Genomic DNA, 144,179 nt, shown 5'->3' with positions numbered 1-144,179 from the left:
TAATTTTCTTTTTTTTTCCATTGTACTCTCCTATCACTCACTATTTTATTCCTTCCTGTTTGATGATGGGTTTATCCCAGAAGCTAGACCTCAAAGGTGCCTTGGCTTCCTACCACTTAGTGGAATTGATATTTCATTGGCCTCAATCTCTGCCAAAGTAATCTCTGGAGGGACAGGATTAAATTCAGCTCAATGTCAGTCCCAATTCTTTTAAGCCCTTAAGCCCAGTTCTGCCTTTGAATCTGATACCTTGACCAATTTCCCTCCACTCTTCAGGTCTCTGGCTGGGTGAGGCTGCCCAGTCAAAGGGATCATCGTCTCCTATTCTTCCACCTCTTATAAAACAATAAAAACAATGGCTAGGATTTCTAAAGCACTTTAAGAGTTGAAATGCTTTATAAATAGTACCTTCCTTGATACTCACAATAACCTTGGGAGATAGGTACTATTGTTAGCCCCATTTAACAGAAACTAGGGCATATAAATATCTAGAATGACACAGCTAATAAGTGCCTAAGTCTGATTTAAATTCAGTTCTTCCTAACTCCAAGTCTAACTCTATAAGTGGCCAGACAAAACTAATGTCCACCACACCTTGTAACCGAATGCTGAGTTGAGAGCAAAAAGAGAATACACCAACAAAGACTGAAGCAGCAGCAAGAAAATTGCTAAGTTGTGTCCCTCAGACATGAAGATTGTTAGGACATGGGGTATTACTGAGTGGTCAAGTTAGAGATTAGCATTATCCATTGTTACTTCCCAAGGATATTATATGATTAGGTATTCTTAGTATCTCGGACTGTGGAGAAAACTGTAATTGATCTCTCTTGGACTTAGAATTCATTCCTTCTTTTCTTTTTTCTTTTATTTTTTGAGAGTTAATGAGAACTGGAAAATATTTATTCTTCTCTTCCCTTTGTCGTGTGACCTGGAAAGTCTATTTCCACAGAAAAAGAAGAATAATTTTCTACTAGATAGAACAACTCAATGATGTATGGTTTGGTGAGATAAGTTTCCATCCCTGAAAATGTCTAAGCAGAAGATGGAAGTCCACCTGAAGAAGAAATTATCTTGATTGGGTGCTTAGAATAAAGGAGATCTGAAATTCCCTCTTTGAGTTTCTAAGTTTTTAAGTGGCTTACTGTATTAGAAAGGCAATAATCACAAGGTAGAAGACAATTATAATTATGTCTATGTAGTTCTGTATCACAATACATAAGAGACTCTCCATATAGAAGGTAGAAGTAAAACATTTACTGAGACACTAGAGAACCAGATCTCATAACTAATAAGTCCAATCCCTCATACCACCAAAGAAATTAATACACATTATCACAGCAGAGAATGACTGCATCTCAAAACCATTCCTGTCCCTGCTGAGGCCTTGCCACCAACAAACACTCACAGGACAGCTAGCACACATCTGCTCTCTCCCTCAGCTCTAATTTCTCTGAGCATTTCTTGCTCCACCCATTCCTGTTCCTCTCAAGCAGCAAGATCCTCCTCCCATATGTGAGTTAGGCTTCCTATGATGCAAACAGGTCACATGGGTATATTAGTGGGTGGGAAAGATTTTCAAATTTAAATTACCATTTGGGTTGAATATGGTATGGCCCAGATATCTTTCTTATCCATTACAAAGGTCAACAGGAGTTTTGAGATAACTGGTGTCAACAAAACTTTACAACAATGTAACAGGGATAATGCAAAAAAGCATGTAAAATAATATCATCATTCCCCCCTCAAATGAATAGAGTTCAAAATCTTGCAGTAGGAGATAAAGTCTTGTCCTCCATAGCTTATTCCTGCTGAAATTGGATGGAGAACTGTCCCTGCCACAAGAAGTCAAGAGTCCCATTCAAGACATTATTTCTTTAGTTGGCATCTGGAGCTTGATTGATGCCAGGTCCAGGGATGACACATCACAGTCATGGACATGTCCAGAAGGTGACACCAGGGTATGACATCCAGCTTAAGCAATCACACATCTACAGGTGGATGGAACTAAGCCTTAATGAAACAAATCTAGCAAACAAATTTAGCAGACAAAAAGCCAAAAAGAAACAAAGAGACTTTCATAGCCTCATTCACAATAAAATACATAAGTCACAAGTACAATTTAGTAATTATCTTCTCCTGAATAAACAATAGTTACAGTATTATCTTTCCCATGTACTACAATTTCCACAGCCTCTGAAACATTGTCCAGATTCTGTTTTACCCATTTTAACCCCCAATTTTATTCTATCAGCAGAACCAAACCCTTCCTTTCCTCTGCTAGTTATTTCAGAGGGTGAGTCAGTTTTCACAAGCAGTATTGTTTCACAAGGATTAATAATCACTTCAAGTATTCTATCATTTTTTACAAAATTGTATGCATTCTTTACCCAAATTCTGCAATGTCACAATAATTTCTCCTTGATAATTAGAATCTATCACTCCAGCCAATACATATATTCCTCAAGCTGCTTATCCTGATTTAGGTAATATCTGTCCAAAATTATTCTTAAAGATTTTCATACATATCCCATTAGAGATTTTTCTTATCTCATTTCTATCCAAGCCAAAGTCCTCTAAACAATGTAAGTCATATCCTGTCAACTATGCCATTTTGTAACAACAATGTTGCTTGCAACTATTGTGGGAGTGTAAGAGCAATAACACTAGCACCCAATAGGGCTGCTAGCACAAGTCCTTTTTCTGCTTTTCTAAAGGAAAGAAACTTTAGAGGGGTCAACAATCTTACTTTAATCAAACACACACACACGTATGTATGTATATATGTATACCATTCACTTAGTTCAGGGGAAAAGTCTTCACCCTGAACTTCAGAGCAAACACAAACAGAAATTACAAGAAGAAATTATATAAATAGAGCAAATAACACAAATCAGCAGACACAGCTTCTAACTGTCTGTTCATAGCAATACATGCATAGTTACCAGAGAGAGAAGCACAAACATCTGAGTTTTCAAAGCCGAGGGCTTGTTAACAACTACCCAGAGTCTCCTCTGGCTACATCACATGAACACTCTTCCCATGAGAGAGACCCAAAGCAGAATGCTAACCTCTGAGGATATAACACCTCTTCAGGTTCGGAGGGCATCACAACCCTTGTGACCCAGGCTCATGTGATTTAAACTTGCATGTGACTTTAGCAGGTCACATGGACCTATTAATGGATGGGAAAGATCTCCCAAGCAAGCAAAAAATACATTAACAATACTTACCAAACTGTAATTTAAGAGGTGAAAAGAAAAAGAAGGCTCTTCTCTGCTTATATAAACATACATACACATACACACACACACACACATACACACACATACACAAAACTGCCTGTAGAAAGTTGATTTACCTAAGACTTTTAAAAGGTTTTCTTCACAGAACCAAGCACAGCAATTTTCCTCTACGCAGATAGCTCTCAGAACCTTCAAACTCAAACCAAATGAATCCACATTTTAAAGGCATAAACATGAATGTCTCATCACTTGCAGTTGATCACAATGGTTTGTGCAACATAGGAAGAATGCTTGCACTATGGGTTATCCTGATCTTGGTTATATAACACTCAATGATACCTCTAGTTTCCTCATTTGTAAAAAGGATATAAAAATATTTATACTGCCTACCTCACAGGGTTGTTGTGAAGAAAACAGGAAAAAAAAAACAACAACCACTAGCATTCATATAGCATTTCGAAGATTCAAAGTATTTATATACATATAATTGCACACACACATACACACATATATGTATCTGCCTATCTATCTATCTGTCTATCTATACACACACACTCACACACACACATATATGGGGGTGTATTATATATGTATGTGTGTGTGTTTATGTATATATGTATATTTACATATATGATTCCATTTGATCCTCACACCATCCATTTGAGGTTGACGCTATTACTGTCTCCATTTTACAGATAAGGAAACTGAGACTGGGAAAGATTAAGTGATATTAAGTGATTTAAACAGAGGTCATATAAGTAGGAAGTATCTGAAGCAGGATTTGAATTCAGGTTTTTCCAAGTCCAAATGCAGCCATCTGTCCCACTGAGTCACTCATAGTGTAATTGTAACATGCTACTGTTATGTGAAATAGTTTTATTTCAAAATTAGTGCATGCTCCTACCCTCCATCTTATTGTCATTGTCCTTTTAGGAGATATACATATACTGATGATTAGAAAAATCACTAGGCCTGGGGAGAGTAGGAAGATCTCCAGATAAAAATGATCCCACCCTCATATTGATTGTCCATCATTATATACATATCTCTTTTGTTTTTATCACATTCTACCTAGGAAAAAAGGGCAATGTTCAAAATAGAATCCAAATGAATAGATGCCCATCCAGGGGTTCTTAACCTTGATTGTATCATGGATGCCTTTGGAAGCCTAGCCTATTGACTTCTTATCAGAATAATGTTTTTAAATGGGCAAAATAAAACACATAAGATTACAAAAGGAACCAATTATGTTGAAAAAATATTCATCAAAATATGTAAAAGTGAAACAAATAAAAATATTTGCAGACCCGAAATTTTGGACTGTGACCTAACACTGGGCAGATTAAGAAATGTGGGTTCCTTTGGAACACTAAAACAAAGGAATAAAAGTGGGAAGCCAGGTAAAGACATGAAGATCCAGGTTAGTTTCAGAGCAGCAGGAAGCACACAAAGAATGTCAGTTAGCTTATTGTTTATCTGACTCACTCTAATACCCAAAAGCAGTTATATTATGTTTTATGGCAATAAAAGCTAATATGTTCCTGGGACTCTGTGGTGTCATTGGCATAACCTGTGTTTTAATGTGCTATGTTTCCTCTTAATGCAATTTTACTGCTAAGGTTTTGAGTTTGAATTTTTAGTGGTAGGTGCTGGGGAGTCAGGCAGAGAACTGACTGGATGAACTTAATGATCCTGGGAGTACCAATCATGTTCAACTTGCAGGCCACTTGAAATGGCATAGAGAATAGTAGTCCTACTAAGCCACAAGGCCAGCAAATAGGATTGGGAAAAAAGGTAGCTGGGACAAATATCTCTACTTTGAAAGGAACGATAACAATTACCTGCCCTTGATACAGCTCACTCTTTAGCATGTAAGGAATGAAAGAGTCATATGAATTTCTACCTCCCACAAGCCACTCTTGGGCAGCGGCCACTCCAGAGCACAGCCAGTGATGCAATTACCCAAAAAATACTTGGAGCCAAAAATGGAACACAAAGGCTAAAACCCCCACTTTCATTCCCTATCCTGCATCTCCAGCTGCTCAAAATCCTTGTAGATAGAAGATATTGACATTTTGTTGACTAAGCTGAAATAGCAAATGACATATCATGGGGTATGAGATACTGTCAAATTGCCAGGAGCTCCATTCTCTGTGACATGGAGCCCAGTCTGTTGGATTCTCAATATCTTGTTGGTAATTGTATTGAAAAGAGGTTAACCACTCTCCCTTCTCCTTGATCTTTACACCACCACACCCACCCGTACTTTTTCATAGCATTGGTTCTATGTTCCATTTTTCCCCTCATGGTTTCTCTCAATCATGTTTTAATTAAGTCTTTACCCACTTTGGGTCCAAGCAATACAGCTACCTAAAATTATGTACCTGATTCTTATTTATGACATGCGCAGAAGGAATGGGACCCCAGTCTCATGGCACCCAAAAACTATTTGGTCAGAACCCTAGATCTATCATCCATCACCAATTCGTTGTGTTGTGTCACCACTCTTTCCCCCAACGTCCTAACTTGCAACAATGTTCCTCTGCTTCCTAAGTTTTCACTCTCTGCCCTCTTTGATCCATTCTTCACCTAGTCACAGAAATGATCTTCCTAATGCACATGCCTGAATGCCTCAGAAAACTTCAAGGTTCCCTAAGGCCTGCAGAATAAAACACAAACATTTGGGCCTAAAATTTAATCCTCCCGGCAGTCTATCTTTCTAGTCTTATTTGTACCAGTCCCCTTCCTACTCTGCATTCTAAATAAATTAACCTTTTCAGTATCCCTTGACCTCACTTTGCAATGCCTTTTCTCTTTTAGTTTGCAGTCCATATCTAATGCTGAGAATATACACCTCAATAATTCAGGCTTTGAAAATCTATATTTTTTGTCAAGACCCAATTCAAATACAACCTCCTCCTAAAGCCTTCTTTGAGACCAAAACAATCCTTTTCCTCCATAAAAGTGATATCACTCTCTTCAGATTTCTTATAGCTCATTATCTAAGTGTGTCATTTATACTTATTACATTTCAACTTATATTATACTTATCTGTGAGCTTGTCAAATGCATGTCTAGACTGTGAGGCTCTTGAAGGCAGAAACTGTTTTGTTTTTCATTGTTATATCCCTACCATTCAGTATGGTTGCTTGTACATATTAGATTCTTTATAAATATTAATCAAATTTAAAAAATAAAGAATTACAGAACTATGCAGAAACATAAATCTTAGTGTTTAAAAGAACCACAAATAATCATGTATTCTATTCCTCAGTCATCCAGCAGATAAGCTATTATTATCTACATTCAGTTGATGAAACAGCTTAGAACGTGAGAGGTAAAGTCAACTCTTTATGGTTATTCCGCTGGTAAGAATAACAAAACAAGGACTAGAAAAGAAGTCCCCTGACTCACATTCTATAACTTTTCCTGTCTCACTAAGCAATGATTCCAAAGTGCTCTGAGAAAAAATCAAATGTTATCAGTAGTATCATAGTCTAGATTTCTCAGTGTCTTTATTTTATTTTATTTTTAATTATTAATTTGTCTATTTTTTGTTTTTGACATTCATTTCCACAACATTGTAAGTTCTAAATTTTCACCCATCTCTCCCCTCCCCCCACTCTGAGATGGCATGTATTCTGATTATGCTTCTCATAGTGTCCCCTCCCTTTTATCAATCACCCTTTATCTGCTTCTCCCTTACTTTCTTATAGGGCAAGATAGATTTCTTTTTTTTGTCTTTTTTTTATTTTTAGTTTACAACACTCAGTTCTACATAATTTTGAGTTCCAGATTTTCTTTCCCCCCTCCGCACCTCCCTCCCCAAGACAGCATTGAATCCAATATATCTTCTATGTATAACTTCCCATTGAACTTATTTACACAACAGTCAAGTTGTGAAGAAGAATTATGACCCATGGAATGAAACATGAGAAAGAAGAAACAGGACCAAAAGAACCCCAAAAACAAAAACAAAAGAGAAAAAAAAGGGAAAAAAAGGCAAAAAGGTGAGCATAAAGTGTGCCTCAATCTGTATTCATACTTCATAGTTCTTTCTCTGGATGTAGATAGCATTCTCCATCGTGAGTCCTTTGGAGTTGTCTTTGCACCTTCTGTTGCTGAGAAGAACAAAGTCTATCAGGGTTAGTCCTCCCAGAGTCCATATATCTGGGGTTGTGTACAATGTTCTCCTGGTTCTGCTCCACTCACTCAGCATTACATCATGTAGGTTTTTCCAGGTTGTTATGAAGTCGGTATCATCCCCATTTCTTATAGCACAATAGTATTCCATTAACTTCATATACCACAACTTGTTCAGCCATTCCCCAATTGATGGGCATCCCCTTGACTTCCAATTGTTTGCTACTACAAAAAGAGCCACTATAAATATTTTTGTACGAATGGGTCCTTTTCCCACTTGTATGGTCTCTTTGGGATACAACCCTAGAAGTGGTATTGCTGGTTCAAAGGGTATGAACATTTTTATAGCCCTTTAGGCATAGTTCCAAATTGCTCTACCGAATGGGTGGATCATTTCACAACTCCACCAGCAAAGTAACAATGTTCCAATTTTCCCACATCCTCTCTAGTATTTATCATTTTCCTGTTTGAGCCAATCTGACAGGAGAGATGTGGTACCTAAGAGTTGTTTTGATTTGCAATACTCTAATCAGTAGTGATTTTGAGCATTTTTTCCTATGCCTATAGATATCTTTAATTTCTTCCTCTGAAAACTGCCTATTCATATCCTTTGACTATTTCTCAGTTGGGGAATGACTTGTATTCCTATATATTTGGCTCAGTTACCTTTATATTTTAGAGATGAGGCCTTTATCAGAGACACTGGTTGTAAAGATTTTCTCTCAATTTTCTGCTTCCCTCCTAATCTTTGTTGCATTGGCTATTTTTATACAAATCATTTAAATTTAACATAATCAAAATTATCCATTTTGTATTTTGTAATGCTCACTATCTCTTGTTGTGTCATGAATTCTTTTCTTCTCCATAAATCTGATAGGTAAACTATTCCTTGCTCTCCCAAATTGATTATAGTATCAGCCTTTATTCCTAAATCATGAACCCATTTGGACTTTATTTTGGTATATGGTGTAAGATATTGGTCTATGCCCAGTTTCTTCCCTACCATTTTCTAATTTTCCCAGCAGTTTTTATGAAATAGTGAATTCTTAGCCCAGAAGCTGGCTTCTTTGGGTTTATCAAAGAGTAGATTGCTGCAGTCATTGACTTCTCTATCTTGTATACCTATCCTATTCCACTGATCCATAACTCTGTTTCTTATCCAGTACCAGGTAGTTTTGATGACTGTTGCTTTATAGTACAGTTTAATATCTGGTATGGCTAGGCTACCTTCTCTAGCATTTCTTTTCATTAATACCCTAGATATTCTACACCTCTTGTTCTTCCAGATGAATTTTGTTATTTTATCCAGCTCTGTAAAATAATTTTTTGTTAGTTCAATTGGTATGGCACTGAACAGATAGATTAATTTAGGTAAAATTGTCATTTTTATTATATTAGCTTGGCCTAACCATGAGCAAGTGATATTTTTCCATTTATTTAGATCTGACTTTATTCACGTGAAAACTGTTTCATAAATGTGTTCATATAGTCCCTGGGTTTGTCTTGGCAGACAGACTGCCAAGTATTTTGCAGTGTCTACAGTAACTTTTAATGGAATTTCTCTTTCTATCTCTTGCTTTTGGACTTTGTTAGTAACATATAGGAATGACAAGGATTTATGTGGGTTTATTTTATGTCCCACAACTTTGCTAAAGTTGTTTATTATTTCAAGTAGTTTCTTACGTGATTCTTTAGAATTCTCTAAGTAAATCATCATATCATCTGCAAAAAGTGATAATTTAGTTTCTTCTTTGCCTATTCTAATTCATTCAATTTCCTTTTCTTCTCTTATTGCTGCAGCTAACCTTTCTAGTACCAAATTGAATAGTAGAAGTGATAATGGACATCCTTGTTTCACCTCTGTTCCTATTGGGAATGCATCTAGCTTATCCCTATTACAAATGCAAGACAGATTTCTATACTCCATTGTCTGTATACCTTATTTCCCAGTTTTATGTAAAAAACAATTTTTAACATTTGTTTTTAAAACTTTGATTGCCAAATTTTGTCCCTTCTTCCCTCCCCACCCACCCTCATTGAGAAGGAAAGCAATTCAATGTAAGTTATACATATGTAGTTATACAAAACACTTCAATAATAGTCATGTTGTGAAAGACTAACTATATTTCCCTCCATCTTATCCTGCCCCCCATTTATTCTATTTTCTCCTTTAACCTTGTCCCTTTTCAGAAGTGTTTGCTTCTGATTACCACCTCCCCAAATCTGCCCTCCCTTCTATCATCCCATCCTCTTTTTTCCCCTTCCCCCCTACTTTCACATAGGGTAAGATACCCAATTGTGATTGTATATTATTCCATCCTTAAGCCAAATATGATGAGAGTAAGATTCACTCATTCCCCTTCACCTCCCCCCTTCCCTTCTTCTGTAACAGCTTTTTCTTGCCTTTTTTATTTTTTTTTATGTTTAGCTTACAACATTCTGTTCCACAAGTTTTGGGGTTCCAAATTTTCTCTCCCTCCCTCTCCTCCTCTCACCCCACCCAAGACAGCATGTAATACAATGTAGGTTCTACATATACCTTCACATTGAACTTATTTACATAATAGTTCAGTTGTAAAGAAGAATTATAACCAATGGAATGAATCATGAGAAATTTCTATACAAGCTCTAGGACTTAAAAACAATGCTTTCTGTGTCTTTAAGAATTGTCAACACTAGATAGTTGCAAAAGCTATATAATGATAATAGCTCGTATTCATCTAATGGCTTTACAATTTATAAAGTGCTTTCCTTAAAATGGCTTTATAAGGTAAATATATAGTGTACTGTTTATCCCAATTTTACTTCAAGCACCTGTGATTCCCTCTGTTTCAGCATTCCCTTCTTATTGAAGTAGATTGCAATAGATCTATGGCTTAATAGATGGTATTGTTTGAATGTCACTGTGCCAAGAATTCTATCACCCTATGGTTCACCTGGTGATGAGCCTCTCTGAATCAATCAGTCAAAAAGGGTTCAGTACACACATACTATGTACCAGATACTATGCTAGGCCAGGGTCATTTCAGATGACAGATGTAGTATTTCTTGTTGAATAAGACTTGTTACGCCATTCATGCCTTAAGAAACTCAATCATTTCTACAACAAAATAAGTTATGAAGGTTATTACAACAACAACAAAGACAATAATAAGAACAACAATAATATTGAATTTATATAACATTTTAAAATTTTACAAGTATTATTTCATTTTGTCCTTATAAAAACCCTGGGGAATAGATGCTGTTATCATCCTCATTTAAAAGGTGAAGAAACTAAGATAGGCAGAGATTTAGTAATTCACCCAAGGTCGCAAAGCTAGTAAATGTTTAGCTCTCTCCACCTATAACACAATTTGGCTAACAGCTACCATGGCTGTGTAAAATCAACAACAACCACCACACAGAAGGCTACTAACACAGGTTCTTTTGATTTGATTTACTAAGGGAAGTAACTTTAAGGGGTTAACAATCTTACTTTAATCCAACATACAAATTTAGCTCACATAGATCAGGAGGAAAAGCAACCTCAACTTCAGAGAAAACACAACCAAATTAGAAACATATACAATATAAACAGACCAAATCATGATTGATAGTTACCAGGAAAGCATCAACATCTGGGTGCACTAGTAGGGGGCTCTTAAAATGTCTGCCAAGAGTCCCACAACACTCTTCCAGTGACTGAGAGCCTGAAAAGTCGAAGGCCAACCTTGGATCTTATATACTCTTGTCAGGGCCTGAAGGATTCACACATAATCAGCAAAAGGTTGTGGACCTGGGATTTAGCACCTAGTTAGCAAGAGTGTGGGCCTGGGACTTTGTATTTAGTAAGGTTTAACCAAAGGCATTTGATTACTTTAGATTTCTAAAAGAGGGAACAGTTAAAAAAAAAGACCCACCTTAACTACCAATATACCACTTTCCCACCTAGCTGCCTAGGAGGTAAGGTAAGCCTTCACCAGAGTATTCCCACTTTCCATGAGATTCAGGGAAGACAATTGGCTTATCCATGTTCACTCAGCTCCTAAGTGGTAGAACCACAGATGAAAGAATCTTAGATTTAAAGATGGATGTGACTTTAGAGGTCATTGAGTTCAATCCTCTTATTTGGCAAAAGGAAGAACTGAGGCATAGAATAGATAAGTGCTTTGCCAGAGTGATGTGACCATCAAGTGTCTAAGGCAGGATTTGAACACATCTTCTTAATTCTACACCACACTGCCTCAGTCAAACATATGACAACTGTTTTCAAGTTAAGTTTCGTTCTCTAACACTAAAGTCCCATTATTATATCACATTGTTATAGAAAACTGAAACTAATTTCTAGAAGGAAGCTCTCATTGATCAGACCAAGCTACAGGGGTCTCAAGACTGGGTCCAGTAGCAGAATAAATATCTGCCATCTGAAGAGTACCATATCTTAATTCAGAGGCTCAATTCTAGAGTTTTGAGCAACAGGGGATGGGACATGGTAAATCAGGAAACAGTCTACTACAACACAGAGCTGTCACAGTTAAGAATGGTATAGCTATACTGACCAAGTCATGTATAGGTCAAGTTTGAAGTAAACACATTATTTTGAATTACAGAATTCTGAGATGCCTACCTACAGATGTAAATAGTAGAATTATATGTGGGGTACACTGGGAAAATAAGGAAAGAAGAAGGATCCTAGATAAACCAATATTGTTATATGCTTAACCAAAACCACTGGGTATGGGGGGGTTACAAAATATTCATTTAACAAATGAGCCCCTTTTAAATGGAGAGCTCCCATTTAAAGTGGATCATTTGTTGAATGATAATTTTAAATGGTCTGCTATATGTATCAAATGCCAAAAAAGAGGAACTAACCAAATAACCCCCTCTAATTCCTTCCCCTCCAATTTCTCAGGACTATCAGAAGTCAATCAAAATCAAGGGGAGAGTATTATAAAATCAAGTGAATAATTCACCATTTGTGGAGGGTATATAAATTAGCATCTTGTTATGATGTCACTATTTTAATGAAACTTCTTCCCCAGAAAAGTTTAATGTGAGCAAATGTCTTCCTTTACTTCTAACACACCCTATTCTTTTTCTGCTCCCTAAACACTCTCTCAATCTGCACCCCCTCCTAAACCTACCCTTAATTGAACAAAGTAGACTTAATTTGAATTAAACTGTCAAAAATCTTCAACTTAAATTGATTTATCTCCCTTTCTGGCTGAAATGGATTCATTTCTGCACAACACGTAAGAAGTGTGTGTTGATGGATTACATTTCATGAAATGGAAATGTTTTGTGTATTTCTCATCATATGCAACTCAGGTATGTAAAGGAAAGGCTCCTAAGTGGTGAGATTTTTATATGGGGCTGGTGGGACATGGGGAAAATTTGGGAGAGAAAGGAGATTAAAGAGTGTGATGGGGGGGTGAGACACAAAGGAGGCAATTTTGTTTATATAATTCCTTTTGCATTCAGCTCCACTTGTTTAATTTTTTCTCATTCTTTGAGACCCACCTCTAATACTTCCCATAGAAACTTGCCGTCTTCCTCCCCACCTGACACATAGCTAAGAGTTTTCTGTCCCAAACTACCTTGGCATTTGATCCTTTAATTATACTTTTATGTTATTCTTTGCATTTTCACCATTTGACCTATAAGGTTGTTGAAGGCAAGCATCTTTTCCTTACTCTTCTTCCCATTTTCCACAGGCTTCAGCAAAGGACTTTGAACACAAAAAACACTGAATAAATGTGTTCATTGAATGAATAAATAAATGAGAAACAGTTTCCTTACTTTGATTATTCAAAGCAGATTTTTATTCTTCAAATTTTGTAAAATGAAATAAAGAAAAATAAAAATGCAATGGAAAATTGTACTTTTATAATGATCAAGTTTAGTCCCAAAAAGAGTTGATAAAATTCACTTCCCTCCCTTCATTGCCATAGTGATGTGATAAGGGTATAGAATATTTCATGTACTATTAGGCATAATGGATATAGAAGTTAATTTCACTAAAACATATTCTTTTTCAATTTTTTATCTCACTGAGTAGGGGAATAGAGAGGAAAGTATTTGGGAAAGGAGTGTAATGTGATTGTGATGGGTATATATCCCAAGAAGGTCATTTACTCCAAAGTATTCATTGAAGTATGTTTTTGTGGTGGCAAAGGACTGGAATCCAAGTAGGATGGCAGTATGATATATTGGAAAGAGTTTTAGTGGACCTGGATTCACATTCTACTCTGATATGTATTAGATTCATGACCTTGGACAAAACACATCCATGAACTCAGTTTACTCAACTGTAAAAAAGAGTTGAGATTAAATGGCCTTCAAGGTCCCATCTTATTCTATATCTATGATCCTATATCACTAGAAACTCACTGAATAGGTTATGGCTAAAAATTATGGTGTGAGAATATAATGAGATATTACTGGGGCATAGAAAAAATGATGTGTGAAGAATTCAGAGAAGTATGGGAAAAGTTAGATGAATTCATGCTAAATAAAGTAAACTAAATTTGTAAAACAATATACACAGAAACAATGTAAATCAAAAGAACAATGACAGTCACAACAACAAAAGAAACAGCACTGGGAAATTATAACGACCAAGCTTGTCCCTGACAAAGGGATAAGAAAGATGAACCTTTCTCCCTTCTTTGAAGAGGTGAGTCACTGTGGATATGGAACATTGCATATCCTGCCAGACTTGATTGATGAGTTGGTTAGGTTTGCTGAACTGTTTTTCTTTCCTTTGTCTTTTTTTATTCTCTTGGTAGGGATAGCTTTCTGAGTTTGTAGTGGGGCATGAGGCGATGGATATATTCAGAAATGGAAGATGATGTGAAAAGAAAATGTATTTGTAAAATGATTTAAAACAGTCAGATTAAATGTACAAACCATTTTCAGGTTAACCTTTCGCACTATCAAAATTCAATGGTCCATTTTCTGGGCCTTTTTCAAGGTCCTTAAGGGCTGAATTTAGGACTTTATAAAATTGTCAGGCATCTAGATGAAAAGAAGAAACACTTTGACAATAATTAAAAACTTTGTCATATTGATGGCCAACATCTGACTTTGTCAGTTCAAAAGTATCCAGTACCCACTGAAAGCATGGTGGCAAGCACTATGGATCACACCGAAGAAGTTTAGGGCATGGTTCCTGCCCCTCGGGATCTTAGTTGAATAATCAAGACAAACACTTATGAAACAATTAGTGAAAAATACAAGATAAGACATAATTAAATGCTAATTCTATGATACAGACAATAAATGCCATAGCTAAGAGGATTGGAAGGTCAATGAGGGCTGGAGGAGTAAGAAACTACTTGTCAAAGTAGTTCTTTTGAGAAGTAGAAAACTGGAAATATTGCTATTTCTGTAAAGATAGCCAGAAATTCATGTGGAGAGAGAGTCATAGGAGTACAAAGATTGGGAAATAGGAATCAGATCTGGGGGAAGGAGAGTATTATTATAAAGGAGAGTAGAGTTCAAATATGTAAAAACAATCTGATTAATTTGCTGTACTCATTGCTTTCCATTTGAGTGTGGAAGTCTTTTTTTCCCACTCGGCACATACCGTAAAATTTGGCCAGATCATAAAATGTCACCTCTTGAAAACAGGAAATTTTAGAAATAACAAACTTTGAAATTTCCTGAAAACCATTCTTTTTTTTTCTTTTTTTAATGCAATTTATTTATTTAACATATTTGGTTTTCAGCATTGATTTTCACAACATTTTGAATTACAAATTTTCTCCCCATTTCTACCCTCCCCCCCACTCCAAGATGGCTTATATTCTGGTTGCCCTGTTCCCCAGTCAGCCCTCCCCTCTATCACCCCCTCCCCTCTCATCCCCTTTTCCCTTCCTTTCTTGTAGGGCAAGATAAATTTCTACGCCCCATTGCCTGTGTATCTTATTTTTTAGTTGCATACAAAAACTTTTTTTTTGTTTTTGAACATCTGATTTTAAAACTTTGAGTTCCAAATTCCCTTCCCTCTTCCCTTCCCACCCACCCTCCCTAAGAAGTTGAGCAATTCAACCTAGGCCACACATGTATTATTATGTATAACCCTTCCACAATACTCATGTTGTGAAAGGCTAACTACATTTTGCTCCTTCCCAACCCATCCCACTTTATTGAATTTTCTCCCTTGACCCTGTCCCCTTTCCAAAGTGTTTGTTTTGATTACCTCCACCCCCATCTGCCCTCCCCTCCATCATACCCCCCTTTTATTTATTCTTTATCTTCCTCCCTCTTCTTTCCTGTGGGGTAAGATACCCAACTGAGTATGTATGGTATTCCCTCCTCAGGCCAAATCTGATGAGAGCAAGGTTCACTCATTCCCCCCTCACCTGCCCTCTCCCCTCCTCCCATAGAACTGCTTCCTCTTGCCACCTTTATGTGAGATAATCCACCCCATTCTATCTCTCCCTATCTCCCTCTCTCAGTATGTTACTCTCTCATCCCTTAATTTCATTTTATTTCTTTTAGCTATCTTCCCTTCATCCTCAACTCACCCTGTGTCTGCTCTCTCTCTTTTACATATATATATATAAACACATACATATATATATATATACACACATACATACACATACATACATATACACATAGATATATACATACATACACATTCACTTATATATATACATAAACATATATATATATACACATATATATATGCATATTCCCTTCAACTACCCTAATACTGAGGTCTCATGAATCATACTCATCATCTTTCCATGTAGGAATGTAAACGAAACAGTTCAACTTTAGTAAGTCCCTTGCAATTTCCGTTTCTTGATTACCTTTTCATGCTTCTCTTGATTCTTGTGTTTGAAAGTCAAATTTTCTATTCAGTTCTGGTCTTTTCACTGAGAAAGCTTGAAAGTCCTCTATTTTATTGAAACTCCATATTTTGCCTTGGAACATGATACTCAGTTTTGCTGGGTAGGTGATTCTAGGTTTTAATCCTAGCTCCATTGACTTCCGGAATATCGCATTCCAAGCCCTTCAATCACTTAATGTAGAAGCTGCCAGATCTTGGGTTATTCTGGTTGGGTTTCCACAATACTCAAATTGTTTCTTTCTGGCTGCTTGCAGTATTTTCTCCTTGATCTGGGAGCTCTGGAATTTGGCAACAATATTCCTGGGAGATTTCTTTTTGGGATCTATTTGCGGAGGCGATCGATGGATTCTTTCAATTTCTATTTTGCCCTGTGGCTCTAGAATATGAGGGCAGTTCTCCTTGATAATTTCTTGAAAGATGGTATCTAGGCTCTTTTTTTGATCATGGCTTTCAGGTAGTCCAATAATTTTTAAATTCTCTCTCCTGGATCTATTTTCCAGGTCAGTGGTTTTTCCAAGGAGATATTTCACATTGTCTTCCATTTTTTCATTCCTTTGGTTCTGTTTTATAATATCCTGATTTCTCAGAAAGTCACTAGCTTCCACTTGCTCCAATCTAATTTTTAAAGTAGTATTTTCTTCAGTGGTCTTTTTGACCTCCTTTTCCATTTGGCTAATTCTGCCTTTCAAGGCATTCTTCTCCTCATTGGCTTTTTGGAGCTCTTTTGCCATTTGAATTAGTCTGTTTTTTAAGATGTTGTTTTCTTCGGTGTATTTTTCAGTATTTTTTTGGGTCTCCTTTAGCAAGTCATTGACTTGTTTTTCATGGTTTTCTCGCATCCTTCTCATTTCTCTTCCCAATTTTTCCTCTACTTCTCTAACTTGCTTTTCCAAATCCTTTTTGAGTTCTTCTATGGCCTGGGGCCAGTTCATGTTTTTCTTGGAGGCTTTGGTTGTAGGCTCTATGACTTTGTTGTGTTCTTTAGGCTGTATGTTTTGGTCTTCTTTGTCACCAAAGAAAGAATCCAAAGTCTGAGACGGAATCTGGGTGCGTTTTCGCTGCCTGGCCATATTCCCAACCAACTAACTTGACCCTTGAGTTTTTCAGTGGGGTATGACTGCTTGTAGACTAACGAGTTCTATGTTCTATGTTTGGGGGGGAGGTGCCAGCTCTGTCAGAGCCGCACTCCTCCTTCCCCAAGAACCCCCAGTCCAGGCTGGGCTTAGATCTTCAGCAGGCTGTTGCACTCCTGCTCTGATCCGCCACTTAATTCCTCCCACCAGGTGGGCCTGGAGCCGGAAGTAACAACAGCTGTAGCTGTCCCACCTCCGCTGCCCCCGGGGCTGGAAGCCAAACCGCGAACTCCTTCCACTCCCGCAGCTTTTCCCACTAACCTTCTCCACAGTCTTTGGTGTTTGTGGGTCGAGGGGTCTGGTAACTGCCGCAGCTCACATATTCAGGGCGCTAGGGCCCCCTCTGCCCGGCTTCTGGTCTGGATCGTCCACGGCGCTCAGGCTGGGCTCTGCTCCACTCTGTTCCCAGCTCCCAGCTCCCAGCTCCGTGTGGAATAGACCTCACCCAGAGACCATCCAGGCTGTCCTGGGCTGGAGCCCTGCTTCCCTCTGCTGTTCTGTGGGTTCTGCCGTTCTAGAATTGGTTCAGAGCCATTTTTATAGGTTTTTGGAGGGACTCAGGTACGGAGCTCACACTAGTCCGTGCTTACCAGCCGCCATCTTGGCTCCCCCTAACCATTCTTTTTAGATACATTTCCTTGGCCTCTCAAATCCTTCCTAAAAACAGTGTGATTTTGGGTGGTTAATTTCACTTCATGGGCAGCAGGGTGGCTCAGTGGATAAAGTGCCAGGCCTGAAGTCAGGAGGACTCATCTTCATAAATTCAAATCTGGCCTCAGACACTTAGAAGCTATATGACCCTGGGCAAGTCACTTTAGTCTGTTTCCCTCAGAGAAACAAATGCATATTTGCCAAGAAATTCCCAAATGGGGTCACAAAGAGTCAAACATGACTTAATGACTGAACAACAACAATTTCGCTTCTCTAGAACTCATATATTCATAGCTTTTTTTAGAACTGAAAATCCTTTCCCCTCATTTGAGATATGGTGAACTGAGATCTAGAAAGCTAAAGTGACTAGCCCATGTCAGATACATAGGAAAGAGCAGAGTTAGGATCTGAACCCATGTTTTCTGTCTTTGACTCGAATACTCTTTACACCAGGGTGACTACTTAGTTTCTTCAGCTATAAACCAATATGGTTTCAATGAGATGTCTATCAACAAACATTTATTAAGGGCTTGCTCTTTGTTACATACAATATTCTTGGTTCTGGGGATAAAAAGTATTATCTCACTTCATCCTTCCAACAATGCTGCCAAGTAGGTTTTATTATTATATTCATTTCACAGATGGGGAAACTGAGGCAAAGAGAAGTTAAGTGAATTGCCCCAAATTCCACAGTTGGTAAGCATTTGAGGCCAGATTTGAACTCAGGACTTCCTGACTACAAGTCCAGGACTCTATCCACTGCACTGTTTAGCTGTACTTATGAAATTCAACTGATATTTTGGTGTTCAGATGACATTTACCTGATCATATCAAGTATCAGAACTTTGGAGGTACTACTGAATGAGATTTGTGATCTCAGTCAAGCTCTCTGTATAGAGGAAGAATGTGGAAAAAAATAATTCCTTTTGTCCCTGCTAATATATAGTTGGATGAACAAACTATAAAGCTGCTCCCTCGGTACATACCTCTTACACAGACACTGCTTGTTGTTGGTTTGTTTGTTTATTTTAATGGAGTAAGCTGGTTATTAAGGAGCTTCTGTTACAGTCAGTGAAGATCTGTGATAGGACTTTGGTATTTGGGTCAAAAGCTGGGTCCTTCTGATATCAGTTCTCAACAATTCTTAGCCAATGCAGGAAGGACTCATAAGTTAGAGTAATATAAGATTTTTAGTAAATATATTGAGATCAAATAAGTAGGATGAGAGTGAAGAGAAAGAGAGATTTCAAAAACATTTTCCAGTGTAGTACCTAGCACCATGTGTGCATTACACATAATAGTTAATTAATAAATATTTACTGAGTTAACTGAAGTTTAATGTAGTAATATCTGGTTTTGGGTATTGCCAGGAAATGAGTTTTTCCTCATACACTGTTTACAGAAAATTAAAACCTAGACTTTAGACAATTTCAAAAGATGCAAATATGAATCATTTAATAAGGAGTGTTTGAAAAACAAACTGTATACTTTCATGCCTTTGTAAATAAAGGGTACTAGAATTAAAGTATTGGATAAGGTTCTACATGTGGAGGCATGATGGAAGATTCAGTTCTTAGCATAATGCCTAACACATAGTTGGCATTTAGTAAATGTTTATTGACTGTTGACTATTGATCCAGGTTCAAAACCTGCCTCCAGAACTATTAGTTATGTAATTATGAGCAAATCATGCAAATTCTCAGAGCATCAGTTTTCTCATTTCTAAAATATGGATAACTCTTTGGTGTAAGCCTTAAATAAAGGGCCTTGAAAACCTGAAAACTCCAGGGAAAAAGAAAGTCAGTCTACATCATCATCCTCATTATTACTTAAGGCCATGCTTCCATATAGGTCAATTCCAATGCCTAACAATGACCCAGGATTTTTAAATTATGCCAATGGAGAATAAGCTTCTGCAAGATCAAGTATAATCCTAGAAAAACTCCAAGCATAGTTTCTGTGATAGAGTATGTCTACTTTCCTATCACCAGCCTAGGTAATTACAGAGACTCATTACTAGAAAGTTGGCCACTAGTGGTGATAAAATATCTATTCATAGGAACTCATGGGAAAAAGGAAAATACTAAATGTCCTCTACTGCCTTGAAGACTTTGCAATGATGGTAATAGAATGTTCAGAAGGCAACAGAAAGAAATTAGAATGAAACAGGTCTTAGGCTATCTATGAACACTAACTTAGCCATCGGTATGTAACAACAATGTCACCAGCAGCTGTTTCAGAGATGTAAGACCAACAACACCAGTACACACGAGGGCTGCTAGCACAGGTTATTTGATCTGCTTTTCTAAGGAAAGCAACTTTAAGGGGTTTACAACTTCCCTTTAATCAAACATACATAAATCATTTGCTCAGTTCAGGGGGAAAACCCAGCACCCTGAATTTCAGAGGAAATACAAAGAGAAATTATGAACAGAGAAAATAAAAACAGAGCAAGTAACACAAATCAACAGAGAGGCTTTTTCTGATCAAGACATTGCATACATAGCTACCCAAAAGAGAGGCACCAACATCTGGGTTTTCAAAGCTGGGGGGCTCTTTACAATGCCTACCCAGAGCCTCATCTGGTCAAGTCACATGACATGTTTCCAGTGAGTAAGAGTCCCAAAACAATCGCTTACCTCAGACCTTATCTACCCTTCTCAGGGTCAGAGGACATCATAACCATGTGACTCAAACACACGTGATTTAGGCCTTCTCTTGACCTAAGCAGGTCATCAAATACTCCTGATTCAATCAAAGATTTCTTAGTTCTAAGAAGCATTTCAAAACAAAGACAACAAAAAGTCCACTTTTCTTGCCATTACATTTGAAAAGCAAAACTTACCAGAGGTACTTGATTACCTCAGCATTCCAAAAGAGAAAACAGTAAAAAAGTGCCACTCTAATTACCATAACATGGTACTCCAAATGTGGAAAGTAAGCATGATACAGTTGATAGAACACTAGAACTAGAGTGAAAAAAGAAGCACACATGATAATGAGGATGATGTGGTGACCAATAGAAGACATAGTACTAAAGAAACTGAACCATAGCAATATTGATTTTCTCACTATACCTTTTTATAAAGGAAAAAAGAAGTCAAAGCTAAAAGACAGAATGGTTCACAAGTTATTACTAAATAGGTAAATAGAGAAGAAGATTTTCTTGTGCCTTCAAAAGCAGTAAGAAATATTATTTCATAAGACACAAAATCGTCTTAATTTGCAATGTATTTGATAAGGATAGAGATATGGTTTGGACCTATGATTTCATTGATATAGAGAAATCCATTAACCAATGCAAATTGATACCACCTCTGAAACTTAAAGTTTTAGAAAGTCACCTCTGAGAACAGAAAAAAATAAGTACCTTGCCCAGAGTCTCAAACTCAGTGTATAACTGAGTTGGGACTCAAGCCCATGTCTTCCTGCCTGAAGCCAGCTTTATCCACTAGTCCCCACTTAGTCTTTGCTTACTATAAATATTTGTAAAACTGACTGCTACAGTGATAATTGCAGCTTATGCACCAAAACAGGTCACTACATAATGGGTTCTTAACCTGGGATCTTTGATTTTTTTTAAGAATTTGATAAGGAATTAAAAATAATTGGTTTTCTTTGCCATCCTATTTTTTTTAAATGTATGTATTATAAAAATTGGTTTTGAAGAGGGGTCCATAGGCTTCACTAGGCTTCCAAAGGGGCTTATGACACACAAAAAAGATCAAGTACCCTTGGGCTAGATTAGACATATGTATAAGTATCCCCCCCACACACACACATTTTCACATGACACAATATTTTATGACAAATACAAAAGTGGGCAAAGGGGAGTTTAGTGGTTACAAATAGAGGTTGTAAAATATTCTTCAGGTTCAAGAAATGAGAAAAGTCATAGGTATGTATACTGTGCACGGTAAGCAAAGACTTCACTGAACGGTGAAGAGAATTCAGGGTCTCAATCTGCTTATATTTCTTGACATTAACAAAGCATTTGCTTTAGCAGAGGAAAATAACACCTTAAATGATCTTCTTCAAAGTGTCCCTTATACAAAGGTCAACATCATACAAGATTCCTTTAAAAATAAAACATCAGTTAACTTTGTTCAACGGTCCTTTGATTTTTTAATATCAAGTCAGGCATAAAACAGGTAGAATAGACATGCTCAACAAATGGACAAATCACTGTCATGAAGGAAGACCGTACAGAATCCAAATAGAAGAATCTTTCTAGATATGATTCAGATTTAGCAAATATTTATAAGTGCCTACTATGTACCAGATACTCTGCTAAATATTTCAAAAATATTATCTCACTTTATACTTCCAACAATGCTGCCAGGTAGGTTTTATTATGATATTCATTTCACAGATGGGGAAACTGAGGCAAAGAGAAATTAAGTGAATTGCCCCAAATTCCACAGTTGGTAAGCGTTTGAGGCCAGATTTGAACTCAGGGCTTCCTGACTACAAGTCCAGGACTCTATCCATTTGCACTGTTAAGCTGTACTTATGAAATTCAACTGATATTTTGGTTTTCTGATGACATTTACCTGATCATATCAAGTATCAGAACTTTGGAGAGACTACTGAATGAGATCTGTGATGACTCTAAAGCATTCAGTCAAGCTATCTGTATAGAGGAAGAATGTGGAAAAAATAATTCCTTTTGTCCCTACTAATATATAGTTGGATGAACAAACTATAAAGCTGCTCCCTCGGTACATACCTCTTACACAGACACTGCTAATGGTAAGGGAAAAGCACAATGGAAAACTCCGGCTCACACACTGTTTCTGATAATGACTACCTACCTGAATATAGAAAAATGCTCTAGCTTCCCTGGGACTCAGTTTCTTCATCTATAAAATAGAGGCAGGGACTCTGTACATGGCCTCTAAGGTACTTTTCAATGCTAGATCTTTAATCTTATGAAATAGGCCACAAACTAAATGAGTTTGTCATTTGGAAGCATTACAGTGCTTTGAATGGAGCAAGCAGCTATTAGAAATGACTTTAAGACCATTTTTTCTAGTTTTTTTTTTTTACTTAAATGTCCATAAGTGATGGAGTAACACATTCTTCAAAGAATATAAGTTGAGCACCACCCAAAGGCAATGGAGAAGTAAATGTTAATTCCCACTGGACTGCAGCAAATCATCACTGAAAATTTTCATAGGAGAGAAGAAAAAAATTTATTGTCAGAGAGATGTAGGGTCAGTCACAGCAACATAAGATCATAGATTAAGAACTGGAAGATACTTTAGAAATAATTTGTCCAATTCCTCTCATTTTACAGATGGAGAAATTGAAGTCAAGCGAGGTAAAAGGGTTCCTATAAGGTCACTTGGTTCATACGTGGTAGAATAGATATTTGAACCACTCAGGTCATCTGAATTAAAATCTGGCACTCTTTTCAGTGTGCTCCTCTGTCCCTGTTATGCATACACAACAAATTCATCTCAGAAGGAAAGGTGTATGTCTAGAATTCATGTGCACACCCATAGACATGTTTTGTCTATATGTTGCATGAAATATAGAGATATGTTATTACTATGATATATTGCTTGCATATTTGCATACAGGGTAGCAAATGCGAACAGAAGATCAGAGTATGTACAGTTTGGAAGTGTCTTGTAGATTATCTAGTTCAACCAATTCATTTTTAGAGAGAGGAAGTGACTTGCTAAAGGTGACACAACTATGGTAAATGTATAGGAAGAACTAGGAATAACCAATGGACAGTCTGCACCTTCTATTGGTATTCATATAATTTTAAGAGACCTACTGAAAGTCCCCCAAAACATGGAGTGAACCCATTGTGGAAGATTTACAGAAGAAAATGGATGGAGTGAAAAGAATTGGATAGATTAGTAGTAGCACTATTTGAAGGAAAACCAACATTAGTGGTATTTTAGACACCCTGACCTATTGGAAAAAAGCTTTGAGATCACCTAGTCCAATCTACTATGTTTACCTGTAACTAAACTTTGTGAAGAAAAGGTCCAAGCGATCCACTACAGATTCAGCTACAAAATGTTTGAGACTCCGCAATAGGATAACCGCAAACTGCTAGACATCCTCACTAATCCATGCCCAGAGACCATTTATACTCCCTCATGAATTCCTCAGTTATATCATTGCCTCCACATTCTCCTTGACTTGATTCATGCCACTACATTATCTCCAAACAACAGTAATTCTCTATTTATATTCCGTTGTTCATACCCGTAATCATCATCCTGCGGGGTAATTAACAACTCTAAGATGTTGTGAGTCCTCTTTGTCATAGACTGATATAGGTGATATCTTTTCAGGGTCTACTACAGTTAGGATGTTCAAACTTCAGCCTCCCACCCCACCCCCCACATCTGCTGCCAAAAACAAAAATACAACTAATTGGAAAGATATATACATACATATATACATATACATATACATATATATACACATATATATATACACATATATATGTGTGTATATATATATATATATATATATATATATAGTAAGAAGAAATTGGTTCTCTGTAAGATCTTAAAAAATTATGTTTTCATCAAAGGGAATGAACTTCATAATGCTTGTTTCATCTACATAAAGGTCATATTTTTATTTTTAGCCTATTTCTGGGCCTTGTGGTTCATCTAGTCAGAGTTGTTGTTAAAGAACTTTAACAGCGGGCCACCATAAACCTCATTCTGAGAAAGGAAAGAGAGAAATTAGAAGTTTCCATACATAGTGTTGGTTTTCCCAGATTAGATCTAAAGATGCTCATTGGAAGTTTCATAAAGGGGAGGCAGAGCCAAGATGGCAGCTGGAAAGCAGGGACTAGCATGAGCTCCCTTCCAAGTCCCTCCAAAGCCTATAAAAAATGGCTCTGAACCAATTCTAGAATTGCAGAACCCACAAAATAGCAGAGGGAAGCAGGGCTCCAGCCCAGGACAGCCTGGATGGTCTCTGGGTGAGATCTATCCCTCACAGAGCTGGGAGTGGAGCAGAGAGGAGCGGAGAAGAGCCCAGTGTGGGCAGCACAGACCAACCAGACCAGGAGCTGGGCGGTGGGTGCCCTAGAGCCCTGAATCAGTGAGCTGTGGCAGTTACCAGGCTTCACAACCCACAAACACTAAAGACAACATAGAAGGTTAGTGGGAAAAAGCTGCTGGGGACAGGGGGATAGAGATCGCGGTTCAGCCACTGCCCTAAGGGCAGCGGCGGTGGGGCAGCTACAGAACTACAGCTGCAGTTGCTTCTGGCCCCAGGCCCACCTGGTGGGAGGAATTAAGTGGCTGATTAGAGCAAGAGTGCAGAGCCTGCTGAAGATCTAAGTCCAGTCCAGGTTGGGGGTACTTGGGAAAGGAGGAGTGCTGGTGTGGCAGAGCTGGCTGTAATAGCTCTGAAACCAACAGCACAGTCCCCCAAGCTTGGAACATAGTACTCTTTACTCTACAAGCAGTCATACCCCGCTGAAAAACTCAAGGGTCAAGTAAGTTGGCTGGGAACATGGCCAGGCAGCAAAAACGCACCCAGATTCAGTCTCACACATTGGAATCTTTCTTTGGTGACAAAGAAGACCAAAACATACAGCCAGAAGAAGTCAACAAAGTCAAAGAGCCTACAACAAAAGCCTCCAAGAAAAATATGAACTGGTCTCAGGCCATGGAAGAGCTCAAAAAGGATATGGAAAAGAAAGTTAGAGAAGTAGAGGAAAAATTCTGAAGAGAAATGAGAAGAATGCGAGAAAACTGTGAAAAACAAGTAAATGACATGCTAAAGGAGACCCAAAAAATACTGAAAAATATCCTGAAGAAAACAACACGTTAAAAAATAGACTAACTCAAATGGCAAAAGAGCTCCAAAAAGCCAATGAGTAGAAGAATGCTTTGAAAGGCAGAATTAGCCAAATGGAAAAGGAGGTCCAAAAGACCACTGAAGAAAATATTACGTAAAAGATAGATTGGAGCAAGTGGAAACTAGTGACTTGATGAGAAAGCAAGATATTATAAAACAGAACCAAAGGAATGAAAAAATGGAAGACAATGTGAAATATCTCATTGGAAAAACCACTGACCTGGAAAATAGATCCAGGAGAGATCATTTAAAAATTATTGGACTACCTCAAAGCCATGATCAAACAAAAAGAGCCTAGATATCATCTTTCAAGAAATTATCAAGGAGAACTGCCCTGATATTGTAGAGCCACAGGGCAAAATAGAAATTCAAAGAATCCACCAATCACCTCCTCAAATAGATCCCCAAAAGAAATCTGCTAGGAATATTGCTGCCAAATTCCAGAGCTCCCAGATCAAGGAGAAAATACTGCAAGCAACCAGAAAGAAACAATTTAAGTATTGTGGAAACACAATCAGAATATCCCAAGATCTAGCAGCTTCCACATTAAGAGATGGAAGGGCTTGGAATATGATATTCCAGAGGTCAATGGAGCTAGGATTAAAACCTAGAATCACCTACCCAGCAAAACTGAGTATCATGCTCCAAGGCAAAATATGGTATTTCAATAAAATAGAGGACTTTCAAGCTTTCTCAGTAAAAAGACCAGAGCTGAATAGAAAATTTGACTTTCAAATACAAGAATCAAGAGAAGCATGAAAAGGTAATCAAGAAAAAGAACAAGAAAAGGAAATTGCAAGGGACTTACTAAAGTTGAACTGTTTTATTTACTTTCCTACATGGAAAGATGATGTGTTTGATTTATGAGACCTCAGTATTAGGGTAGCTGAAGGGAATATGCATATATATATATACACATATATATATATATATACACATATATATATTTATATATTATGTGTGTGTGTGTGTACTTGCATATGTGTATGTATGTATGTATATATGTATGTATATATATATACAGAGAGAGACAGAGATGGGGGTGCACAGGGTTAGTTGAAGATGAAGGGATGATATCTAAAAGAAATAAAATCAAATTAAGGGATGAGAGAGGAATATATTGAGAGAGGGAGAAAGGAGAGATAGAATGGGGTAAATTATCTCACATAAAAGTGGCAAGAAAAAACAGTTCTGTAGGAAGAGAAGAAAAGGCAGGTGAGGGGGAATCAGTGAATCTTGCTTTCATCAGATTTGACCTGAGTTGGGAATACCATACACACTCAATTGGGTATCTTACCCCACAGGAAAGAAGGAGGAAGAAGATAAAAAGGGGGGATGATAGAAGGGAGGGCAGATGGGGGAGGAGGTAATCAAAAACAAACAATTCCGAAAAGGGACAGGGTCAAGGGAGAACGTTGGATAAAGGGGGATAGGTTCAGAAGGAGCAAAATATAGTTAGTCTTTCACAACATGAGTATTGTGGAAGGGTTATACATAATGATACGCATGTGGCCTATGTTGAATTGCTTGACTTCTTAGGGAGGGTGGGTGGGAAGGGAAGAGGGGAGAGAATTTGGAACTCAAAGTTTTAAAAACAGATGTTCAAAAACAAACAAGAAAAAGTTTTTGCATACAACTAAAAAATAAGATACACAGGCAATGGGGCATAGAAATTTGTCTTACCCTACAAGAAAGGAAGGGAGAAGGGGATGGGAAGGGAGTGGGGTGACAGAAGGGAGGGCTGACTGGGGAACAGGTCAACCAGAATATACGCCATCTTGGAGTGGAGGGGAGGGTAGAAATGGGGAGAAAATTTGTAATTCAAACTCTTGTGAAAATCAATGCTGAAAACTAAATATAATAAATAAATTAAATTAAACATAAAAAACAAACAAACAAACAAACAAAACCATAAAGAAAGAAAGTTTCATAAAGAAATTGTGGGAACCAAGATCCTGGGCCACAGAAATGAGATGCTTGTGCTGGCTCTGCTAAAATGCTTTTCAATTATGAAAAAAATTGTTATTGTCTTTATTTCTGCACTTTTGCTGACCTGGTGTGTGTTTAATGCAGTAGGAACCATCCGACAAACTCAATTAATTTCCACTTAGAATAAAGTCTTTATCTCTAGGGTTTCACATGAGCTACAGCAGGTGTAGTTTTTCTCACTGATTGATAGTATGAGAATTGTCTCTACACTTAACCCCACTCAATCCAAAAACCCAGGCACAACTGTGAGCTGTCTGGAAACTCAATTCTTTCCTCTATGCATCAGAGAGAATCATTTGGAATTGAAGCTGTGAAAAAGAATAGAATTTGTGAGTGGAGGAAACTGCTTCCCAAAGATGCTGCTTTGATACATTGGGATGACCTGGGTTGGCACATATTCCATTAATACTATTGACTGCTGTTGTGGAGAGGGATGCCTGACAATGTTGTTTTAAATAACCTTAGTGAAGAGAAGAGGCATGAGGGCTGAGATTTGTCTGCATGCTTGCACATGGTTTGCGAAAAGGTCCAAGACATTACCCTGCCATATCAATATTAAAAGGAACCAATTCCATGAAAAATGTCCACTAATAGTTTAAACCCACCTGAGAACATTAAAGTGAGTTCAGAGATAGGCAACCAGTATTTAAACCCATAACTTTAATAATATTGTGGGGCAAGGAGGAATTCTCATATGGACACAGAAGAGCAAGGTTAAATGGTCAGCATTAAAATGGCAGAGCTTCAGAGAGTCCAACTATTAGAGATTAACACTCATTTACTCTATACTGTTAGTGGCCTGATGATTTTCATATTGACCTTCTTGAAAATCATGTATAGCTCTTAACTTCTTGCTCCCATCTCAGTCCCTTTTGTTTAAAAATCTTCTTTAGTTTCTTACCCCTTGTTTATGCTGTGTAGCTATCATAAAAAATGGGACTCTTATCCCAACTTCTGCTTACACTGAGTCAGGTCCCTTAGAATAATCCTGTCTATAGACTAAGGCTAGAGACAACTTCCACATCTCACTGGCAAGTTGGGTTCCCAAAGAAAGGCTACACCTAGGGTTCTAAGGGTTTCCTATAGAGTTCTGGGGCAATTTCCTTGTATTATTAGCTCAAGTCCCAATTCTAACATTTTCACCAATATCAATCCCAAGTTATAATTACTATTCTTCCTAAATGTCATTGATAACCTCCACATTAGTGTCCCCATTCATTTAGCCAATTACAAGCAATAAGCAAAGCTATTTACAGGGATAATTTAGGAAGAACAGAAGTACAAATTTTTCTTTGAACTGAGGCACTCTCTTCCATATAACAACTCAGTTCCTGGGAAGAGTAGATTCCAGTTTAAAGTAGTTTCTATAAAGCATTTATCTCCCTCAAGTTCATTTCTGAATTTGAAATAGTGAAGAAAGAAGTTGCTCCAAATAGTGGCATCTTAGCTATTGTCCTAATTCATTTCTGAGCTGGATCTTTCAGGTTATTCCTTAGGGCTGTGCTACTGGAAAGTTCTAGCATAAATTCATATCCCCAGACATTTGGAAATCACACAAGATCACAGCCTAGCCTATCCTATATACAACACTCCTCCTAAGGCAGGAAAAAAAAAAGCTATAAGAAAATGAGAAACAATAGCTAGACTATGAGCTCAGGACTTTATCTTGACCCTGGCAAGTAAAGTAAGCCATCATGCCATAGTGTCTCTGTCCCTGTCTGCCTCTCTGTTTCTGTCTGTCTTTCTTTCGGTTTGTCTCTTTATGTCTCTGTTTCTGTATCTCTGTTTCTCTCTGTCTCTGTCTCTGTCTCTCTCTCTCTCTCTCCATTTTTCTCAATCTCCCTCTCTCTCACCTGGAGACTTAAAGCAGCCCTTGCTCCTTGAATGCAAAGAAGCAGGAAAAAATAGGCTGAGTCAACTTTGTGGGACTTTTGTATGCATGCTCATGCTCATTTCTGGCTCAGTAGCCAGTTGTTTTGTTGTTGTTTTGTGTTTTTGTGGGTTTTTTTAGGCATGTAGTGAGCAACCTGGAAACAGTAATTAACATTGAGCACATGCTGTAAGGTTGAAAGCCAAGTCCCTTCATTACATTAGACATTTACTTATAGTAGCAGACTCACCCAAAGGGCATGTGACTAGACCACCATATGATTAGAATTGTATTTGAGGCCCTTTTTCAGACTCCTGTCACCCATAAGTGGATTTCTCCTCAGGTTTAGTGACAACTACCAGACCTGGAATGCACCAACAAATGTGGAATGTTGAATTACTAAATATAAAACATTATGACTGTTAAGGAACCTTAGAACATGGAATCTTAAAGCTAGAAAGGGTCACCAGCACAGGTCAATTCCCCTTCAGGGGACTAGGCTGCTGGCAATTCTTAAAATTCTGGAATACCAAGGCACAATGGAAAGAGTTAGTTTAACCATGTTAAGAGTTTTTAAGACCTACATTAAAATTCTACTTCTAAGAATTTACTAGCCAAGTAGCCATGGGTCAGGCATTTCATTCTTTGGGTATCATTTTACTCACATTTTAAAAATGAGGCTTCATGATATATAAGGTCCCTTACAAAAAAAATCAAACAACAGCAAAATGATGGCCTTTGGGAGAACAAGGATGAAGGAAATGTGGATATTTAGGAGAGAGAAGAGTAGGTAGGGAAGGATCCTAATCCTTGTAGAGGGAGAAGACTTGATTTGCTCAAATCCGAAAGAAAGAAGAGCAATGGCACAAAGGCAGGGGGTGGGGAACCTGCAACCTTGAGGCTACATTTGGCCCTCTAGGCCCCCAAGAGTGGCCCTTTGACTAATTCCAAACTTCAGAGTTTGGATTCACAAGCTTCACAAATTTTAGAACAAATTTGTTCTGTGAAGTTTGGATTCAGTCAAAGGGCCATACTTGACGATCTAGAGGGCCGCATGTAGGCTCCAATTTGCAGGTTCCCCCCCCCCCGGACAAAGGTATTGGAAGTAGATTACAGCTTAAAATAAAGAATAGCTATCTCATAACTACAGGTGTACATGAGCTCTTTGTCACAGTGATGAAAATGTCACACAGTAGTTATTTGTCCATTTGTTTGCAATTTGTAATATTGGGTGAGTTGACTTCTGAGGTCCCTGCCAACATTATGTTGTGCTTAATAAATGTTGAAATTGCTTGGATCTCAACTGTTAGATTCCCCATCATAAGTATGCAAAACCTTCCCATAGATGTTATGGTAAACAGGGTCCCACAGCATCCGGATTGTGAGTTTCTCCAGCTACATATACCCTGGTCACATAATTCCCATGTCTACTCCCTTTGCACATAATTTCTGGTGACAGATACTCTCTGTATATGTACACTCCACCACTCATGGTTGAGTAACGTATGGGAGAGTGTATCTCATGTATATTCTCAGTTAGGTAGTGGTACTAAGAATGCATAAGGAGGGATAATGACTTCAAGTCTATGTGACTAGGTAGTGGTGAAACTAAGACAGGGGACTTTCATTCCAGTGTTCTTTACCACAGATCATTTTAACTCATTTATATGGAATTAGAACCTAGGACTTTAGGGGAATCATCTTTTTATCATAGATAACATTTTATACTTTGGATCTAAAATGTTGATTTCTATACTAGGGAGCCCTTAAACTATCAAAGGACACACAGGTGTGACAGTATCTACAGAAGAATAATAGCAGACCAAGTAACACATCCTAATATCAGTCAACGTCAGCCCTTCTTGGATAGAGAGCTGGATCTAGAGTTAGGAAGACCTGAGTTTGAATCTGGTTTCAGACACTTAGCTATGTGATTCTGGGCAAATCACTTAACCTTTGTCTGCCTCAGTTTCCTTATATATAAAATGGGATATTATCCCCATATAGGCCCTACCTCACAAGATTATTAAGAGATTCAAATGAGATATTTGTAAAGCACTTAGCACAGAGCCTGACACATAGTAGGTACTTAAGAGATATGTGTCTCTTTGCTTTTCCCTATGGGTGCATCTTGTTACTATTTCCTATGCTGTTTGTTCAATGTATTTTATGTTGGGGAGAAAACAAGAAATGTAAAAAGTCCTTTTATGATTTTTTGCTTCCTCAATATCTCACTAGTTTTGTCAGCCCTGAGCACGTGTTTCATACTTTATACATGGGGCCAGGGATGGAAATTCTCTTTGCTCATCTTGGACTATAGTAATCAGTTACAGAGGATGGCTTATTAGTAATTGCATTATGTATTTTTTGGTTAATTGAAGTGTATAAACATGCATGCATTTTAACCAATATAAATAAGTTGCATTATGAGTTGTGTCTTTTCACATGTTCTTTAGTACCTAAATAAGAAATACTGATCCAGCCCTATGTCTGAGAGAGCCATGGTATAGTTTAAGTGGCACTAGTCTGACAACCAGAGCATCTGGCTCAAGGCCCTGATAAAATATTTTCCATGTTTATGATCTTGGTACTTTCTAGGTATCAGTTTCATTATTGGCCAATATACTTCTGTGGGTAGGAGTGGGTGAATTGCAGGGAAGGGATGTGATCAAATGTTCTCCAAGGTCCAAACTTTCTCTAACATTCTATGTTTTAGTATCTCTTTTAATCAGTGTGGCATAGTGGAGAGAGATACAACTTCAGATCCAGGAAGATCCAGGTTCAAGTCCCATCTCAGATATATAGTGATTGTGTTGCCCTGGCCAAGTCTCTTAGTGCTTTAAAATATGGGCGTGTATATATGTATGTATTTTTGTACATATTGGCCTGCATTAGTAAAGGAGTTTTCACCATCAGGGAGTTCTCTATACCAATGAAATCAGAGCTCCAGTTACTATCTTCTATCTCAGTTCTTCCAGATTATGGATCCTATGATTTAGCTTTCCCATCTCAATCATTTTCCCCCTCTCTGCATGGCCTCTTTTATATGGAAATAATACCAGGACTGAAGAGAGCTGTCTTTTACTAAGTGATGATTTCTCTGTGAATATTGCTTAGGTGAGAGATGATACATTGTGGGTTTTTTTTTCTCTGAACTACCTTATTTGCAGACCAGGATGCATGAGGTATGTGTCCAATTGATACATTCCCCTTCAAATGGCAGAGTCAACTCTAAGGTGTGATACAAATTTAATTATTCCACATGTTCAGAGCAGAAGTGGAATCTCATTGTCAAATTTGTTCTCCTACATTGCAAAGATTAAAAACAAAAGATGTCAAAGTGGCTTGTGTGATCAGAATACATTTTAGCCCATAATGTTAAGATGAAATGAGCTGGGGGTAAGAGAGGAGGAATTTGAACTGAACAGATTTTTTTTTTCAGAGAAAATCCGAAGGCCCTTGGTCTTACATGCCAATAGGATAGCTACAATAATAAATAGATTTCTATAGTGCTTTAAGATTTCCAAAACACTTTATTTAAAACTAACCTATGAGGTTGGTATGATAACAGCTATTGTTCTCACTTTCCAAATGAGGAAACTAAGTCCCTGAGAAGCTAATTACTTGCCCATGGCTACATAAGCTAGTAAATAGCTAAGTGAATGGCATCTTTTAATGACTACAAATCCAGTAAACTTTTCATTCAGAATTCTTACTTAGTCATTTTCATTCCAATATTGTCACTGGTATCAACCCAGTCTTTAAGTTGGAATGGTACTTCATGGATTCATGGCTAATTATGCTAACATCAGAGCTGACATTGAACAGGTGATTTATTCCATTTAATTTGGTCCTGTAAACAACTGATTTTCCAAGTTCTGGCTATGCTTGTGTCTTTTTCTTCTGAGAAGTCGACAAGTATTTAAAGGAAAATTTCCTTATCTCCCTCTTCCAAAAGATATTTACCACAGTCTTTTCAGAGAAAATAATTTCTACTGTGAGGGAAGGTAGTCTAGTTGTACCAGATCTCAAATTGCATAACAAAGCAGGAATCATAAAAAATCTGGTACTAATAGATAGAATGGTGGCTCAGTGACATAATTTAGGTATGCAATGTACAGTAGTAAATGACCATAGTAACCTAGTGTTTGATAAATCCCAAAATCTGAGACTGTGGGATGAAAACTCATTATTTGACAAAAACTGCTGAAAACTGGAAAGCAATTTGGCAGAAACTAGGTATAGACCAATATCTCACACCATATATGAAAAAAATAGTCAAAATGAATAAGTTATTTAGAAATAAAGGGTGATATCATAAGCAAATTAGGGGACCAGCCTTTCCTATAAGATCTATGGGCAAGGGAAGAATTTATGTCCTAAGAAAAAATAGAGAGAAACATGGGAAATACAATAAATATTTTTATCACATTAAATTAATAAGTTTCATACAAACAAGACCAATATAGCTAAGATTAGAAGGAAAGCATGAAACTAGTGAAAAACATTTTATGGCAAGTTTCTCATTTCTCAAATATATAAGGAAATGAATCAAATTTATCGGAAAATTATTCCCCAATCAACAAATGATCAAAGTATATGAATGAGCAGTTTTCAGATGAAGAAATCCAACTTTTTAATAGTCATATGAAAAAATGTTCTGAATTATTATTGATTTGAGAAATACAAATTAAAATAACTAGGGGGGGTGTGGAGCCAAGATGGCACTGTGAAAGGAAGGAACTACTGGAGCTCGCTCACAAATTCTGTCAGATAAATCTAAAATAGTGAATCTAAGCAGATTTGAGAGTTAGAAACCACTAGTCGACTGAGAGGGGTAGGAGTGTGGGGCACACAGATCAGCACTAGACCAAACCAACCAGGAACAGCAGAAGAATCCAGCCAGGATGCCGGTCTGGGAGAGTGCTGGGTGAGCCAAATGCTGGAGATGGAACAGGCCCAGAATGGAAGTATAGGCTACTGCCGTGATTGAGCCCCAGGCCTCCCAGTCCAGGACAGGAGTCTGTCAGAGCACAGAGCCTGTAGCCGGCCACAGAAGCAGCTAGCCAGGAGGCCTCCAACCCCAGGCAAATGCAAGGGGACCAGACCAAACCAACCAAGAACAGCAGAGGAATCCAGCCAGCTGGTGGGTCTGGGAGGAGCACTAGGTGAGCGAAAGGTCGATGCAGGAACAGGCCCAGAGTGGAAGTAAAAAGCTATGGCCTGGATCGAGCCCCAGGCCTCTCAGCCCAGGACCTGTCAACCTCTCAGCCCAGGACCTGTCAGAGCACAGAACCTGCAGTCATGGGAGCATCTAGCCTGGAGGCCTCCAACCATCTAAAGGTTTGAAACTCCCTTCTTGGACTCCTGGTAGCCAGGATATGCAGGTAAAATGGCTCATATCCCTCCCTTGAATAAACCCAGAGAACAAAACCTCAGGAGAAACAGAGGAGCCAGATGGGGGGCTTCAGAAGTGAGAGAAGTGGGGGAGAGGGCCCTTCCTGTGGTGGCAGAAGGACACTAGTGCAGGAAGAGAGATATCCCAGCAGCCCTCACCTTAGCAGAACAACAAAAGCAACTGAGCCCCAGGGGGTGGAGCTAACTAATGTCAATGCCAGGATCCCAGACTTGGCTTTGCACAGTCAGGGGCAAGGGCAGACACCAACACAGAAATGAGATGAGACCACTCCTGCTGTAGAGCAGTCCTTGGGAAGAGGAGACTCCTAGCAGGCAAACCACCACTCCCCCACACCTTATGAAACCAGAGGCCATAGCACATAAAACTAGATTCCAACACAAGAAACTTGGGACAGAGACCCCTGAGCCTCAGAAACAGAGATCCACTTCAGAAACCAGGAGGGTAAAAAAAAAAACACCATGAAAAAGAATTGTAAGAAGCTTTCAGAGAAGATTGACTCATATTATGGAGACAGGGAAGACCAAAATATCAATTCAGAAGAGGACAACATGGACACTACACCCACATCTGAAACCTCAACAGGGAAAGTGAACTGGTCTCCAGACCAAAAAGCATTCCTGGAAGAACTCAAGGAGGACTTTAAAAAACAAATTAGGGAGGTAAAAAAAATGGAAAAAAATGGGAAAAAATTCATTGAGGAAAACAAATCTTTAAAAGATAAAATCAGGGAATTGATTAAGGAAAATCAGAATATAAACAGAGAAAATGTCTCATTGAAAAGTAAAATCAACCAAATGGAAAAGGAGATAGAGAAGACAAAGGAGGAAAACAAAACATTAAAAATCAGAATTTGCAAGTAGAAGCTAATGACTCTATGAGACATCAAAAATCAGTCAAACAAAACCTAAAATATGAAAAAATAGGGGGGCGGAGCCAAGATGGCCGCATGAAGGCAGCATCTTACCGGAGCTCTCTCACAAGGTCTGTCAGATTCCTATAAAAAAGTGAATTTGAGCAGATTTCAGAGAGTCAGAAACCGCGAGCAGTGTGCGTGGGGCAAATTTCCGAGCCGGGAGAGTTTGAAAGGCTGGAGGAACGAACCTGCAGGCTCGGAGAGTGCTCGGTGCGGAGCTGCTCCAGACCAAGGCGGAAGCGGCTGGCCAGGAAATCCACGTGGGAGACGGGCTGGGAGAAAGCTGGGCGCCCGAAACCGGCAGAGATCCCCAGGCCTCCCAACACAGGACGGCAGTCTCTGGGAGCAACGAGAGGCAGCGCAACGCCACCAGCCGCGGAAACACCCAGCCCTGACGCTTGCAAAACCCAGGAACTCGGCCTCTTGAACTTCTGGAAGACTCAATGGCCAGGTAAACGGCTCTAATCCCTCCCCCCTCACCCAGAGAATTCCTCGGGAAAAAAAAAAGAGAACTGAAACAGAGGAGAGAGTCGCGGGGCTTCACAGGACAAATACTAGAAGCTCATTAGTCCCAGACGGGAAGAGTCGGCAGGGGGCCAAGCCAGGAGCCCAGACATAATCTTGCTCCCCCAGGGGAAGCGCCAGTCATCAGCTCAAACAACAAACAGCTGAGACCATTGCTGAAAAGCAAGTGCTGGAGAGCACCCACAGGGAGTGAGACGCCAGGGAGCCAGACCCCTCCCCCACACCTCAGGAAACTGAAGGTTATAATTCTAGACTCACAACCCCCAGAATAAGAAAGCTGGGACAGAAAGCCCTGAGATCCACAGATAGAAATTCGTTGTAAAGCCAGCAAAAGGCAAACCAACATGAAGAAGAACACAAAAAAACCTAGGACAATAGATTCTTTTTATGGAGACAGGCAGGATCAAAATATCGACATAGAAGAAGATAGCAATGACACGGTAGATACATCAGATACCTCAAAGGTTAATATGATCTGGTCTCCAGCCCAAAAAGCACTGCTGGAAGAGATAAAAGAGGATTTTAAAAACCAAATTAGGGAGCTAAAAGAAAATATGGAAAAAATGGGAAGAAGGGAGAAAAAATCCACTGACGAAATCAAGTCCCTAAAGAATAAGACTGGCAAAATGGCTATGGAGATTCAGAATCTAGAGAGAGAAAAGGACACCCTGAGAGGTGAAATCAACCAATTGAAAATGGAGGCTCAAAAGCAAAATGTAAACACTAACTCATTTAAAATTAGACTTGAGCAAGTAGAAGCTAATGAATCTATGAGGCATCAAGAAGTAATAAAACAAAATGTAAAGAATGAAAAAATAGAAAAAAATGTGAAATATCTGATTGCCAAACAACTGACCTGGAAAATAGATCCAGGAGAGAATTTGAGAGTTATTGGTCTACCGGAAATCCACGATGAAAAAAGGAGCCTTGACAGTATCTTCGAAGAAATTATCAAAGACAACTGCCCAGAGGTCCTAGAACCAGAGGGCAAAATAGTCATTGAAAGAATTCACCGATCACCCCCTGAAAGAGATCCCAAACTGAAAACACCAAGAAATATTATAGCCAAATTTCAGAGCTATAAACTCAAGGAGAAAATACTGCAAGCAGCCAAAAAGAAGCAATTGAAATATCGTGGAACTACAGTCAGGATCACGCAGGATCTCTCAGCTTCCACATTAAAAGACAGGAGAAATTGGAATATGATATTCCGAAGGGCAAAGGAGCTGGGACTACAACCAAGGATCAACTACCGAGCAAAACTAAGCATAATTTTCCAGGCAAGGCGATGGACATTCAATGAAATAAGGGAATTCCAGACCTTCCTGATGAAAAGGCCAGAACTCAATGGAAAATTTGATCTCCAAATACAAAACTCAAGAGAGACATAAAAAGGTAACCAGGGGGAAAAACCCCACAAACTTCATTAACCAATACGCTTAGGTTGTTTACATCTTTATGTGGGGTTATATCATCTTATGTATGTTTTTTATGTATATATATATATACATATATATACACATATATACATATATACACATATATACATATATATATATATATATATATATATATATATATATATATGTCATTCTTGTGAATGGTACAATTATTATGACAAATGAAAGGGATATACATAGGTTGTGAATGCCTGTATAAATTAACTGATGTAAAGATATAAAATATAAATAAGAGATATAAAGGGAGGGCTATGAGGGAAGTGGTAAGGAGGTTGTAGAAAAGGGTAAATTACACCAAAGGAAGTGGCAAAAAAACATATTATAGTAGAGGGAAAGAAGGGAGGGAGAAGAGCAGTATTTGAGCTTTACTGTCATCTGATCTAAGTCAAGAAGGGAATAACATACTCTGATGAGTTTAGAAATCTAACTTGTCCTACGGGAAGTGGGAGGGAAAGGGGGGAAAAAGGGAGGGGGGAGGGCAGAAGGAAGAGGAGAAGTAGCAAGTGGGTAACGTTAAGATAAGGGAGGGGAATAAAGAGGGAGGGTTAACTGAGGAAAGCGGCGGTCAAAAGCAAAACTTTGTTGGGGAGGAGAAGGGGAAAGGGAGAAATAAAAGCATAAACAGGGGGAATTAGGATGGAGAAAAAGACACAGATAGAAATCATAACCCTGAACGTGCAGGGGATGAACATTCTCATAAAACAGAAGCAGATAGCAGAATGGATTAAAAACCATAATCCAACAATATGCTGTTTACAAGAAACGCATCTGAAACAGGGGGATACACATAGGGTTAAGGTAAACGGCTGGAGTAAAATATATTGTGCCTCAGCTAAAGTAAAAAAAGCAGGTGTAGGAATCCTAATCTCAGACAAAGCACAAGTAAAGATAGATCTAATTAAAAGAGATAAGGAAGGACATTATATCCTGCTAAAAGGCACCATAAACAATGAAGCAATATCATTGCTTAACATATATGCACCAAGTGGTAAGGCATACAAATTCTTACAGGAGAGGTTAAGGGAGTTACAGGAAGAAATAGACAGCAAAACTATAATATTGGGAGACCTCAACCTCCCCCTTTCTGAACTTGATAAATCTAACCTCAAAATAAATAAGAAAAAAGTTAAGGAGGTAAACAGAATTTTAGAAAAGGCACATATGATAGACCTCTGGAGAAAACTGAACGGGGATAAAAAGGAATATACTTTCTTCTCAAAAGTACATGGCACATACTCAAAAATTGACCATGTACTAGGGCATAAAAACCTCACAATCCAGTGCAGAAAAGCAGAAGTAGTCAATGCATCCTTTTCAGATCATGATGCAATAAGATTCATTTTTAATAAAGTACCATGGAAAAATAAGCTAAAAACTAATTGGAAACTAAATAATTTAATTCTAAAGAGTGAGTGGGCCAAAGATCAAATCAGAGAAACAATTAATAATTTCATTCAAGCGAATGACAATAATGAAACAACATACCAAAACTTATGGGATGCAGCAAAAGCAGTTCTTAGGGGAAGTTTTATATCTCTAAATGCCTACATGAATAAAATAGGGAAAGAGGAGATCAATGATCTGGGCAGACAGCTGAAAAAGCTAGAAAAAGAGCAAATTGAAAACCCCCAATTAAATACCAAATTAGAAATACTGAAAATCAAAGGAGAGATTAATAAAATTGAAACCAAGAAAACTATTGAATTAATAAATAAAACAAAGAGCTGGTTTTATGAAAAAACCAATAAAATTGACAAACCTTTGGCCAATTTGATAAAAAAAAAGAAAGAAGAAAATCAAATTACCAGTATCAAAAATGAAAAGGTGAGGTCACCTCTAATGAAGAGGAAATCAAAACAATAATTAGGAATTATTTTGCCCAACTGTATGCCCATAAATTTGACAACCTTAGAGATATGTATGAATATCTACAAAAACATAAACTGCCCAGACTAACAGAGAAGGAAGTGAAATTTCTTAATGGCCCCATATCAGAAAAAGAAATTGAGCAGGCCATCAACGAACTCCCTAGGAAAAAAATCTCCAGGGCCAGATGGTTTTACATGTGAATTCTATCAAACATTTAAAGAACAACTAATTCCAATACTTTGAAGACTATTTGGGAAAATAGGTGAAGAAGGAGTCCTACCAAATTCTTTTTATGACACAAATATGGTACTAATACCCAAACCAGGTAGAGTTAAAACAGAGAAAGAAAATTATAGACCAATTTCTCTAATGAATATTGATGCAAAAATTTTAAATAAAATATTAGCAAAAAGATTGCAGTAACTCATTACGAGAATAATACACCATGACCAGGTAGGATTTATTCCAGGAATGCAAGGCTGGTTCAATATTAGGAAAACTATTAGCATAATTGACCATATCAACAACAAAACTAGCAGAAACCATGTGATCATCTCAATAGATGCAGAAAAAGCCTTTGACAAAGTACAACACCCATTCCTATTAAAAACACTAGAAAGCATAGGAATAAGTGGAACCTTCCTCAAAATTATAAATAGCATCTACCTAAAACCATCAACAAGCATTATTTGTAATGGGGATAAACTAGATGCATTCCCAATAAGATCAGGGGTGAAACAAGGATGTCCATTATCACCCCTATTATTCAATTTGGTTCTAGAAACATTAGCTGTAGCAATAAGAGAAGAAAAAGAAATTGAAGGAATTAGAATAGGAAAAGAAGAAACTAAATTATCACTTTTTGCAGATGATATGATGATTTATCTAGAGAATCCTAGAGAATCAAGTAAAAAACTACTTGAAATAATAAACAACTTTAGCAAAGTTGCAGGATATAAAATAAACCCACATAAATCCTCAGCATTCCTATACATTACTGACAAAGCCCAACAGCAAGAGATAGAAAGAGAAATTCCATTCAAAGTTACTGAAGGCACTATAAAATATTTGGGAGTCTATTTGCCAAGACAAACCCAGGGCCTATATGAACATAACTATGAAACACTTTTCACGCGAATAAAATCAGATCTAAATAAATGGAGAAATATCACTTGCTCATGGTTAGGCCGAGCTAATATAATAAAAATGACAATTCTACCTAAATTAATCTATCTATTCAGTGCCATACCAATCAAACTACCAAAAAATTTTTTTACTGAGCTGGACAAAATAATAACAAAATTCATTTGGAAAAACAAGAGGTCTAGAGTATCTAGGATATTAATGACAAGACATGCTAGAGATGGTGGTTTAGCCACACCAGATATTAAACTGTACTACACAGCAGCAGTCATCAAAACTGCCTGGTACTGGTTAAGAAACAGGGGTGTGGATCAGTGGAATAGGATAGGTACACAAGTAGGTGAAATCAACAAGTTTAGCAATCTACTCTTTGATAAACCCAAAGAAGCCAGTTTCTGGGCTAATAATTCACTATTTCACAAAAACTGTTGGGAAAATTGGAAAATGGTAGGGCAAAAACTGGGCATAGACCAATATCTTACACCATATACCAAAATAAAGTCAAAATGGGTTCATGATTTAGGAGTAAAAGTTGATACTCTAAGTAATTTGGGAAAGCAAGGAATAGTTTACTTATCAGATTTGTGGAAAAGTAAAGAATTCATGACCCAACAAGAGATAGAGAGCATTACAAAATGCAAAATGGATAATTTTGATTATGTCAAATTGAAATGTTTCTGTACAAAAAAAGCCAATGCAACAAAAATTAGGAGGGAAACAGAAAATTGGGAGAAAATCTTTGCAACTAGTATCTCTGATAAAGGCCTCATTTCTAAAATATACAGGGAGCTAAGCCAAATATACAGGAATACAAGCCATTCCCCAATTGAGAAACGGTCAAAGGATATGAACAGGCAGTTTTTAGAGGAAGAAATTAAAGCTATCTACAGGCATATGAAAAAATGCTCTGGATCGCTGCTGATTAGAGAAATGCAAATCAAAACAACTCTTAGATACCACATCTCTCCTGTCAGATTGGCTAAAATAACAAATCAGGAGAATGATAAATGCTGGAAAGAATGTGGGGAAATTGGATCATTGTTGCATTGCTGGTGGAATTGTGAGCTGATCCAGCCATTTTGGAGGGCGGTTTGGAACTATGCCCAAAGGGCTATAGAAATGTTCATACACTTTGACCCAGCAATACCACTTCTAGGGTTGTATCCCAAAGAAATCATGCAAGCGGGAAAAGGACCCATATGTACAAGAATATTTATAGCGGCTCTCTTTGTGGTAGCCAAGAATTGGAAAGCAAAGGGATGCCCATCAATTGGGGAATGGCTGAACAAGCTGTGGTATATGAAGGTGATGGAATACTATTGTGCCATAAGAAATGGGGATGATGCAGACTTCATAACAACCTGGAAAAACCTACATGACATAATGCTGAGTGAGCGGAGGAGAGCCAGGAGAACGTTGTGCACAGCCACAGATATTTGGATTCCATGAGGACCAACCCTGACATACTGCGCTTCTCTCAGCAACCTAAAGGGGCAAGGACAACTCCAGGGGACTCACGATGGAGAATGCTATCTTCATTCAGAGAAAGAACTGCGATGTTTGAATACAGACTGAGGCACACTACATGCTCGCCTTTTCTGCTTCTCTTTTGTTTTTGTTTTTGGGTTTTTTTTTGTTTTTTTTTTTTTTTGGTTCTGTTTCTTCTTTCTCATGATTCATTCCATTGGTCAAAATTCTTCTCCACGACTTGACTAGAGCATAAATTAATTCAATGCGAAGTTATACATGACAGTTATATGAGACTTCATGCCGTCTTGGTGAGGGAGGGGGGAGGGAGGGGAGAAAAACTGGAACTCAAAACTATGTAGAACCGTGTGTGGTAAACTAAAAATAAATAAAACACCTTTAAAAAAAAAGAAAGAAAAAATAGAAGAAAACATGAAACATCTGATTGGAAAAACAACTGACCTGGTAAACATATCCAGGAGAGACATTCTAAGAATTATTGGTGTTCCTGAAAGCTATGATGAAAAAAGAGCTTGGACAGTATCTTCCATGAAATCCTTTAAGAAAATTGCTTGGAGGTCTTAGAACCAGAGGGTAAAACTGTCATTGAAAGAATCCATCAATCACACCCAGAAAAAGATCCCAAATTGAAAACTCCAGTAAATATTACAGCCAAATTCCAGAACTACCAGGTGAAGGAGAAAATATTGCAAGTAGCTAGAAAGAAACAATTCAAATATCATGGAAATACAGTCAGGATCAAGCAGGATCTTTCAGCTTCTACATCAAATGACAGGAGAAATTGGAATATGATATTCTGAAAGGCAAAGGAGCTTGGACTACAACCAAGGATCAACTACCTAGCAAAATTGAGCATAATTTTCCAGGCAAGGAGATGGATATTCAATGAAATAAGGTAATTCCAGATCTTCCTGAAGAAAAGGCCAGAGCTCAATGGAAAATTTCTTCTCCAAATACAAAACTCAAGAGAGACATAAAAAGGTAAATGGGAAAAAAAAACTGTAGCTAATAAACAAGGCTAATTAATTGCATCCTTACGTAGGATTATTTTGTTTTATGTATGTTTATATATATATATACATATATGATGTATATGTCAATCTTGAGAATAGTATACTTATTATGACAATTGAAAGGGATATTCATAGACTGTGGATGTCAGCATAAAATAAGTGATATAATGATAAAAATATAATTATAGAGATATAAAGGGATGGTTGTGGGAAAAGAAGTAAAGAGGTAGTAGTAAAAGGTAAATTACATCACATGAAGAGGCACAAAACCAAATTGTAATAGAGGGAAAGAAGTGAGGGAGAAGAACAGTGTCTGAGCTTTACTCTTCATTGGATTTGGCTCAAGAATGGAATAACATACCGTGGTGAGTATAGAGATCAAACTTGTACTACAGGCAGTAGGAGGGGAAACGGGGAAAAAGGGAGGGCAGTGGTTAGAATGGAGGGAAGAAGTAACAAGTGGAAAATGGGAAAATAAGGGAGGAGAATCAAGAGGGAGGTTAAACTGAGGAAGGTGGAGGTCAAAAGCAAAACTTTGTTGAGGAGTGGAAGAGGAAAGGGAGAAATAAAACCACAAGCTGGGCGGGGGGAGGGGAATAGGATGTTGAAAAAGGCACAGATAGTAATCATAACTGTGAATGTGAATGGGATAAACTCTCCCATAAAACAGAAACAGAGAGCAGAATGATTAAAAACCATAATCCTATGATAAGCTGTCTTCAACAAATACATCTGAAACAGGGGGAAACACACAGGGTAAAGGTAAAAGGCTGGAGGAGAACATATTGTGCTTCAGCTAAAGTAAAAAAAAAAAAAAAAAAAGCAGGGGTAGCAATCCTAATCACAGACAAAGCAAAAAGAAAGATTGATCTAATTATTTTATTTTATTTTACTTTAAAAATTTATTTAATATATTTAGTTTTCAGCAATGATTTTCACAAAAGTTTGAATTACAAATTATTTCCCCATTTCTACTCTCCCCCCAATCCAAAATGGCACATATTCTGGTTGCGCCATTCCCCAGTCAGCCCTCCTATCTGTCACTCCACTCCCCTCCCATATCTTTTTCCCTTCCCTTCTTGCAGGGCAAGATAAATTTCTATGCCCCATTGCCTGTGTATCTTATTTCCCAGTTGCATGAAAAAAACTTTTTTTGTTGTTGTTGTTTTGGAATGTCTGTTTTTAAAACTCTGAGTTCCAAATTCTCTCCCCTCTTCCCTCCCCACCCACCTGCCCTAAGAAGTCAAGCAATTCAACATAGGCCACATGCATATCATTATATAAAACCCTTCCACAATACTCATGTTGTGAAAGACTATGTTTTGCTCCTTCCTAACCTATCACCCTTTATTGAATTTTCTCACTTGACTCTGTCCCTTTTCAAAAATGTTTCTTTTTGATTACCTCCTCCCCCTGTCTGCCCTCCCTTCTATCATACCCCCTTTATTATCTTCTTCCTCCTTCTTTCCTGTGGGGTAAGATACCCAATTGAGTGTGTATGGTATTCCCAACTCAGGTCAAATCTGATGAGAGCAAGATTTACTCATTCCCCCTCACCTGCCCCCTCTTCCCTTCCTACAGAACCACTTTTTATTGCCACTTTTATGAGAGATAATTTACCCCATTCTATATCTCCCTTTCTCCCTCTCTCAATATATTCTTCTCTTATACCATAAATTGATTTTGTTTTTAGATATCATCCCTTCAAATTCAACTCACCTTGTGCCCTTTGTGTGTGTATGTGTTTGTGCGTGTGTGTGTGTGTGTATACCTACATATACATAGACACACACATATGTATATATATGTACACACACACACACACACACACACACACACACACACATATATATATATATATATATATATATATATATATATATATATACATATATGCATATTCCCTTCAGCTACTATGATATTCAGGTCTCATGAATCATACACATCATCTTTCTATGTAGGAATGTAAACAAAACAGTTCAACTTTAGTAAGTCCCTTATGATTTCTCTTTTTTGTTTACCTTTTCATGCTTCTCTTGATTCTTGTGTTTGAAAATCAAATTTTCTATTCAGCTCTGGTCTTTTCACTGACAAAGCTTGAAAGTCCTCTATTTTATTGAAAATCCATAGTTTGCCTTGGAGCATGATACTCAGTTTTGCTGGGTAGGTGATTCTTGGTTTTAATCCTACCTCCATTGACCTCTGGAATATCATATTCCAAGCCCTTCGGTCCCTTAATGTGGAAGCTGCCAGATCCTGTGTTATCCTGATTGTTTTTCCACAATATTCAAATTATTTCTTTCTGGCTGCTCGTAGTATTTTCTCCTTGACCTGGGAGCTCTGGAATTTGGTGACAATGTTCCTAGGAGTTTTCTTTTTGGGATCTGTTTGAGGAGGCGATCTGTGGATTCTTTCAATTTCTATTTTACCCTCTGTCTCTAGAATATCAGTGCAATTTTCCTTGATAATTTCTGGAAAGATGATATCTGGGCTCTTTTTTTTTTAACTTGACTTTCAGGTAGTCCAATATTTTTAAATTATCTCTCCTGGATCTATTTTCTAGGTCAGTGGTTTTTCCAATGAGATATTTGACATTTTCTTCCATTTTTTCATTCCTTTGGTTCTGTTTTTTAATATCTTGATTTCTCATAAAGTCACTAGACTTCACTTGCTCCAATCTCAATTTTAAGGTAGTATTTTCTTCAGTGGTCTTTTGGACCTCCTTTTCTATTTGGCTAATTCTGCCTTTCAAGGCATTCTTCTCCTCACTGGCTTTTTGGAGCTCTTTTGCCATTTGAGTTAGTCTATTTTTAAAGTGTTGTTTTCTTCAATATTTTTTTTCAGTATTTTTTTGGGTCTCCTTTAGTAAGTCATTGACTTGTTTTTCATGGTTTTCTTGCATCATTCTCATTTCTCTTCCCAGTTTTTCCTCTACTTCTCTAACTTGCTTTTCCAACTCGTTTTTTGTGTTCTTCCATGGCCTGAGATCCGTTCATGTTTCTCTTGGAGGGTTTTGGTGTAGGCTCTTGGACTTTGTTGACTTCCTCAGGTCACATGTTTCGGTCTTCTTTCTCACAAAAGAAGGATTCCAAAGTCTGAGGCTGAATCTGGGTGTGTTTTCGCTGCCTGGCCTTGTTCCCAGCCAACTTACTTGACCCTTGAGTTATTCGTCGGGGTATGACTGCTTGTAGTGCAAAGAGTACTTTGTTCCCAACCTGAGGGGATGCACCGTTGATTTCAGAGCTATTTCTATACAGCCAGCTCTGCCACACCAGCACTCCTCCTTCCTCAAGAACCGCCAACCCGGACCTGAGGCAAATCTTCAGCAGGCTTTTCACTTCTGCTCTGATCCACCACTTAATTCCTTCCACCACGTGGCCCTGGGGCTGGAAGTAACTGCAGCTGTAGTTCTGTGGCTGCACCTCCCCCACAGCCCCTGGGGCCATGGCCCAACCGCAAAATCTGTCCCCCGCAGCTTTTCCCACTAACCTTCTCTGTTGTCTTTGGTGTTTGTGAGTTGAGAAGTCCGGTAACAGCCACAGCTCACTGATTCAGGGTGCTAGGGCCTGTCCTGCCCAGCTCCTGGTCTGGTTGGTCCTGCTGCCTCCCATGCTGAGCTCTGCTTCCCTCCACTCCATGTGTGATAGACCTTATGCAGTGACCATCCAGCCTGTCCTGGGCTAGATCCCTGCTTCCCTCTGCTATTTTGTTGGTTCTGCAGTTCTAGAATTTGTTCAGAGCCATTTTTTATTGGTTTTTGGAGGGGTGTGGTGGGGAGCTCAGGCAAGTCCCTGCTTTCCAGCTGCCATCTTGGCTCCCAAGATAGATCTAATTAAAAGAGATAAGGAAGGACACTACATCCTGCTAAAAGGCACCATAAACAATGAAGCAATATCATTGTTTAACATATATGCCCCAAGTGGTATGGCATGCAAATTTTTAGAGGACAGATTAAGGGAGTTACAGGAAGAAATAGACAGCAAAACCATAATAATGGGAGACCTCAACCTCCCCCTCTCTGAACATGATAAATCTAACCTCAAAATAAACAAGAGAGAAGTTAAAGAGGGCAATAGAATTTTAGAAAAGGGAGATATGATAGTCCTCTGGAGAAAACTCAATGGGGATAAAAGGGAATATACATTTTTCTCAGTGGTACATGGCACATACTCAAAAATTGACCATGTAATAGGGCACCAAAACCTCACAATGCAGTGCAGAAAGGCAGAAGTAGTCAAAGCATCCTTTCAATATCACGATGAAATAAAATCATTTGTAATAAAGAACCATGGAAAAATAAGCTAAAATTAACTGGAAACTAAATAATCTAATTTGAAGGAATGAGTGAGCCAAAGAACAAATCATAGAAACAATTAATAACTTCATTCAAGAAAATGACAGTTCTTAGGGGAAGTTTTATATCTCTATATGCTTACAGGAACAATATAGAGAAAAAGAAGATCAATGAATTGGGCATGCCATTTAAAAAGCTAGAAAAGGAACAAATTGAAAATTTTCCATTAAATACCAAATTAGAAACACTGAGAATCAAAGGAGAGATTAATAAAATTGAAATCAAGAAAACTATTGAATTAATAAAGAAAACGAAAAGCTGGTTTAATGGAAAAAAACAATAAAACTGATAAACCTTTGGACAATTTGATTTAATAAATAAGAAAGAAAGAAATCAAATTCCCAGTATCAAAAATGAAAAGGGTAAATTCTCTTCCAATGAAGAGCAAATTAAAACAATAATTAGGTACCATTTTGCCCAATTGTATGCCCATAAATTTGACAATCTTAGGGATATGGATGAATATCTACAAAAATATTAATTGCCCAAGTTAACAGAAGAGGACGTAAAAATCCTAAATAACCCCATGTCAGAAAAAAGAAATTGAGCAAGCCATCAAATAATTCCTTAGGAAAAAATCTCCACGTCCAGATTGTTTTACATGTGAATTTTATCAAACATTTAAAGAACAATTAATTTCTAAACTTTATAGACTATTTGGGAAAATAGGTGAAGGAGTCCTACCAAATTCTTTTTATGACACAAATATGGTACTAATACCCAAACCGGGAAGAGTCAAAACAGAGAAAGAAAATTATAGACCAATTTCCATAATGAATATTGATGCAAAAATTTTAAATAAAATATTAGCAAAAAGATTGCAGCAACTTATCATGAGAAAAATACACTACAACTAGGCAGGATTTACTCCAGGAATGCAAGGCTGGTTCAATATTAGGAAAACTATCAGTGTAATTGATCATATTAACAAAAAAGTAGTAGAAACCATATGATCCTCTCAATAAACGCAGAAAAAGCCTTTGACAAAATACAACACCCATTCCTATTAAAACACTAGAAAGCATAGGAATAAATGGAGTCTTCCTTAAAATTATAAATAGCATCTATGTAAAACGATCAACAAGCATTATTTGTAATGGGGATAAGCTAGATGAATTCCCAATAACAAGACGGGTGAAACAAGGACATCCATTATCACCTCAACTACTCAATTTGGTACTAGAAGAGTTAGCTGTAGCAATAAGAGAAGAAAAAGAAATTAAAAGAATTAGAATAGGCAAAGAAGAAATTAAATTATTACTTTTTGCAGATGATATCATGATTTACTTAGAGAATCCTGGAGAATCAAGTGAAAAACTACTTGAAATAATAAACAACTTCAGCAAAGCTACAGGATATAAAAGAAACCCACATAAATCCTCAGCATTCCTATACATTACTAACGAAGCCCAACAGCAAAAGATAGAAAGAGAAATTTCATTCAAAGTTACTGTAGACACAATAAAATATTTGGGAGTCTATCTGCCAAGACAAACCCAGGGCTTATATGAACACAATTATGAAACAATTTTCACGTGAATAAAGTCAGATCTAAATAAATGGAAAAATATCTCTTGCTCATGGTTAGGCCAAGCTAATATAATAAAAATGACAAGTTTACCCAAATTAATTTATTTATTCAGTGCCATGCCAATCAAACTACCAAAAATATTTTACAGAACTGAATAAATAATAACAAAATTCGTCTTAGAAGAATAAGAGGTTTAGAATATCTAGGGTATTAATGAAAAGAAATGCTAGGGAAGGTAGCCTAGCCACACCAAATATTAAACTGAAATATAAAGCAGCAGTCATCAAAAGTACCTGGTACTGGCTAAGAAACAGAGTTGTGGATCAGTGGAATAGGATAGCTACACAAGACGCAGTAGTCAATGACTACAGCAACCAACTCTTTGATAAACCCAAAGAATCCAGCTTCTGGGCTAAGAATTCACTATTTCACAAAAACTGCTGGGAAAATTGGAAAATGGTAGGGAAGAAACTGGGCATAGACTAATATCTTACACCATATAGCAAAATAAAGTCAAAATACATTCATGATTTAGGAATAAAGGCTGATACTATAAGCAATTTGAGAAAGGAAGGAATAGTTTACCTATCAGATTTATGGAAAAGCATAGAATTCATGACACAACAAGAGAGAGAGCATTACAAAATGCAACATGCATAATTTTGATTATGTTATGTTGACATGTTTTGTATAAAAAAGGCCAATGCAACAAAGATTAGGAGGGAAGCAGAAAATTGGGAGAAAATCTTTACAACCAGTGTCAATTGCATTGACCATGTATTAGGACATAAAAACCTCACAATCAAATTCAGAAAGGGAGAAATACTAAATACATCCTTTTCAGATCATTATGTAATAAAAATGATGTGTAATAAAGAGCCAAGGGAGGATAGGCTAAAAACTAATTGAAACTAAATGACAAAATCATAAAGAATGAGTGAGTCAAATAATTTCATCAGAGGGAATGACAGTAATGACACAACACACCAACTTATGGGATGCAGCAAAAGCAGTTCTTAGGGAAATTTTTATATCTCTAAATGCTTACATGAATAAAATAGAGAAACAGCAGATCAGTGAATTGGGTATGCAACTAAAAAATAGTATAAAAAATCAAAAATCCCCAATTAAATACCAAATAAGAAATTTTCCAAATCAAAGTATTGATCACTAAAATTTAAAGAAAGAAAACTTTTAAACTAAAAATAAAACTAAGAGCTGGTTTTATGGAAAAAAGAACCTATATAACAGACAAACATTTGGTTAATATCATTTAAAAATACAAATGAGAAAAGTGAATTACCAGAATCAATAATGAAAAGGGTGAATTCACTATCAATGAAGAGGAAATTAAAGGAATAATTAGGAACTATTTTCCCCAACTGTTTACCAATAAATCTGATGATCTAAGCAAAATGAATGAACATTTTAAAAATTAAAATTGCCCAAATTAATAGAAGAGGAAATAGCATACTTAAATAACCCCAGTTGGGTGCGGAGTCAAGATGGCAGAGTAAAAGCAGGGTCTTGCTTGAACCTTCCCCCCAAACACCTCCAAATATCTATAAAAATGACTCTAAACAAATTCTAGAGCAGCAGAACCCACAAAATGAGAGAACAAAACAAATTTTCAGCCCAAGACAACCTGGAAAGTTGACAGGAAAGATCTGTTGCACTGGTCTGAGAGAGGAGCACAGTCCAGAGCAAAACACACCAGCACAGACTCAGCCCCAGAAAACCTGGAATGGTCCTCGAGGGACTGAATCACTGGCAGGTATTGGTTTACAGACTTCTGGAACAACAAAAAGGCCAAAGACAATTTAGAATGTCATTAGGGAAGGTCTGTCCAACACAGGTGAGAAAGGAGTGCTGTCCAGCTCCAAGTCCCATTTGGTAATGGCTGCACCTGCTGCTTCTGGAGCTCTTGGCCCACAGATAATGGGGGGATACAGAACAGGACTGCAGAAATCTTGTTGCTCATGCTGAGGCAGGATTCTCTTGCTTTGCCCATGCTTGAATCTGGGTCCCAGTCCTTCTTGGGTGGTGGTCCTGTGGCAAGGAGGAATGCTGGTGTGTTGGAGCTTATTTTGGCAATTGAGAGGGAATCCTCCTCACAGTTCCAAGGCAGAAAAGAGTGCTTGTTGTCACTCACAGAGCAGAGCACAGGTCAAGAGACGAGTAAACACCTGTCCTTGGATCATACCACCACAGAAGAACTGAAAATTTACAGATCCCTAGACGTATCTCTGAAAAAAATCTGTACAAAATTTCTGAAGCTAGGGACAGTATAACCTCCACATTGAAAGCAGAATCCTACCTTAAGAAAGAGTTAAAAAGTGAAGTAATTGGCTGGGAAAATGAGCAAACAGTGGGGAAAACTCAGACTATAGAATATTAATTTGGTGACAAAGAAGATCAAAACCTACAACCAGAAGAAGAAACAAAGCTAAAGCTCCTACATTCAAGGCCTCCAAGAAAAATATGAATTGGTCTCAGGTCATGGAAGAGCTCAAAAAGAATTTGGAAGATGAAGTAGGAGAAGTAGAGGAAATATTGGGAAAAGATATGAGAGTGATGCAAAAAAATTATGAAAAACAAATCAACAGCTTACTACAGGAGACCCGAAAATACTGAAGAAAATAACACCTTAAAAATAGATTAACCCAGGGGCGGAGCCAAGATGGCGGCTGGTAAGCACGGACTAGAGTGAGCTCCGTACCCGAGTCCCTCCAAAAACCTATAAAAATGGCTCTGAACCAATTCTAGAACGGCAGAACCCACAGAACAGCAGAGGGAAGCAGGGCTCCAGCCCATGACAGCCCGGATGGTCTCTGGGTGAGGTCTATTCCACACGGAGCTGGGAGCTGGGAACAGAGTGGAGCAGAGCCCAGCCTGAGCGGCATGGACGATCCAGAAGAGAAGCCAGGTGGGCGGGGCCCTAGCGCCCTGAATATGTGAGCTGCGGCAGTTACCAGACCCCTCGACCCACAAACACCAAAGACTGCGGAGAAGGTTAGTGGGAAAAGCTGCGGGAGTGGAAGGAGTTCGCGGTTCGGCTTCCAGCCCCGGGGGCAGCGGAGGTGGGGCAGCTACAGCTGTTGTTACTTCCGGCTCCAGGCCCACCTGCTGGGGGGAATTAAGTGGCGGATCACAGCAGGGGTGCACAGCCTGCCGAAGATCTGAGCCCAGTCTGGACTGGGGGTCCTTGGGGAAGGAGGAGTGCGGCTCTGACAGAGCTGGCACCTCCCCCCCAAACGTAGAACATAGAACTCTGTAATCTACAAGCAGTCATACCCCACTGAAAAACTCAAGGGTCAAGTTAGTTGGTTGGGAATATGGCCAGGACGCAAAAACGTGCCCAGATTCAGTCTCAGACTTTGGATTCTTTCTTTGGTGACAAAGAAGACCAAAACATACAGCCTAAAGAAGACAGCAAAGTCATAGAGCCTACAACCAAAGCCTCCAAGAAAAACATGAACTGGCCCCAGACCATAGAAGAACTCAAAAAGGATTTGGAAAAGCAAGTTAGAGAAGTAGAGGAAAAATTGGGAAGAGAAATAAGAAGGATGCGAGAAAACCATGAAAAACAAGTCAATGACTTGCTAAAGGAGACCCAAAAAAATACTGAAAAATACACTGAAGAAAACAACACCTTACAAAATAGACTAACTCAAATGGCAAAAGAGCTCCAAAAAGCCAATGAGGAGAAGAATTCCTTGAAAGGCAGAATTAGCCAAATGGAAAAGGAGGTCCAAAACACCACTGAAGAAAATACTACTTTAAAAATTAGATTGGAGCAAGTGGAAGCTAGTGACTTGATGAGAAATCAGGATATTATAAAACAGAACCAGAGGAATGAAAAAATGGAAGACAATGTGAAATATCTCCTTGGAAAAACCACTGACCTGGAAAATAGATCCAGGAGAGATAATTTAAAAATTATTGGACTACCTGAAAGCCATGATCAAAAAAAGAGCCTAGATACCATCTTTCAGGAAATTATCAAGAAGAACTGCCCTGATATTCTAGAGCCACAGGGCAAAATAGAAATTGAAAGAATCCATCGATCGCCTCCGCAAATAGATCCCAAAAAGAAATCTCCTAGGAATATTGTTGCCAAATTCCAGAGCTCCCAAATCAAGGAGAAAATACTGCAAGCAGCCAGAAAGAAACAATTTGAGTATTGTGGAAACCCAATCAGAATAATCCAAGATCTGGCAGCTTCTACATTGAGAGATCGAAGGGCTTGGAATGCGATATTCCGGAGGTCAATGGAGCTAGGATTAAAACCTAGAATCACCTACCCAGCAAAACTAAGTATCATGTTCCAAGGCAAAATATGGACTTTCAATAAAATGGAGGACTTTCAAGCTTTCTCAGTGAAAAGACCAGAACTGAATAGAAAATTTGACTTTCAAACACAAGAATCAAGAGAAGCATGAAAAGGTAATCAAGAAACGGAAATTGTAAGGGACTTACTAAAGTTGAACTGTTTTGTTTACATTCCTACATGGAAAGATGATGGGTATGATTCATGAGACCTCAGTGTTAGGGTAGTTGAAGGGAATATGCATATATATGTGTATATATGTGTATATATATATATATATATATATATATATATATATATATATATATATTTTTATGTATATATATATAAGTGAATATGTATGTATGTATATATCTATGTGTATATGTATGTATGTGTAAGTATGTGTGTGTGTATATATATATGTGTTTATATATATATATGTAAAAGAGAGAGAGCAGACACAGGGTGAGTTGAAGATGAAGGGAAGATATCTAAAAGAAATAAAATGAAATTAAGGGATGAGAGAGTAACATACTGAGAGAGGGAGATAGGGAGAGATAGAATGGGGTGGATTATCTCGCATAAAGGTGGTAAGAGGAAGCAGTTCTATGGGAGGAGGGGAGAGGGCAGGTGAGGGGGGAATGAGTGAACCTTGCTCTCATCAGATTTGGCCTGAGGGGGAATACCATACATACTCAGTTGGGTATCTTACCCCACAGGAAAGAAGAGGGAGGAAGATAAAAAAAAAAAGGTGGGGGGATGATGGAGGGGAGGGCAGATGGGGGTGGAGGTAATCAAAACAAACACTTTGGAAAGGGGACAGGGTCAAGGGAGAAAATTCAATAAAGTGGGATGGGTTGGGAAGGAGCAAAATGTAGTTAGCCTTTCACAACATGAGTATTGTGGAAGGGTTATATATAATAATACATGTGTGGCCTAGGTTGAATTGCTCAACTTCTTAGGGAGGGTGGGTGGGAAGGGAAGAGGGAAGAGAATTTGGAACTCAAAGTTTTAAAATCAGATGTTCAAAAACAAAAAAAGTTTTTGTATGCAACTAAAAAATAAGATACACAGGCAATGGGGAGTAGAAATTTATCTTGCCCTACAAGAAAGGAAGGGAAAAGGGGATGAGAGGGGAGGGGGGTGATAGAGGGGAGGGCTGACTGGGGAACAGGGCAACCAGAATATAAGCCATCTTGGAGTGGGGGGGAGGGTAGAAATGGGGAGAAAATTTGTAATTCAAAATGTTGTGAAAATCAATGCTGAAAACCAAATATGTTAAATAAATAAATTGCATTAAAAAAAATAAAAAAAATAAAAAGATTTGATCTTCAGCGGAAAAAAAAAAAATAGATTAACCCAAATGGCAAAAGAAGCACAAATAGCCAATGAGAAGAATGCCTTAAAAAAGCAGAACTCACCAAATGGAAAAGGAGGTACCAAAGCTCACTCAAGAAAATAATCCCTTAAAAATTAGAATGGAGCAAATGAAGCTAATGACTTTATGAGAATTCAAAAAATTATAAAACAATATCAAAAGAGTGAAAAAATAGAAGAAAATGTGAAATATCTCATTGGAAAAACAACTGACCTGGAAAATAGATACAGGAGAGATAATTTTAAAATTATTGGATGCTCTGAAAGCCAAAAAAAGAGCTTAGCCATCATCTTTCAAGAAATTATCAAGGAAAACTGCCCCAAAATTCTAGAACCAGAGGGTAAAATAGAAATTGAAAGACTCCACGAATTGCTTCTTGAAAAAGATCCCCAAAAGAAAACTACTAGAAATATTGTAGCCAAATTCCAGAGTTCCCAGGTCAGGGAGAAAATATTTTAAGCAGCCACAAAGAAAGAATTCAAGTATTGTTTAAACATGATAATGATAACATGAGATTGTTCAGGGATTGGAGGGCTTGGAATATGTTATTCCAGAGGTCAAAGGAGCTAAGATTAAAACCAAGAATCACCTACCCACCAAAACTGAGTATAATACTTCAGAGAAAAAATAGACATTGAATGAAATAGAGGACTTTCAAGCATTCTTGATGAAAAGGCCAGAGCTGAAGAGAAATTTGACTTTCAAATACAAAAATCAAGAGAAGCATGAAAGGTAAACAGGAAAGAGAAAACATAAGGGACTTATTAAGGTGTGAGTGTGTATGTGTGTGTAGACAGAGGGCACAGAGTGTGTTGAATATGAAGGGATATCTAGTGTACTAGAAATGTTAGCTTTAACAATTGAAGAAGAAAATGAAATTGAAGTAATTAGGATAGGCAATGATGAAATAAAACTATCACTCTTTGCAGATGACATGATGGTATACTTAGAGAACCCTAGAGAAACAACTACAAACCATTTGAAACAATTAACAACTTTAGTAATGTTGCAGGATATAAAATAAATGTATATGTGTATATATATATATGCATATACATATATATACATATATATGCATATACATATATATATATATGTATATATCTTACCAGCATTTCTATGTTACCAACAAAAGCCCAGTAGCAAAGATAGAAAGAGAAATTTCATTTAAAATATCTGTTGACAATATAAAAATTTGCGTAGTGTACCTGCTGAGATGAACCCAGGAATTCTACGAACACCATTGTGAAACACTTTTTCTCACAAATAAAGTCAGACCTAAATAAATGGAAAAAAATAACAATTGCTCATGGGGAGGTGGAGCTAATAGAACAAAAATGATAATTTTACTTAATTTATTTATTCAATGTTGTGCCAATCAAACTATGAAAAATATTTTATAAAGCTAAAAAAATCAATAACATCATTCATCTGGAAGAAGAAAACATCAAGAATATCAAGGGGATTAATGAAAAAATTCAAAGGAAGGTGGCCTAACTGTACCTGATCTAAAACTATATTATAAAATGTCAATCAACAAATTATCTGTTACTAGCTAAGAAATAGAGTGGTGGAGCAGTGGAATAGGTTAGGTACACAAGACGCAGTACTAAATGACTATAGTAATCTACTATTTGATAATCCCCAAACCTGCACTTTCTTACATAAGAATTCACTATTTGACAAAAATTGCTGGGAAAACTGGAAAACAGCATGACAGAAACCAGGCAAAGATAAACATTTCACACTGTATACCAAGATAAGGTCAAAATGGGTACATGATTTAGCCAGATAGTATGATACCATCAACCAATTAGGAGAGCAAGGAAGAGTTTCCCTGTCAATCAATGGAGAAGGGAAGAATTTATGACCAAGAGATAGAGAACATTATGAATTGCAAAATGGAAAATTTTGATTATATTTAAAAGGTTTTACACAAATAATACCAAAGTAAAGCAGAAAACTGGGAAATAATTTTTACTTAGTGTTTCTGATAAAGGCCTCATTTCTCATATATAGAGAGAACTGATACAGATTTAGAAGAATGAAAGTCATTCCCCAATTGATAAGTGGTTAAAGGAATGAACAGCTTTTAGATGAAGAAATTAAAGCTATCTATAGTCATATAAAAATGTTCTAAATTGCTATTGATTAGAGAAATGCAAATTAAAATCACTCTGAGGCACCAAATCACATCTATCAGACTGGCTAGTATGATAACAAAGGAAAATGATAAATGTTGGAAAAGATGTGAGAAAATTGGAACACCGATGCATTGTTGGTAGAGTTGCGAAATGATCTAATCATTCTGGAGAGTGACTTGGTACTGTGCCCAAAAGGCGATTATGCTGTGCATACACTTTGATCCAGCAATATCACTATTAGGTCTGTATCCTGAAGAAATCATAAAAATAGGAAAAGGACCCACATGTACAAAAATATTTTAGTAGCTCTTTTTCGTAGTGGAAAAGAATTGCTAATTGAGGGAGTGCCCATCAATTGGGGAATGTCTGAACAAGTTGTGGTATATGAATGTAATGGAATATTATTGTTCCATAAGAAATGGTGAGCAGGCAGATTCCAGGGGAAAAAACCTGGAAAGACTTAGATGAACTGATGCTGAGTGAAGTTAGTAGAACCAGGAGAATGTTGTACACAACAACAAGATCATGGTGTGATGATTAACCATGATAGGCTTAGCTCTTCTCAGCAATACAATGATCCAAGACAATTCAAAAAGACTCATAAAGGAGAATGCTAATCACATCCAGAGAAAGAACTATGTAGTCTGAATGTAGATTGAAATATACCATTTTCACTTTTTTTGTTGTTTTTTCTTTCTCGTGGTTTTCCCTGTTTCTTCTGATTCTTCCTTCACAACATGACTAATGTGGAAATATATTTAACATGTTTGTATGTGTATAACATACATCAGAATTTTTGCTGTCTTGGGGAAGGGGAGGGAAGTAAGGAGGGAAGGAGAAAAATTTGGTACTCAAAATTTTACAAAAATGAACGTTTAAAACTATCTTTGCATGAAATTGGAAAAATAAAATTCTATCAAGGAAAAAAATGGAATAATAGACTAACAATGGTAATAGTACCCCACATTCATGTTTACAAAGTTCCCATATGAAAGTTGGTGTTTTCCTCACAATAATCCTATAAGATAGATAATGATTCCTATTTTACAGATAAACACAACATGATTCCAAAATTAAATGACTTGTCCACGGTTAGGAAACTATCTGAGTAGCCTTCTTTCCACTACATATTCTACTTGACTTAGACTGGTATTTCACAGAGCTGATTCATTGTGAATTATTGGATTTGTTGTTGCTGTTGCTGTTATTATTTTGGGGCAGTTTTCAGGATATCAGGCTCTCTTTCTACCCCAGTGATTTTAGGGAAAATATTCTCTGGTTTTGAAAGAAGGTCAATCCTAAGCTTAGATATACCCTCAGAGGCTGATGAGCATTTAGCTTTTTTAGGCTTTTACTCCAATGGGTATCATGACCTGACTCCTTCCTTATTGCTCTGTAAGAGGAGGGAGAAGGCAGCAGAAAATTGTGTCTCGATTATAGATAGTCATGTCTCAATTTACTACAGGCAAGTAATTTCTCATTGTCTCTGTCAAGTAAAACCAACCCTGAGTTCAAGCCATTTCCCCTGAAAACCAGGGCTCCAAATCTTCCCTCTAGAGCCAAGTTATATTAACATTAATGATCTTTTCATAAAGATGGGTCCCAGAACATCAAACCCTGCCAAACAATTTTATATGCTAAAAGATCACTTCCCCAGCCCTAGTATGGAAATGGGACCCTGATGAACCACTACTCCCCAGTTTAAGATGTTTGGAGCAAAGGAGAAGGTATACATTGCTTCCCCTAATTGGAATATGGCAAGAATAAGGTCTCTAAGATGTATAGGATGTCCCATTAACACAATACTGATCATTATAAACTCCCAGCATGTTATACCTTAAATGTGCCGTTGAGTTCAAGTCTCATTTGATAGATGAGGAGTCAGCGACTCAGAGAGAAGTGATTTTCTTATGTTTGCCTAGTGAATGGGTTAGAGGAAGAGCTTCACTAAGTACCCTGAGATGGTACTGCTTCCATCTGACCACACTCTCTCCTTTGAACACTATTTATCTGGCGCCATCTTGGATGCACTGCTTTTTAACCTTCTGTTTCTTTTCTTTTCTTTTTTTTAAATAAATGACCATTGAAAAGAGCTCCTTAGGAGGAATTATACATACAATTTTGTTTAACCCCCAAACCCTTAGAAATAAAACTAATAATAAGCAAATTTATACACAATTAACTCTCATTAGATTTGAGAAAGGCATGAATGTGGTACAGTGCAGTGATGGACTTGGAGGCAGAAGATCTGGGTTTAAATATTCCTTGCTGCATTGCTTTTGTATAGCTCACTAAATCACTTCTCTTCTCTGGGCCTCAGTTTACTCATCTATCAACAGAAATGACTCAACTAGCTAACTTGTTCAGAGAAACAAAACAATTGAATACATACCCCTTGTTCTCAAGCTCATTATCTTTTTGGAAGGGAGAGAACAAGCACATAAAGAAATATGTATTATAAAGTCAAAAGAAATACTGAGCTATTTGGTTAAGATATGAAGTCTATTGGGGAGTTACAACAAGAAAGTGCACTTTGTACCCTAGAATACCCAGGGAAGACTTCACAGATAGATCCTGAAGGATTTGTAGGAGCTGGATAAGTAGCAAAGTTTGAAAAAGCTTCCCAAGTCGTGGCATGGTGAGTGGCATGAACATAAGTCAAATATTTGCATTTGGTTCTTTGTAGTATACATTCATCAGAAGAGTGGTCTCAGTGAGTATCAAAATCCATAATGAGTTTATCTACAAAAACCTTATAATGGGGCAGCTAGGTGGTGCAGTGAGTAGAGCACTGGCCCTGGAGACAGAAGGATCTGAGTTCAAATCTGGCCTAAGACGCTTGACACATGTACTAGCTGTGTGACCTTGGGCAAGTCACTTAACCCCAATTGCCCAGCCAAAAAGCAAAATAAATAAATAAATTATCTTATATTTTAGAGCTACTAGCTGTTTTTGTAAGGATCCATTTCTGCTTTGGCCATGTTCCTTCATTCTCCTAGGTAACACAACTCTTCTATAGGCTTTCCTCCTCTAAATCTGAAATCTTACTAGAAACTTCCAACTATATGCCACCTAACTGCCAGTGATATCAAAAGTAGGGAACCAATTAGATTTCCTAAGGGTGAGCTTGCCCTCTTCATATAAAACCTAGCTCTTTTCTGCTGTCCCATTTTTGATAAAACAGTATAGAGAAGGTTGTAAAGGAATACCCATAATGAATTGAGTGGAGCTCTAAGAGCTTGGCACACCCTGTGATGGGTCCACAGGCAGTAGGTGGACCTACAGCCTCGAGGCCACAGGAATCCCTATAGGTCTTCAAGTGCTGCCCTTTGACTGAATCCAAAAGTCACAGAACAAAGTTTTGATTCAGTTGAAGTGCTGCACTTGAGGACATTGAGGGATACCTGTGGCCTTGAGGCCTCAGTTTCCCCACGCTGGCTAGGAAAAAAACAAATTTTGAATGAATGAATTTCAAAAATGAATGAGAATACATGTATTAAGTCTTTACTGTATGTCAGGCACTATGGTAAGCCTGAGGATAGAAATCAAGACAATCTCTTCCTCAAGAAAGAGAAAAGAGGGGAAGAAAAATATATAGAAAAGAATAGTTGCCAAGGTAGGGAGTTTAATTCACAGAAGCCACAGAGATGGTGCAGCAAGGTAGCACAGTGAGTAGAGCACCAGTCCTGAAGTCAAGAGGACCTGAGTTCAAATCAGGCCTCAGACACTTGGCATACTTACTTAGCTGTGTGACCTTGGGTGAGTCATTTAACCCCGATTGCCCTGCCTTCCCCCTTCCAAAAAGAAGAGAAGCCACAGAGATGAGTGGAATCTTAGGGCAATTCATTGACACAGCCTTTTGATGAATATGATTTTTTACTTGCTTACTGGTCCTGGAGCCAATAGCAAAAAATGTGGGAAATTTTTACATGAAGATTGCTAGGAGGTAGCTTCATGGTGGTTCTAGGTCAGGTTACTTACAGTGAATGGTAATCATTCCCAATTTTCTTTATTGCATGACCTCAATGAGAACATCACATCCAAGATCTCAATCTCCATGTTGTCTAAGTTGCAATGTATCCTACCTCAACAGGGATCAAGTTATATCCTAGCCTTTCAACAGATTTATACCTAGATGTGTCTTCACCCAACTCCTCTTACTCTGTCATGTTTCCCTTTCCCTTCAGTATCCCAAGTAAAATATTTTCCTTTATGCCAGGTAAAATGTCCTTATATTAAATACCTATTGCATTTTAGCATTAAAGGTCTAGTCCAGGATTTCTTAACCTGAATAGATTTGGGGGAACTTTAGATGAGAAAAAATATGTATTTTTTTTACCAACCTTTACTTGAAATTTATCTTTGCCTTCAATTATAAATTTAAAAAATATATATTCTGAAAAAGGTACATAGTCTTCACCAGACTGACAAAGATCCCCAACAAACACACGCAAAAGGTAAAGAACCCCTGTTCTGGTCTGTCTCTTTGGAAATCTCTTTGTGCTCAAACACCTGCTACTCTCAGTTGAATTCTAGAAGTGATGCCTCACATGTGGGTTTGCAGGGGAGCAGAGGCCTTTACTTGAGGGATAGACATGTTAGTTTGTGTTTTCACAGGGTGACAGACCTAGTAATGGACAGCAGTGAGAACTTAGGAAACTGATCTCAGTCAATCAGTTTACAAAAGGCAGTGTACATTAATGATGCCTTTCTCTCAATTAAGCCAAGTAGACTTTTCTTCCAATGTGTGGCTCTCATCTCTATGTTTGAATCATGATATTTAGGGAAGGAATGAGTCTCATCATCCTACTGACTTGATAGTTGAGTCTGAGTGACTCAACCATCTTAAAACCAGCTTCTCCATTGTCCTGTCGTTGTTGTTTGGAAGTGTGGTTTGGAAGGGATCATGTGGAGAACGGCCCTGGAACATAGACTCCCTTGATAGTCAGGGAGAGACATATGATGTCTTTTAGTTTACCATCTAAACCTTCTCTCTACATCATCTTGGCAGCTCCTGGGGGCCTCCCTTATTTTCTATGAGAACTGACAAGATCACAGCCCTGGGGGGTACGGTACACAGCACTGCAGGAGAGACCACCTAGGCAAGATGGGATGCCGTTAGGCAGACAGACGCCTGCCAAAGCTCCAGTGCTTGTTACCTTTCTGCTTGCTGTGTGATAGATCAGCGTTATGAAACCCATTCATTACAGCTCAGATCCTCTGATAGAGGGAATAGTTCCTTGAACACTGTCACCCAGCGGAAAACTCTGTCCTTTATCTCCCTGTGCATTTCTCATTGCTGGCATCCATTGAGTAATATCTCTGCTCCATATATATGGGATAAATGTCCATGGAAATAGTCATGGTAAAGTATGGTGTGTCACCCAATAGAGCAGAGGCACTTCTCAGGCATTCGTCTCCTGTTGTTGTTGATTCCTGATTTGCCTATAGCATCATCTTTCTTAGTAAATGGCCTGTAATTTACTCCTGGGGAGTTTACTCTCTGTACTCAACTCAGAGCTCTGACTTACTGTAGCTCTTCCAGCAAGGTAGGTCATAGAGTCATAGACTGTCATGGTTGGGAATGACCTCAGAACATCAAGTGTTAGAACATAGAATGTGACAGCTGGAAGAATCTTCAGAACACAAAGCATCAGAACAAAGAATATTAGAACTGGAAAGGGCTATCTTATTCAACCTATTCATTTGAAAATGAAGAAATGCAGGCTTAGAGATGAGCTGACTTGCCCAATATCCCTAGACCATCAGAAACAAATTTAGGACTGGAATTCAGACCTCGTTAATTGTCATTCAATGCTCTTCCACTGTGATATAACTCCCTCTTTGCTCTATTTTCCAGCATCTCCACTGCATTATTAACACAACGGATTAGCTAAATCGAGGGCTTCTTTCCTTTTCTATGTCATGCCCAGTCCCTCAAAGTTTCACCTCCAGGCTTGGGAGATGACACGGTGTGAAGCCAGAAACCACCTGATAGGGAGGCAATAGAGTAAGTGTGGGAGAAATCAATAAACCCAAGAGGATTTATTTGTTTGTTTGTTTGAGAATCACTTTCTGGGATTGTGGTTATCACAACCAATGTATTTATTCCTTTCCTGCTGGTGCATCAAATGTCAGACTGTGAGACTGCTTAGGAGCAAGCATTTAAGGCCCTTTATAATTCTGGTTGGGGCTGATTACTACTTTCTACCTATCCCTGGGATCTTTTTTGTTTTAGTGTGGATGCCACCAAAGGATTATCTCAGAAAGGAAGTAGGAAAATTAGGGAATTGGAGTATGGAGGGGAAAAAGTTATAGCAGGGAATGTTAGAGCCAAGAGGGAATTGTATATTTAGAGCTAAAAATATTACGCCTCCTTAGGGGCAGAATTCACACACACAATTCTCCATAACCTTTATCTACAACCACCTCTACCACCACATATTCGTCAAGCACCTACTCAGTGCAACACACAGGTGTAATGGATCACATGTGCACACACACACACGTGTACAATCCCTACTAGCAAGAAAATTTATTTAATTCATTCCCACTAAAATATAGATTACTGGTGAGTACTCAGTACAACTGCTCTCACAAGCCATTACAAGCTATCTTATATAGTCCTGAAGGAATAGAGTAGGAGGTCATTTGGTCTGATGTTCTGTCTTCAGACAGGAAAGATATTATTATCCCTATTTTATAGATATGGAGACTGAGGCCCATAGAAGTAAAAAAGGCTTGTCCTTCATCATATTTCCAATTAATGATATAGCCACAACCAAAATTCAGGCCTGCTGTGTCTTGGTGTTTTATTTCTCCCCATAGCAACAACTGTCTTCCCATCTCTTAGGGTAACAAAACAGAACTCACATAGTGCTCAAAGTGGGAGACCTTCTTCATGTCCCTGATATCACTTCATGTAGGCAGGTTTCACTTTAGTCTATGCATTAGGTCCATGCAGAGCTGTTACCTGGGGAGGATAGGACTATCCAATCAAGGCATCACCAACTCACCTAATTCCTATAAACCCCTTGAAGAGATCCCCACAAAATCTCTGCAGACTTAAAAGGGTTCCATCTTTCATTTCCTTCCTTACTTTTTGAGTTTCAACTCACAGAGATGAGTCCAGTGAACTGCATTAATCAAGACTTGTATCTCCATATTTGATCTCTCTTTTCATAATGCCCATAGCCTGCTATTTTCCCCTTTGCCCTGCAATTTTATAATGCAACATTTCTCTCTCCGTCTGGTTCCCATTCCACCATGTTTCCTGCATGACACCAAAAGCTCAGGGCAGAACTACTCTTTATCTGTGTAAAAAATATATACATACATGTACATATATACACACACATACACATATGTATGTATGTATGTATGTGTATCCCCTCAAAAAAGCAACTATTTGAAACCAATAATTGATTGTGTCTTTGTTAAAGCCCCTTTTCACTTGATATTAACATCAAATTGGGAAGCACAGGAAAGGTTTTGTGTTTTGTGCAGTGCTAAAGATGCATATGCCTACATTCACACAAAGTCACAATCTACCAACATTACCCCTTGCAACAAATAGCAGCCAGATTAGAAAGAAAACCAAAGAGAAATGTAAGACTATATTTCAGTAATGGTGAATGAGGGCCCCTTTATTTCCAGTGCCACAGAGTTGAAGAGAGAGAGAAATCAATGCAGAGCACTATGTCCTGGATCAGCACATTTTAAAACAAAATGTACCTTTGTATCTAAAAATCTGAGAGCCATGAATATTTAACAGAAAGAGAAAAGAATGATTTTGTCAGCGGGTAAAACAAAGTCCCTTGGAAGCTTAAATTCTGCTCATTTCTAATAGCTTCTCAGCTCAGTAAACAGAGTGAGTCATTCATGGGGATGGAGGGAGAGAGGACAGAGTTCAGATGGGGGGGCAGTGCAACTCGAAGTCTTGGGGAAAGGACTGGATACAATTTGGGAAAAAAGCAGAAAGTAGTTTTACGCCAGCTAGTGGTTGCGATATCAAATGGACTTGGGGAGAAAGCAGTTGGAGACATCCTATGAGGCGAATTTTCAAAATCCGACCCCCACAGTGGAGTGGCAAAAGAGGTGAAAGGCAGGTATGGAAGAGAGTGTGCCTGTAACAGTGGAAAGATCTGACAGGCTTGCCTGGATGCTTTTATGGATGTTAAGTGTACAGTTAAATTTCTCTGAGCCTCTGTTCCCATCTATAAAAATGGTGGTAATGCCAACTCTCCATTCCATAGAAAAATCTTGGGATGAATGAAATCTCCTTGCTTAGATCCATGGTAAATATTTGATAGTTAAGTGTGAGGCCACAGAAGGGAATATTTAAGCAGCTCACCATCCCCCAGAGAGAGGTTTCTTAATGTGATATAATTCAAGACTTTTAGCATAGCCCTTCCCCTGTCATTATAACTCAGATGATACTCCCAGGAGCTCTCTACTACCCAGAAACCAAGTTCCTACAGGCTAATGATGTATTGATTCTTTTGTGTATGAAGCCTACACCAGAGAAAATGCTGGATCTAGCAGGATAGTATGGTATAAACAGGTATACAGCTGAATTAAGCTACACTAATCAGCAGGATTGACTGCTCCCCAGTCTATTTTTATATCTGACTTCCTATGGAGACTTTACTGACATTTTCTCTCTTAAACTTCTCAGTCTAATCTTGTAGTGTGGCATGTAGGCTATGGGATTGTGTGGTGAAACAAACATTGGACTAGAAGTAAAAAGAGTTAGGTTCTTTTGGGGGGCTCTGACCCTAAGGACCTTTATGGTGTGGAGCAATGAACAGAATGGATGAATGAATAAGGGAGGGGAAAGAAAGAAAGAGAGAGAGAGAGAGAGAGAGAGAGAGAGAGGAAGGAAAGAAGGAAGGAGCATTTATTAAGCATATTAATGTGCAAAGAGTTGTGCTTAGAATTTAGGTTAGGTGGCACAGAGGATAATGCTAGTCATGGAGTCAGAAAGACTCATCCTCCTTGTCAAATCTGGCCTCAGACATTTACTAGATGTGTGACCCTGGGCAAGTCACTTAACCTTGTTTGCCTCAGTTTCCCCATCTGTAAAATGAGCTGAAGAAGGAAATGGCAAGCCACTCTAAAATCTTTGCCAAGAAAACTCTAAATGGGGTCACAAAGAGTCAGACACAGCTGAAATTACTGAACAACAACAACAAAGAACTGAGGATACAGAAAGAAAATAAAACAGTTCCTTCTCTTAAGGAGCTTCCCATTCTAATTCAGGAAGACAACTTTTCACATATGGAAGGTTTCAGTGGCAAGTCTGATGGAGGTACCTTGATCCTTAGGGTGTAGTAGCAAAGCAGATACCTCCAAGCTTTAGACCTAAAATGAGGAGATATGAGTTCATATTCTTGCTTTTCTACTTCCAAGCTACATGATTTAGGGCAAGTCACTTAGGCTCTTTCGGCCTCAGTTTCTTCATCTGTATGCAACAGCTTGTATATTCCCCTCATTACTCCCACATAAGGCCCCAAATTGGTTTACCTAAATTGGAGGTATTCTGTAAGTTCAAAACCACTCATAAAAAGAAAGAAAGAGAAAATGGAGGAAAAAGCCCCCACTGATAGATTTGTTTTTGTGAGTCACTCAAAGAACATACAGTTTGTTTAAAGCAAAGGCATTTAATGAAATATCACAGTTAAGAGAACTGATAATTGAATATTTCCCTGGGACACATTCTCTCAGAAATAAAGGCACTATCAATGTTAAGGGCAGACAAAGCCAGAGAATAAATGTGGAGAGATTAAAGGAACTTGTGTGGCTAGGGCACACACACATAGATTAACACATAGATAGAGAGAATGTCCAAGGTAACAATCAATCAATAAGCATTTATTAAGTCCTTACCATGTACCAAGCACTGTACTAAGCAAAAAGAGGCAAAAAATAATCCTTACCCTCAAGGAGTTTGCAATCTAATGGAGGAGACAACAAGCAGACATATGCAAAATAAGCTGTCTATATGATAAATAGGAAACAATTACCAAAAGTATGGTTTGTGTATGGAAGGACAAAGATATTTTCTGAATATGTTTTCACACTATTCCCTGCTGGTTTGGTGTGGTATTCAGTCTGCCTCATACGTGATTGCTGCAAGGTATATGAAGTGGCATCTTGTGTATAGAGCTCCCAGGTGGTCTCTTGCAGCAGCTGTTGAATGGTCCTCCTCTGGTCCTGTGGTTGTTGCTAACTGCTGTTGATTGCTGCCAGGCATGGATTCACTGGGCATGAGGCTGAGGAGCTTTCAGCTTCTGGAATCACCTGAAATCCTGATCTCAGGTGTTATTTGTTTCTATAAAAGACATAATGAACCTTGCAATATGTCTCTACTTTGGAGTACATGGGCTTACACTTTAGTTTATGCATAGTCATTGGACTAAAAGAAAATCCTTAGCTACCATTTTTCCTCCCCCAAAAGAAAAAATATTTTGCTCCTTAGAAGCTTGGGTGTGATAAACTTTTCTTCTCCAAAAGGAGAATCCTAGTCCCAGGGATCATGAGCATCTACATCATAGAGTTACAGAGCATCCATAGGCAATAAGTTTACGTTTCAAACACAATTTTCTCCTTATCAAGGACAATAGCTCTGCCCCAATCTCATCTGACTTAAAGTTAGAAACCTCTCTCTCAATCTCTCTCTCTCTCTCTCTCTCTGTAAATATATATATATATATATATATATATATATATATATATATATATATATATGTGTGTGTGTGTGTGTGTCTGTGTGTGTGTGTGTGTGTGTGTGTATGTGTGTGTATTTTAACTCCAGGTTAATTGTTGATTGCCAAAGAGCAACCCTCTAGATACATTTTAGTGGTCTCAGATATATTTAATGTTCTCCCATTTAACAAAACACCAGGGTGTACAGAAGGTGGATTTTAGTGTATGGAAGGTGGATGTTAGTTTGTGTAAGGTGTTGTTCCTTTTAAGATACTAGTTCCCAGGATCCACGGCCATTACAATCATCTGAGTTCCCATGCTCATGCTTTGTAAACATCTCCACCATGCTTGTGAATCATATAGTAATTTTAAGATAATGCAGACATTTGGGTTGATCTGGTAAATACCTACCGCATGTGCTCTGTGCTAAGTCACCATGATATTACTGAAGTTTATGTAAACTTGTGAGGCTATTGCTAGCAAATTGCCTTCTTTGTCTGTTACTCTATGAATCGAGTAGACACTGGTCAGTAAGTGGAGAGTAGGAACACACAAGGGGAATATGCAGGTGTGCTTCCCTTAACCAGCCCCCATCGAGGCTTAGGGGGGAATGCAGAAGCTGGAATGCTGTGCATGTCTTAATGGGCCCCAATCAAGTCTTGGAGAGATTTGTTAATGTGTGTTAGTTTCAACTGGCCTTCATCAAGACTCATCAGACCTGTAGGAGATGTAGCTCCTGGTATATTCTTGCTTTCCCCTGCAAGAGGAGTAATTAGGGAAAGCTGTAGGAGTTGGTGCTCCCTTTATCAACAAACTCCTTTGAGAAGACTAGAATAAAGTAAACTTATTTAACCCCTTATTATGTCTCCAATATTGTCTTCCTGTCTGCCCAGATGAAGAGTGAAACTGCTAGAACACTTGCTGGAAAACCTCCCAATCCCATGGCTCTCACCTAACACAAGGATTGTCTAAATTCGTCCTTTTCTAAATCCTAAGATCGTTTGTCATCTCCCATATAAATCAGTGGGGGGCTGAAAGGCAGAGAAATAACAATCTCTAAGTAGCATTACTTCAGAACATCACAGCCCACCTCAGTTGCAAATAATATTTTCATTTTATCTGTTTTACAGAGGAGTGAACTTAGTATTTGAGATGTTAAATGACTTGTCCAGATAACACAGCTTATAAGGACTTCAGGTAATATTTGAGCAAATGTTCCTAAATTCAATATCTAGTTCTTGAGACCCATCTATCCCACTACCTCTCAGTTGTAATAATTTACATTGACATAACATGAAGTTTTACAAAAGACTTTCCTCCTAATACCGGAGAAGTTTATTGGGTAGGAATTGCATTGGATTGGATAGAAGGTAGGTGAACGCTCTCTCTCACTCTCTCTCTCTCTCTCTCTCTCTCTCTCTCTCTCTCTCTCTCTCCTCCTCCTCTCTCTCTCTCTCCCCCCCCCTCTCTCTTCAGAACTTGTAGAGTACTTAATGTTTTTACTTCTTCATTTGAGGTTATTTACTTACTAGAGACATCTGTGGTATAAGTGAAAAGGTTTTGGATATGATGTCGCAAGAGTCGGGTACAAGTTTAACCTTGTAATGCTGAGCAAATCAAATCACCTCTTTAAGTCTACATTTTCTCACTTTTAAAATTGTAATAATAATTTTACGTTGTTCAACAAACATCTATCGAGCAGCTCTTACTTGTAGAGTAGTACCTGTTAGGTATACATCTTGTTTGCTGTGACTTTATGTGTGAGTTCCTTTTTCCCATCTAGATTGTAAGGTCTTTGAGAGCAGACAGTTAGTCATGTATTTCCAACCCCTATATAGACTGGATACGTGTATATACAACATAAAGACTTTTTTGATTATTTCTAGTTAGAAAACCCTCATTTGTAAAGAGAAATGACTTTCTCTATTCTATCATTTTCCACTGAGCTATCAAAGTGATCTTACTAAAGTGACCCTTCCTAAAAGGGGTAAGCAGGACCATGACACACCCAATCTCTTAGTCAATGAATTTTGATGGCCCCCTATCATCTCCAGGACCAAATACAAAATCCTCTATCTGGCATTCAAAGGCTTCATAATTTGCCTCCTTTCCAAGTCTTCTTGTACATTATATATCACCATGTAATCTACGGTAAAATGGCATTGGCCTTGCTGTTCCTTGAACAAAAAACTCCATCTACTGATGTCATGTGTTTGCACTGTCTGTTCTCTATGCCTACAATGCTCTTTGTCCTCATCTCTGCCTCCTGGCTTCCTTAAAGTCTTAGCTAAAATCTCACTTTTTACAAGAAACTTTTCCTGATGTCTCTTTAATGCTAGAGGCTTCCCTCCACTGTTGATCTTCAGTGTAATCTGTCTATCTTTTTAGCGCATAGTTGTTTGCATATTGTCTCCCCTGTTAGACTGTCCTTGGAAGCAGAGGCAGTATTTTCCCTTTCTTTATACTTCTAGCAATTAGTACAGTTCCTGGCACATAGGAGGAGCTTAGAGAAGATAAGAAGTACAAAGGGATAGAGGGCATTTTTAAAAATACGATTTTAATACTCCAAAATCTGTGATTTTGTTGGTTCTGGTCCCTCCCCTATGAATCACTATCATGAAACTTCAGCCTTAGTACTATCTATAGCAATTAATCAACAAGCACTTCTCAAGTTGTTTCTGTGTTCCCAGCACTGGTTTAAGAGTCAGAGATACAAAGAGAAGACAAAACTAGCCCCTGTCCCCAAGTGCTTTCATTCTAGTGGAGAAGACATCATGCATATTAATAGGTCCATACAAGAAGCAAACAGTCAGATGAAAGGTAGCCTTAGCATCTAGTTTCTATGACCCTCTGAAATCATCATCCTATAGACAATTTCTGGTGGTTAACCTCTCTGAATTTAATTAGTCTGGCAGAAATATTGCTTCCTTATGGTCTCATAATGGCACAGCCATTAAGAAACTATGATCATGCCTGGGCCAAAATGATATGTTGGAAATGGTCTGATTTAGATTTAGGCCTTCCTAAAAGGAGGGAGTGGACAATGTAACCTCTGAAAGTCCTTGCTAAGCCTGTAATTTTCCATATTCTTAGCTGAGAGGGTCGATGCTTTGGGCTATCTCTGGTTATAGGATAATGCCAAGTACTCTCCTATCTACCTCACATTTCTTTCCTAGTGTTTCTGAGTTTATAGTCTTTATTTAAAGGCTACATCTGCTTAAAGCCTTGGTGGAGGCAATCATAACACGAACCAAGCATTAACTAATTAAGAGGGATCAATTCACGCTGTCAAAAGAACACTGATTTTTGTGCAGGCCCAATGAGAATTTATGAAACCTGTAAGTGCATTTTTTGCATTACCTGGTGGTAAAACAGACCCTTCACTCCAAAGCAAGATACACCTTTGTGCTAAGGACTTTTTCAGATGACCCTAGAAAAATACAGAATTCTCATTAAACATCACTAACCCTGAGGCCATTAGGGCCCTTGGTTATACTGGAGTAAAATGCAAGTATTTGGAAGAAATCAGGAAAGGTATTTGGGCTCTCTCCAAGGATTCTATTTCACCCTCAGGCAATCAGAGAAGAAACTAAAGCAGTTTTATAAATGGACACTTGACACCCATCAATTATCCACCTAAGCCAACTAATTCCTCTTTATGGCTTCTTGGAGGTCCAGCTACAGCAAAGGTACCATCAATGTGAATGTTGGCTTTGTATCAGTTGAAATATGGGAGCAACCCAGGAACCAAAGAATAATGGAGGCAGCAGATCTCTCTTTAGTAAAGATGGAGCTACTGAGCCCAGCAACTTTTATTTACTTGGATGGAGTTAGGCCCTATGAGTATCCTAGGGCAATGGTTTGAAGTATATGTACTCCACTTAAAAAGAGTTGGGTCATGGCAGAACAGAAATCCTAATATAATTCCTATACTTAAAGGTATTCAGTGGCTACTAAACAAAGTTTAAACTTCTCTGTCAGTCAAGGACATTATAATCTGTTGACACCCTACCCTTTTAGCCCTATCTCATATTGCTTCCTTCTCAAAGTGTAACACTCCAGCCTACATGGACTACTCTCTACCCCTAAACATACCTTAGGTTTCCCCACCTCTGTGTCTTTGTTCATACTACTCCCCATACCTGGAACGCCCCTTCCTCTTCTATGTTGCCAGTTGATGACTAACCATGCTTTAAATTTCAACTCAAATACCACCTGTTCTGGAAAGCCTGCCCTGATCCATTGAGTTGATAATAATCTTGTCCCTCAGGCCTCAATACTTAGTTTTACTTTCCTTTAATTTACTTATCAGAGAAGTAATAGTATCATTCAGTGGAAATGATACTAAATCTAGAGTCAGAGTTGTTATTGTTGTTTTGCAGTCATTTCAATCCTGTCCAAGTCTTCATGACCCCATTGCGGTTTTCTTGGCAAAGATACCAGAGCTTTTTGACATTTCCTTCTCCAGCTCATTTTACAGATGAGGAAACTAAGGCAAATAGGGTTAAGTGACTTGCCCAGGGCCATAGAGCTAGTAAGCCTCTGAGGCCAGATTTGAATAAGGAGGATGGGTCTTCCTGACTCCAGATCAAGCCCTCTATCCTCTATGCACCTGGACGTCCTGAGTCAGAGTACCTAGGTTCAAATTCCTGCCCAGTTCTCCTTCCTTATCTCTGCCTCATGGCTTCCCTTCAATACCAAAATTCATCTTCACTAGGAAACCTTTCGTAACCTCTTTAATTCTAGTGCCTTCCGCTGGTTGATTATTCCCAATATATCTGCATAGAGCTTGGTGCATATATTTGTTTCCTCATTACATAGTCATCCCCTTGAGATCATGGATGGCTTTGCCTTTGTTTGCACCCCCGGCATTTACCACAGTGACTAGCACAATGCAGGTAATCAATAAATGTTTATTGAATGATTGAGAACTACTTATAACTTGTTTCGGCTGGACGAGGAAGCTGGATGAGGCAGCTAGATGACATAGTGGAGAGGGTGCTGGGCCTGGAGTCAGAGATGGAGAAAGGATCACTCAGGGAGATGAGTTCAAATTCAGCCTCAGATACATATTAGCTGTGTGAGTCATCTAACTTCTGTCTGTTTCAGTTGCCTCATATGTAAAGTAGGAATAATCACATCTAATTCCCTAGGTTTCTTCTAGGGTCAAATAAGAAAATATTTATAAAATACATGGCACATAGTAGGTGCTTAATAGTTATTTTTTTCCTCCCTTTGAGACTCAGTTTTGCTTTATTTTTTTAATCAATAAAATCATTAGACAAGATGACTCCTGGGTTCCCTTCTAGGCCTGTGATATTAAGCTCACAAGATTGTGAGCCCCTCCAGGGCACGGATCATCTTTTGCTTTTCTATATATTTTCAGAGTTTAGTACAGTGTCTGGCTTATATTAGTCAGTTAGCAAACACTAACTGAGTGACTGACTATAATTCTCATATTTTGTGCCTGTGTTTGTGCCTTAACTTCCTGTTAGATAAGCTCAATAGGGATAAAGGCTTCCTCTAATCTAAACTTTGTATAATTCCTAGGAAATCAATACAGCACAGAACTCTGAATAAAATTCCAGGCCTGGAACTGGGAAGAGCTGAATTAAAATTTGATCTCACTTATCAGCTATGTGACCCTAGGCAAATCACTTAACCTTTATCCACCTCAGTTTCTTCAACTGTATAATGAGAATAACAATAATGTCTACCTCTCAGGATTATTATGAAAATTAATTGAGATAATATTTGTAAAGTGCTTGGCACAGGGCCTGGAACATAGTAGTCGCTTAATAAATATTTCCTTCCTTCCTTCCTTCCTTCTTTCCCTCCTTCTTTGCATCCTTCCTTCCTCCCTCCCTCCCTACTTTCTTTCCTTCCTTCCATCTTTCCTTCTTTCCTCTCTTCCTTTCTTCCTTCCTTCTTCCTTCTTTCCTTCCTTCCTTCCCTCCTTCTTTGCAACCTTCCTTCCTCCCTCACTCCCTACTTTCATTCCTTCCTTCTTTCCTTCCTTCCCTCCTTCCTTCCTTCTTTCCTTCCTTTTTTCCTTCCTTCCTTCCTTCCCTCCCTCCTTCTTTGCATCCTTCCTTCCTTCCCTCCTTCCTTCTTTCCTTCCTTTTTTCCTTCCTTCCTCCCTCACTCCCTACTTTCTTTCCTTCCTTCCTTCCTTTCATCTTTCATACATAATAGGCATTAATATTTATTGTCAGAGAAACTTCATCTTTGATAAGGTGATGGCCTAAGGTTGAGGAAAGTGATATGTTAGCAAGGTATTTGATTTTAAACTCCATAGTAACTTTGGAGATGTCTTTTTTGTCTCTCTCCCAACACCCCCACAATTGGGAAGATTAAGAGCTCTAAACTCGGCTTCCCTGCATCAGCATCATTCTAAGCTCAATATTAAAAGTGGGTGATGATGGTCCAAAAATTACATAAGCTTTAGCTGCATTAAGAGGATCACAAGATCACAGTATTTCAGACATAGAACTGAAAGGGACCCTCTCATTTTACAGTCGATGAAACTAAGGCTTAGGGAGCATACCTGGCCTACCCATGGTTGCACAAAGAAGTAAACAATATTAAGGTGCTAGAGACAGCAGCATATACGGATCATTTGAAGAAACTAGACATACTCAGCCTGGAGAAGAGATGATTCAAGGAAGACTTGTTCATAATTTTCAAGGATATGAATGGTTGTCAGGAAGAAGATAGATGATACTTATTCAACGTGTTCCCCAAGGGCATAAACAAGAGCAAATAGTGGAAGTAGAGATGCAATGTAGTGCTTTGGAAAACATCTTGGATTTGGAGCCTGCTAAGACCTGAATTCTATGCTGGGCTCTGCTACTCTGGTTCTTATGAACTTGGACAAGTCATTTTTCTTCATTGGGTGGCAGCTTCCTCATTCCTAAGAGGAACAAGTTGAACTAGATCAGTGCTTCTTAAACTGTGGGTTGTGACCCCGTATGTGGTCATGAAAAATGTGGCAGCAGTAAAAGATTTCTGAATATGCCGTGACCAAAAATTAATTAAAAATCAAATGTGTAATATGCTTGCTGGTGTTGCATTGTACAACTTCACTGCTGTTTCCAAACACAAAGCATGCACACTTTGCACAGTGTGTGCCCTACAGCCACACAACACCAACTAACATTGCCAAATGGGGAAAAGGGGTCGGGAGTGGAAAAGGTTTAAGAAGCCCTGAACTAGATGATCCCCATGGTCTAAATTCTAATGTCCCAAAGTTGAAAAGAGGAAGATCTTTGTTCAATGTAAGGAAAAACTTCCATTTTATGTTAGAGCTTTCTGAAAGGAGAATAGGCTGCTCAGGGACGTAGCATTTCCCCATAATTGGAGGTGTTCAATCAGACGCCAAATATCCACTCTTCAGGAATTTTGGAAAGGAGGGTGCTTACTCAGGTAGAGGTTAAACAATGTGGCCTTTCTTCCAAATATGAGGTTCTATGATTCCGTGGGGAGTATGGTGAAATATATCCTGGGAAGAACTAGTTTCAGCAGTCTCTATATCATATCACCAAATAACTAGTTTATGCAATATCTTTGTTTAAAAAAATATGATCCTATTGAATAGAAAAAGGTGCTAAAAGATTTCTTATGGGACTCATTCTGGGAGAGATTTGGGAAAGCATATATTTTTATTAAACATTTTAAGCATCAATCATCTGTACCAACTTCCTTTGTCCTACTGGACTTCGCAAACAGAGTAGCTCCTTATTTACTGAGATGATTTTGTAGAATGACTGGCAAAGGCAGTAGGGTAGTTTAGATCAGTAGTGAACTCATGCTCTCCTCTTAACTCTCTTTCCTCTCTCATTTCCACATCCAATTATCGAGTCATAGATTTCACATTATATCTTACACGAATTGCCTTTTCTTCTGTTATAAGACATTATTCTACTCCATGCCCTGGTTACCTTGGGACTATGAAAGTAGCCTCCTAAGGGTTATCACTTTCTCTAGTCTCCTCCCTCCCATCTATCTTTCACATAGCTGCCAAATTTATATTCCTAAAGTGCAGGCCTGACCATTTTATAGCCCTGTTTTAGAAGCTTCAATGGCTCCCTATTACCTCTAGGATAAAATGAAAATTACTCTGACATTTTAGTCGTTTCACAATATGGTTACAACCTATCCCTTCTAGGCATATTACCTAATCCTTCCCCTCAAACGCCCTGCTTCCAGCCAAACTTGATGTTTTTCATGTTAAATATTCCATCATCCTCTTACTGGAGTTTGCCCAGGCTAACCCCCACACCTGGAATTCTCTCCCTATTCTCCTCCAAGTCCTAAAAACTCTACCTTTTTTATTTTAAGACAGCTCAAATGCTACCCCTTACTAGCCTTTGCTAATCCCTTCCCCATGCCCCCCAATATATTAGTGCTCTGATAACTTGCTTCTAAAATGATGCTTGTCATCCCTCTCCTCCCCCAGTAGAATACAATCTCTTTGATGCATAGACTTGATAAATATTTGTTGAATTGAATTGAGTCAGTGGACTGAAGCTGCTAGCTTCAGGTAGAGTGATGCAATCTCTCCTTTATAAGAAGACAAGTGAAATCTGCTATTGCTCCCTTAGCTTAAAGTCCATGTTGTGGTTATTTATTGTTGATGTTTTACCTTCTACGACTCTTTTAGAAAGGAAACAAACCTAATACACTCAGCTATTAGATTGGAAGGGAGAAAAAACAATCTTCCCCATTTATTTCTTCAGAATGGTCTTTCTATTTCTCAGAGATTTGTCTGTATTTGACTCTACTCCCCAGCAGAGTCTTTGTCCCAGTAGCCAAGTTTTCTGCCACACAGCAGAGCCTTCCAGCTAGCTATTGGCTTCATTCTGGGTTTTTCGGGTTTTTTGTTTGTTTGTTTGTTCGTTATTGAGTTTTTTGTTTTGTTTTGTTTTGTTTTCCTGTTCGCTGAGGTCTCTGCCAGAGACTGTTCTCTAGCCCGGGACTAAAAAGTCACTTTGGCTCCCAGTTTAATTTCTGGCACCTGAACTACATCTGGCCATTATCTACCTTTAGGCTCCAAGGTTTAGAGACTCTGTGATATCACTACTAAAACCCCTTTTCTTCCACACATCAATGAGCAGGAGGAGAAAAGGTGTTAGAACAAAACTCCCAAGCCTAGCTTCATTCCTCCTTTTATTAGGTATGTGTGCCTCTGAAGACCTTTTCAGGCTTTGAGCCCTAAAGGGAATTACACAAAAGAATCATAAGAAAAACATAAGAAAAAGTGGAATATAATTGAGACCATGACAACTAAGGTCTGGTCCTGATGCCAGCTCACCAGGCAATGTTGTTTTGTTTCCCTTTTCAGAGCTCAGTTTCCTCATCTGTGGAGTGGGGATAATAACATTTCCAGCCTTGTCTTTAAGGGGTTCTCCAGGGAAGTGCTTTCTAAAATATAAGGCACTGCCTGAATGTGATCAGTTGTTCTAAGTAAATAAGATAAGTACAAAGTATATAACATGTCAGAGCTGGAAGGGACATTCGACACCATTTAGCTCAACTTTTTCATTTTATACACATGAAGACTGATATCTAAAAAGGGAAAATGATTTGCCTAAAGTCAAACAAGTAACAAAACTAGGATTGTAGTGCAGATTCTATGACTACAAATTCACTTCACTTTTCACTTTCCTATGCTGTAATTTAATACCAATTAAAAAGATCACATCATTTCCAACTGGAAAAATCAGGAGAAGTTTCATGGAGGAGATATTTGATCTTTCTCCCCATCAATAAATAGCCTCTGGATTGCCTCTGGCTACTCCCACCCTTGATGCTATCAAAATCCCATTCTCTTGGTTCCTAGTTCCTCCAGTCCCATCAAGATCCTTCTTAGACTCTTCCTCAATACACTCCCTAAACCCCTTCTTTAGTTAAGCCAGACTACTTGACAATCCCTCCATCTCTCCCACAGTTTTTTTCTGTATATAAGTCTCATCTTGCCTCCATGACGATACTCAGATTCAATCTAGTTCACCTCTGATTAATCTGGCCCACTGGCATTAGGGTCACAAATGCTCAGGATCCTTAAGAGTCTACCCAATATGATGTTTATCTTTAATAAACTTTGTTTTAATATGCATGTAAGAAGGCTTGGGTCAAATTAATTTGTCAGGATGCAGCATGTCAGTATTTGGGGGTCCTAAGAACCCCTAAACCCCAAACCTCAACATGTGGTTCCCTGACCTCATCATATGATTCCCTGGCCTCATCGTAGGGAAGGCCATGTAAAAAAGTTATGGGATTGGGAAAGGGGTGGGCAGATATATGTGGTACATACCAGAATTATCCAGGAATTAGGTTTATTTGCAACTTGCCTGCTCTTAGGACCATATATCGTTGTTCAATTGTTTCAGTAATGTCTGACTTTTTGTGACCCCATTTGGAGTTTTCTAGGCAAAGACACCGAAATGGTTTGCCATTTCCTTCTCCAGCTCATTTTACAGATGAGGAAACAGAGACAAACAGAGTTAAGTGACTTGCCCAGGGTCATACAGCTAATAAGTGTCTGAGGTCAGATTTAAATTCATGTCTTTCTGATTCCAGGTCTGGTGCTCTATCCACTGAGCCACCTAGGTATCCAGGACCATATATCAGTTTAGGGCAAAAAATTGATTTCTCATATAGGATCTGATGAGACTGGTACCTGTCTACAAGGATAAGGATCTTTAGATTATTCCAGTCACCTAAGGATAAGAATTGAGGCTGCGATTAACACAGTCAAATGCTTCCACTTAATCAAAACTCACATTATAAATCAGTTATTGCATCTTTTCCTTGTCCCAATAATGGCCTAATGTAGCTGGAATTATTAGCTTCAGTTCTCCCTCAAAGTGCACAATTTGCTCCATTGTAATTAGTCTGGCCCTGGAGCGAGTGGATGATTAAGGGGTGTTTTTGTCAGGATTTTATCATCTGAGATTTAAAAGACAACCAGGCTTTAATATTTTGTCTGGGCCAGTGTAAAATGTTCAATAGGCAATTCAGCTGGAGAAGACATCAAGACAGTTATTTTAAATATGAACAATTATTCAGGACTCTGAAAGACTTTACAATAACAATCATCATTATGAAAAAATCTAAAACATTAATAAAATTGATTCTGAATCTCCTGAAAGCCTAATCAAAAATAAGTGAGGATATGAGAGCTTCCTCCATGAAGTCTTCTTTGGCTACATTGTGCCTTGGGCATATTTCCCTATGCTGACTTCATTCTTTGTATCACTGGGCTCTTTATCTCAGTATCATAGGATTTTTACTTAGAAGATAGCAACTAGTTTTCTGCCCTTATTTTACAGATGAGAAAACTGAGGCCCAGGGAGATTAAGTGACTTGTGAAATATCATATATGTATTCAGTGGCTGAGCAAAAATTGGAATGTTAGTCTTCTGAGAGTATTCTGAGTCAGCTAAGAATATCGGTGGATACATACCAGGACTGCAATCAGGAAGATCTGAGTTCAATTCAAACCTCAGACACATTCTAGCTGCATGACCCTGGGCAAGTCACTTAACTGCTATCTGCCTTAGTTCCCTCCACTGTAAAATTGGGCTAATAATATGACCTAATATTTGTACAGTGCTTAGCATAGTACCTGGCACATAGAAGGCATTATATAAATGTTAGCTAGCCTTATAATTACGTTCCGGAGTTAGTGTGAGAGTTAAATCAGATAATTTTTGTAAAGCACTGAGCACAGAGTTTGGCACATACTAGTGCAACAACAATGCTACTTGTAGCTGCTATGGAGGTGTAAGGCCAATAACACCAACATATACCACATACCTGCTAGCACAGGTTCTTTGATCTGCTTTTCTAAGGAAAGCAACTTTAAGGGGTTTAAAATCTTACTTTAATTAAACACACATATTTCATTCACTTGGTTCAGGGGAAAAAGTCAGCAAACACAAACAGAAATTACAAGTAGAAGTTATATAAACAGAGCAAATAACACAAATCAGCAGACAGAGTTTCTGTCTGTCCGTAGCAATATATACATAGTTACCAGAGAAAGAAGCGCCAACATCCGGGTTTTCAAAGCCGGTGGCTCCTTAATGACTACCCACAGTCTTATCTGGCCAAATCACATGAACACTCTTCCAATGAGTGAGCCCAAAAGCAAAAAGCTAACCTCAGAGTATATATACACCTCTTAAGGGTCAGCCCACAAAGATGTCACAACCACTTAACTCAAACTCACATGACTGAGGATTTCTTATGTCTTAAGCAGGTCATCAAAGACTCTTGATTCAATCAAAAACTCTTGATTCAAACAAACAAAGGCAAGGTTCAGTCAAAGATGCTTGATTTCCCTAGTGCTGAGAAGCACTCCAAAAGAAAAATAACAACAAAAAGTCCCACCCCAATTCCCATTACAACTAGATTCTTAACAAATTGTTATATCCTTCCTTCTTATATCAAATCCAGTGATTTTTCTATTATACCATATACTATGTTTTGTCTCATTTAAAAAAAAAATTCTCCTGACATGTCATTTCCTTGTGGAATGGAAACTTACATTATGCAGATCTGGAACACATTGGAAATTTTGTAGTCTTAGAGAATTTCTTGAGTTTACTTTCCCATTGTCACATAGCTAGTATATGTCCAGAAACAGGACTTGAACCCAGATCTTGCTATATCCAAGACTGACTCCAATACATTATATCAAGCTGCTTCTTCTGCCTCATATAATGCCTTGTAATGTCAACTAACTTTTCAGGAGCATTTAGTCTCTCCAATTGAATTAGGAGATCTTGTGCATAGACCATGTGTTTTACTTCCCTGAATATTCCAGAACACCAAGAAAAATGTTACCTATGCAACAGGTGCTGAATAAGTATGTGATACATTGCATTGGGAACAATAAAGTGAAAACTCAAAGAAAAAATATTTAATAAAGATAACTTTCTTTCCAATTAGTGAAAAGACTCAGGGGTGTCTAACAAGAGGCAGGAATGTCATAGTATGGTAGAGAGGAAGAGTAAGAAGATGGGGGTAAATTCATGTTGCTGGTGGTTCTGCATGGATCCTGCCTCCCTGATGTAGTGGACAGAACACTGGGAAATCTGCATTCCACTCCAAGGCTTATTTCTATTTCTTGCATGACCTAAAACGAGTCATTTCCCCTCAGAACTTAGTTTTCTCATTTATAAAATTAGAGGATTAGAAACTCCTTCCAGCTCCATGGTTCTATGAAAGTCAAAGACACTGTTGTTTTCCATGTGGCTGCATCTCTAAGATTCTTTTGCCAGACTTAACATAATCAAAGTCCTTTTGATGTAATGCTACAGAGGTAATCTTGGGCTGCAGGAGAAAGAAAGAGAAAGGTAAATGCAGGCACATAAAAGAATCCATGACATAACATAAAAGCAAAAATGATAAACAGATAGACAAGAAGTCATGGCAGACAGACACAAAAGAGGAGTCATTCCAGACAGACAGACAAGAGAAGCCACTTTAAAAAAATCCTAACATTCAGACAAGCTAAACCATAAACAACAAAGAAATAATAACAAACGTAATGAGAAAAGAAGCCGTAATGTATAGATTAATAAGGAAGGGAAGATATGACCAACAGAAGAAAGAAACCACACCATTCAGACTGTGGCAATAATGGCAGATTTGGCAAGAGAAGCTGTGGCTTATAGACAAAACAAATCATGACTATCCTCCAGAGGTATCGTTTAAGCACATACAATATAAATATATGCATGTAATACATACATATTATATACATACATATACATAAATATAGATATCATAAATTATATAATTGAGTGCTAGGTGGCTCAGTGCTTAGAGTTCAGGGCCTTGGGTCAGGAAAACCTCAGTTCATATTTGGCTTCCTACACTTACTGGTTTGTATAGCTCTGGGCCAGTCACTTAAACTCTGTTTGCCTCAGCTTCCTCAATTGTAAAATGAGGGTGATAGCACCTCCCTAGTGAGGTTACTGCAAGGATCAAATGAGTTAATTATTGTAACAGGCTCAGCACTGTGCCTTGGCACATAGTAATAATAATAGCAAGTTTTATATAGCTCTTGTGATGAGGCAGGGTCTATGCTGTTTTACAACGATTTTTTCATTGATCCCCAAAACAACCCTAAAAGCTAGGTGCTATTATTATCCCCTTTTCTATAGATGAGAAAAGTCAGGCAAACAGAATTTAAGTGACTTACCCAGGGTCACATAACTAGTAAGTGTCTGAGGCCTCATTTGACCTCAGTTCTTCTTGATCCCCAGCCCAGTGCTCTATCAACTGTGTGACTACTGCTTGTTCCCTTTTCCCTATTATGTACAGATTTTCAAAAGTCTTGATTAATAGACAGACAAACATCAGAAAGATAGCTTCCTTCTTGCCCCTGCTCCCCTCTCTCCCTTTTAATGCCTTAGATCTGATTAAATAACAGGAGTCATCTTATGGACCTGAAAGAAGGTTTTATTTGGGGCCAATCATCATCTCCTCAGTGTTAATTAACCTCTATCACCCTGACACTGTTACAGACACATGTGGGTCTCATTCTTGTGTCAAGGGCATAATTAGCTCAGGCTGAATAAATCCAGTTTCTTCTAAAATAAAAGCACACACATTGAATGTTGGACATGATCTAGAGCTCAGAACTGTTTGTTACCTGACTGCTCAGAGGGCAGTGAGTGGGAGGCTTTGCAGAGCCATTGGAGAGGATTGCTTACTTTCACTCAGGCTTCTTCAGCCAGCCAGGGAGCAAAGCTGTGGGGTCAGAGAGGCCGTTGGCACCACATGGAAACAACCAAAATGATTCCAGCAATTCCAGGGAACCCAGAAGTAAAAAGGGACCCATAGGGACTTATCTACATATCATGACTTTGGATCTGCCTGTAAGGAGCCTAGCTGAGCAACCGGGCTGCTGGTCTAGGATAGAGCCAGGGAAAGTACAGATGGTCCTTGAAGCCAGGCCATGTACAATTTGGGGACAGCCTAGAGATGACCCAGGGACAGGTGGCTGATACAGCATTTTAGTTAAGTCATATAGAACATGGATGGGAGGTTGGAAAGTTAGTATCAAGAGTAGCTAAACACCATAGGCCAGATTAAAGGCAGCAGTGACAAATGGTTGCTCCTCTGGGCCAAAGACACCTTCAGACATAAACATTTAACTACCATAGATTGCTCCCTGGAAGCAAAATTTCTTAGGGAGTATTTGAAACAGAGCCTGAATCCTCAGAGACATAATCTCAGTCAGATGACTCCGCCCTGTTTCCTATGTGTTAAAGTTACTTGTTCTTCTTCATCAGAGCAGACGAATTGTCAGGATTGTCAGACTCTGAATAGGATGAAAGGGCTGGTTTTCCATGGAAGTGGTAACATGGCTTAGTGTATAGAGAATAGGCCTTGGAACCAGGAAGATCTGGATTCAACATCCACCTTTGCAAGATACTATCTGTGATACCCAGGTAAGTCATTTAACTTCTCAGTGAACAATGTACCTCTTTAAGGCTGTAAGTTATAAAAAAAAAAGGTGCCATCCTAAAAGATGCCATCCTACAAAGTTTGAGATAGTTTCCTCAAGCAGAAATTCCCTAGTCCCTAGCTTAATTTTACCCTGTGTGTGTGTGTGTGTGTGTGTGTGGTAGTAGTAGTAGTAGTAGTAGTAGTAATAGTAGTCATAGTAGTAGTAGCAGCAGCAGCAGCAGCAGCAGCAGCAGCAGCAGCAGTAGTAGCAGTATGGATAATGTGAGAGAGAAAGTAACCAGTTGTCTTTTTAAAAAGGACTGTTGGGAGAGGAATTAGTAGTAATAATTATATTAATATTACTGATATTACTATTACTACTATTGCTACTAATACTGCTAGAACCAGCAGTAGTAGGAGCAGTAGTGAGTATCATCATCATTTTGTTCTCTTTCTAGATCAATAAAATTCAAAAAGAAATGGCCCTGGTATGGGTCATGAACTTGCTATCATTCTTTTGTTTAATATTCTACAGACTATTATCTATTGCACAGGTGGATAAAATACCTTTTTTTTCCTTAATAGTATAAAAGAATTGTCTCTAAGCTCATCTTTATATTCCCTGAAAGCTTCCTTGGGACAAGTAGTAGCAGACAGAATCATGGGGATGACAACTGAGTGAAAAAAATAATACGTTTTTACTATGTGCCAGGCACCATGTTAACCCCTAGGGATATGAATATGAGCAAGAAAGATGGTTTTTAATTATGAGGAGTTAGGAGAAGACAATTCACATGGAGAAATAATGTAATGTTAATGGGATTTGAAGATCTTCCCCACCCATTATTGGAACCCATTGGGGGAGGGACTTGCCTTGGGGGGAAGCTTGCTTCTAGGAAGGATCCTACCTTTTGCTAATTTCTAATTAGGCCCTGAGTCACTAGGGTAATGACACCCTCTGGCTCAGGGAAAGGTATATATGGTCTGAGGTGAGGTTTGCTTTGGGAGCTCACTCATTGGAAGGATGTATGTAAGATTTAGTCAGATGAGACTCTGGGTAGCCCTTAAGGAACCCCCCCCCAACTTTGAAAACCCAGATGTTGGTGCTTCTCTCTCTGGTAACTATGTATGTATTCCTTTGGTCAGACAGTTGGATCTGTCTGTTGATCTGTGCTACTTTCTCAGACAGTTAGAAGCCCTGTCTGTCAATCTGTGCTATTTTCTGTGTTTGTATTTTCTCTGCTTGTCTCTACATTCAACGTGCTGAACTTTCCCCTGAATGAAGTGAAAGATATATATGTTTGATTAAAGTAAGATTGTTGACCCATTTAAAAGGTTTCTTTCCTTGAAATGCAGATCAAAGAACTTGTGCTATCTAGTCATCCTGGCTATGCTAGGGTGGTTGCCTTTATGGATATCCAGAAAGAATTATTGAGAGAGAGAGAGAGAGAGAGAGAGAGAGAGAGAGAGAGAGAGAGAGAGAGAGAGAGAGGGAGAGAGGAAGGAGATAATGGTGACTAAAATGACATGGGAAATGAAACAAGTATCTATTAAATGCCTACTATGTGCCAGGTAATCTGATAAGTGTTTTCCAAATATCCCATTTGATCACGACAACAGCACTGGGAGGTAGGCACTATTATTATACCCACCTTATACGATTATATGATACATGTAGAGGATATACTGAATGAATGAGTGACTTCATTGTTATAAGGGATGTATAGTTAAGGGAAGTCCTTCTACCATTGCAGTTGGGCATTGCTACTTATACTCTTGGAGAGATTCCTAGAACACGGAAAGGTTAAGCGATTTTCTCAAGATTATGTAACCAATACGTGTCCAAGGTACGACTTGAACCCTGTGCCATATTGCATCATACTAATCCATAGCTAATACATTTATGATCTAAATGGCCAGCCTTATTCTTACTTAGCTATCTATCAAAAGCTTATTTATTATTACATCTTGTTTGATGATGATCACAACCTCACTTCCAGAATATCATAGGTCTTTATTCTTTTTCAGGTTTTGTAAACCCTAGGGAAGATGAAGATGAGCAGTGAGGCTGCTTTAGCACATAAGAGAAAGAATCTAGCAGACAATTACTGGTGGGACAAGGAAGAGGAAAGTGAGGCTGATTATATTCAGCTTTTTCCTCATGATTATCTCACACTTAGAAATTACATTAAGATTTATAAAGCAATTTCATTAGCACTACCCTGTGAGATACGTATTGCAAATATGATAATCCCCATTTCATAAATGGGGAAATCAAGACTCAGGGAGTTTATATGACTTGTCCATGGTCAAATAAAGGATAAGGTGAACCCTAGATTCGAACTCATATATCTCCCTACTCTCTGGCCAGAGCTCTTTTAGCCAAAACAACGTCAGAAAGATCATTTAATAACCACCTACTGTATGAAAAGCAAACAGCTAACTTTGTCATCCTCTAAGGCAGAGTGGTACAGGGTAAAGAGAACTAGATTCAGAATTAAAGGACCTGCATTCAAATCCTACCACTGCTCCTCAATATTCTTTGCCTTTAGCCTTCTTTGTTCTTCTCTGCTGAAGATCTCTTGGCAGTCTCATGAAATCTGCAGATCTCTTCTCAGAATATTTATTTATTCTTTTATAATGCATAAATACAACAGTATTACAAAGAAAACCTTATATTGAAATGTAGTAGATGTGTATATGTATATACATATACACGACATATACGTACATATGTATATATGTGTATAGGTATGTGTGTGTGTTGCTGTTGTGTGTGTTTGTGTGCGTGTGTGTGTATTTCACCGACCTTAAGTCAACAGTTTTTGCAAAGGGTAGCCACATATGCCTAAGGAAGACTATTCAACTAACACATTTATCAGGCTAAATAAAATGTATTTGGAAATACATTGTGTATAAAGACTGAGAATATTGTCCTTATATTTGTTATTGGGAAAATGCCTAGGTAACAGCTAGAGACCCTTTTGGTTCTCAGGAGAAATATGCCTATATTATTTTTGTAGAGGAATGAAGTCATACCTAAAGACATTGCATGTATGCATGATCATGAAATAAAGGAATGAGCACTTGAAGGTGGGGGTGGGTGGATGGAATAGAGATTCATAGAATCCTAAAATGTTAAAGCTAAAAGGAATCATAGAATATAGTATGCTTTAGTAGGAAAAGCCTTCAATTTGAAGTATCTGCATTCAAGTATTATCTCTGTCACATATTATTTATATGATTCAGACAACTCACTTTACTTTTCTGAATTTCATTTTTCTCATTGGTAAAATTGGGATAATAACACTTGCCCTGACTATCTTAGGGGTGTTGGTAGAAAAGCCAGTGCGCTGATATCTATCACATTCTACCATCTTGAAAAATAGGTGAATCAGTGAATTTATCAAACTTTCTAGACAGCAATCTATCTCCAAATAATATTGTATATAGTTTCTTTGTATGTAATTCTTTACCTGTTGTCTCCCCCATTAGAAATGTAAGCTCCTTGAGAGAAGGGACTGTCTTGTGTCTATCTCTGGTGCTTAGCACAGTATCTGTCAAATAGTATGTGCTCAATAAATGTTTATTTACTGATATGAAAGTATTCTAGAGAAGTGATTAAATCAACCTAAGGTCCTTGATATTGGTCATATGCCTCAAGATAGAAAGATAATATATATGCCCAATATATATAGCAACACTTTTTGTACTTGACCAAATTATAGCATAATAATATCGTGCAATATAATTATATAATTGCACCACCAAAAAATTACTAAAATGAAGAATACAGAGAAAGTTGGGAAGACTTGTTTAGACTAATGTAAAGTGACAAAAATTTAACCAAGATAAAAAATGTAGTCAATTACTTTAAAATTGGTTGTCCAAATACTCAAACAGATCTCTAATTTCATCCATCTGAGTCCTACTTTCAATGATGGAGATTTCCACTTATCTATACCTACCTATCTTTTGTAACTCTCGTCTGTGGTCTCATAAACTCACTACAATGGGTCTACCCAATGTGCTAAGAGACTTTCTTGAGTTATTTTGACATTACAATAAGACACACAAGTTGTCCAATTCTGTGTCTTCACTCTAACTATATAACCAGTACATCTCATTTTCTGTTTTTCATTTTTTTTGGAGGGGGGAATGCAGGGCAATTGGGGTTAAGTGACTTGCCCAAGGTCACACAACTAGTAAGTGTGTCAAGTGTCTGAGGCCGGATTTGAACTCAGGTCCTCCTGACTCCAGGGTCGGTTTCATTTTTGATACCATTCTTTGCTCCAATTATCCTGCATAGTTCTTTGATTATAATGTCTTGTTGCCTGCTTATGTCAACCATGCTCTTCCAAATTATCTATTGGGTGATCTTTTTCTTTGTGGTAGTGCTTCATGATTTGCCACTTTTGCATATAAATCTATGTTACATTGGGGACAGCACAAGGTAGCCCAGTGGATAGAGTGCTGGGCCTGAAGTCAAGAAGGCTCATCTATGTACCTGAGTTCATATCTTGCCTCAGACACTTACTAGCTGTGTAACCCTGGGCAAGACACTTCACACTGTTTGCCTCAGTTCCTCATCTGTAAAATGATCTGGAAAAGATAATGGCAAGCCATTCCAGTATCTTTGCCCAGAAAACCCCAAATGGGGTCACGAAGAGTTGGATATGACAGAACTGAAAGGAATAAACAAAAACAAAAACAAATGTTATATTGAGGTAGAAAAGAAAGATATTTTATTTTAGGGAGAAGCTTAGGATTCATTAAAAGAACTTTGAAATTCCCCAAAGGCAATCTAGCCTCTTCACTTTGGTTTGCAGGCATTGCAGGCTAGGAGGCACTGCTATTTGGTTCTGGGCCCAGTTTGTTACCAATTCACAGTGTCTGTCCAAGACATTGATTGATAAGCTCTCTTGGTTGTTCATACAACTTCATGCTGTAGTCTGGGCAATAGAAGTTCTTCATACATTAAGTTATTTCTGTATGGATAATTGGATTTAATTCTTTTGAGAAATTTTGCATCTTAAATAAGATTCTCTGAAATATATGCAAGTTTATTGCAGTCAGTCTAATGTCTTCTACAAAGGAGGTTTGGGAGCCTTACAATCTTTTTGTTGAGATTTTTTTATTTTTAATTCATAACACTTGGTTCTACATTTGAGTTCCAGTTTCTTCTCTATAGAACATACCTTTTCATCTTGAAGTCCATGCTGATTTTCCTCCATTACTCCAGTGACTATATTTGGTAGACATGTATATCTTTGTCTCATGTTTTGAAGATACAATTACAAGGAAAGGTCCTGCCCTAAAAGAGCTTACATTCTTTTTTATATAATTAAGGTTTTTTTATTTTAATTTACAACACTCAGTTCCACATGATTTAGAGATGCAGATTTTCTTCCCCCCCCCTCCCCTCTTTCCTTTCCAAGATGGCATGGAATCAGATATATCTTCCACATATAACTTTGCATTTAACTTATTTACACAATAATCAAGTTGCAAAGTACTATGACCAATAGAATGAATCATGAGAAAGAAGAAACAAAAACAAAGAAAAAACAAACAAAAACAAAAGAGAAAAAAATACAAAGGGAAAAAAAGAGAGCAAACAGTGTGCCTCAATCTGCATTCATACTTCATAGTTCTTTCTCTAGATGTAGATAGCTCTCTCCATCATGAGTCCTTCGGAGGTGTCTCTGCACCTTGTATTGTTGAGAGGAGTGAAGTCTATCAGTGTTAGTCATCATAGAATCCACATATCTGTGGTTTTGTGTAGTGTCCTCCTGGTTGTACTCCGCTCACTCAGCATTATATAGTGTAGGTTTTGCCAGATTATTGTAAAGTCCGTATCTTCCCCACTTCTTATAGCACAATAGTATTCCATTATTTTCATATACCACAATTTGTTCAGCCATTCCCCAATTGATGGGCATCCCCTTGATTTCCAATTCTTTCCTACTACAAAAAGAGCTGCTATAAATATTTTTGTACATGTAGGTCCTTTTCCCACTTGTGTTATCTCTTTGGGACAAAATCCTATGAGTGGTATTGCTGGGTCAAAGGGTATGAACATTCCTATGGCCCTTTGGGCATAGTTCTAAATTACTCTGGAAAATGGCTGGATCATCTCGCACCTCCACCAGCAATGTAACAATGTTCCAATTTCTCCAACATTTATCATTTTCCTGTTTTGTCATTTTAGCCTATCTGACAGGAGAGATGTGGTACCTCAGAGTTGTTCTGATTTGCATTTCTCTATTTTGAGCATTTTTTTATATGCCTATAGATACCTTTAATTTCTTTCTCTGAAAACTGCCTCTTCATATCCTTTGACCATTTCTCATTTGGGAAATGACGTGTATTCCTATATATTTGGCTCAGTTCCCTGTATATTTTAGAGATGAGGCCTTTATCAGAGACACTGGTTGTAAAGATGTTCTCCCAGCCTTTTGCTTTTCTCCTAATCTTTGTTGCATTGGCTTTTTTATACAAAAAAATTTAAATTTAACATAATAAAAATTATCCACTTTGCCTTTTGTAATACTCTCGATCTCTTGTTGTGTCATGGATTCTTTTCTTTTCCATAAATCTGATAGGTAAACTATTCCTTGCTTTCCCAGGTTACTTATAGCATCAGCCTTTATTCCTAAATCATGAACCCATTTTGACTTTATTTGGTATATGGTATAAGATATTGGTCTATGCCCAGTTTCTTCCCTACCATTTTGCAATTTTCCCAGCAGTTTTTGTGAAATGGTGAATTCTTAGCCCAGAAGCTGGATTCTTTGGGTTTATCAAAGAGTAGATTGCTGTAGTCGTTGACTACTGTGTCTTGTGTACCTATCCTATTCCACTGATCCATAACTCTGTTTCTTATCCAGTACCAGGTAGTTTTGATGACTTCTGCTTTATAATACAGTTTAATAACTGGTATGGCTAGGCCACCTTCCCTAGCATTTCTTGTCATTAATTCCCTAGATATTCTAGACCTCTTGTTCTTCCAGATGAATTTTTTAATTATATTATCCAGTTCTGTAAAATAATTTTTAGGTAGTTCAATTGGTATGGCATTGAATAAATAAATTAATTTAGGTAAAATTGTCATTTTTATTATATTAGCTCAGCCTAACCATGAGTAACTGATATTTTTCCATTTATTTAGATCTGACTTTATTTGTGTGAAAAGTCTTTCATAATTATGTTCATATAGGCCCTGGGTTTGCCTTGGCAGATAGACTCCCAAATATTTTACAGTATCTACAGTAACTTTGAATGGATTTCTCTTTCTATCTCTTGCTGTTGGGCTTTGTTAGTAACGTATAGGAATACCGAGGATTTTTGTGGGTTTATTTTATATGCTGCAGCTTTGCTGAAGCTGTTTATTATTTCAAATAGTTTTTTACTTGATTTTCTAGGATTCTCTGAGTAAATCATCATATCATTTTCAAAAAGTGATAATTTAGTTTCTTCTTTGCCTATTCTAATTCCTTTAATTTCTTTTTCTTCCCTTATTGCTATAGCTACCATTTCTAGTACTAAATTGAATAGCAGGGGTGGTAATAAGACATCCTTGTTTCACCCCTGATCTTGTTGGGAATGCATCTAGCTTATCCCCATTACAAATAAAGCTTTTTGATGGTTTTAGGTAGATGTTTTTTATAATTTTAAGGAAGGCTTCATTTATTCCTATGCTTTCTAATGTTTTAATAGGAATGGGTGTTGTATTTTTTCAAAGGTTTTTTCTCCATCTATTGAGATGATCATATGGTTACTGCTAGTTTTGTTGTTGATATGATCAATCATGCTGATAGTTTTCTTAATATTGAACCATCCTTGCATTTCTGCTATAAATCCTACCTGCTCATAGTGTATTATTGTCATGATAAGTTGCTGCAATTTTTTTGCTAATATTTCATTTAAAATTTTGTATCAATATTCATTAAGGAAATTGGTCTATAATTTTTTTTCTCTGTTTTGACTCTTCCTGGTTTGGGTATTAGTACCATAGTCGTGTCATAAAAAAGAATTTGGTAGAACTCCTTCTTCATCTGTTTTCCCAAATAGTCGATAAAGTATAGGAATTAATTATTCTTTAAATGTTTGATAAAATTCACATGTTAAACCATCTGACCCTGGAGATTTTTTCCTAGGGAGTTCATTGATGGCTTCCTCAATTTCTTTTTCTGAGATGGGATTATTTAGGAATTTTATTTCCTCTTCTTTTAACCTGTGAAATTTATATTTTTTTTGTAAATATTCATCAATATCCCTAAGGTTGTCAAATTTATGGTCATACAATTGGGGAAAATAATTCCTAATTATTTTTTTATTTCCTCTTCATTGCAAGTAAAGTCACTCTTTTCATTTTTTTTTAATATTTTTATTATTATTTTTATTTAAATGCAATTTATTTATTTAACATATTTGGTTTTCAGCATTGATTTTCACAACATCTTGAATTACAAATTTTCTCCCCATTTCTACCCTCCCCCCCACTCCAAGATGGCTTATATTCTGGTTGCCCTGTTCCCCAGTCAGCCCTCCCCTCTCATCCCCTTTTCCCTTCCTTTCTTATAGGGCAAGGTAAATTTCTACGCCCCATTGCCTGTGTATCTTATTTTTTAGTTGCATACAAAAACTTTTTTTGTTTTTGAACATCTGATTTTAAAACTTTGAGTTCCAAATTCTCTTCCCTCTTCCCTTCCCACCCACCCTCCCTAAGAAGTTGAGCAATTCAACCTAGGCCACACATGTATTATTATGTATAACCCTTCCACCATACTCATGTTGTGAAAGGCTAACTACATTTTGCTCCTTCCCAACCCATCCCGCTTTATTGAATTTTCTCCCTTGACCCTGTCCCCTTTCCAAAGTGTTTGTTTTGATTACCTCCACCCCCATCTGCCCTCCCCTCCATCATCCCCCCGCCTTTTATTTTTTTTTTATCTTCCTCCCTCTCCTTTCCTGTGGGGTAAGATACCCAACTGAGTATGTATGGTATTCCCCCTCAGGCCAAATCTGATGAGAGCAAGGTTCACTCATTCCCCCCTCACCTGCCCTCTCCCCTCCTCCCATAGAACTGCTTCCTCTTGCCACCTTTATGTGAGATAATCCACCCCATTCTATCTCTCCCTATCTCCCTCTCTCACTATGTTACTCTCTCATCCCTTAATTTCATTTTATTTCTTTTAGATATCTTCCCTTCATCTTCAACTCACCCTGTGTCTGCTCTCTCTCTTTTACATATATATATAAACACATATATATATATACACATACATACACATACATACATATACACATAGACACATAGATACATACACATTCACTTATATATATATACATAAACATATATATATATATATATATATATATATATATATATATATATATATATATATATATATATATGCATATTCCCTTCAACTACCCTAATACTGAGGTCTCATGAATCATACTCGTCATCTTTCCATGTAGGAATGTAAACAAAACAGTTCAACTTTAGTAAGTCCCTTGCAATTTCCGTTTCTTGATTACCTTTTCATGCTTCTCTTGATTCTTGTGTTTGAAAGTCAAATTTTCTATTCAGTTCTGGTCTTTTCACTGAGAAAGCTTGAAAGTCCTCTATTTTATTGAAACTCCATATTTTGCCTTGGAACATGATACTCAGTTTTGCTGGGTAGGTGATTCTAGGTTTTAATCCTAGCTCCATTGACCTCCGGAATATCGCATTCCAAGCCCTTCGATCTCTTAATGTAGAAGCTGCCAGATCTTGGGTTATTCTGATTGGGTTTCCACAATACTCAAATTGTTTCTTTCTGGCTGCTTGCAATATTTTCTCCTTGATCTGGGAGCTCTGGAATTTGGCAACAATATTCCTAGGAGATTTCTTTTTGGGATCTATTTGAGGAGGCGATCGATGGATTCTTTCAATTTCTATTTTGCCCTGTGGCTCTAGAATATCAGGGCAGTTCTCCTTGATAATTTCCTGAAAGATGGCATCTAGGCTCTTTTTTTGATCATGGCTTTCAGGTAGTCCAATAATTTTTAAATTATCTCTTCTGGATCTATTTTCCAGGTCAGTGGTTTTTTCAAGGAGATATTTCACATTGTCTTCCATTTTTTCATTCCTCTGGTTCTGTTTTATAATATCCTGATTTCTCATAAAGTCACTAGCTTCCACTTGCTCCAATCTAATTTTTAAAGTCGTATTTTCTTCAGTGGTGTTTTGGACCTCCTTTTCCATTTGGCTAATTCTGCCTTTCAAGGCATTCTTCTCCTCATTGGCTTTTTGGAGCTCTTTTGCCATTTGAGTTAGTCTGTTTTTTAAGGTGTTGTTTTCTTCAGTGTATTTTTCAGTATTTTTTTGGGTCTCCTTTAGCAAGTCATTGACTTGTTTTTCATGGTTTTCTCGCATCCTTCTCATTTCTCTTCCCAATTTTTCCTCTACTTCTCCAACTTGCTTTTCCAAATCCTTTTTGAGTTCCTCTATGGTCTGGGGCCAGTTCATGTTTTTCTTGGAGGCTTTGGTTGTAGGTTCTATGACTTTGTTGTCTTCTTTAGGCTGTATGTTTTGGTCTTCTTTGTCACCAAAGAAAGAATCCAAAGTCTGAGACTGAATCTGGGCGTGTTTTCGCTGCCTGGCCATATTCCCAACCAACTAACTTGACCCTTGAGTTTTTCAGTGGGGTATGACTGCTTGTAGACTAACGAGTTCTATGTTCTACGTTTGGGGGGGAGGTGCCAGCTCTGTCAGAGCCGCACTCCTCCTTCCCCAAGGACCCCCAGTCCAAGCTGGACTTAGATCTTCAGCAGGCTGTTGCAATCCTGCTCTGATCCGCCACTTAATTCCTCCCACCAGGTGGGCCTGGAGCCAGAAGTAACAACAGCTGTAGCTGCCCCACCTCCGCTGCCCCCGGGGCTGGAAGCCCAACCGTGAACTCCTTCCACTCCCGCAGCTTTTCCCACTAACCTTCTCCGCAGTCTTTGGTGTTTATGGGTCGAGGGGTCTGGTAACTGCTGCAGCTCACATATTCAGGGCGCTGGGGCCCCCTCCGCCCGGCTTCTAGTCTGGATCATCCACGCCGCTCAGGCTGGGCTCTGCTCCACTCTGTTTCCAGCTCCCAGCTCCGTGTGGAATAGACCTCACCCAGAGACCATCCAGGCTGTCCTGGGCTGGAGCCCTGCTTCCCTCTGCTGTTCTGTGGGTTCTGCCGTTCTAGAATTGGTTCAGAGCCATTTTTATAGGTTTTTGGAGGGACTCGGGTAGGGAGCTCACTCTAGTCCGTGCTTACCAGCCGCCATCTTGGCTCCGCCCCCCCATCACCCTTTTCATTTTTGATACTAGTAATTTGTTTTTATTCTTTCTTTTTTTTTTAGTCACACTGACCAAATATTTATCAATTTTTTTTTTCATAAAACTAGCTCTTTGTTTTATTTATTAATTCAATAGTTTTCTTGATTTCTATTTTATCACTCTCTCCTTTGATTTTCAGTGTTTCTAATTTGGTATTTAATTGGAGATTCTCAATTTGTTCTTTTTCTAGCTTTTTCACTTGCATGCCCAAGTCATTGATCTCCTTTATCTATATTTTATTCGTGTAAGCATTTAGAGATATAATACTTCCCCTAACAACTGCTTTTGATGCATCCCATAAGTTTTGGTATGTTGTATCTTTCTTGTCATCCTCTTGAATGAAGTTATTAATTGTTTCTATGATTTGTTCTTTGGCCCACTCATTCTTGAGGATTAGATTATTTAGTTTCCAATTAATTTTTAGTTTGTCTTTCCATGGTCCTTTATTACAAATAATTTTTATTGCATCATGATCTGAGAAGGATATATTGACTTTTTCAGCCTTTCTGCACTGGATTGTGGGGTTTTTATGCCCTAGTACATGGTCAATTTTTGAGCATGTGCCATGTAAGAAAATGTATGTTCCTTTTTTATCTCCATTCAGTTTTCTCCAGAGTTCTGTCATATCTGCCTTTTCTAAAATTCCTCCTTAACTTCTTTCTTGTTTATTTTGAGGTTAGATTTATCATGTACAGAGAAGGGGAGGCTGAGGTCCCCTACTAGTATGGTTTTGCTGTCTATTTCTTCGTGCAACTCCCTTAACTTCTCTAAGAATTTGCATGCTATACCACTTGGTGCATATATGTTAAATAATGATATTGTTTCATTGTCTATGGTGGCTTTTAGCAAGATATAGTGTCCTTCCTTATCTCTTTCAATTAGAGCTATCTTTGCTTTTGCTTTGTCTGAGATTAAGGTTGCTACTCCTGCTTTTTTTTTTTACTTTTGCTGAAGCACAATATATTCTACTCCATTCTTTTACTGTTACCCTGTGTGTATCCCCCTTTTTCAAATGTGTTTCTTGAAAACAACATATTGTGGGATTATGGTTTTTAATCCATCCTGCTATCTGCCTCCATTCTATGGGAGTGTTCATCCTATTCACCTTCACAGTTATGATTACAAGCTGTGTCTTTTTCTCCATCCTGTTTCTGCACCCCCTCCCCCCATTTATGCTTTTGTTTCTCCCTAACACCTTCTGCTCCTCAATAGAGTTTTGCTTTTGACCACCACCTTCCTCAATTTACACTCCCTCTTGATTTTTCTCCCTTTTCTTATTACTGCTTATTCCTTCCCCTCTGACCACCCCCTCCTTTTTCTTTTCCCCTTTCCACTCCCACTGCCTGTAGGACAAGTTTGATTTTTATACTTTTCAGAGTACGTTACTCTCTTCTTGAACCAAATCTGATGAGAGTAAAGCTCATATACTATTATTCTCCCTCCCATATTTTCCTCTACTATAATGTGTTTTTTATGCCATTTCATTTGATGTAATTTAGCCTTTCCTACTACCTCCTTACTGGTTCTCCCAAAACCCTCCCTTTACATCTCTTAATTATGTTTTTTTTTATCCTTCTATCAGTTATTTTATATTGACATCCACAGTCTATGAATATCCCTTTCAATTATCATAATAGGTATATTATTCTCAAGATTGACACACACACATATATATGTATACACATAACATATATAAAATGATATAGTCCTATATAAAGTTGTAAATAATTTGCCCTTGTTGATTTATAAGGTTTTGGGGATTTTTCCATCTGTTTATCTTTTTATGTCTCTCTTCAGTTTCATATTTGAAGAACAAATTTTCCATTGAGTTCTGGCCTTTTCATCAGGAAGGTCTGGAATGCCCTTATTTCATTAAATGTCCATCTCCTTGCCTGAAAAATTTTGCTCAGTTTTTCTTGGTATTTGATCCTCAGTTGTATTCCAAGCTCCTTTGCCCTTCAGAATATCATATTCCAATTTCTCCTGTCATTTAGTGTAGTAGCTGAAAGATCTTGTGTGATCCTGACTATAGTTCCACAATATTTGAATTGTTTCTGTTTGGCTGCTTGCAGTATTTTCTCCTTGACTTTATACTTCTGAAATTTGGCTATAATATTTCTTGGAGTTTTCAATTTGGCATCTGTTTTAGGGGGTGATCGGTGGATTCTTTCAATGACTATTTTGCCCTCTGGTTCTAGGACCTCTGGGCAGTTGTCTTTGATAATTTCTTCGAAGATACTATCAAGGCTCTTTTTTTCATCATGGATTTTGGGTATACCAATAATTCTTAAATTTTCTCTCCTGGATTTATTTTCCAGGTCAGTTGTTTTTCCAATCAGATATTTCCCATTGTCTTCTATTTTTTGTCATTCTTTACAACTTGTTGGACTACTTCTTGATGCCTCATAGAGTCATTAGCTTGCACTTGCTCAATTCTAATTTTTAATGTGCTGCTATCTTTATTTTGCTTTTGAGTCTCCTTTTCCAGTTGGTTGATTTTACCATTCAGGGTGTCATTTTCTCTATTTAGATTCTAAATCTCTGTAGCCATTTTCCTGATCTTATTTTTTAAAGACTTGATTTCATCAGTGTTTTTTTTTTTTACATTTTTTCTTTTACCTCCCTAATTTGGTTTTTAAAATGGTCTTTTAGCTCTTCCAGTAATGCTTTTTGGGCTTGAGACCAGTTCACATTCCCTTTTGGGGTATCAAATGTGGGTATAGTGTCAATGCTTTCCTCTTCCTAATTGGTATTTTGATCTTCCCTGTCTGCATAAAAGAATCAATGGTCCTAGGTATTTTTGTGTTCATCTTCATGTTGGTTAGCTTTTTCCTGGCTTTACAATAGATATCTGCTTTGGGGGCTCAGAGATCTCTGTCCCAGGTTTCTTGTTCTGGGGATTATGAGTCTAGTTACTGGCTTTGTGTATTATAGCCTTCAACTTCCTGAAGTATGGGGAGAGGGGTCTGGCTGCCTGAAGTCTCCTTTTCCCCTGGGCTCTCCAGAACTGTTGCTCTTCAGCAATGGTCTGAGCTGTTTTCTGTACTGGTGTCGGCCACTTCTCCTGGCTGTGCCAAGGTATGTCTCAGATTCTGGTGGCTCTGCCCCTCTGGGAGTCAGGAACTCCCACTGCTCAGCCACTGAAGCCCCACTTCTGTCTCCTCTATTCCAGCATTTTTCCTGAGGAATTCTCTGGATCAGGGAGGGAGGGATTAGAACCATTTACCTGGCCATTATGTCTCCCAGAATTTCAAGAAGGTATGTTTCACACCCTTGGGGTGTAAGCCTCAGGACTATATACTGCCAGAGGCATTGTGCTGCTGCCTCTAGTCGCTTTGACAGACTCCCGTCCTGTACTGAGAGGCCTGAGAATCTCTGCCAGTTTCGGTGCCCAGCTTTCTCCCAGCCTGGATCCCTGGCTGGTTCCCGCAGCTGCTTCCACTTTGGTGCTGTCTGGTGCAGCTCCCCACACTGCATGCCCACAGATCCATCCCGTTGACCTTTTGGACTCTCCTGGCTTGGAAATTTGCCCCATTTGGTCTGCTAGCAGCTTTTAACTCTCTCAAATCTGCTCACATTCACTATTTTAGAGATATCTGGCAGAACTTTTGAGAGAGCTCCTGTAAGATGTTGTTTTCACATGGCCATCTTGGCTCTACAGCTGGGAGTTTACATTTTAATAGAGAAATAGAATTCACAAGAGAAAGCTAAATATTATGGGAAGAAATGAAAGTACGCGGGTTTGGAGGAAAGAGGGATTGTGCTGAAATTTAAATGTCTAAATCACCACCAAGACAGGATTGAAAGTTAGGTCACCTGGGCCCTTTCCCCAAATGGAAGCACAATTAGGAACTCAACTACTTGAGAAGGGAGGAGGCATGTCAGAGAGCTGTTATAGGATGAAAAGGCCAGGGAATCCAAAGGATTTCTCAGCATGAGGAGGAAACTGATACTAAAGGAAGTTCTGGGGTGAGACTGCTTCTGAATTATGATGTCGAAGCCTGGAAAATAGAAGCACTACGAGGAGAGGAATGAAGGTTGACTAACTTGGGCCCTTTGCCTAGTTGGAGGCATGGCTAGGAACTCATCAGTGAGAGAAGGGGCCTTTCAAGAAACTGCGCAGAATTTTATCATATGCGCATCAAAGTTTGTTTGCACGATACTTTGTGGAAGAAGAACCTTTAAGGCAATGTTTGCCCTAGATGACACCCTCCAGATATTCACTTTTGAAGATGAATTAAGTGTGATTTTAGTTAGAAAATAAAAAGCATGAAAGGGTTTTATAATATCTACATATTTTAGTCTGCAATATAATGGTAAAGACAGTGTCTACTATGAAATAGTAATTATAAAAATCCCACTAAGAGATACAGATTCAGATCAATACTATGGTTGATCTTGAGTTAGAAGAACTGTTGAAAGATTGATTTATTCCTTCAGTAGAGACGAGGTAAACTATGGGTATTAAATGAGGCAGATGTTGGTGTGACTGTTTTATTTACCACTACTTTTTGTTACATGGGGAGTTATTATAATATGAGGTTTTTAAAAAAAAAACAAGGAATGAATAGATATACATATATACATATATAAATCCATACACTATATATGTATATCTTATATATACACACATATGTGTATATGTATATATGCATGTATGTGTATATATGTATATGTGTGTATCTATGTATATATGTATGTGTTTCTCAAAGGTACACTTGATGAAAATACAAGTAAGAAACAGGAAAATTTTGGCAAAATATTCTGTTGAGTAGGCTATATATTTATAGTTATACAATAGATAGAATGAAGAGTACAGAGAATACAAGGTTCAATTGTATTGATGTTTGCTGATGATAAAAAGCTTTTGACTCAGTGGCACAAAATACAAATTTACTAGTTCTCCATAAAGGACCATTTCCTTTTCTATTTCTTTTTGGGAGGGTGGAAGGCAGGGCAATTGGGGCAAAGTGATTTGCCCAAGGTCACATAGCTCATAAGTGTGTCAAGTGTCTGAGGCTGGATTTGAACTCAGGTCCTCATGACTCCAGGGCCAGTGTTCTACACAATGTGCCACCTAACTGCCCCATGCATATGTTAAAATGATATGTGATTCTTTGATAAATGTTTTGAATATGAGAAGCACTGCAAAAGGATACTGTGTGAACCCAGAACTGAATATAAAGAAGAAAAAGAAAAATAGATTATATTTGAGAAATTTCATATTGATTTAAATAGTCACAAGTTCCTACTTGGTATAAATGGCTGATCTTTTTAAACATAAATGTTCTACTGGTGAAAGTGTGTGCTTGATAATCTTAGAATATTATGCTTTCTAAAGAGTCAAAGTTGTATATAACCCAGAGTGCTATAAAGGCAAGGAGGGTAGGTAGCAATAGACTTCAATAGCATTTTTGATGATTACTCATGAGCAAGATGTGCTATAAAGGATATCATCAAGGTAAAATATTTATGATCAGCAAAGCAGCTGCCTCAGCTATACCTTGAGTGCTACTCCGGTACCTACAAAATGTATGAAGACCCAGAGAAAGGTGGCCAGGCTTGGGTACATCCTCTGAAATGTCTCTGGGAGAATATATACAAGAATCCCACATTATGAGAAGGTATGGATGGTTAGTGATCATCATTCTCATCAATGGAAGAAATATCATATCTTCATAGGAGAGGTCACAGGTCCATTGAAATGAATGAAATAGCACTTATTAAATGCTTCCTATGTGCCAGACACTGTATACTTAGCAAAGTATTATCATAGGTAAGGAGACTGAGGTGTATATATAATATTAACATGTGGCAATTCATTGTCAAAATTATAATACTGCCTTTACCTTTTATGATTCCTATTTCATCTTTTGTTTCACCTTGAATATTAACTGTCATAGATTTAAAAAAAAACACACAGCTACCTATAGCTCTTCCTTCCTACATAGAAACAACCAAGAGTAGCAAGGCTTAAAGAAAAAGTTTAAGACCTCAGTGGATCTATGATATCACTATTGTGAGTATTACATCTGAAGAAACAGATCATAAACCATGCACCTATTCTTTCCTGAGTTATACTTACTGTTATCTGTCCAAAAGTCCTCTATTAAGGAGCTGCCCAATGTGCCTTTTTTCCTTTTCACATTCATTCCTTGGATGCTGTTTTATCACTTGAGAAATCTATATGCTAATCCCTCTGCTTGCTGCATGACCAGTCTATCTCCTTTCTTTAGTATGTGTTTCCTGAATGACACATTTTATATCACTTCTTTTGAGCAAATGATTATTAAGGATATAGTAGAGCTTGTTGCTGAAGAAAAATACTTATATAACAATTTAGAAGTAAAAAAAAACCAGATATTTAATAATACTTTAAGTGCATTGTCTCACTTAATCCTCATCACTGCTGTGAAATAGGCAGTAATAGTTTTCTTATCAGGAGTTCATAGGAAGTCAAATTGCAGAAAAGTTTAGTCATTTTCTTAAGATCACATATATGATTAAACTCAGATTCAAATGTAGGTCATCAGGTTCATAATCTATGTTTCTTTCCATTACATCACCATATTCTCTACCTAAAATTAACTTTGAAACACTTCAATGAAATGACCATTCTTGATTCCAAAGGATGGATCAAAAATTATGAGTTTTGATGAACTCAAGCTATGGGATGATACATCCATTTTAGGACATAGTCAATGTGGGAATTTGTTTCACTTAACCGTACATATTTGCTGTGAGGGTTTTAATTTTCTTTTCAATGGAGGGGGTGGTGTGGAGAGGAAGAAAAGGAAAGAGAGGGAGAGAAAGAGAGACAGAGAGAGAGAGAAACAGAGAAAAACAGAGAGACAGAGAAAGAGAGAGACAGAGAGAGAGACACACACAGAGAGAGAAAGGGACAGAGAGAGATTTAAAGAGAGAGACAGAGACAGAATGAATTACAAATAAGGAGGACACCTTTGAATGTTACATATTGGATTTATTATATATTTTAAAAGAAAACCAAGTGCTGCATAACAGAGATCCAATTTCATGTAGTCCTCTCCTGTTCTATAATCTATGTCAAGGATCTTTAATCATTTTGCATAATGGTCCACTTTGGGAGTCTGGTGAAGCCTATGAACCCCTTCTCAGAATAAACTTTATAATCTATATTAAGAATTGAAGGAAATGATGAATTTCAGTTAGTGAAAAATTAAGATGTGATTTTTTTCCCATCCAAATTCACTAACCTTCGAAAATCAGTGGACCACTTGAGAGACCATAAACTATAAGTTAAGAATAGTGATGTATATAATAATGTTAATTTTATTTGGTATTTGTTAAGTTCAGAATAAAAATATAAAATAAAATGGAAATTTAAAAGGAAAAAATATTTACATGTACTTTAACAGAGAATATGCCTGCCAGGCATTGCCCAGGGCAGCAAGTCAATTGTAAATGGCACTCTCTGAAAGTGTAAAAATCATGATGTCAGATTACAGATTTTAGAGCTGTAAAAGACCTTAAAGATTATGTACTCCAAACCCTTGATTTACTCAAAAAAGTGAAAATAAGGCCAGGAAATGTCACCTCACTTGTCCAAGCCAGGCATGGAGTAGCAGAGCCAGGATTTGAAGTTCAGCCCCTGCACTCCAGACCCAGTGCAGCTTCTACTATACTTCCTGTATGCCAACAGAGATGAGGATGCTATATAGAAAGAATTCACTTAAGCTATCATCTCTTCCATCCATTTCGTCCTACTTCCTTGAAACCAGTCTGCCCAACTCTCTCTCCGACCCTAACCTTCTCATTTTTTTAAACACTGCTGTTTTAGAGAAACGTAGTATAGTTCCAGCTGCAGGCACTAAATCATCCCTTGGCTCTGGACATGTGCTGGGGAAGTGAGGGCTGTGATGAATGGGGCTGTCCATATTTACATTGGGTGCAGAACAGCTGTGTGAATCGTACTGTGCAATAAGATTCTGGGCAAACTTGGCATGTCCCCACCCTACAACCCTCCCTCCCACCTCCTCCCCCAACAGTGACATTGACTGATCATCCACTTCTGTAGAGAACTGCCCTTTAGAACAAAGAACTCCCAACACTGCCTTGAAGACACACACACACACACACACACACACACACACACAAGAAAAACGCTTCACTTTGAATCTGTCAACAACGTGCTCTTTTCGGCAATTTTACATTTTCTTGAATGACCTTGCAAACAGCCATGGTGCTTAATCAGGGAGGGGTTTCAGCAGGAGATATAGATACAGATTTTGTGTGTGTGTGTGTGTGCGTGTGTGTGTGTGTGTATTTCAAGATGAACCTCGCCCCCTCCCCTACTCCAGGTACAGAAAAAAGCTGCAGGCCTGGTCATCTCTAAAACCACTGCCCAAGTGGATATATGTCAACTACAGGTCACCTGAAGCACAAAAGCAATTCACCTTCCTGGCAGCCTTGCTGGGAGGGCAGACATTTGGAATATAATGATTGACCCTAGAGACAGTCAAGTGAATGTATTCTGAGCTAATCTCCTTTACATTCCTTTTCCTCAGCCAGCCTGATGTTCTCAACAGTTCTCTGTAACAATGGCTAAGGCAAAAAAAAAAATGCTTTTCTACAATGCTACACTCCAGAAATATAGGGTCCTAAAAGAGGTTGGTGAGAGTCCCATCCACGTTTGCTTGGTTAGACCACTTCTGGCATAGTGTCTTTACTACTAGGCCCCTCATTTTAAGAAAGGACATTAATAGCTTAATTTCTCAGTAGGCTTGTCAAGGTGGTAGGATGGTGAAGGAGCTAAAAGGTATTTCACCTAAGGATCTGTAAAAACAACAGCAAAACAAATAAAAAAAGAACAAACAAAAATCTTGGGGACATTTTGGGATGTCTTACAAAAGAAAGAACAGCCTTTCAGTATAATGCCAGAAGACATAAGTAGTACTAACAAATACAAATGATAAGGAAGCAGATTCCTCCCACTCAGCCCACTCAATTTAAAGATGAATATATTAATCATTAAATGATATAAAGATTGTAATGGGCTGGCTTATGAAGAAAGCAGGAAGGACCTGGAGAACAAATATTTGCTGTCCAAATTTTTAGCTGCCTTTTTCTGCTTCTCATCCTACTGTGAGCCAATCATGAGCTTGGCCTGGAGGTCTAATGATGAGAATGACTGTCAACAGCTCACTGGCTACATGGTGAATGTGGAGGTGGAAGTAGACCTCCATTTCTGGCAGAGGCATTTTCTTGCTAATTAGCAGCTCCCCACCCCCATCTGCTTTGCTTATTTTACTTGCCATTCTCAGGCCTCCTTCCAATTCTGCTGTGTCAAGCAGTTCAACGTAGTCAGAAGGAGATTACTTACAGTGGGTCTGCGTGGGTCATCTCTAAGCCAGTCATTATCAGGACAGACTATTTGTGGCTCATGTACTATGCCAGTGGGTTTCCCTCTTGACATTGCTTTCTGAGTATTTTCTTTCAACCAATCTCTCTTCAGTCTCATGCCAGACTCTTCTTGAGTTCAGCTTTGAAACACTTCCCCAAAAGCTGCACAATTATTTAAAAGCAAATACAAAAACCATTCAACTTAATACTTTAAGCAGAAAGATTTGGTTAAGTGGCAACATCACAGAAATATCCAAAGAACAAGAACTGGAGAGGTGAAGAGAGATGGGAAAGAGCCAAAAATAGAAAAGGAAAGGAAGTATTTTGAAAGTTACAGCAAAGGGGAAATAGAAGGAGAGAAAGTTAGGGAGCAGTAGATGAGGGAGAAAGAGAAAAGGAAAGATAAGAGACAAGAAAAAGAAGAACAAGAGAGAAATCCAAGATCATTGGATTTGTAGATGAAATGGGCCTTAGACATTTTCTATTCCAAATCTCTTATTTTAGAGATAAAGAAACTGAAACCTTAAGTGGTTAGATATCACATAAATAGGTAATTTGAACTTAGTCATTCTTGTTTTTTAAACTCAAATGAGAAAGAGAGATTGTGAGAGAAGAAGAAGAACAGATAGTGGAGAGATAAAGAGAGGAAAAGAAAAAAAGAGAGGCAGACAGAATAAGTGAGGATGGGGGTAGAGAAATGCAAAGGTGGAAACTAGGAAGTAAAAAAGCAAAGAAGTAGTGAAAGGTGTTAAGAGGTAAAACATGAAGAAAGTGTTTTTAAAAGGGGGGACGAAACTCTGTTCTTTAAGCAAAGGATCATGTATTGTCAAGAGAAGCCTATAATGGAATAGTATTCATTTTTGTCTTTATCTGTGGAAAAAGAAAGATTGCTTAAAGATGTTTAATACATGAGGCACCTGAGGCATTTACAGAAGAACCCAAATCTGCCCTGGAAGGGTCCACTCAGACCTACCAATTCTTTCTCCGAGTAACTCACCCTACCATGATATCTTTTCAGATTTTAAACTAATAAATGTAGATAGCAAGCATGAATTCTTAGGGAAACATAGCCAAGTTGTAGGAAACATTCAGGAAGAGAGACTTTTTGAGAATATACAACTTTTTATGTGTTGTTTCATTTCTGGTAAGTGAGATTTGCTTTGCCCAGAAGGGATCTTTCCCAAAGCCAAAACTATAGGAATAAACTCACTGACATTTGAAATGTGTGTGTGTGTGTGTGTGTGTTTAATTTCAGTGAGAGCACAGCATATTTCTGGAAAGATACCTTTGTCTCTTTGTGTGTGTATTTTTAAATTAGTGTCTTTGATGTATTGCACATTTTCTTTTAAGTGTGTTGACAGCCAAAGAGAAATAAGGTTTCTTTATTTCTATATTAGAAGTAAACAAGATGTCAATGCCGTTATTAGACAGGGGGAGGAGAAAAGAGAGAGAAAAATATCTTTTGTAAAAGAGAAAAGAGAATCAAGGAGGAATATGAGTGTATGTGGGATGGTGGTAATTATTATTGTTGTTGGACATTTATCTGAAATCCCCAGAGAGTATTTAGAGTGAAGACAGTGAATTCCAGAGTCCTCAAGTCTGGGTTGTAGTTGGGGTGAGGAGTTTTACTTACAATCTGATCACCATCACTTACTCATCATGGTTATTGTGTGTATGTGTTTTTTTTTTTCTTTTTCTCATTGAGTCTTGGTGCTTGAAGGGAATTTTGAATAAAGACTATGTAAGTTGTAAGGTACTTGAAAAATTATACAATTCTGTCTCATCATTTTATAGATGAAGAAATAGAAATTAGGATGTAAATATTATTTCCAAGTGTACCATATATTAGAAGGCTAAAACATTAGAATCTGAGTCTTTTGAAATGTATTACATTCCTTTTGGCAAATTGTAGTGTTTATTTAAGTGATGCTGATAGGAAAAGATAATCCCGAGAAGGGCTTTCTTCTCCCCTCTTTGGAATGGGTACTATTCTTTATGTGCACACATACACACATATACATATAGACACACATCCACACAGGTATATATAGAGGTAAAATAATCTCTTCTTCATTCTCTTCTCCAAAGGTTTATTTTCCAGACACACACTGGATTCAGTAGGTTAATTCTGTCCTCAAAGAGATCAGAGATTAGATACCACCAGAATTTATGGTTAGTGAATATAAAAAGTTATATTCCTATCAAGGATTCAAATGATTAAATATCCCATCATAGAAGTACTTTTAACTTCACATAGATTATAACTCTACTTCCCTCCATAGGCCAGGGAGCTATGAGTCATGGAGCTCTCATGACAGGAAGGAAGAAGAATAAACACAAAGGTAAGATAGGAAATGGGAGAATGAGAAAAAGCCATTTAAAAAAAAAACCTGATAGAAGGTCAGATGATGAGAGGGAAAGACAAAGACAAAGAGTCAAGGGAACTGAGAAAGATATCAGGTGGTGTATAGATAAATAACGGTTTGTTGAAAAGACTGAATTGAACTAGAGAGGTCTCATTTCAGAACTCAATGAAAAGAAATTTAAATGGGAAGAAAAACAGAGTGTTGTTAACCAGCACCTCTACTTCACTAGCTCTGCAGCTTTCCACTAGACTTTGCATTTCCTTCACCAAGAATTCTTCAAGGACTCCAATCACGCAGGTCTCTGTGATACAAAATGCTGTCATATTCATTCTCTGTTTTTCTTTCATACGTGTGTGTATATGTGTATATGTATATGGGATTTCTTTGTTAAATATTTCTCAATTACATGTAAAAACTTTGTTACCATTACTTATTTTTAATTTTGAGTTTCAAAATTCAATCCTCTCTCAACCTGTCCCCATCACTTGTGAAGGCAAGCAATACAGGGTGTTCCTAAAGTCTGGACACATAGATAAAAATGCACATTTTCAAGAAATGAAATGAATGAAATTTTCAACAACATTTTATTTAATTGGAATATTAACAAATAACATCTTCAGAATGATTTCCATCATTTGTGATGCAAAGGTTGATGTGCTTTGCAAGATTCACATGAACTTGATGCAATAATTCCACATCACCATCAATTTTATCACATTCACTCTTTATACATTCAATCAAGTGTGTTGCATCAGTGATTTTCATTGCATACACCTTCTCCTGTATAACAACCCAGAAAAAGGAGTCAAGGGGGGCTAAAATCTGTTAATATTCCAAATATTTCAACATATGCATTTTGCCTATGTGTCCAGACTTTAGGGACACCCTGTATAATATTGATTATACCCATGAGGTCATGCAAAATATTTCCATATTAGCCAACACATTTATTCTCTCATTTGATACTCATGACCACCTTAGGAGGTAGGCAGACCAGAGGTTATTATTTCCATTTTCCATAAGAGGAAACTGAGGCCCAGAGAGGGAACATAATTTGCTCAATGTCACATAGCTAGAGAGTGGCAGATCTGGGACTAGATTCCAGGTCAACTGATGCCAGAGTTTGAAATCCCTTGCAATTTTCTAGCTCAACCTCCTTCATTTTACAAATGAAAAAAATGGATCCCAGAGAGAGGAAATTGCTTAATTGAGGTCATATTCTGAATTAGTGGCCAAATCAGGACTAGAGCCTTCCCCTCCCAATTCTATGCCCATCCCTGTATATCAGGCTGCCCAGCCTCAATCACTTTCTTCCTTTTGTTTCTTTGCCACTCCTCTTTTCCCCACCTATTCTCAAATTTTAGGTTCAGAAGTTACCAAAGAGGGTCTGTTTCTTCCTATCATTTTTCAGGTGTTTTTCTTACCTTCCTGAATTCCCTGCCCCCATGCCTAGCTCAGTCTCACATCACTTGCTATTCCTGTTTTCCCTCTCCTATCTGCCCCTCTCAATTCCATTAGGTTTAATTTCACTATAATTTTTTCGAAGTCCTCTAATTTAATCTGATGTCGACTGACACAAAATTATTTTCCTTGGCCCTTCACCATGTGCTGACCATCTGTCCAAAGAGTTTTAACTAGCTTTTCTCTGCCCCTTAACTCTCTTTTTTCCCTCTTTATCTCCCTTTGTTTTTCTTTATATTTCTCCTTTTCTCTGAATCTGTCTCTACCTATTTGTGTCTGTATCTTTCTCCTTTTTCCTGTCTTTGTTTCATTTGCGGTTTCTCTCTGTGTCCATCTTTCTCTGTGCTGTATCACCTCTGGCTTTTTTCTCTATCTCTCTCTGTCCCTCTGACTCTGTCTCTATCTGTCTCTGTCTGTCTGTCTCTCTGACTATCTCTGTCTCTCTCTGTTTCTCTGTGTGTGTGTTTCTTTCTATCTTTCTCTTTGTCTTCTTCCTCTTCTGTTTCCTCTTCCTCATTTTTGTCCTCCTCCTCTGGTTAAGAAAAGAATAGGTTGTTATTCTTTCTCCACTAGAGAAATTTACCAGATGCCATCAGTTAATAGGGGAGTCAAGAGAGCCAATCCATTACATTCCTTGGTAAGCTGCTTTAGGGTTGTAGGACAGAGCATGCCACATGCCACTGTGTGAAACAGTGGAAAGAATATTGTATTTAGACCTAGGATGCCTAGGTTCTAGACCTGAGTCTGTTTCTTGTTAGTTGCATGACTTTGAGTAAATTGTTTTACATCTTTGAGTCAGTTTCCTAATCTATAAAATAGGAAAATTGGTCTAGATCAGTGGTATCAAACACAAATAGAAATCAGGATCACTAAACTGTATATAAAGATCCCATTTGGTCACATATCGACTTAGAAAACTACACATTAACATTATCTATAATCTAATATATTTTAATTTTGTTAAAGATTTTCTAGTTACATTTTAATCTGTCTGGAGCATACTAGAGAGTGCTCTACTGATCTAGAAGGTGATCTCTAAAGGCCCTTAGAATTCCAAAAAAAAATCTCTGAATAATTGATTTGCCATGGGTTAAAAACATATTGACAAGTTCCTCTCTCCAAAATGGGATGGACTAAGCTTTCACCAATGAGAAGCATTGCAAGACTCATACATGGTTCCAGGCTAACATTCTTAAGCTCAAGAGCCCTCAATACCTCACCCCACTGTGTTTCCACTGACTGGAGGATCATTTCCACATTTCCTAACCTGGCATTTTATCTATTCATAATTTAATCCCAAATTCATTTTCTAGTCCCACAAATTTCCCTTTAGGAACTTTCTACTACAGCCAAAGTCTGGTCCTTATTGCATCTGTAAACATACCATCCAAATTTAGAGGATACTAGAATTTGCATTACTGATATTGAAAGGGAGTTACTCATAGAATCAGAGAATTTCAAAGTCAAAAGGAAGCACTGGGGGGAGGGGGGAAAGCCAAGATGGTGGCTGAGAAATAGGGACTCCCTTAAGTTCTTCCCCAAATGCCTCCAAACACCTGTAACAAATGGCTCTGAATAAATTATAGAGGTACAGAAACCATGAAATAACCAGAGGGAAACAAGTGCCCAACCCAAGATTGCCTAGATGGTCACTGGGGAGGGTCTATCACATCATGCTGGGAGCAGAGAGCAGTGGGCCCAGGGGCAGTGGAGGTTTCATGGCAGCAGGAGGAGGAAGCTCCTGCTGCTGCTTCCAGAGCTCCAGCGTCAGTTGCTTTCTGAGTCCCTGGACCACAAGGTGGGAGGAATCAAGTGGCAGATCAGAGTGGAAGTGAAGGGATTGCCTCACTGGTGAAGAGGCAGGTTGCTTTGCCCAGTTTGGATCTGGGTCATGGTCCTGGTTGGCAGTTCTTTTTTTTTTCCTCTTTAATTAATTAATTAAATATATTTAGTTTTCAGCATTGATTTTCACAAGAGTTTGAATTACAGATTTTCTTCCCCTTTTCTACCCTCTCCCCAACTCCAAGATGGCAAATATTCTGGTTGCCCTGTTCCCCAGTCAGCCCTCCCTTCTGTCACCCCACTCCCCTCCCATCCCCTTTTCCCTTCCTTTCTTGTAGGGCAAGATAAATTTCTACCCCCCATTGCCTGTGTATCTTATTTTCTAGTTGCATGCAAAAACTTTTATTTGGTGTTTTTGAACATCTCTTTTTAAAAATTTGGGTTCCAAATTCTCTCCCCTCTTCCCTTCCCACCCACTATCCCTAAGAAATCAAGTAATTCAACATGGGCCAGATGTGTATAATTATGTATAACCGTTCCACAATACACATGTTGTGAAAGACTAACTATATTTTGCTCCTTCCCAGCCCAACCCCCTTTTTTGAATTTTCTCCCTTGACCCTGTCCCCTTTCCAAAATGTTTGTTTTTGATTACCTCCACCCCCATCTGCCCTCCCCTCCATCATCCCCCCCTTTTTTGTCTTCTTACCTCTTCTTTCCTGTGGGGTAAAATACCCAATTGAGTATGTATGGTATTCCCTCCTCAGGCCAAATGTGATGAGAGCAAGATTCACATATTCCCCCCCTCACCTGCCCTCTCCCCTCCTCCCACAGAACTGCTTCCTCTTGCCACCTTTATGCGAGATAATCCACCCCATTCTATCTCTCCCTATCTCCCTCTCTCAATATATTCCTCTCTCATCCCTTAATTTGATTTTATTTCTTGTAGATATCTTCCCTTCATCTTCAACTCACCCTGTGTCCTCCCCCCCCTCTCTCTCTTTATATAAATATACACAAGCATATATGCATACATACACATTCACATATATATATATATATATATATATATATATATATATATATATATATATATATATATATATATACATATACATATATGCTACCCTAATACTGAGATCTCATGAATCATACACATCATCTTTCCATGTAGGAATTTAAAGAAAACAGCTCAACTTTAGTAAGTCCCTTGCAATTCCTTTTTCTTGTTCTTTTTCTTGATTACCTTTTCATGCTTCTCTAGATTCTTGTGTTTGAAAGTCAAATTTTCTATTCAGCTCTGTTCTTTTTGGTCAGAAAGCTTGAAAGTCCTCTATTTTATTGAAAATCCATATTTTGCCTTGGAGCATGATACTCAGTTTTGCTGGGTAGGTGATTCTAGGTTTTAATCCTAGCTCCATTGACCTCCAGAATATCGTATTCTAAGCCCTTCAATCTCTTAATGTATAAGCTGCCAGATCTTAGGTTATTCTGATTATGTTTCCACAATGCTCAAATTGTTACTTTCTGCCTGCTTGCAGTATTTTCTCCTTGATCTGGGAGCTCTGGAATTTGGCGACAACATTCCTAGGAGATTTCTTTTTGGGATCTATTTGAGGAGGTGATCGGTGGATTCTTTCCATTTCTATTTTGCCCTGTGGCTCTAGAATATCAGGGCAGTTCTCCTTGTTAATTTCTTGAAAGATGATATCAAGGCTCTTTTTCTGATCATGGCTTTCAGGTAGTCCAATAATTTTTAAATTATCTCTCCTGGATCTATTTTCCAGGTCAGTGGTTTTTCCAATGAGATATTTCACATTGTCTTCCATTTTTTCATTCCTTTGGTTCTGTTTTATAATATCTTAATTTCTCATCAAGTCACTAGCTTCCACTTGCTCCAATCTAATTTTTAAGGTAGTATTTTCTTCAGTGGTATGTTGGACCTCCTTTTCCATTTGGCTAATTCTGCCTTTCAAGGCATTCTTCTCATCACTGGCTATTTGGAGCTCTTTTGCCATTTGAGTTAGTCTATTTTTTAAGGTGTTGTTTTCTTCAGTGTATTTTTTGGGTCTCCTTTAGCTAGTCATTGACTTGTTTTTCATGGTTTTCTCGCATCCTTCTCATTTCTCTTCCCAATTTCTCCTTTACTTCTGTAACTTGCTTTTCCATATCCTTTTTAAGCTCTTCCATGGCCTGGGACCAGTTCATGTTTTTCTTGGAGGCTTTTGGTGTAGGCTCTTGCACTTTGTTGACTACTTTAGGCTGCGTGTTTTGGTCTTCTTTGTCACCAAAGAAAGCATCCAAAGTCTGAGACTGAATGTGGTTGTGTTTTCACTGCCTGGCCATATTCCCAACCAACTAACTTGACCCTTGAGTTTTTCAGTGGAGTATGACTGCTTGTAGACTAAAGAGTTCTGTGTTCCACGTTTGGGGGGGATGTGCCAGCTCTGCCACATCAGCACTCCTCCTTCCCCAAGAACCCCCAACCCGGACTGGGCTTACATCTTCAGCAGGCTGTGCACTCCTGCTCTGATCTGCCACTTAATTCCTCCCACCAGGTGGTCCTGGGGCCGAAAGCAACTGCAGCTGTAGCTGCCCCACCTCTGCTGCCCCGGGTGTGGTGGCCGAACCTCGAACTCCTTCCACTCCTGCAGCTTTTCCCACTAACCTTCTCCGCTGTCTTTGGTGTTTGTGGATTGAGAAGTCCGGTAACTGCTGGCAGCTCACTGATTCAGGGCGCTAGGATCCACTCCTCCCAGCTCCTGGTCTGGTTGGTCTGCACTGCTCATGCTGGGCTCTGCTCCTCTCCATTCCCAGCTCTCAGCTCCACGCTCCCAGCTCTGTGCGGGATAGACCTCACCCAGAGACCATCCAGGCTGTCCTGGGCTGGAGCCCTGCTTCTTTCTGCTGTTTTGTGGGTTCTAAAGTTCTAGAATTGCTTCAGAACCATTTTTATAGGTTTTTGAAGGGACTCGGCAGGGAGCTCACACTAGTCCCTGCTTTCCAGCTGCCATCTTGGCCACGTCCGCCCCAATCTTTATTTTTCTCGAGTTTTTTTTGTCTATGTTTTGTCTATGTTTCCTTTCACAACATAACTAATATGGAAATGTGCTTTGCCTAACTAATTCACATGTGTAACCTATATCAAATTGCTTGCCTTCTCAATGAATGGGGTGGGGAGGGAGGGACAGATAGAACTTGGAACTCAAAGTTTTAAAAACAAATGTTAAAATTGATATTTATGTATTATTGGGGGCAAATAAAATATTAAGAATCCAATAAAATAAAAAAATTGGGACCAAATTCTGACTCTCTCATGTGCTATCTATATATAATCTTGGAAATATCATGTGACTTTTATTAAACAAAGAGGGAATTGGGGCATGAGGGAAGACTAGTAGACAAAATGATCTGTAATGTAATTTTATCCTCTGCGAGGCTCCAGATATTAATATTCATTCTGGGACTCTAGAACTGAGGGGAACAATTTGTGTAGGACACTCAGAGTTTAGCCTCACCTCTGTACCCCAAGTGACAAGCCCTAAAACCATATAAGGAACGTGACAGGTATTAAAGTTTTTTCAAACTTTAATTTGAAACATATTGACCTTATCTAGACTGCTGTCGTTGCTTACCTAACGATAGACCTTGTAGGATAAAGGAAAAATGATCACCATTAATGAAAAGCTGCCAATGTTTTTTTTTCCTCTTTCATTCTCTGTAAGCCTCTTTCCATTTTCTCTTTGTCTCTCCAGCTCTGCCAGAGCAGAGTCATCAACATTGGGTGAATTACAGGATGAGTGAAAATGTTAAAAAATAAAACCCACATATTCAGTGAAATTACTCTGTCTGAAGTAGACAGGTCACCACCTCTCTGAGGCTGTTCTCACAGGGTAATTTCAGCCAGGCCTGCTGAGGGGCGAATTGAGTGCACCTGACAAGAGGAAAAAAGTCTCACTTATCACCTCTGGAGCATCCTATCAGGACACCTGCCTGACTGTAGTCAAATTGCCAATGAATAATTAAAAGCTAATTTCCATAAAGTGATTTGCCATCTTTTATTGGCTCTTGAATCTCCCTCAGATGAGTCGCTCCTCAGAGAGTTATTGTCCAGTGTTAACTAGTTTCTAGCTGCCTGAGATGATGGAGCAGGGGATTGGGAAAGGCCCATTAGTTAGCTGAAAGGGAACAGGAAGAGTAGCAGTTCTCATCACAAAGAACAAGGGTCTAGTACAAAAAAGCAAGAAATAGAGAGGATTCTATAGCCCTCGTCCTGTGCATTTGACAATGAAAATATTAAAATTTCCAGTTTGACTGATGAGGAAACTAACACTCAGAAAAAGTAAATAGTTTGTCCAAGACTTTTCAGCAAATAAATATCCTATTTTGAATCAATATCTCCATATCTAGGATTATTTCAGCTACATTACACTGCCTTTATATATAATACTATATGTTCTTAAGGAATGATTGGGGGCAGTATCACTATTAGAAAGTTGCTGAAGGTACAGACTTTCTATAGTTGTAATCAGCAAATACTTTGGTCATTATCCATCACTATGCCAGAACATATGGACTGGAACACTCACGAGGTTAACCTAAGGAGTCAAGGTCAATTGGAGGAGAAGTCAAGGATTTATTCTCTTAAGTCTTCTTTTGTCATTTTCTAAGTCTTACCCATTTTTAGTTCTAGAACTTAAACCACGGGAATTTCTTTCCTCTGCCCTATTGGCTATGATTTCTGTATAAACTGAGAACCAGGCTGCTTTGCTTGATGGTTTGTCTCTGCTGTTCCTGACCTTGGACCTGACAATATTACCACTGTGCCCTATTTGGGATATGGCATTTAAATAAAAACATGGGCATTTTTAAGCTCCCACTATATGCATTGTACTGAGTACTGAAAATATAAAGACAAGAATGAAAATTCCCTATCACCAGTTAGCTTATATTTCTTCTGTGAAATAAACAGAATCTTTAGAATCCCGTATAGCTCTACATCTTATGAATTGAAATTGTTTAGCCTGGAAATTATGAAGTTGAAAGAGGCTTCAATACTTTCCAAATAACCAAAGGGGACATCTGTTCTCTACATCCACAGAGGATAAAGTGTACAGAATGTGAAAAATTGGGATTGCATTAAAACTAAAAGTCCTATGATCAGATCTAAGAATATTATGTAGCAAGAAACTTGGTTTCAAGCCAATAAAGGCTACATAAGATACCAACTCTGAAGATCTAGAATACACAAGAACTTAGAGAAATATGAAGTAGAAAGCAATTGATTATGTATTGAGAAACCTGTGTTCTAAACCCTTGCCAGATACTTGCTGTGACTTTGAACAAGTCACTTCTTCTCTCTGGGTCTTAAAATGAGGATTTTTGACTGGTTCATTTTTTAATTTCTTTTCATCTTTCGGATTCTCATATTTTCTTGAAAGAAGAGTGGGTAACAGGTAGAATGCAGATCTACAAAGTCCAAGGGGAAGTTTGGTCATATTCGAGTGGGGTTGAGTTCCCAGGGCTTTGGCCCTCATTTGATTTTTTTCATTGGTTTGAAGAAAAAACACAAACATTATATTTAATACATATAGTCAGTCATTTCCTTCTCCTACTAGCTTGACAGGATGGGGAAGTAGAAAAGCTACAAGGGAGAGGGGACAAGGGGAACATCAGTGGAGTTCCTTAGAAGCCTATAAATATCAGAACTGCTCAAGCTTGTTAAATCCACCCATTCAATTGTCTCCAAATAGGCTTCTGTTAAGGTCAGACAGAGGAGACTTAGTCATTAAGTGAAATAGTGGGCAGGGCCATTGTGGAGAGAAGATGTAGAGTCTCCCTCCTATCCCTTCCCCCAGGAGCACTTCAAATGAAAAGGTAGGGAATGGGAAAGTTTGGGCCTATGTGCTACTTAGGAGGAGCACCAGAAAGGGGGTTGTGGGAAAACAAGATCCAGATAAGAGGCAATGTTTACATAAGACTTTCAATCAATCTGTAAGCATTCATTAAATGCTTAATGTACATCAGATATTGGACCAAGTGTTCCAGAACAAAGAAAGACAAAAATAATCCCTGCCCTCAAGAGCTAGACATGTTAGCAAGAATTTCAACATGTAAATAAAAATTGTTCCCATATTTTACAACTGAAGAGACTCAGAGAGGTAAATTAACTTGCCTATGATTATGAAACTAAAAAGTTTCAGTGTCAGGATTTGAAATCAGGTTTTCCTATCTGTAGGTCAAGCATTCTTTCTTTTTTTATTTTTTTTTAATTTATTTATTTAACATATTTAGTTTTCAGCATTTATTTTCACAAGAGTTTGAGTTACAAATTTTCTCCCCATTTCTACCCTCCTCCCCCACTCCAAGATGACGTACATTCTGGTTGCCCTGTTCCCCAGTCAGCCCTCCGTTCTGTCACCCCACTCCCCTCTCATCCCCTTTTCCCTTCCTTTCTTGTAGGGCAAGATTAAGTTCTACGCCCCATTGCCTGTGTATCTTATTTTCTAGTTGCATGCAAAAATATTTTTTTTGTTTTTGAACATCTGTTTTTAAAACTTTGAGTTCCAAATTCTCTCCCCTCTTCCCTTCCCACCCACCCTCCCTAAGAAGTCAAGCAATTCAACATAGGCCACGTGTGTATCATTATGCATAACCCTTCCACAATACTCATGTTGTGAAAGACTAAATATATTTTGCTCCCTCCCAACCCATCCCCCTTTATTGAATTTTCTCCCTTGACCCTGTCCCCTTTCCAAAGTGTTTGTTTTTGATTACCTCCACCCCCATCTGCCCTCCCCTCCATCAATCCCTCCTTTTTTATCTTTTTCCTGTGGGGTAAGATACCCAATTGAGTATGTATGGTATTCCCTCCTCAGGCCAAATTTGAAGAGAGCAAGATTCACTCATTCCCCCCCTCACCTGCCCTCTCCCCTCCTCCCACAAAACTGCTTCCTCTTGCCACCTTTGTGTGAGATAATCCATCCCATTCTATCTCTCCCTATCTCCCTCTCTCAATATATTCTTGTCTCATCCGTTAATTTGATATTATTTCTTTTAGATATCTTCCCTTCATCTTCAACTCACCTTGTGTCCGCTCTCTCTCTCTCTCTCTCTCTCTCTCTCTCTCTCTCTCTCTCTCTCTCTCTCTCTCTGTGTATATGTACATATATACATATATATGTATATATATATGTATATATACACATACATACATGCACATTCACTTATTTATGTGTGTGTATATATATATATGTATATATATATATATGTATGTATATATATGCATATTCCTTTCAGCTACTATGATATTGAGGTCTCATGAGTCATACACATCATCTTTCTATGTAGGAATGTAAACAAAACAGTTCAACTTTACTAAGTCCCTTATGATTTCTCTCTCTTGTTTACCTTTTCATGCTTCTCTTGATTCTTGTGTTTGAAAGTCAAATTTTCTATTCAGCTCTGTTCTTTTCACTGAGGAAGCTTGAAAGTCCTCTATTTTATTCAAAATCCATCTTTTGCCTTGGAGCATGAAACTCAGTTTTGCTGGGTAGGTGATTCTAGGTTTTAATCCTAGCTCCATTGACCTCCAGAATATTGTATTCTAAGCCCTTCAATCTCTTAATGTATAAGCTGCCAGATCTTGGATTATTCTGATTGTGTTTCCACAATGCTCAAATTGTTTCTTTCTGGCTGCTTACAGTATTTTCTCCTTGATCTGGGAGCTCTGGAATTTGGTGACAATATTCCTAGGAGATTTCTTTTTGGGATCTATTTGAGGAGGCAATTGGTGGAATCTTTCCATTTCTATTTTGCCCTGTGGCTCTAGAATATCAGGGCAGTTCTCCTTGTTAATTTCTTGAAAGATGATATCAAGGCTCTTTTTCTGATCATGGCTTTCAGGTAGTCCAATAATTTTTAAATTATCTCTCCTGGATCTATTTTCCAGGTCAGTGGTTTTTCCAATGAGATATTTCACATTGTCTTCCATTTTTTCATTCCTTTGGTTCTGTTTTATGCTATCTTAATTTCTCATCAAGTCACTAGCTTCCATTTGCTCCAATCTAATTTTTAAGGTAGTAATTTCTTCAGTGGTACGTTGGACCTCCTTTTCCATTTGGCTAATTCTGCCTTTCAAGGCATTCTTCTCCTCATTAGCTTTTTGGAGCTCTTTTACCATTTGAGTTAGTCTATTTTTTAAGGTGTTGTTTCCTTCAGTTTATTTTTGAGTATTTTTTTGGGTCTCCTTTAGCTAGTCATTGACTTATTTTTCATGGTTTTCTCTCATCCTTCTCATTTCTCTTCCCAATTTTTCCTTTACTTCTGTAACTTGCTTTTCCAAATCCTTTTTGAGCTCTTCCATGGCCTGGGACCAGTTCCTGTTTTTCTAGGAGGCTTTTGGTGTAGGCTCTTGCATTTTGTTGACTTCTTTAGGCTGTATGTTTTGGTTTTCTTTGTCACCAAAGAAAGAATGCAAAGTCTGAGACTGAATGTGGTTGTGTTTTCGCTGCCTGGCCATATTCCAAACCAACTAACGTGACCCTTGAGTTTTTCAGTGGAGTATGACTGCTGGTAGACTAAAGAGTTTTATGTTCCACGTTTGGGGGGGTTGCACCAGCTGTGCCACACCAGCACTCCTCCTTCCCCAAGAACCCCCAACCCGGACTGGCCTTAGATTTTCAGCAGACTGTGCGCTCCTGCACTGATCTGCCACTTAATTCCTCCCACCAGGTGGACCTGGGGTCGGAAATAACAGCAGCTGTAGCTGCCTCATCTCTGCTGCCCTGGGGGTGGTGGCCGAACCTCGAACTCCTTCCACTCCCGCAGCTTTTCCCACTAACCTTCTCCACTGTCTTTGGTGTTTGAGGGTTGAGAAGTCTGGTAACTGCTGCAGCTCACTGATTCAGGGTGTTAGCGCCCGCTCCGCCCAGCTCCTGGTCTGGTTGGTCTGAGCTGCTCACACTGGGTTCTGCTGCACTCCCAGTTCCCAGCTCCCAGCTCTCAGTTCCGTGTGGGAAAGACCTAACCCAGAGACCATCCAGGTTGTCCTGGGCTGGAGCCCTGCTTCCTTCTGCTGTTTCGTGGGTTCTGCAGTTCTAGAATTGGTTCAGAGCCATTTTTATAGGTTTTTGGAGGGACTGGGAGGGGAGCTCATGCTAGTCCCTGCTTTCCAGCCAGCATTCTTTCTACTATATCATTAAAAATGTCAGCCTTTTACAAAGATTTCCTAATCTGTGAGACAAGCAGTATATTTTACCACTTCAAATATTTTATTTTTTTTGCAATTACATGTAAAAAATTTAGCATTTTTTCTTAAATTTTGAATTCCAAATTCTCCCCTTCACTCCCTTCCCTCACTCCCCCACCAAGAAGGCAAGACATTTGACATAGGCTACACATCTGTAGTAATGCAAAACATATCTCCACACTAGTCATGTTGCAGAAGAGAACACAGGTGAGAGACAGAATTAAAGAAAGTTATTTTTGTTTTGTTTTTCTCTTGAGCAGGTTTTGATTTGCATCCATACTCCATCAGTTCTTTCTCTGGAAGTAGACAGCATTTTTTTAGGGCAGGAGGAGCAGGGCAATTGGGCTTAAGCCCACGGTCAACATCTAGTAAGTGTCCAGTGTTTTGAGTCTGGATTTGAATTCAATTTCTCCTGACTCCAGTGCCAGGGCTCTATCCAGTACACCACCTAGCTGCCCCAGTGGATAGCATTTTTCATAATGAGTCCTTCAGAATTGTCTTAGATCATTGTATTGCCAAGAATAGCTAAGTCATTCCCAATTAATCATTTACAATATTGCTGTTACTATGTGCAATGTTCTGGTTCTGTTCACTCTGTGGTCAGTTCCTGTAAGTCTTTCCAGGATTCTTTTTTTATGTTTTATAAGCTTTTATTTAGTATTTTATGTTTCCCTAGTTACAAGTGAAAAAAATCATTAAAATTTGTTTTTAAAACTTTGAGTCCCAGATTCTCTTCCTTCCTCCCTCCACACTCCCCCCTCATTGAGAGGGCAAGCAATTCAATATAGGTTATACATGTGTGGTCATGCAAAACATATTAATAATAATTATATTGTGAAAGAAATTATAGAAAAGAAAAAAATCAAGAAAAATAGAGTTTTTTAAAAAGCATGAGTCACTCTGTATTCAGACACCATCAGTTCTTTCTCTGGCGACGGATGGCATTTTTCATCATAAGTCCTTCAGAATTGTCTTTGATCATTTTATTGCTTAGAATAGCTAAGTCATTCATGGCTTATCATTGCACAGGATTGCTGTTACTTTGTACACAGTACATTTCTTTTTTTTTAATATTTTTAGTTTACCACACATGGTTCTACATAATTTTGAGTTCCAGATTTTCTCCCCTCCCTTCCCCCCTCCCTCCACAAGACAGCATGGAATATCATATAAGTACCATGTATAAATTAGCACTGAATTAATTTATACACTAGTCAAGTTGTGGAGCAGAATTATGACCAATGGAATGAATCATGAGAAAGAAGAGAGAATCAAAAAAAATCCCAAAAACAAAAGAGAAGACAAAAGGCGAGCATATGGTGTGCCTCAATCTGCATTCAAACTTCACAGTTCTTTCTCTGGGTGAAGATAGCATGATCCATCGTGAGTCCCCTGGAGTTGTCCTTGCACCTTGCATTGCTGAGAAGAACGAAGTCTGTCAGGATTGGTCCTTAAGGAATCCATATATCTGTTGTTGTGTACAATGTTCTCCTGGCTCTGCTCCGCTCACTCAGTATTATGTCATGTAGGTTTTTCCAGGTTGTTACGAAGTCTGTATCATCCCCATTTCTTATGGCACAATAGTATTCCATTACCTTCATATACCACAGCTTGTTCAGCCATTCCCCAATTGATGGGCATCCCTTTGATTTCCAATTCTTGGCTACAACAAAGAGAGCTGCTATAAATATCTTTGTACATATGGGTCCCTTTCCCTCTTGTGTGATTTCTTTTGGATACAACCCTAGAAGTGGTATTGCTGGGTCAAAGGGTATGAACATTCCTATGGCCCTTTGGGCATAGTTCTAAATTACTCTCGAAAATGGCTGGATCATCTCGCACCTCCACCAGCAATGTAACAATATTCAAATTTTCCCACATCCTCTCCAGCATTTATCATTCCCCTGCTTTGTTATTTTAGCCAATCTTACAGGAGAGATGTGGTATCTAAGAGTTGTTTTTATTTGCATTTCTCTAATCAGTAGTGATCCAGAGCATTTTTTCATATGCCTATAGATAGCTTTAATTTCTTCCTCTGAAAACTGCCTGTTCATATCCTTTGACCATTTCTCAATTGGGGAATGGCTTGTATTCCTATATATTTGGCTCAGTTCCCTGTATATATTAGAAATGAGGCCTTTACCAGAGATACTAGTTGCAAAGATTTTCTCCGAATTTTCTGCTTCCCTCCTAATTTTTGTTGCATTGGCTTTTTTTGTACAAAACCTTTCAATTTAACATAATCAAAATTATCCATTTTGCATTTTGTATCTCTTGTTGGGTCATGAATCCTTTTCTTTTCCATAAACCTGGTAAGTAAACTATTCCTTGCTCTCCCAAATTACTTATAGTATCAGCCTTTATTCCTAGATCATGAACCCATTTTGACTTTATTGTGTTATGTGGTGTAAGATATTGGTCTATGCCCAGTTTCTGCCCTACCCTTTTCTAATTTTCCCAGCAGTTTTTGTGAAATAGTGAATTCTTGACCCAGAAGCTGGCCTCTTTGCATTTATCAAAGAGTAAATTGCTATAGTTGTTGACTTCTCTATCTTGTGTACCTATCCTATTCCACTGATCCACACCCCTGTTTCTTAGCCAGTACCAGGTAGTTTTGATGACTGCTGCTCTGTAGTACAGTTTAATATCTGGTATGGCTAGGCCACCTTCTCTAGCATTTCTTTTCATTAATACCCTAGATATTCTAGACTTGTTTTTCCAAATGAATTTTGTTATTATTTTGTCCAATTCAGTAAAATAATTTTTGGTAGTTCGATTGGTATGGCACTGAATAGATAGATTAATTTAGGTAAAATTGTCATTTTTATTATATTAGCTTGGCCTAACCATAAGCAACTGATATTTTTCCATTTATTTAGATCTGCCTTTATTCACATGAAAAGTGTGTCATATTTATGTTCATATAGGCCCTGGGTTTGTCTTGGCAAATAGACTCCCAAATATTTCATAGTGTCTACAGTAACTTTGAATGGAATTTCTCTTTCTATCACTTGCTGTTGGGTTTTGTCAGTAATGTATAGGAATACTGACGATTTATGTGGGTTTATTTTATATCCTGCAACTTTGCTAAAGTTGTTTATTATTTCAAGAAGTTTTTTACTTGATTCACTAGGATTCTCTAAATAAATCATCATATCATCTGCAAAAAGTGATAATTTAGTTTCTTCTTTTCCTATTCTAATTCCTTCAATTTCTTTTTCTTATCTTATTGCTACAGCTAACGTTTCTATTACCAAACTGAATAATAGGGGTGATAATGGACATCCTTGTTTCATCCCTGATCTTATTGGGAATGAATCTAGCTTATCCCCATTACAAATGATGCTTGTTGATGGTTTTAGGTAGATGCTATTTACAATGTTAAGGAAGGTTCCATTTATTCCTATGCTTTCTGGTGTTTTTAATAGGAAGGGGTGTTGTACTTTGTCAAAGGCTTTTTCTGCATCTATTGAGATGATCATATGGTTTCTGCTAGTTTTGTTGTTGATATGGTCAATTATGCTAATAGTTTTCCTAATATTTGAACCAGCCTTGCATTCCTGGAATAAATCCTACCTCGTCATAGTGTATTATTCTCGTGATTAGTTGCTGCAATCTTTTTGCTAATATTTTATTTAAAATTTTTGCATCAATATTCATTAGAAAAATTCTTCTATAATTTTCTTTCTCTCTTTTGACTGTACCTGGTTTGGGTATTAGTACCATATTTGTGTCATAAAAAGAATTTGGTAGGACTCCTTCTTCACCTATTTTCCCAAATAGTCTACAAAATATTGGAATTAGTTGTTCTTTAAATGTTTCATAGAATTCACATGTAAAACCATCTGGCCCTGGAGATTTTTTCCTAGGGAGATCATTGATGGCATGCTTAATTTCTTTTTCTGAGATGGGGTTATTTAGAAATTTTACTTCCCTTTCTGTTAATCTGGGCAGTTTATGTTTTTGTAGATATGCATCCATATCTCTAACGTGGTCAAATTTATGGGCATACAGTTGGGCAAAATAATTCCTAATTATTGTTTTGATTTCCTCTTTATTAGAGGTGAACTCACCCTTTTCATTTTTGATACTAGCAACTTGATTTTCTTCTTTCTTTTTTTAAATCAATTTGGCCAAAGGTTTATCAATTTTATTGGTTTTTTCATAAAACTAGCTCTTTGTTTTATTTATTAATTCAATAGTTTTCTTGGTCTCAATTTCATTAATCTCTCCTTTGATTTTCAGTATTTCTAATTTGGTATTTAATTGGGGGTTTTCAATTTGCTCTTTTTCTAGCTTTTTCAGCTGTATGCCCAGATCATTGATCTCCTTTTTTCCTATTTTATTCATGTAGGCATTTAGGGATATAAAATTTCCCCTAAGAACTGCTTTTGCTGCATCCAATAAGTTTTGGTATGTGTTTCATTATTGTCATTCTCTTGAATGAAGTTATCAATTGTTTCTCTGATTTGTTCTTTGGCCCACTCATTCCTTAGAATTAGATTATTTAGTTTCCAATTAGTTTTTAGCTTATTTTTCCATGGTTCTTCATTAAAAATGATTCTTATTGCATCATGATCTGAAAATGATGCTTCGACTACTTCTGTCTTTCTGCACTGGATTGTGAGGTTTTTATGCCCTAGTACATGGTCAATTTTTGAGTATGTGCCATGTACCAATGGGAAGAAAGTATATTCCTTTTTATCCCCATTCAGTTTTGTCCAGAGTTTTATCATATCTGCCTTTTCTAAAATTCTGTTTGCCTCCTTAACTTTTTTCTTATTTATTTATTTTTTTAATTAATAAATTTCTTTATTTATTTTTAGTTTACCACGCATGGTTCTACATGGTTTTGAGTTCCAGTTTTTCTCCCCTCCCTCCCCCCTCCCTCCCCAAAGAGTGAGTGGGCCAAAGAACAAATCAGAGAAACAATTAATAATTTCATTCAAGAGAATGACAATAATGAAACAACATACCAAAACTTATGGGATGCAGCAAAAGCAGTTCTTAGGGGAAGTTTTATATCTCTAAATGCCTACATGAATAAAATAGGGAAAGAGGAGATCAATGATCTGGGCATACAGCTGAAAAAGCTAGAAAAAGAGCAAATTTTCTTATTTATTTTGAGGTTAGATTTATCAAGTTCAGAAAGGGGAGGTTGAGGTCTCCCAATATTATAGTTTTGCTGTCTATTTCTTCCTGTAACTCCCTCAACCTCTCCTCTAAGAATTTGTATGCCTTACCACTTGGTGCATATATGTTAAGCAATGATATTGCTTCATTGTTTATGGTGTCTTTTAGCAGGATATAATGTCCTTCCTTATCTCTATTAATTAAATCTATCTTTACTTTTGCTTTGTCTGAGATTAGGATTGCTACACCTGCTTTTTTTACTTTAGCTGAGGCACAGTATGTTGTACTCCAGCCTTTTACCTTTAACCTATGTGTATCCCCCTGTTTCAAATGCGTTTCTTGTAAACAGCATATTGTAGGATTATGGTTTTTAATGCATTCTGCTATCTGCTTCTGTTTTATGAGAGTGTTCATCACCTTCATGTTCTGAGCTATGATTTATATCTGTGTCTTTTTCTCCATCTCAGTTCCACCTGTTTATGCTTTTATTTCTCCCTTTCCCCTTCTCCTCCTCAACAAAATTTTGCTTTTGACCGCCGCCTTCCTCAGTTTACCCTCCCTCTTTATTCCCCTCCCTTATCTTACCGTTTCCCACTTGCTACTTCTCCCCTCCCTTCTGACCACTCCCCTCCTTTTTTCCCCCCTTCCCCTCCTACTTCCCATAGGACAAGTTAGATTTCTCAACTTATTGGGGTATGTTATTCCCTTCTTGAACTAGATCAGATGACAGTAAAGCTCAAATACTGCTCTTCTCCCTCCCTTCTTTCCCTCCACTATAATATGTTTTTGTGCCACTTCATTTGGTGTAATTTACCCTTTTCTACTACCTCCTTACCTCTTCTCTCATAGCCCTCCCTTTATATCTCTTACTTATATTTTTTATCTTTACAGCAGTTAATTTATACAGGCATTCACAACCTATGTATGTCCCTTTCAATTGTCATAATAGCTGTACCATTCTCAAGACTGACATATATATGTATATATATATAACATACATAAGATGATATAATCCCACATGAAGATGCAAACAACCTGCTCTTATTGGTTAATAAGGTTTGTGCGGTTTTCCCCCTCATTACCTTTTTATGTCTCTCTTGGGTTTTGTATTTGGAGATCAAATTTTCCATTGAGTTCTAGCCTTTTCATCAGGAAGGTCTGGAATTCCCTTATTTCATTGAATGTCCATCTCCTTGCCTGAAAAATTATGCTTATTTTTGCTGGGTAGTTGATCATTGGTTGTAGTCCCAGCTCCTTTGTCCTTTGGAATATCATATTCCAATTTCTCTTCTCATGTGGAAGGTGAGAGATCCTGTGTGATCCTGACTGTAGTTCCACGATATGTGAATTTCTTCTTTTTGGCTGCTGCCAGTATTTTCTCCTTGAGTTTATAGTTCTGAAATGTGGCTATAATATTTCTTGGTGTTTTCAGTTTGGTATCTCTTTCAGGGTGTGAGCGGGGTGAATGCTTTCAATGACTATTTTGCCCTCAGGTTCTAGGACATTCGGGCAGTTGTCTTTGATAATTTCTTCGAAGATACTGTCAAGGCTCCTTTTTTCATTGTGGATTTCTGGTAGACCAATGACTCTTAAATTGTTTCTCCTGGATCTATTTTCCAGGTCAGTTGTTTTCCCAATCAGGTATTTCACATTTTTTTCTATTTTTTCATTCTTAACTTTTTGCTTTACTACTTCTTGGTGCCTCATAGATTCATTAACTTCCACTTGCTCAACTCTAATTTTTAATGAGTTAGTGTTTTCATTTTGCATTTGAGTCTCCTTTTCCAATTGGTTGATTTCACCTCTCAGGGTGTCCTTTTCTCTCTCTAGAATCTGAATCTCCATAGCCATTTCTCCAATCTTATTCTTTAAGGACTTGATTTAATCAGTGGATTTTTTTTCCATATTTTCGTTTAGCTTCTTAATTTGATTTTTAAAATCCTCCTTTAGCTCTTCCAGCAATGCTTTTGGGGCTGGAGACCAGTTCACATTACCTTTTGAGGTATCAGACACATCTATAGTATCAATACTATCCTGTTCCATATTGGTATTTTGATCCTGCCTGTCTCCTTAAAAAGAATCTATTGTCCTCGTTTTTTTTGTGTGTGTGTGTGTTCTTCTTCACGTTTGTTGTTTTGCCTTTTCCTGGCTTTACAACAAGTTTCTGTCTATAAGGCTCAGGGCTCTCTGTCCCAGCTTTCTTATTCTGGGGATTGTGAGTCTACAATTATAGCCTTCAGTTTCCTGAGGTGTGGGGGAGGCGTCTGGCTCCCTGGCGTCTCACTCCCTATGGGTGCTCTCCAGCACTTGCTTTTCAGCAATGGTCTCTCTCAGTGGTTTGTTGTTTGAGCTGATCTCTGACTCTTCCTCTGGGGGAGCAAGATTACATCTGGGCTCCTGGTGTTGACCCCTGCTGACTCTGCCCCTCTGGGACTAATGAACTTGTACTATTTGACCACTGAAGCCCCACTTGTTTCTCCTCTGTTCCAGCATTCTTTTTTTTTTTTAATTTTCCCGAGGCATTCTCTGAGTGAGGGGGGGAGGGATTAGAGCCCTTTACCTGGACATTACACTTCCCGGAAGTTCAAGAAGCCGAGTTTCTGGGCTGCAAGTGTCGGGGTTGGTGTTTCACGGCTGGTGGTGTTGTGCTGCCTCTCCTCGGTTCCACAGACTGTCATCCTGTGTTGGGTGGCCTGGGGATCTCTGCCGGTTTCGGGGGCCCAGGTTTCTCCCAGCCTGTCTCCCACATGGATTTCCTGGCCGGCTGCCTCCGCTTTGGTCTGGAGCAGCTCCGCACGCCCCACACTGAGCACTCTCCGAGCCTACAGATTCATGCCTTCAGCCTTTCAGACTCTCCCAGCTCAGAAATTTGCCCCATGCACACTGCTCATGGCTTCTGACTCTCTCAAATCTGCTCAAATTCACTTTTTTATGGGAATATGACAGACCTTGTGAGAGAGCTCCGGTAAGACGCTGCCTTCAAGCTGCCATCTTGGCTCTGCCCCCCGTACACAGTACATTTCACTTTGCACCAGCCCATGCAAGTCTTTCCAGGTTTTTCATATAGCAACCCACTCATCATTTCTCACAGCACAGTAGTATTCCATCATAATAACATACTGCAACTTGTTCAGCCATTCCCCAATTGATGGGCATCCCCTCAACTTCCAATTCTTTACCCTCAGGAAAGAGCTGCTATAAATATTTTTGTACCTATAGGTCCTTTTTTCTTTTTGTTTTTTTATCTCTTTGGGGATACAGACCTATTAGTGGTATTACTAGGCCAAATAGTATGCATAGTTTTATAGCCCTTTGGGCATAGTTCTAAATTGCTCTACAGAATGGTTGAATCAGTTCACAACTCCACCAACATTACATTAAAGTCTCATTTTCCTCATGTTCCCTTCAACACTTGTCATGTACCTTTTCATTTCTATTAGCTAATCTAATAGGTATGAGGCAGTACCTCAAAATTGTTTTAATTTGCAGAGTATTATTTTTATTACTGCTATAGATAGCTTTGACTACTTCATCTGAAAACTGATCGTATCTTTTGATCATTTATCAATTGGGGAATGGCTCTTAATTTTTTAATAAATTTGACTCAGTTTTATATGCTTGAGAAATGAGGCCTAGCAGAGACATTTGTTTCAATTTTTCACAGTTACCATTGCTACCTGTATTTCCCTCCATCCTATCCCTCCTCTTTTATTCTATTCTCTCTCTCCTTTCACCTCGTCCCTCCTCAAAACTCAAAACTCAAGACTATTTCTTTCTCGAACTCGTGCTCCCTTCTGTAACCCCCCTTCTCTTATCCCCTTCCCCTTCTATTTTCCTGTAGGCTAAGTAAGATAGATTTCTATACCCAGCTGAGTGTGTATGTTGTTCCCTCTTTGAGGCAATTATGATGAGAGTAAGGTTCACTCACTCCTGCCCACCTCCCCCATCTTCCCTTCCACTGTAAAAGCTTTCTCTTGCCTCTTTTATGTGAGATAATTTACCCCATTCTACTTCTCCCTTTCTCTTTCTCTCAGTACATTCCTCTCTCACCCTTTAATTTTATATTTTAAATATTATCCCTTCATATGCAACTCATACCTGTGCAACTGAACTAATAATGAGACACATCTTAAGAGATACAAATATTATCTTCCCATACAGGAATGTAAAGAGTTCAGCCACATTAATTCCTTTATGACTTCCCTTTCTTGTTTACCTTTTTATGTTTCTCTTGAGTCTTGTATTTGAAAGTCAAATTTTCCATTCAGCTTTGGTCTTTGCATCAAGAACACTTGAAATTCCTCTATCTCCTTGAATGTCCATTCCCCCCACCACACCAAAGGAGTGTAGTCAGTTTTTCTAGGTAGGTGGTTCTTGATTGTAATTCTAGCTCCTTTGCCCTCTATAATATCATATTACAAACCCTCTAATCCTTTAATGTAAAAGCTGCTAAATCTTCAGTTATCCTGACTGTAGCTTCACAATACTTCAATTATTTCTTTCTGGTTGCTTGCGATATTTTCTCCTTCATCTGGGAACCCTGGAATGTCCTCTTAATATTCATGAGAGTTTTAATTTTAGGATCTCTTTCAGGTGATTAATGAATTCTTTCAATTTCTTATTCACCCTCTGATTCTAGGATATAAGGAAGTTTTCCTTGATAGTTTCTTGAAAGATGATATCTAGGCTTTTTTTAAATGATGGCTTTCAGGTAGTCCAATAATTTTTAAATTATCTCTCCTAGGTCTATTTACCATGTCAATTGTTTTTCCAATGAGTTATTTCACAGTCTTCTTTTTTTTCTTTTTTGGTTCTGTTTTATAATTTCTTAATTTTGCATAGAATCATTAGCTTCCATTTGCTCCATTCTAATTTTTAAGGAACCATTTTCTTCAGTGAGCTTTTGTACCTCCTTTTCCATTTGGTCAATTCTGCTTTTTGAGGCATTCTTCTCATTGGCTTTTTGGACCTCTTTTTACCATTTGGTCTAGTCTGTTTTTTAAGTTATTATTTTCTTCAGTATTTTTTGTGTCTTCTTTACCAAGCTATTGACTCTTATGATTTTCTTGCATCACTCTTATTTCTCTTTCCAATTTTTCCTCTAATTCTTTCAATTGATTTTCAAAATACTTTTTGAGTCCTTCCATGGACTGAGACCAATTCATATTTTTTTTCTTGGAAGCTTTGGATGTAGGAGTTTTGACTTTGTTGTCTTCTTTTGAGTGTTTTATTCTTCTTTGTCACCATAGTAACTTTCAATAGTTAGTGTTTTATTTTTTTTTTCCATTTTTTTGCTCATTTTCCCAGCCTTTTATTTGTGTTTTAACTCTTTGTTAAAGTAGGGCTCTGTTTCCAGGGGGGAGGATAAACTGTTCTAAGCTTCAGGAATTTTGTGCAGCTTTTTTAAGAGATACTTTTGGGGACTTGTAAGTTCTTCAAAGGTGGTAGATCTAAGAACAGTTACGTTTACTATTCTCCTAGCCTGTTCTGTGGTCTGTGAGCAATCACATGCACTCTTTTCTTCCCTGGAACTGTGAGGATGATCCCCCTTCTGCTGTGCCTGCAAAGCAAAAATCCCCTGTACTCTCCTTCTGACCTGTTGTTCAACCACCTTGCTGTTTGTGGGCTGAGAGGTCTGTAAGTACCTGCTGCTGCTGCCACTGCTACTTCAGTCACGCATAAAACCTGCTCTTGTTTTATTGGGTAGAGCTTTGCTCCACTCTCACCCCCGTGCAATAGACCCTTCCTGCTGACCTTCTCAGTTGTCTTTGGTATCTGTGGGCTGAGAGGTTTGGAAACAGCCATTGCTATGAGTGATTCAGTTGCCCTGAGGCCTGCCCTGGTTTTGTTGGAACTAGGCTACACTAGCTCAGCTTGTACTGGATTGTACTCCTCTTTTATCCTTGTGCAACAGACCTTTCCTGCCAACCTTCCAGGTTGTCTTGAGCTGGAACTTTGTTTCTCTCTGTATTTTTGTGGGTTTCTGTGGCTCTAGAATTTCGTTAGAGTCATTTTTAAAAAGTATTTGGAAGGCTTAGGGGGAGAGCTCAGTCATGTCTTTGCCTTTACTCCACCATCTTGGCTCTGCTCCCCAGAATTTTCTGAAGTCATCCTGCTCATCTTTTCCTATAGAACAATAGTATTCAATCATAATCATATATAACAACTTGCTCAGCTATTGCCCAATTGATGGACATCCCCTCAATTTCCAATTCTTTGCCACCACAAAAAGAGCTGCTATAAATATTTGTGTATGTGTGGGTCCTTTTCCCTTTTATAAAAAAAATCTATTTAGTGGTATTTCTGGGTAAAAAGATATGCAAAGTTTTATAACCTTTTGGACATACTTCCAAATTGTTCTTCCAGAATGATGAGATCAGTGCACAACTCTACAAGTAGTGCATTAGTGTCTTAATTTTCCCACATCCCCTTCAACAGTTGTCATTTTCCTTTTCTGTCATATTAGCCAAAGCAGCATATTTCTAAGTTCCATGTTAAAAAAAGAAGAAAACAGGCTCAGAGAGGAAATAGTTCATTCCCTAATACTGGAATTCACCACCATTCATTGATTAATATTATTTTCATGCTATCCAACTTTCCCTAAGCCTCAGGAACTTCACATGCGAGAAATAGAATTGCATGGTAAAGAAAAAAGAGCATCGGCCTTGGAATGACTAGAGACCTACATTTAATCTTGTTTCCAACAAAATTAGTTGCATAATCCTGGACAAATCTTTTCAACTATCTGAATCCAAGTTTCCCTGTCTCTAAAAAGGGAGCAAAATGTCCAGAAAATTTGAATGGGTAGTTTTTTTTTAATTTATTTATTTATTTATTTATTTTGCTCCTTCCCAACCCATCCCGCTTTATTGAATTTTCTCCCTTGACCCTGTCCCCTTTCCAAAGTGTTTGTTTTGATTACCTCCACCCCCATCTACCCTCCCCTCCATCATCCCCCCGCCTTTTATTTTTTTTTTATCTTCCTCCCTCTTCTTTCCTGTGGGGTAAGATACCCAACTGAGTATGTATGGTATTCCCCCTCAGGCCAAATCTGATGAGAGCAAGGTTCACTCATTCCCCCCTCACCTGCCCTCTCCCCTCCTCCCACAGAACTGCTTCCTCTTGCCACCTTTATGCGAGATAATCCACCCCATTCTATCTCTCCCTATCTCCCTCTCTCAGTATGTTACTCTCTCATCCCTTAATTTCATTTTATTTCTTTTAGATATCTTCCCTTCATCTTCAACTCACCCTGTGTCTGCTCTCTCTCTTTTACATATATATATATATATACATACATATATAAACACACATATATATATACACATACATACATATACACATAGATATATACATACATACACATTCACTTATATATATACATAAACATATATATATATATATATATATATATATATATATATATACATACATATATACATATATATGCATATTCCCTTCAACTACCCTAATACTGAGGTCTCATGAATCATACTCATCATCTTTCCATGTAGGAATGTAAACAAAACAGTTCAACTTTAGTAAGTCCCTTGCAATTTCCGTTTCTTGATTACCTTTTCATGCTTCTCTTGATTATTGGGTTTGAAAGTCAAATTTTCTATTCAGCTATGGTCTTCTCACTGAAAAAGCTTGAAAGTCCTCTATTTTATTGAAACTCCATATTTTGCCTTGGAACATGATACTCAGTTTTGCTGGGTAGGTGATTCTAGGTTTTAATCCTAGCTTCATTGACCTCCGGAATACCGCATTCCAAGCCCTTCGATCTCTTAATGTAGAAGCTGCCAGATCTTGGGTTATTCTGATTGGGTTTCCACAATACTCAGATTGTTTCTTTCTGGCTGCTTGCAGTATTTTCTCCTTGATCTGGGAGCTCTGGAATTTGGCAACAATATTCCTAGGAGATTTCTTTTTGGGATCTATTTGAGGAGGCGATCGATGGATTCTTTCAATTTCTATTTTGCCCTGTGGCTCTAGAATATCAGGGCAGTTCTCCTTGATAATTTCTTGAAAGATGGTATCTAGGCTCTTTTTTTGATCATGGCTTTCAGGTAGTCCAATAATTTTTAAATTATCTCTTCTGGATCTATTTTCCAGGTCAGTGGTTTTTCCAAGGAGATATTTCACATTGTATTCCCCTTTTTCATTCCTTTGGTTATGTTTTATAATATCCTGATTTCTCATAAAGTCACTAGCTTCTACTTGCTCCAATCTAATTTTTAAAGTAGTATTTTCTTCAGTGGTCTTTTGGACCTCCTTTTCCATTTGGCTAATTCTGCCTTTCAAGGCATTCTTCTCCTCCTTGGCTTTTTGGAGCTCTTTTGCCATTTGAGTTAGTCTGTTTTTTAAGGTGCTGTTTTCTTCAGTGTATTTTTCAGTATTTTTTTGGGTCTCCTTTAGCAAGTCATTGACTTATTTTTCATGCTTTTCTCGCATCTTTCTCATTTCTCTTCCCAATTTTTCCTCTACTTCTCTAACTTGCTTTTCCAAATCCTTTTTGAGTTCTTCTATGGCCTGGGGACAGTTCATGTTTTTCTTGGAGGCTTTGGTTGTAGGCTCTATGACTTTGTTGTCTTCTTTAGGCTGTATGTTTTGGTCTTCTTTGTCACCAAAGAAAGAATCCAAAGTCTGAGACTGAATCTGGGCGCGTTTTCGCTGCCTGGCCATATTCCCAACCAACTAACTTGACCCTTGAGTTTTTCAGTGGGGTATGACTGCTTGTAGACTAACGAGTTCTATATTCTACGTTTGGGGGGGAGGTGCCAGCTCTGTCAGAGCCGCACTCCTCCTTCCCCAAGGACCCCCAGTCCAGACTGGGCTTAGATCTTCAGCAGGCTGTTGCACTCCTGCTCTGATCCGCCACTTAATTCCTCCCACCAGGTGGGCCTGGAGCCAGAAGTAACAACAGCTGTAGCTGCCCCACCTCCGCTACCCCCGGGGCTGGAAGCCGAACCGCCAACTCCTTCCACTCCCGCAGCTTTTCCCACTAACCTTCTCCGCAGTCTTTGGTGTTTGTGGGTCGAGGGGTCTGGTAACTGCCGCAGCTCACATATTCAGGGCGCTAGGGCCCCCTCCGCCCGGCTTCTGGTCTGGATCGTCCACGCCGCTCAGGCTGGGCTCTGCTCCACTCTGTTCCCAGCTCCCAGCTCCGTGTGGAATAGACCTCACCCAGAGACCATCCAGGCTGTCCTGGGCTGGAGCCCTGCTTCCCTCTGCTGTTCTGTGGGTTCTGCCATTCTAGAATTGGTTCAGAGCCATTTTTATAGGTTTTTGGAGGGACTCGGGTAGGGAGCTCACTCTAGTCCGTGCTTACCAGCCGCCATCTTGGCTCCGCCCCCCAAATGGGTAGTTTTGAAAAGAAGAAGTGTTTTGTCAATTTTAAAGTGCTATAGAAATATGAGTTGTTATTGCGGCTATTCTTCTTCTTCTAGCCAGACAACAAAACAAAGTTACAACTAAATGGAAAGATGGTTCACAGTTTCTTCTCAGAGAGACAAACAAAGGAATTGACAGAGTTACTATTATAATGTATCTAAAGCACACAAGACATCCTTTTGTGGGACATTTGGTCATCTCATATTGCAGTGCTTATGATATGTATTTTTGAAATAGACCACAATGAAAATCATTACAACTTATGCACCAACATCTGTTGCAGATGATAGAGAGGCAGAGAAATTATAGAAATAATTCAGCAAGACCTTTCAATTTTAAACTTGGTGATTTCATTGAAAGGATGGGAATAAATGACTGTTGAAAGAGGAATAAGGAGATCATGAATAAGATGACAAAGCCTTATAGACTACCCAGAATCCTTATACTTATACATTAGCAATATTATCTTCAAAAATGAGTTGGAAGATGTTTGACATGGTCAATACTAAATAACATTCTGAAATAAATGAAGTTGATTATATTAGAATAGACAGGAAACAACTTGTTAATGGTGTGGTTGTCATTCCTGAAGCAGATCATTAACTTCCTAGAACAAAGCTCAAAGTTGGTGCAAAGATAAAGAAGGAATAAAAATGAAGGAAAAGAGTAGAGTAAAATAAAAACCAACTCCAATCTCACCTACTTAAATAAGTAATTGACAATGATAAATGGGGTCTATATAGAAGAAATGACACAGACCTCAATTATAATAATTTATATGGAAGTCAACTCAATGTAAATGAACTGCAATATATAGAGACCAACAACTCTCAAAAGAACTTCATTAAGCAAATATTTAAGTTTCTTTCCAATTAGAGCAAGATGGCAGCCAAGAAAAATGGTGTTTTAAAATATAAACTCACGTGTAAAGTCTTATGGAGAAGAATGATGGAAGCAGGCTTATTTCATAAAATAGAAGCAATAGGGCATGAAGGTAAAACCAATTGAAAAAATGCTTGATGACATTCTCAACTAAACAAAGGTATCCCAATGGTACATAAGGATAAAGCTAGAAGGAGGAAAACAAACAAATGAAAGATGAAAATGACCTGTAATGTTTTTTTATAGTAAAGCTTATTCGACTTAAAATAAAATGGAGTGACCATATTTGGACACGAACATTAAAGTTCAAGATGTGCTCCCAGTGAAGAAGAAATGGCACTAAAGAGAACAAAAGAAGAGAAAATAGGTGGATTGGACCAAATGAATATAAAATAGAATTTTGCTAGAGTAATCAAAATTGTGATGGCATAGTAGGATTGATTCACAGAATCTGCAGTATGAGAAGATAATAAAGCCATGGAAAGAATTCTTACATCTTATTAATACAAAAAGGAAAAACATGATTTATATGCCTCCTTTCCTAACTGTATAAAATTTTAATGAAACCACATCTTTATAATTACACAATTGACTAGGAGTTCTGGAGAATATAAGGCCAACTCCATTCATTGTTATTGATTATTATTGATTCAGTTGAGCAAAGTGCTACCTTAAATGCTCTCTTAAAAGGTGCCTCCCCATGCATACATCAAAACTATCCAAGATTCTATGAAGGAAATAACCACAGAAATAATATGGTTTCACAAGTCTCTAAATATTAATCAGGGGAGCACCAAATAGAAAAGTGTATATTTGTAAAAATTATTCTTTATTGTCATGGAAGAGATCCAGCTCAGAGTCCAAGCTGAAAAAAAAAATTTCCTATACGTTACTAGGTCCAATGGATTCTCCTAATGCAAATGATGTTATTATGGTTACTTCAAGACCCCAAACATTGTAGAGCTTCCTGGAAAAGATCTATAGCCACTCAAAAGCTTTTAATTTAGCCATATGCACAGGAAAAATTGATGGGTCAATAATAAATATTGAGTAGATCAAAATATTCAGTTCAGTGGACAACCTATATAACTTATCCAACAGTTTATATTGTGGAGAGACGTTGCAAATAGGTAACAGATTGGTACAAGAGTTAAACAGTAGTAAGAGAATGGGTGAGATTACCTATCAGAAATTGCTAAGCTCTTTTAAAGACTCCTAACTTCTCTCCAAAACAAAAGCCCATCTCTTTAATATCAATCACCTGAGAGTCTCAGGGGTGGGAAACCTGTGGCATTGAGGCCACATGTGGCCTTCTAGGTTTTCAAGTGTGGCGCTTTTACTGAATGCAAACTTCACAGTTGTGGCCTCAAGGCCACAGGTTCCCCACCCCTGCTCAAGACTCTTGAGACATGAGTATCACTCAGAGAGCAGTAGAGAAAAACATGATGATTGTAAGCAGGCTGCAACACATAACAAATATACAACTATAGAGAAGAATATGACTAAAGGATGTCAAAATGTGTACGAGGAAAAAAATGCATCGAGTGTTAATGTGCCAAGAGTGAGGGGATAGTTATTGGATGATCCATGAGATCCTTTGCTGTTCATGAGCTTACAATGAGTAAGAATCATTTTGTTATTTGTATTTATCTTACTAATACCTAGTCCAATGTCTGGTGCATAGAAGTTGCCCAATAAAGACTTATTGATTAATCCAAAAAGCTAGAGAAAATGAAGTAAGGCTTACAGAACATGGGGTATATCCCCCTGCACTGAACTTAAGGGAGGACATTGGAAAAGGTTGCAGGGAATGGGCAGATATGGATCGGGATGGGCAAAACAAGCAGTTATTAAGTACCTACTATGTTCAAGAAATTGTGCTAAGGGCTTTACAAGATAGCCTACGATCTATAACATTGAAGGATATATCTACATCTTTGTAATCACAGATCAACTGGGTAATATGAGTGTCCAATCTTAGAAGTACAACTCAAGTTTTACCTCTTCTATAAAGTCATCCCTTTCTATATCTGTCATGCTTTAACCATTCCATATGTGAATATTTTCTCTCCACAATAAGCCTATACACTCTTTGAGTTTTAGGTTGCTATTTTTTCCTTCTATCTTTCATATGACCTATAACTGTACTAGAAATATTGTGTATGCACAATAAATATTTACTGGGTGAATTAAATAACTGCAAAGCAGCTTGGAATAGTAGATATAGTTCTATACATGGAGTCATGAAGATCAAAGTTCAGATCCTTTTTTCATGTCTTTAATATACAATATCTGTTTATCCATGGGAAAGTCACAAGTCTGATCCTCAGCTTTCTCACCTATAAAGAGGAGATAATGCTACCCATTTCATACAGCTGTCTTGCTAATCAAATGAAATAATAAATGTAAACCAATTTGAAAACATCTAAATGCTTTATCAACCCCAGTTATTTTTAAATTAGCTATTTATTATTCAGCAAATTTTATGCTAAGTATTATGGAGAATAAATAACAAATGGTTCTGGCCCACATGGGCGTTATAATCTAGATAGGGAGGCTGGAACCATATGCAGAAAGATAGCATGTGTTACCTTTCATTGTTAGTGAAGTGCCAAATGTGTGGTACAGGTAGGGGTGTACTGGAACCACTTTGAACCAGCTGTTAAATTTTTAGTGTAAGCAATTACATCTCTTAGAGATTGATTTATTGTTTTGTTGATTATCTAGACTTATGAAATTGATGCAAAATATCTATAATGAAGGTTCAACTTAAAAATATGTTATGTGAACTTTTTTTTCTTCTAGAAAGCTGGTTGTTAAACATTTACCAGCATACCACTGGATACAGATAATATTATAGGAGTTCTAAGGAAGAAGAGAACACTGAATTGAGATATTCAGGATAGCTTTCCTGGAAGGAATGAGACTTGAGATGAACCTTTAAGAATGGGTAAGATTTGTACAGGTAGAATGGAGGTCTTATTCTATAACATATCACTTTGTGAGAAAGACTTCTGAACTGTACATGAGAAACATACAAGGTGGAGATGCAAAGGACACGACCAGCAACCAACAAAGAAATAATTAATCTAGAAGAGAGCCTTGTGTAGCTGACGCATGGGAGAGAAGATAGTGTAGACTGAGGCCAAGGGTTTGAATGACAGAGCAAAGAATTTTGATGATTTTTCTATAGAAAAATCAAAGCTATTGAAGGTAGAGTGGACTAATGGAAATGAGTATTGAATTACCTGAGCTAGTAGATGTAGTAGAGGAGAAGGACTGGATTTGAAGTCAGATGACCTGGGTTTGAAATTCAACTCTACAAGTTCCTACCTGAATGACCTTAAGCAAGGCTCTGAAACTTGGTAAACCTGTTTCTTCTTATTCAATAAAAAAGAATAGATTAGATGACTTCTATGGTTCTTTCAAAATCTAAGCATCATAATAGTGAATGTTTTGTGTGTATATGTATGCATGTATGTATGCATGTGAACTTGAAATAATGAGATGAGTTTCTACATCCCAGCTGACTTGCAGTTATCACCTATCTTGGACATGTCCCTGAAGCAGCTTGCATTTCTGCCTCCCCCTTCTCAGGCACATTTCACTGTGTATCAAGGGTTCCCATCCATAAGAATCATCCTCAAATTCCTTCTTGCCCCATTGTTCTGCTTCTCTTCTCATGGGAAAATGTTCTAATCATCATGTTTCTTGCTTAATTGCTTCATTGTGAGCTCCTCTCTAAACCTGTCAACCTCTTACTGCACTCACCAGTCTGACTTGCCAGATCAAAATGTTCTTTCAGTTGCGTCTCCAAAGTGGTTTCTCATTAGGTACATTCCCTGCCCCAGGGACCACAGAGAAGAGATTCATGAAGGTTATAGGGCTTTTCTTGCATGGCTAGGCTTCCTAAGGAGTATGGGTACAGAACTACTCCCTGGCTCCAAATGGAATCCTACAATACTAGCGCTAGAAGGGTCCTTAGATGGTTGAGCAATATATAGCAAAGGATATATATTCGTAGAGTTGGAAAAGAATTTTGAACCTTAAATATTGAAGGTGGAAGTGTGGTGCAGTGAAAAGAGCAGTAGACTAGAAGACAAGGAGCCTGAATTCAAATTCAGCCTCTTGGGCTTTATGTTTGTGATCTTAGAAAAGTTGCTTTGCTTATCTGGGCTTCAGTTTCTGGTTCACCTAAAATAAGGGGTTGGAACCAATTGCCTTTATCATCTCTACAAAATTTAAAACCATCATTTAGTGGCTTCATAGCATATAAGAGTTGTGTAGGAACTTTGAGATAATCTAATCTAGGAGTTTTTAGCCATTTCATGCCTTGGATGCTTTTGGTAGCCTAATGAAGTCTTTGGATCTCTTTTCAGAATAATTTTTAAATTCATGAAACAATATCCAAAGGATTACAAAGGAAAACACTTACATTGAAATTCAATTATGAAAATATAAAAACATTTATGAAGTTATAAAATATTCCAAAAACACAAAATTCATAGCCCCAGGTTTAGAACCTAATCCGACCTCTTCATTTTATAGATTAAGGAATTGGGGTGCCAAGCAGAAGTGATTTAACATCATATATTTGACAACTGAGTCAGTATAAGTCAGTAACAGTCTTCTATTCTGTTTTCAAGGGCTCTTTCTACCATGTTACAGACTGATAGTGTTTTAAGAAAGTGGATTACAAGGAATAAGGGGAAAAGGCCAGTTAGAAAGAGATTGTTGCAATCTAGGTCTACCCCAGGATAATAGATGTCATTTTCCATTGAAGGTGCAAGAGGAAAAAAACCAGTTGATGGAGAAGGAGGAAGTTAGCTTGTGGTATGTGGTACTTTTTAGTTTATAACCACTTATAAATACTTTTAAAAATTGAGCCTCTTAATACTCTTCTAAAGGTGGTAACACAAGTATTGTTATCCCCATTTTTCAGATAAGGAAAGTAAGGCTCAGAGACATATGGCTTGCCCATGGCCATGCAGGCAGTGAGAAAGGCCTAGGTCTTCTTTCTTGCACAGGGTACTTTCTACCAATCACATAATTTGGGGTTTAGAAGTAGAAGTGGGGAATGGGGCTTAATTTATACAGAGCTCTTCAGGAACACATTTTATTTATAAGAGTAAGGTTCAGATGTGCTATGTTTACAGGGCTGACACCATCACGGCTTTATTTAGATCTCTGTGGAGGAGCCATCTGCTCCATCTTGTAAGAGTACCTGACTCTCCCAACCCAGGCATTCCCCCTCAAGGTCCTATCACAGCATCTGATGCAAAAGTTCCCTTATGTGATGCTTGACTGAAAGTTAATGACAGAGAACTTCATTTTTCAAAGCATGTCTCTACCCTGCCCCAGATTGGCCAAACAGAAGCAAATGTGTTCCTTCCTGTGCGTGATCAAGGGTGTATTCTTCTTCCTTGCGTGTAGCCTAGGGAAACAGTAGAATGTACTTTACAATATTCCCTTCATAATTGAAAAATGAGGTACGCAGGGCAGGGCTTATCATTCCCATTTTACAAATAAGGAAACTGAGGATTAGAAAGGGGGAAGTGACTTGTCCAAAGTCACACTACAAGCAGTTTGCAGTACAAAGACCCAAAAACAGGTTTGCTAAGTCAACATTGAGCATTATTTATACTATAGCTGTTACCCCAGGAATATAGCCTCAAGTATTTGGAACACTGAGGGGAGTAGCAGCATCAATCTGGCTTCAGAGGTTCTCAGATTTCCAATGCCCCATGTGCCCCAAATACTTTCTCTTAACCTCTTTGTACCTCAATTTCCTCATCTGGAGAAAAGAAGCTTGGAATAAATTGTCTCTAAGTTTTGTTCCAGTTCTAGATATATAGTCTCTCTGTTCCTCATTTTCCTCAACTTTGTAATAGGGAGTAAAATACTTGGCTCCTACCTCATCAACAATGGTAATGATAATTAACATTTCTACAATGCTTATAAAAACATGATTACTTTTCTTCCAGAAATCTCATGAGACAGAAGGGCAACTAGATGACATAGTGGATGTAAGGGACTGGACCTAGAATCGGGAAGATCTGAGGTCAGAACCTGCCTTAGTCACCTATTAGCTTTGCAGCCTTGAATATACTACCTAATCTCTGTCAGCCTCAGTTTGTTCATCTATAAGGTAGGGATAATACAAGCACCTACATCACAGAATTATTTAGGAGATTAAATGAGATGATACACAAAAAGTGTTTTGCAAATCTTAAATGCTATCTAAACATTAACTGTTATTTATTTTAATTTAGGAAATGTATATTTGATTTATTGCCAGCATTTTATAGTTGAGCAAACTAAGTCTGAGATTGGAAGGGGTATCCTAGATCACAGATCCAATAAATATGAGAGCATGATTTCTAGCCCAATTCTTTAAATTTTTATTCTAAATCTATATTCCTACGAACTTACTTTTATACAGGAAAGTATCTTGTTTCCTGATCCAATACTGATATGGTCAGAATCACCATTCCTGCAAACATGTTTCTCCTTCTATCCCTTCCTATCCCCCTTGACTATTCAAGGAAGAAATAAGAGTATGGGTATAATAAATGTTCCAAGAAATCATACTTAGGTTCAATAATTCAGTTTTCCAATGAATCTGTGAAATGATTAACATATGAAATCCCTCCAATAGCACAGATTTAAATCCATTCCTGCCTTCTCCTCCAATGCATCTCTTGTCTATTCTCTTCCATAATCTTTCCACAGGGAGTCTGCCTAATGTGCTAAAGGACTTCCCTCAACTTTTTTTTTTAAATTGAGTACACACCAATGCCACACATAGTCATTCTTATATGTATACACCACTTATATTTTTTTTCTTTTAGGTATACATTTCTTTGATAATACCCTTTTCTGCAATTTCTATTATACAATCCTTTGTTAGTAATGCATTTCTGCCTCCTCATGTGTGTTCTATTTTTGGCCCTTTGGGTAACTAGAGACTTCAATTCTCCCTTAGTTCTTAATTTCTATGAAATTCAGTAATTTGTGGTCATACAGCATCAATAGCAGGACCTGCACGTTAAAAATATGAACCTTCATTTCAATGGGATAATTGGGGTCATTTAAAGCATATTCTAATTTCCCATATGCAGTACAGGCTGCTAGATCCAATTCATTGTCTAACTGCAATAGGAAGATCATGTACAGAAGGAAAAGCCTTATGGATTGTCTACAGAGCTGCATATCATAGTCTGTGCAAGGGCTCAATGTAAATGGCAAATGCCAAACTACTGAAACTGTTCAACAGTGCATTGTTATATCTCATAAGGTAAGGGGCCTCATTCAGTGGAGGTTTTCAGGTAGAACCTAGATGATCACTTGTCTAGGATATCAAAGGGAAGATGAAGTTCCTCTTAACATCTGTGCTACCCTATGAGACCTTTGAGTTCTCTTCCAATTCTGAGAATCTGTAATGAAAGATGAGATTCCATGGTTATAGTCACTCAAATCCTATTTCAGACATGCTCTTGTCCCTGGTCCAAGTATTTGCCTAATCATTGGCAACTGTCATCCCATAGTAAGACAGAATATGACACCTGTGCCCTCAGCAGCACAGCTGGCATGTGATTGGTATCGCCTTGCAGGCAAAATCACATTCTTTCCTGACTTAAAACTTTAACTTGAGAAAAATAAGAAAAAAGTGCTGGGGAATAGTGTTCAAGATGCCAGAAAGTATATGAAAGCTAGTAATGAACAAATATGGCAGTTCTGTGCAATAAAGAGACAGATATTAAAAGGACAAGAAAAAAAGAAGGAAAGAGAGAAAAAGGATTCACTGTGGGCAACAGTCAAGTATTTTACCTGTCAAAAAATTACTTTAACCTGCACATTTAGGCTATAAAAATATTTCTTCAATCAAGAGGAGCACTGCTTTTCCCAAGGACAGAGCTAAGGCAGCATCTTCTACCTGTCTCACAAAATTAATTTGAAATAAAAGGCTGTGGAGGACAAGGTAATGTAAAAAGCCTTTGGTAGCCTCCCTACATGTCTACAAGCTAGAATGTAGCAGACAGAACCACTCAAAATCTGACTGAACCCCAATTCCAGTACAAAAGCGCTTTCCAAATACCTACCCAGCAGGGAGTAGATACTGTAATGTGAATTGTCTCAGCTTTATTTTCCCTCTCTGTTGGTCCCTATGGCCTTTGACCTTAGGAGCCAAGTTTTGAGACAACATGATTTTCTCATTTGGTGCAATGTCCCTTATAACACAGAAGCATAGATAGTAATAACTGAAAGACATCTTGGTGCAAAGAATGTCAACGCTAAAAGAAATTTTAGGACATGAAATGTTAGGATGGATAGCTACTTAAATTTGAGCTAAAACTCTTCATGTTACAAATGGAAAAATTGAAAATCTGTAAGGTTAAATGGGCTGCCTAAATGTCAAATAAACTAATGGCAAAACTAAGCTTTGTTTCCTAAAACTAAGTCCAATATTTTCCCCCTACATGAAGCTGGATAGTCGTTTAAAGTGTAAGCTTCAAAAATGGGATTACAGAACCAAGAAAACTACCTATCTTGATATTTTCCCCAGTCCCCACTAACTCTCAAATAATCTCCAAAAGCAATATTGCATTAGAAGTAGAGAAATTACAGCTGAATAGACAGGACAAAAACAGAGAATTCAGACAGGTTAAAAATCCTAATGAAGTAATACCAAAGAACACTAATCTTTAAACTGCTCATCTGGTACCCCTCCTCCATAAGCATCTAGAATCCATGCTTCCTCAAAGGTAATCTAAAACACACCTGAAAGCTTGTAACTTGGGATCATATTGGGATTCCTTCCTGATATAGAAACATTGCCAGCAAATCTCATTTCCCACTTTCTCATGTGGACAACAAATTCTGTTTAGTTATGTGAAGAGGAAGGAGGAAAACATGCTGCCTTCTACCTAAGGTAACTTCTAACTTAGGAACCCCCAAAACTTAAAGATTCTACCAAGAAACACTCTTCTCACACTTCTTACACAAAAAATTCTGCTTAATTCCATCTATAGCAGGAAAGGGGGATGGGGGGAGAGAGAGAGCTAGGGAAGGAATTCAGGCAGGGGTCCAGTGTTTATGGCTAAATAAAGCTAAAAGGAAAATGGAATGGAACAAGTTCTATGGTCCAGAAGGTACTTAGGAAAAGACACAAGGACAGTGAAATTTCAGTTGTCCAATAATAGGAGAGGTTGAAGAAGGCTTGTACTTCATTCCTAGAGATGTACCTAACAGCAAAAAGGGATGCATTTTTTTTAAATGAGTTATGGGGCAATACCAGAGAGAAAAGGTCTGAATTGCTAAATATGTCAAGAGGAAAAATCTTCTCTTAAAAACCCAGAACACAAGCAAAAATTAATAGAGAAGATTCTAAAAGTAGAAGGATATATGAGAGCTAAATTCTCAAAGAGATTACAAAGTAATTTCAAAAAATGCATAAAACAAAGAAAAATAAATCAACACAACATCCTCTGGAATCCAAAGATAGCATGGAACAATAAAAAGCAACTACAAAATGGCTCAAAAGAGAAATAAAATCCATAAAGGAAGAAATTGGTAATACATGTCAGAATTAAGAGCTTTCAGTGAAAATTAAAAACTCAGAGGATTAGAAAAAATTATTCTATTGTAGCATATCCTCAAAGTTATGAAAGAATCATTAGCATATGTAGAATATAAAAGTACTAAAGTAAAGAATAAT

This window comes from Trichosurus vulpecula, chromosome 3, assembly GCF_011100635.1.
Source record: "Trichosurus vulpecula isolate mTriVul1 chromosome 3, mTriVul1.pri, whole genome shotgun sequence".
Classification (NCBI taxonomy): Eukaryota; Metazoa; Chordata; class Mammalia; order Diprotodontia; family Phalangeridae; genus Trichosurus; species Trichosurus vulpecula.
The sequence above is the reverse complement of the archived record's forward strand: the minus strand, read 5'-3'. Positions refer to the sequence as shown.